General features: G+C 37.0%; 2 protein-coding genes across 3 annotated transcripts; both read left to right on the top strand.

The window, feature by feature from the left end:
• The first annotated feature begins 47502 nt into the window (after window positions 1–47502).
• Window positions 47503–127749, top strand: LOC149835476 (uncharacterized). 2 transcript variants are annotated; one of them, XM_090008538.1, is made up of 12 exons: window positions 47503–47798; window positions 49110–49281; window positions 49387–49461; window positions 49586–49692; window positions 56224–56284; window positions 74111–74170; window positions 74294–74368; window positions 78269–78418; window positions 89080–89134; window positions 103237–103359; window positions 110170–110408; window positions 127503–127749. In XM_090008538.1, exons 1-12 carry the CDS (start codon window positions 47668–47670, stop codon window positions 127524–127526), a joined length of 1272 nt encoding a protein of 423 aa, XP_089864664.1. In that variant the 5' UTR covers window positions 47503–47667; the 3' UTR covers window positions 127527–127749. The 2 variants fall into 2 exon arrangements, with proteins under 2 accessions (XP_089864664.1, XP_089864665.1); XM_090008539.1 differs by lacking the exon at window positions 78269–78418.
• Window positions 127750–135281: 7532 nt separating this feature from the next.
• Window positions 135282–135842, top strand: LOC149835475 (zinc finger protein JAGGED-like). Its single transcript, XM_090009593.1, has one exon. The coding sequence runs from the start codon at window positions 135282–135284 to the stop codon at window positions 135840–135842; it is 561 nt and encodes a 186-aa protein (XP_089865719.1).
• The last annotated feature ends 8337 nt before the right edge of the window (window positions 135843–144179 follow it).

Genomic DNA, 144179 nt, shown 5'->3' with positions numbered 1-144179 from the left:
AAATCATAATCATGTATGAGTCTAGTTTAATTTAGAGTTTTGATTGGTGTCATAGTGTTAGATACAATTTAGTTCTAGTTGCTTTGTGTTTTGTGAATCAATGTAGTGTCTTAATGTATTGTTTTGTTTAATTATAGGTTTGGTTCAATTTATGTATGTACAGCATGTTAGGTTAATATTTGATGCATGTTAGAATATATTTAGTCATAGGTTACTACTAGTATGATTTAGTGTCTAGATTCATCGAAATTCGTTTTAGTCAAGTTAGAATTAATTCAATTGTATCAATTTTTATGTAGTATTTAACATAGTTAGCTTGTTCAAATTCATATTTCGTTTACTATTCATGTCCTTTGAGTTATGTGTGCATAGTTTAATTTAGTTAGGTTAATATTAATTTAGAGTAAGTAATTATTTAGTTTTGCATGTTAGATAAAGGGTATTTGAATAATTTTAGTTGAAAGACATTTTTGGTAGAATGGAAACCCCTCCAAATTTGTGGGATGCATTTAAGGAAAGCTTTAAGGATTTTTATCCAGCCAAGATATAAGGAATTCTTCCCTTTACATGTTTGGAAACAATTATGAATTTCAAATCTCTTTCTAAAATCGTGTTTTGGGAAAGGTTTTCAAAAAGGGTCTAATGTTTTAATGCAAAATTAGAAATCGTGTGGGTCCCATTAGGCTGGACGGTTTTCCCTTTTCCAAGCCTTCCAATTGAGTGATTAATGTAATTATGGAGGATCATTTCTTTCCAATTTTGTTGATTTTCATGGAGAAGTCCTTTTATTAACTTTCTTTTCTGACATAGCTTAAATAGGATGTTATTAATATTGACTTAGAATTAGGTTTTCAAAATTCGTGTATCCTAACTTGGTAAGTGTGTTAGATGTTCATTAGTGATTAATTTGCATTTCATTTAGAAGTTTAAATTAGATAGCTTAGTTACTAATTTGATTCATTGCATTCTTGTTTTAGTAAGTAATATTTAATTCTTAAGTATATTTTAGTACATTTAGAATGGCGTGGACCTAATTCAAAGTTAAATTCTACCCCCCCCCCCCTAGCTAACCCTAGGTAGTTAACTGCCCCCTAGCTAACCATAGTTAGTTAATAACCCTAGTTAAATTAACATTAGATTCTTGTTTATGTTCCAAGTAGATTTTAGAATTAATCATTGAGTGGTTAGTTAGTTTATGTTAGATAGTGTACATTAGAATTAATTAATTTCAGTTATCTAGATATTTTAATTAAAATTGCATCTTAGTTTAGGATAGATTAGTCTTAGCGGTGTGTTTAGATTATATTTAGTATTAGTTTGTTTAGTTCATTTACTAGTTGTTGTAATTAATTTAATTGTTTGTATTTTTTGTAGTTTAACAGTAGATTTGTAGTAGTTAGGACTGTTTTCGCATATGCTTTAAAGTCATAGTGCCATTAGTGGATTCATGCAAATGAATAGTGCACTGATTTCAAAACCAGAATTTTACTGTATCGTGCACTCGTCATTTTATGTGGAAATTTTTAGAGTTTTCTCAGAATTTTTCTTCTATTATTTTCATCAGATTGTTCACTGTCAGCAGACCAAAAATCAGCTCATTTCGATTTGATTTGGTCTTATTTTAAAGCATTTTCCAAAAATAGATTTTTCTGGTTTTTCAGTTTCGAGACATGCGATTTCCAGATTTTTCTTGAATTTGAAACACTTATCTGGAGTTCCAGAACAAATTTTTCAAATCCGTAAAGTCTGGCAGATTTTTGAATCTGTCAAGAATAGAACAAAGATTCATATCATAATAGGTACATTGTCATTGGCTGAAAGTGAAGGCCCCCGTGACACACCCCAGTGCTCCCCGACACCGAAGGTTGGCCTCTCGCATGCACCATGAATGTGTGAAAGCAGTCATTCGATGGGCGCACGAGCATAATAACACAAGCATGCGCGCGCACGCAATCACATAAAGAGAGAGAGGAGACAGAGCAAAAAGGTAACAGGAATGCAAGAAGGCAAGAAACCAAAAACTTATTATAACAAGAGTAAGCATGCACACAGGGTTCTGTATCATTTTGTATATGGAGGAACTTAGGGTAAAGCCCATTACAACACTTAGAGAGGGCAAAGAGGTATTACCTCAGGTAAAACAAAGTGAAAAACTTGGCAGTTTGGAAGACGCTCCTCTTACCTAAGTTGGCGTCGTCCTCAACATCAATCGGGTATGGTACTCATCCACAAGTTGGTGATGCTTCCTTATGCTAGATGCTTTCTCTCATGTTGTTTCACTCTGTGGCAGTCTTTTTCACTGCACCAGATACTTTTTCAATTCACCGATGTAGTTGTTAGAGTCGTTAAGGATCACTTCTGATTATTTGCTCGTTGTGTTGGTTGTTGAAGGTGTGCAGTATGGGATGGGAGCACACTGAGGTATGCTCTGCTATGGATCCTCCTCATCTTCATGAAATGGCTTTAGGTTGGACACGTGAAAGACTAGATGCACTTAAAAATTTGCTGGCAAGTCCAACTTGTACACCAAGTTTCCAATGTGGCTTGTGATGGCGAATAGAGCATCATATTTGCTATTGAGACATCAGTGGTGTCCTCAAAAGATAGTTGTGTGTTCAGGGAAGGTCTTCATCAACACCTTATCTCCAACATGAAACTTTTTAGGTTGATGCTTCTCTCGTTCGCCCATTTCTTCATGTGCTTTGACACCTTGTTCAAATATGCCATTGCTACTTCGCATTGTCCTACTAGTTCCTAATGAACTGATATGCCTAAAACACTTTCCCATGTCCTCAAGTAGTAAGAGAGTGGATAGTTTGTGGTTGTTCTATTGTAACTTCAAATGGATTATGGTTGGATGACTTGCGCTTCTTGAAAAGTTTGTCCCTATCAAGCGAAATACCTCTCACCAAATTTTTTTAATGAAACAAGCATCACATCATTGACAATGCTTTTTGGGATTCCTCAATGTTTGACCATATGCCGCACAAATAGTTTTGTAATGTTAGCAGCTTAGCAAGTGCAAGGGCAAGTATGAAGACAACATACTTCAAACAGTTGTCCACAACCACAAGAATTGAGTTGCACCACTGTGCAGTAGAAAATCTGACAATAAAGTCCATGGTGACACACACTCACAGATGGCTCGGCACGGTTTATGGCTCCAATAATCTTGTAGGTCTTTCGTTAATGGTCGTTTCTTGCTGACAAATCAAGCAAGTATACATGTATTCATCAACGATTTAGCGTACTTTTGGTCAGTAGTATGCATACTCTAGTAACGCCAATATCCTCTATTGCACTGGGTGACCAGCCCAGTATGTGTCATGACACTACTGAATCAAGCGCCTTTATAGAGTATCCTACCATGGGATGTATAAACGATCCCCAGTGGTGCAAAGAAAATTGTCTTCCAATCAGAACCTTCGAGTTTTTCCTTTCTTCACTAAGGTGATAAGATATTGAGTCATCGAGTCATTCCTTAATACTTTTGGAACTTGCTTAAAAAGAACGCTCATCGGTTGGCTAGTGTTGCCTTCAACCTTTATGCGGCACAAAAAATTCAGTCTACGGACTCAATGCATTAGCAACAATGTTGGTCTTACCTAGCTTGTACTCCAGAACCATGTCAAATTTGGCTTGAAACTCATGCAAGCGAGCTTGTCTGAGATTTTGCTTTTTCTAGGTCTAGAAGTAACTAGTTATAACGTTATCAATTTTCACAACGAACTGCGACCCTAGAAGGTAATGCCTCCACATGTAGAGAGACAATATACTATAGCATGCATCAAATGCTCGCGCACTATGTAGTGTCAGCTTGAGGCTTTCAAAAGAGGTGGGGTATCCTTCCTACAATAACAATCCTGCATTCATAAATTCAGACGCGTCAATTTGCACTTCAAATTGCTTCTGGCAGTCAAGAAATTGCAACACGAGTTCTTCCATCAAGGTACACATCAGCATCTTGAAGGCCTTCTGACAAGTAGCAGTACACAACCATGGCTTGTCTTTCTTCAATAAATTAGTGAGAAGGGTGTCGATTAGTGAGTATCCTTGAATGAATTGTTGATAGTAATTGACAAGCTCTAAGAAAGGATGCAACTGAAGAACCTTAGCAGATGGTTCCCACTTTTTGTTGTTGTCTACAATACACTAATGATGATTCTCAAAAAAATTTAGAATCACTTTTGTCGAGGACCCAAAAGAAAAATGTCTACTTTCATTTAAGAATCATAATCAATAGTCTTTTTTTTCATGAAGAATGAGGAAACGACCCTCGGTTACAGTGGACATAGGGAAAATGGATCCCCACCCCACCTTGCCCTGTTTGGACCAGTGATGGAGGATATGAAACGAGAATGGAGGCAGGGATGAAGGCTAAAATCAAAACATGTGCATGGATTGACTTACGCTTTCCTCCGCCCCAACCTAATCAAAACATGTGTGGGGATGGACTTACACTTTCCTCCTCCCCAACCTACCCTGCCCCACCCCATACCCAATCTATGTTAGTAAAATAACTAAAATACCTTTAGGGATGGTAGTGGACCGAGGAGAAACGGGGCACCGCCTTGCCTCACTTCGTTTGGTCCAGGGATGGAGGTTAAAATCAAAACTCGTGCAGGGATGAAAATTTTTGAGATGGGGCGGGGTTGGAGACCTTGTCCCCCGCCTCCGCTTTGGTCCACTGCCATCCCTACTCATGATCAAAGACCTATTTGTGCTAGCTAAGTATGTTGTGGTTTAACTGATGGTATAAACCCATGGTGCACCCCTTGCCCTTAGGGAGTTGCTTGGCTTTGGCTGAGCAAGGGAAAAGCAAGGGTTCATCCCTTGACAGCTATCACCATGTCAACCACTCAAGTAATTGAAATGTCACACATAATTAATCCAAATTGTATTTACTGATGTTTTAGGTTTCACTATCATAACCATAGTGACAAGTTTAAAACAAGAAAACAACAACTCCAAGAATCTCATGAGAAATTGAACATTTTAATCACATTTCTATCAGAAAAATATCTCATAAAAATCATGTTTCTATTTGGCAAAATATTGATACAATAAATAAATTAAAAATAGGAACATAAATACACAAAAAAATATAAGAATAGAACAATCCATTTTTTCACACAAAATATTCATTAAAAGCATAAATATTGCAATAAGATCATGATATTTTCATTAAAACAATATTATTGTAATATTTTGAAAATATCACATAATGTTTTGTCCATTCAAAATAAAGACCAATTTTTTTTTCCAATAGCTTCAAAATATCGCCAATATTTGTCACTAAGATCATAACCAAGGGGCTCGAGATAGAGATAGTCCCATAGGGGTTTCTCCAGCTTCACTAAAAAAAACATCACACAAACCATGAAGTCTCTTTATAGAATTTAACTAAATCTGAACCTTGAGTTTGTGGCTGTGAACTGTTACAATACCTCTCATGTCCAAGTTCTCAAGGCCCTTGTTGAAATGATTCAGCACATATTCAGAGAAAGGAGATGAAAAGAGAAGAAAAAACACATAAAGTTAAGTGGTTCGGTCATTTAGACCAACATCCACTGGAGAACACAGCTCAGTTATCTATATTATCACTAGAGAGAATACACATATATAGAGATGGATCCTCAAGATATGGCAACAGGATAAGTGATGATCCTAGCAACCTAATCCTTATTAGGAAGGATCAATAACAGCTTCTGAGAATACATGGAAAGATAAACAAGAACCGCTGACAAGGATATTGTTATCCTTATCACTCCCCCTCAAGCTGAGGAGCGAATGTATCATGAGTTCCAAGCTTGTCTAGGACTTTATATAGAATATCCTTGGGCACAACTTTAGTGAAAATATCTGCAAGTTGATATGTGCTGGCTATGAACAATGTAGAGATTTTGTTGCTTTAAACCTTATCTCTAATAAAATGACAATCTATCTCAATGTGTTTCGTTCTTTCATGAAACACGAAATTTGCGGCTATATGTATAGTTGCTTGATTATCGCAGTACATAGGCATGGGCTCCTGAATTTTGAATCCCATTTCTTCAATAAGTGCCTTCATCCAAGTTAGTTCATAGGTTGTGGTTGCCATGGCTCTATATTTTTCCTTTGCACTTGAGCGGGAGACAACCCTCTATTTCTTACTTTTCAGGATACCAGGTTGTCACCCACAAATATACAATAGCCAATGGTAGATTTTCTATCGAGCGCACTTCCTGCCCAATCAGCGTCTATGTATCCACAAACGTCTATGTTTTTGTTTCTTTTGAACCAAATACCATATCCTGGGGCCTTCTTCAAATATTGTAAGATGCAATCAATGGCTTCTTTATGCATCTTCCATGGATTATGCATGAATTTGCTAACTTCTCCCACTGTATATGCAATGTTTGGATGTGTTACAGTCAAGTAAATAAGTTTTCCCATAAGCTTTTGATATTGCTTAACGTCTTGAATTGGTTTTGATTCTGCTTTTTCAAGTTTGTGATTCAGTTCCATAGGTGTGTCAACGGGTTTAACGCCAAGTTTTCTCGTCTCTGCCAATAAATCCATAGTGCATTTCCTTTGAAAAAGGTATAAACCCTTTTTTGAATGCTCTATTTCAATACCAAGAAAATATCTCAATTTTCCCAGATCCTTGATGTCAAATACCTTATGTAGGTATTTTTTGACGTTATCTATATCATCCTTATTATCACCTATCACAATTATGTCATCAACGTATACAAGAATAATAGTAATGCATTTCATCCTTTTTCTAATAAAAAGAGAGTTATCAGAAGCACACCTTTTGAAATCTTTTTCTTTCAAGGCTTGACTTAATTTTGTATACCATGCTCTGGGTGATTGTTTAAGCCCATAGATAGACTTTTGAAGCTTGCAAGCAACACTAGAGTCGTTCCAATTAGAATGCCCAGGTGGGACTTCCATAAAAACTTCTTCAGTGAGATCTCCCTACAGAAAAGCATTCTTAACATCTAGTTGAAACAGATTCCAATGTTTTTTTCACGCAATGGACAATAATATTCAGAGAGAATTCATCTTGGCTACAGGTGCAAAAGTCTCAGTATAATCAATTCCTTCAGTTTGAGAGTATCCTTTCGCGACCAATTTAGCTTTGAATCTCTCCACAGATCCATCACTTTTATACTTGATGTTATACACCCATTTGCACCCAACAATTTTTTTATCTTTGGGTTTTGGCATTACTTTCCATGTATCATTCTTTTTTAAGGCTTTCAGTTCCTCTTTCATAGCATCATGTCATAATTTGTTTTTGCAGGCTTCATCAAAAGATGTTGGTTCATGATGATCCGAAATTTTGACAAGATACGAAACATATCTTTTTGAGATCTGGTCATATTGAATATGTTTTTCAATCAGATATGTGGCAATGCTATAGGTAACGAAATCTTGCAATCTACTAGGCACTCGTATAGTTCTTTCTGATCGACGAAGAACTATGTCTTCTCCACCTTGTCCTGGGACACTTGGAGGTTCTGAGTTGACAAGAATCGGATTGGTCAAGTTTTGTATATTGTTATCTAAACATATACTATCCAAGGTGACACTAGGCAAAGAGAGATTTTGTGCGGATTGTTGCTCCCCCTTACTAGTATTCTCAAAGTATGACTTGTCTTCATCAAAAGAGACATCTCAAGATACATAGAATTTGTGGCTTTTAGTATCATAACATCGATACCCTTTTTGAGATGGTGAATAACCAAGAAAAACACATTTGATATCCCTTCATTCAAGTTTGTTCCTAAATGTTGGATGTTTCCAAACATATGTCACACAACCAAACGTTTTCAAGTGGAGAAGGTGTGTTTTCTTTCTTTGAGAATTTTAATGGGTGCCTTAAATTCCAATTTGTTGGTGGGAAGATGATTAATAATATTGCTTGCAGTGCTAACTGCATCGCTCCATAACTTTTTTGGAACGTTCATTTGAAAAAGTAATGCCCTGGTGACTTTGAGTAAATGTTGATTTTTTCTTTTAGCAACAATGTTTTGCTGAGGGGTCCTGACACATGAAGTTTCGTGTTCCATACCATTTTTTATATGAAAATCAACAAATCTATCATTAATATATTCAAACCCATTATCGGTTCTCAAGATTTTAATTTTGGAATTGTATTATGTTTGAACCATCATATAAAAACTCATAAATCAAATACTTCATCTTTGGTTTTGAGAAAAAATACCCAAGTGACTCTCATGAAATCATCTATGAAAGTCAGATAATATTTATAACCATTGTGTGACACGACCGAGGATGGTCCCCAGACGTTAGAGTGCACAATATCAAATTTTTGTGAAGAGTCTCTTAGAGTGAGGAAAAGGTAATCGACTCATTTTTGCAAAATGACATGTCTCACAATTATTGCAATCAAAACTTAAGCCTGACTTCAATAGTTTTAGAACCTTGCTGGAGGGATGACCTAACCTGATGTGCAACATCCTTCCCTTATCGTCTGGTTGAACCACCAAGGCTTTATTCATTTTATCCAGAAAGTAAAGACCCCAAGATTCTGTTCCTCTGCCAATTGTCCTCCTTGTCACCTTGTCCTGAAATAACACTTCAGTCGGGGTAAAAATAACATAACAATTTAAGGATTTTGTAATTTTGGTAACAGATAGCAAATTAGATGTTAATGTCTGCATGTATAGTGCTTTGTCTCTTTGATCAAAAAAATCAATTTCTCATGTACCTTCGACATTCATAAGAGATCCATTAGCAGAAAAGACCGATTTCGTATTAGCATTAGGCTTAATGTTTGCTAAACATGATTCTTGCCCTGTCATATGCACAGAAGCACCAGAGTCGATAATCCAGGTCTGACTATCAGAAAGATAATTAGCAAAATATGAGCAGAATTCATTAAATATACATGATTATTTTGCTGCAAAGGCAGCCATATTGTTCTTTGCAAAACCTTGGAGAATCTAAGTGAGCTTTTCCACTGTTAAAATTTCCTCATTGTGTTTCGACTTTGCTACATTCGCTTGTTATTTACCTCTAAAGCTATTCGAGCATTTGTTGAGTTTCCAACAACGTTCCCGAGTATGATTATCTCTTTTGCAAAGAGTACATAATAACTTCTTCTCTTTGGATTTCTGAGATTCAGTGTTCTGAGTGAATTTTTGTTGCTCTTCATTGTGTTTAGCAACCAGGGTCGTTGTGCTTTCATCGATTTCTTTATTCTTTGTATTCATAACCTTTCGACGTGATTCTTTGTGCATGACTGTAGCACAAGCTACACTCATTAACGACAATTTTGAGTACATTAAGATCTGGCTTCTTAATTCTTCATAAACTGGTCCTAATCCAGCAAGCATTTGAAAAAGTTTTTCTTGGTCTCTCCATTTTTTAAAAGATACAACATCAGTAATAGGTGAAATATATGAATCAAACTCATCCCACATACCTCTCTGCCACCCTAGATATTCGTTGAACGGCATTTCTTCAAGCTTTAAATTATGAATATCCTGAGCCAATTGATAGCTTTTTGCCATGTTGTATTGTTGCCCATACAAATCTTTGGTTGCATCCCAAATGGCTTTAGCGGAATCGAGAAATAAAAAACTTTCAGCGATGTGTGACTCCATGGAATTTAAGAGTCATGCCATAACCAATGATCACTTGACTCCCATTCCTCGAAGCTAGGATCAATTTCTTTAGGTATGGATTTTTTCCCGGAGACATGTCCCAGTTTGGATTTGCCACTGAGGACTAGAGTGGCAGATTTTGCTCAAGCCGTGTAATTGTACACATTCAATGGGACGGTAGTGATTTTGAGAGACGTGTTGATCTGCTTGTGAGAAATAGTTGAACCAGTAGAGGAGTCGACATGCTGACTATTGTTCATCATGGCAATGTGCACAACATGGCCTCAGCATGTGCAGAAGATTGATTATGGTAGAAGCGCTCAATTAAGTAGACAGAGATCAGCGTTTGCAACAAAAGGTCAGATTGGCACAGCAAGGCCTGATCACGACGGCAGAACGATAGGCATCGTCTATTCACGCTACAGCAGTAAGATCACAATCGGTGATAATGCAGCAGTGAGAATGCTAAAAAATTGTGATTCAATGAAGATAGGAACTAGTTGAGAGAACAAGCTCTTAATAGAAACAATCGATCTGGATATTGAATGAATCAGACGATAAAAAAACTCTACAACTTACTTTGAATGGCTGGATATCGTCTCCTCTGATACCATGTTGAAATGATTCAACACATATTCAGAGAAGGGAGATGAGAAGAGAAGAAAAAACACACAAAGTTAAGTGGTTTGGTCATTTAGACGTACATCCACTGGAGAACACGGCTCAGTTATCTATATTATCACCAGAGAGAATATACATATATAGAGATGGATCCTCAAGATATGGCAACAGGATAAGTGATGATCCTAACAGCCTAATCCTTATTAGGAAGGATCAATAGCAGCTTATAGGAATACATGGAAAGATAAACAAGAACCGCTGACAAGGATATTGTTATCCTTATCAGCCCTCATTGAGCTCTAGCAGTTGATGATAATCATGGTATTCTGCTACTTATTGCAGAATTTGTTGAAGCTTGGAGGCATCCTCCCCAGCTGTTTTCACTGTCTGGTAGTGAAGCTTCGCGAGTTAAATGGAATTAAACATCATTACATAAGCAAAAAGAAGATAATCACATTAAGCATTATCACCCGAAATCAGTTATCATAAGCACCTCACAAAAAAATTCTCCCATCGCAAGGACTTGTTGAGAAAAGAGAAAGAAAATAGCCTTTCAACACTTTATAGGTACAATGTCAAGAGTGGTATTCCTAGGATTACAAAATAAAGGGCGCCCATGCCAAAAGAGATTTGGGGACCTCAGGAAATCTTTTCTCTAGGTGATACATACTACTAAAGAATTTTTCATGTAAAAGATTTTTACCCAGCACCAAATCACTTAATTAGCAAATGCCTCTTTAAAGAAAAAGACTTTAAAAAAAAAGACAACCAGCAATATAGTCATCTTTCCTATCTAGTTTTCATGGTGTGCCAACACTATCAGAAATTTAGGCCGGAGAGAGAGAGAGAGAGATGTTGTAGATCATGGCGTGTATAGTTTGTTCCCACACTTGCATCTCCATGCCTCTGGGTAGTACTCTGTGATCACTGGTGTGCCTGGTGGAACAGCCACATGAACAGGCTTACAAGGTGAGCAATCCCCACATTTTGATGTGCAGTGAGGGGGAGATGAGCCTGGTCCACTCAGGCTTCTTCTTTTGCTACCCCACAAAACTGCAGCCTCTCTCTGGATTTCTTCATTCTCCTGCAATATTAATATTATCACCACAAGAAAAAAGAAGGCATAAAATTATCAACACTATCAATGTACTGTTCTCAAATGCATCATGCCAAATCTTAGAAACCCACAAAGATGTCTATTATATATGGATTATGACATACCATATCATGTCAAAATCTCAGAAACCCACAAAGATAATAAATATGAATTGTAAGTTGTAACTTACCATGGGGCAACAGTCAGCTTTCCTTGTCATGACACTGTTGGAATCTGAATATAGCACAACACAGTAATGACATGAAAATCTTGTCATAAGGAATATAAGGACTATTCGTCTGAAGATTTTTCTCACCTATGCAGCAGCATTTATCAGAACAAAGAAAAGCAACAGCAAATATGAAGATGGGGATAGAGAACATGAGTTGATACTTGGCCATTTAACTCAATACCTTTCTTTCTAGATAATCAGATCCATGGGAAAGAGAGAAGGGATGTGGAGGGGTGCTCGGGTTCATATCTCATGAGTTGTGTGGCCATGAAGAAGAAGGATAAAGGACGCATGCTTGCCATTTTTCTGTTCATATCTGGGGAGCACTTTTAGCAAATTTGGTTAGCAGGGTTAGAAAAGCAAAAAAGACGAGAAGAAAGGCAAAAGAATGAATAACCGACTGCACCATCACAAGGGGAGGATGTGACTATGTTGGAATTTAATACATTTCTTTCTGTCTTGAAAAAAAAACATTTCTTTCTAGATTTTCCTCGCACCAAACCCTAGTCGACCAAATCTCTCTCTCTCTTTGCTTAATCAACTTCTAATGATTGTAAACGTGCAGCAGCTGTTTATCCAACGTTAACCCTCCCATTGATCATAACCTAAACTGGGTATTGACGATACTGATGGTTTCCTATTTACTTTGGAAAAAATTTGCTATACTGCCCTTTTTGTTTGGATGAGTTTGGCAGCGAGAAGGTTTGAACTGTGGTAAAGAAGATACACTTAAACAAAGCCCACGAAGGCTCCGCACACCTTGCCAGATAGGGTGGATTAAGGTTTTTAAGTTGAAGGAGGTCAGCAGTTCGATACTCAAGGCATGCGTCCTTTGCTGCTAGGCCAAGGCCAAAGCCAATGGTAAACTATCCTTGGTGGGTAGGGGAAGTGCTTATTGAATTTTACACAGTGGACACTGATCAGACCCACTGGTCAATGTGACGCCACCCTTGCCCGTAATGAGATGGCCAAACCATAGTGATGGGTTCTCAATGTTAAATCGAAGAAAAGACAAGCTTAAGAAAGATGACCCTAAGGGTGCATTCGGATGCCTCGGCTCTAATACTAGGGATGCAAACGGTCGAATCCAGAACAGCTACATACATAGGAGAGTTGAATATGGTCAAATCCTGAACAGCTAAATACATAGGAGAGTTGAATATGGTAAAATCCTGAACAGCCAAAAATTGATTCGAACCATTTTCATCCTTGATCTCTCATATTTCTCTCCAGGGTTTAAATACACAATGCCCACAGAGATTCCTAGACATGCCATTCAAGGTCAGGTATGGTGATCCATGGTTTTCTAGTCTGATGGGGAAGGTTGAACCAGAAAATCAAGAATTTGAGATCCCTATCTTTGCCAAGGACCATTTTATGATGGCAGATCAGGTGCAATTATATTGCACACTTTGAGTGTGCCGCTGCACATTTCTGCCCTCCATCTACTGTTGAGCCCCACAACTGACAGACTGTCAACCAACGATGAAAGGCGACCAGGTGCATAGGCACATTCAAAGTGTGCAATGTGATTGCACCTGATCCGCCCTCCCATTTTATCAGCCAAACAATTCGCAACCTGATCCATGCGGGAAAAGTATGAAAGTATGATAATAATAATACCAGGGATGAGCAAGAACAACTGTGGGAGGGTGCCCATGTCTATTTAATTGGGTTTAAGGGTATCCCTGCGAAGAAATAAAAGAATGGTGTTTAGTAATTATCTTCGGGAATAACGGATGGGATTGGCAAATAACCTACTTTTGACAAGCTATGTGCGGAATAAGGGCTTGTGTCTTGTGATGGAAGAGACTGTGTGCAGGCTGTCTCAAAGGAATCCCTAGGGTCTTTGTCGGGCAACAAATATTTAATATTTTCCTTACTCTCTGGATTTTTCAATGCCCTTTTTTACCATTTATTACAGCACTTCCTCTGACATGTATACCTGAACATGACCTTCTCTTGTCTGATTCACTTTTTTCACCGTCACCTTCACCTCCACTGTCCTCCCTATTCAGCCACTGTCACACCCTGACGGTATGACCAGACATTATTTTTTACTCGCACACGCACTCTATCTCTCTTTTTCTATGTATATATATATACAGAGAGAGCTGAAAATCCCATTTCTGGTTGTGCCTCATAGTTTTGTAGTGTTTTATGGTAGATCTGAACTTTTATGTGTTTAGCATACTCAATTTAGTGAGAATAGACTCTTGAATCATGTTTTTGGATAAAATAACATGTTTTGATGAGCCCAGGAAAACTAGCAGTACCTTCTTAGCCATATTTTGGATCACCGAAAAACCCTCTATAAAGGTGATATTCTGGTGATCCAAAAGCGGGTTCCCACTAAACAAAATCTATAGATCACATCTATGGTGTTAGATGTGAGAAAAAACACCAAAAATAATGATTTTTTATGGGGCAGAACTGGAATGTGAGGAAAAGGAACGCCTATATATATATATATATAATCACTAGAATATGAGAACATGAAATATGCAAACTAATGTGTGAACCACTATTTTCATAGATTTTTTTTCTTTTCTCTTGAATCTAACTATACTGATGTTTGGATTTATAAGAAACCACTCTTGCATCATCTAATTTTGATGCATAAACGTAATTTTTTTAAGGTATTAAAATCAATGGTTCATAATCTTCATAAATATTCAAGCATTCAAAAATCATATTTTTCATCAAAAATACATAATTCAATGGTTGATTTCTAGCAAATTCACCATGCCAAGACATCCAAATGGTTAGATTTGCAAAAAAAGTTTTGAAAACGCTCATATTTCTAGTTCTCATATTCTAATTACTCTCTCTCTCTCTCTCTCTCTCTCTCTCTCTCTCTCTCTCTCTCTCTCTCTCTCTCTCTCTCTCTCTCTATATATATATATATATATATATATATATATATATATATATATATATATATGAGATAACATTTGGTAATAGGGACATGGGTAATTGAAATATGTTTACTAACCAAATATGTTTAATGGTATGAACCAAAATTTTTATAGGTCTTTTTTTTACTTTTTAAAAAATTTTACCATATTGGTTTTATAAAAACAGACTCATTGATCATTCAATTACTATGTATAAGAAGAATCTTTTAAGGATTGAAAATCAATTGCTTAGAATTTTCTTGAATATCCAAGCATAAAAAATCATATTTATTGATCTGATTAAGATGATCCAACGGTTGATTCCTAGCAAATGGACCACGCTGAATGCATCTTCAAGATTAGATTTGCAAAAAAAAAAAAAAAACTATGAAAATCTCCATTCATACCAGCAAACATATTTGGTTGGTAAACATATTCTAGTTTCTCTATGAGGTATAAATGCCTTTTTTTATTATTTTTTCACTTTTTGATATTTTTTTATGAAACTAATCTTACATATGTGGTCTACATATTTTTCTTAGTGAGAATCTGCTCTTAGATAGTTCAATTACTATGTGTAGGTAGGTTTTTATAAGGCATCAAAAATCAATAATGTGTGGTACTTTCTCATGTCATAAAATTGTGTTTTTTAAACAAAAAACATGAACCAAAAGCCAGTTCTCACTACTTTTAATATGTTGAACCTATCTATGAGGTCAGGTTGAATCAAAATAACTCACACCGTGGAGATCCAAAAGCATTTGTGCGAAATCACTCCATTACCAAATGTTACCCTTCATATACAGAGTTAATATTTACTGTAATTTATTTTACCTACAATTCATTTGACAAACTTTTTTTGTTAAATCTAAACTTATAAATGTGATCTACAAGTCCCATTGGGAGGGATTGCATCAGTTTCCAACTAGTAGTGTACAGGTTTTTTTTATCATGCAAAACTCCGTGGCTATAAAAACACCCAAAAAATCCAACTAAAAAAAGACACGTTTTCATTGAAACAACATTGAAGGGTCGATTTCAACTAAGTAACCCAAGTTGAACACATCCATAAATTGTAGCAAATAATGTATATGGTGCTTCTATTGTAGTATCAAACCACAATGGTGCACAATTCGAAAGCCAAAAATTAGACTTTAAATCATGTTTAATATATCCTATTTACTATTTTCATGTACTAAAGTTGACTCCAACATGATGTGATGTGTTGGGCCACTTTTAAATCATCATCTTGGTGAACTGTTGATTTTTCACAATCTTAGAAACTAAATCTACTGGTACATTGAGTATGAAAAAACCTTTTAGCATAGTAAATAAACCATGTTTACAAAATGTTTTGATTCATTTTTTAACCATATTTATCTTCATGAAATGTGAGCCCTTGAATTTTTATTGTATTGAAAATTGAATCTTATTGTGTATTAGCTATGATTAAACATATTGATGTAGTACTTTTGTTGAATATGCATAGGGCTAGAAATTTTTTTATGGCAAGGAACCCTTGCTAAGAACCCGGTCACCCAATGTGCTTGCCGACACCCAAGCTCATACGGAGTCCACCAGTTAAAGGCACCCACACATCCGATGAGAATTGAACCTGGGAAGAAGGGGTCAAAATGATGTGGTACCGACTGTGGGTCGGTCCATGATCCCAGATTCAAATGGATCCTCACGTGCGGAAGCTATAAACTGGTAAACTATATTCTAATAGGGTTCAGTCTGAAGCAATTTAAACTCAGTTACACACTTAGTCTGCCAATAGTGACAACACAAAAAATGAGGGTCACACTTTTGCCTTTCCAATGAACCTAAGTTTACAATTTTATGACCATAGGTTTTGAGATCTGGTACTTTTGGAATAACCCAATTGAGATAGACCAGAACAAGAATGATTCTTAAGGAATTTGTAGATAATCCGAACACTAAAGTTTTAGGAAATATTATTGTGGTTCCAATGAAATAAGAATCATGTTGATCGAAGTCCGGATGGCTCAGATACGACTCGATCACTAGGCTGGACTAGTACAATCCTAGACAGTCACATGTGTGACTATCCACCTGTAGCATTTTTGTTAGAATAAATGCCAAAATCAGAAAATAGGTAGAACACAAAATTTGTAGGCATTTTCGATAGCTTTCCAACAAGCTATGACATAAAGAGTTTTGAATCTGAATCAGAGAGTTATACTCAAAACAACAAGCACTGGTTCTCTTTAATAGAGTTTCGAGAATCAATAACACATTCATACACTCTTTCAAGCACCAAAATTATATTAAGCCAATTTAGTTTAATGTTTAAAGTTTGACCCGCACAGACAATCACTTCAAATGGTGGATTCTCCAATGAGATTTCCCTTCCGCCTTACCCCAACTTTGGTTAGTCTAAGCAAAAGGAATATCAATTCACCAAAAACAAATATGTCTAAGCTAGATTCTTAAATCAAAAACACTTTTTAGAAAATGTTTTCTTTCGAACAAGAACTACAATAAACTTGAATATACTGATGTAAGTTTTAGTCAAACCCGATTTGCAGACAATAGACAAATGGTTCTAGCCATATTTCAGTGGTTCACTATGACACCAACAAGTCATGTCCAGCAGTGACATGATCCGGTTTAGGACAACTGAAGGCAATGGACAGCAGCAACGATGGATGGAGATGAATGCTGGGAATAAAGTGGGTCACTGCAGCAACACACCCACGACTTGCAATTCCTCCCAAGGGTTTCTTCAACAACATGAGAAACAGCAGATGGTCACAGGATTAGTCATGATTCTCTCAGACTAATAACAGCAACAACAGTTCCAACACACTAGGAATGGCAGCAGGGATTTGGATAGCAGCAAAAGGCTCACACGTTTAGGCTGGAGATTCACAACAGTAAAAATGTCACCCATACAGCAGGAACAACAGCTTGCACAATGGCCTGGCTGCAGCAATCTTCAGAAAAAATCATCTAGATGTAGAAGACGCCCATGGGGTTTTCCACCATTTTTTCTTGAGTATATTTTTTTTCAAAGATAGCAAAGATGGGTTGCACGACTTTCTCAAAGGAAATATAGAACTCAGCACAAGCTGAGTTAATGGTTTGTGAGGGTTCCAAAGCCACCTCCAACGTGGCCAATGGCTACACATCTTTTGAATTTTCTTTTAAACTGAGCCTTAACTCTCTTGCCAATAGTCAAAATATACTAAAGCTTACACGATTTTTCAAAAGGAACTCATAACCCCAATTCATGATTTTCTTGGAGCCTGGTAACACACCTTACACGCCCTTTGAAAATGATTTAAATAGCTAGAGTGTGGGTCCACATTGGCTCAACCCCAAAGGCACCAATGTGGATCCAATCATGAGTAGTATTGGATCTTTTAAATTGAATCTCTCTCAATGGATGGTACTCGATCCAAAACCAAATCTACAAAAAATATAAAAACTACCCAAATATCCCCGTACATCCTCTAATGCCCAAAATAAAACCTAACAGATACACACTAGAACTATCTGGATCCATAGAATCTAGCACCTAAAAAAAATAAAATAAAAAATAAAAATAGAAAAAAACACAAAGGTGATTCCAAAAAATCACAAAAAAAGATCCACAAGACAAAATATATTTTCTGAGATGAATGAAGCAAAAATCTTAGAAAATTAAATCCATAAAATGATCAAAATACCCTCTTGACCCCAAATGAACCCAAAATGGGCGACTTTGACATGGGGTCGCAGGTCTTATAATCGGGATTGGGTCTTTTGCTCCTCGCTAATATCTGGATGCTCTGCATCATCCCATCTTGGATCGAAAGGCTTCATCCTCAAAGCCTTGTTCTTCTCAAGCGAAGCTCCATAATTCTTACAAAATTTCAAAATAAAATTAATGCAGAATTTGTTTTCAAGATAAAGAGATACACTATGCAATGCAAACAAAATTAGATATTTGTGTGAATAAGTATGTACGCAATATAAATTTTGCAAAATCCTTTCAATCATGGACCACACAACATGCTTTTCAATCATCAATACATCAAAATTTTTATAAGATAATGCAAAAATAATTGGATATTCATGCAAATATTCATGTAAACACATCCAATTATCCAAAGATCCAACAAAAATATACACATCAATATTCTTTCCAAAATTTAATGCATAAAGACTTTCTGAAAGCAAAACTTCATCCAAGACATGAGACTTAATAATTTTTCCTAGAGTTAATGCTCTAAGAATTTAAAAAAAAAATGGATCAGCAAGATATAAAAATTTTCTATTTAGCATTTCACATAAAATAATAAAATCTCTTTCTAAATTCACTACAAGGTGCACTTTCTTTTTCAGAGCTAGAAATAAAACATGTCATATAAATCAATAATGTGAACTAACTACATGAGTTTTTGCTATATGCAAAGGCAGTATATAAATTATTTTCAACCTCAATCAAATCTTGATGAGCTCAAAAAAATTGGGGGGCTTTCACGCTTGAAATATTACTATGAATAAAATGAATAATTGTACTCTATAAAGGCTCAACATGAGAAATTTCTTTTTCAACTCCTAAATGCTCAACAAAATGATTTTTTTATTCTTCCTCACTACCCTCACAATTATAAAAAATAGATGAATCATCAACTTCGCGCATAGGTTTCTATTGAACCTCATCAACTAATAGGACCTCTTCAAAAATAGATAGGGATTTTCCTTGGACTTCTTCATCGACATCATCGAATATCGGCTTGTTGAAGATGAAATGGGAAGGTTCTTCACAAGACTCTTCAACTTCCTCCTCATCGACATCATCAAATATTGGATTGTCAAAGATGACATGAACTTCATCTATGAATGTAGAAATATCCTCAAATTTAGGTGAGGGTTTCTTTTCCTCTAACTCCTCATCGAATTAGGGATCTACCTTGAGATCATCACAAAACTCGACTACTTTACTGTCTTCAATCTTATCGAATACCAGATCCATGTGGGACACATAGTTTGGCTCCTCCAACTCCACTTTCTCTAAGACATCAATTCTCTCATCAAACTGAGGTTCTTCTCTAAATTTATGACTCGCTCTTAAATTACCCTTTAACCTAACCCTAGATGATGCAACAAACTCAAATGTGGATGGATTGAGTTGAGGAATGGATGAAGATGGAGATGCATTAGATGATGACGATAGTGGTGGCAAATCTCTAGAAGGTAACAAATGTATCTTCTTTTCTTCATACGTAAATGAATAGGTGTTAGTCCTACTATTATGCATGATAGACCTATCATACTGTCATGTTCTCCTTAAGACCAAATGGCTCGCATCTATGGGAAGCACATCACACCAAACCTAATTAAAATATATGTTTTCTATCGAGAACTTGACCAAACACTATCGGTCAATTCAAACATCTATGCTCTTTTTAAGCTATGATATATGATAGGGTCTAGGGTGAGTTCTAGTACCCAACTTCAACTTGAGTACAAAAATAACATTTTCACAATAACTTGAATCTATAATGAATCTATAAACCTTACCATCAATGGTACAAGCAAACTAAAAAATATGGGTCCTAAGCCATCTACCATTAGGATCTTGATGAGGAATCAAACACACTCTTCTCGAGATGAGTGCCTCTCCTCTATCAGGCAATAACAAATCCTCTCTTCAATTCTTTCTTTAACTTTTTCATCCTCCATGTCATATATAGAATCAAACTCTTGGATAAAATCTTAAGCCTTCCTCCTCATGAATACCCTCAGTAAACAACACTCTTCCTTGACATTCAGTGGATTTATAACCTAGTTTACCACAAGTATAACACTTAATATGGGGGCATCTGAACTTGCCAGCCTCGATTGGAATGGACCTATCGCATTTTGGCTCGCTATCCTAGACTGAGAAGTGGCATTAGGGTGTCTATATAATGGGACAATCTTGCTATTTGAGGCTACTGGTGCAGAACTAGTGGACTTCACTGGCTGACCAACCTTAGCTAAAGTCTTTCTTTGCAAAGATTTCACCTATTGTCTAGCTCTCTGATGAGCTTCTGACAATCCAACATTCAAAAAAATTTAACATATCCTGCAGATGAAAACTTAGTCCACCAATGCATTTAGACATTAATTGCTCTTCACTCTCGTGTATATTGTTCCTAGCAATTAGATCATGGAACTCTTTAGTGTACTAATCAACTGACTTCGTATCCTGTTTAAGGTTCTAGTATTTTTTATATAACTCTCGATGATAATTGAGAGGAAGAAACTGAGCTTAAAGCTTTTGTTTTATATGTTGTCAATGCTCGATAGGTGCATGATCCTGATGTCTGCGGATCTGCTTGAGGTGCCTCCACCAAGCTGCAGCTCTACCCTTTAACCTAAGGGTGACTAACCCTACTCACTTTTCTTCTGAAACCTCCTTGATTTCAAGGATTTTCTAAACTTCGCTTATCTAATCTAAGAATTCTTCAAGGGTACTAGATCCCTTAAACTCAAGGATTTCGAACTTAAGTCTAGATTTTCAATTCGATCTCCTAGGTTGATTCAAGTTCTCATCTGAATGTACTTGCCTATGAGTGTTAAACTCGCTATCTGAGTCATATTATAAACTAGTCACATGACCTCCTCAAAATCCATGCGTACTATGCTCGGATCGTCGATCTCCATCCCTATTTAACTCTTCCATCCTTTTATTTAATTCTTTGACTTGTTGTCACAAGTCATGATTTTCATACCTAAGGTCTTGATTTTCATTTTCGATGTTAGGTTCACCGCAACCACGCCTACTCATTCGCCCAGACATGGCAAAATAACACCCTAGCATCAGAATGGATCCTATAATGAGGCTTTGATACCAAAAATAATATGGTACCGATTGTGGGTTACTTCACGATCCTAGATCCAAGTGAATCCTCACGCACAGAAGCTATAAACTGGTAAATTATATTCTTACAGGGTTCAGTCCAAAGCCTTTTAGACTTAGTTACGCACCAATGGTGACAACATAAAAAATGAAAGTCACATTTTTTCCCTTCCAACAAACCTAAGTTTGTAATTTTCTAACCACAGATGATCGAGAAACAACTTTGTCAAGAGGACAGTTGACTGGTTTTGAAATCTGGTACTCCTGAAACAGCCCAATTGAGAGAGACCAGAACAAGGATTATTCTTAAGGAATCTGCAGACAATCTGAACACTAAATTTTAGAAAATATTATTGTGGCTCTTACGAAACAATAATCAAGTCAATCAGACTCTAGATGGCTCAGATACAACTCTATCACTCGATTGGACTGGTACAGTCCTGAACAGTCGTCTGCATGACTATACACTCTATTCTAGAGCATTTTTGTCAAACTAAACGTCGAAATCAGAAAATGGGAAGAACACAAAACATGTAGACATGTTCGATAGCTTTTCAACAAGCTATGACACACAGAGTTTTGAATTTGAATCAGAGAGTTATGCTCAAAACAACAAAGACTGATTCTCTTTGATAGAGTTTTGAGAATCAATAATACATTCATACACTTTCAAGCGCCAAAATTATATTAGGCCAATTTTAGCTTAATGTTTAAAGTTTGACCTGCACAAACAATCACTTCAAATGGTGGATTCTAAAATGAGATCTCCCTTCCACCTTACCCTAACTTCAGTGAGTCACAAAAAAATAAATTTGTCTAAACAAGAATCTCAAATCACAAAGCACTTTTTGGAAAATGTTTTCTTTTGAACAAGAAGTGCAACAAACTTGAATATATTGAAGTAAGTTTTAGTCAAACTCAATTTGCAGACAATCACTACAACAAAAACGTTAATTAGCGACGGATTATTTCTGTCACAAATTTATGACAGACTAACTACAGAAAACTAATCGTTCCTAAAATTGAAATTAGTTATGGAATTAGCGACAGAAAAATTCTATCTCAAATTTCGTCGCTAATTAGCAACGGATTCGCAACGAAAAAAAATTGTCTCAAAATCCATTGCTAATTAGCGACGAATTCACGACAGACAAATTTTGTCTCAAAATTTGTTGCTAATTAGCCACGAATTAGCGACAAAAAAATTGTGTGGCTAATTTGTAGTCAAAAATTCATATTGGTTGCCATGTTGGCAATCCATGTGCGGCAATGTTCTACCAATCAGAACACAAAGCGTCGTGCACTTCAAACCTTATAAGTACACAAATTGAGCTACTCCATCCTCATCCACTCCCTCAGCAAGTCACAGAAGCTCTATGAGTCCTTCCTCCTATCCCACCACCTCGACCCCATGAGTCCCCTCACATACAACGCCCTCATCGGCGCCTGCGCCCACAACGACGACCTCGAGAAAGCCATCCACCTGCTCTCGGAGATGCAGTGCCTGGGCATCCACTCCGACCCTGTCAATTACACCATCGTCGTCTAGGCCTGCACTTGCACCACCGTCGATTCACGCATCCTCGACCACCTTTGCGATGAGCTCCAAGACAACGACATCGAGCCAGATGCTCGCCTCTACAACGACTTCATCTTCACCTTTAGCAAGGTCGAAGATCCCGATCAGGCACTTTTTTTCCTCTCCGGGGTTCAGGGTCAGGGGCTCAGCCCCAAGACCTCCGCCTATGTTGCCCTTATCTTCGCTCTCGGCAATTCCGGCCGTACCACCGAGGCAGAGACCATCATCCATGAGATCGGTGAGAGCGGCCTGCAACCCAAATCATGAGCTTTCAACGCCCTGCTCAAGGGGTCCGTAAAGAGGGGGCTCCTCGACGACGTCGAGTGCATCGTCTCTGAGATGGAAAAGGCTGGAATCGCCCCCGACGACCACACCTACAGCCTCCTGCTCGACCTCTACTCTGCCGCTGGCCGCCAGGAGATCGCCCAAATCCTTTTGGAGGAGATGGAGGCCAGCAACGTCCGGCCTAATTCCTATGTCTTCAGTTGGCTCCTCGCTAGCTACTGTGATGTGGGCGAGTGGCAGAGGGCATTCGAGGTGTTTAGAGAGATGCGGAGGACAAGCGTCTCCCCTGATCGCCACTTCTACAATGTCACGATCGACACCTTCGGCAGGAACAATTGCCTCCACTTCTGAAATTTAATTTTTTTAAATGTTGTGATGGATTAGCGATGGATATTATCCGTCACTAATATCTGTCACCAATTTAGTGACGAAATAGCGACGGATATGTATCTGTTGCAAAACCAAATCCATGCTTGTTTAGTGACGAACTCGCGATGGATCATGGAATTTGCTAATCCGTCGTAAATTAGTGATAGAAGTAGCGACAAATTAGTTCTGTCGCTAATTAGTGACTAGGAATTTGTGATGGACTCTATTCATCGATTCTATTCATCGCAAATCCATTTAGCGACGGATTTGCGATGGATTAGCGTCGAATAGAGTGTGACGCTAATTAACATTTTTCTTGTAGTGAATAGACAAATGGTTCTAATCGTATTTCAGTGATTCACTATGACACCAACAAGTCGTGTCATGTCCAGCAGTGCCACTATCCGGTTCAGGACAACTGAAGGCAATGGACAACAGCAATGATAGATGGAGATGAACGTTGGGAATGAAGTAGGTCACAACAGCAGCACACCCACGACTTGCAGTTTCTCCTGAGGGTTTCTTCAACAACGTGAGAAATAGCAGATGATCACAGGATTAGTCACGATTTTATCGAACTAAGGACAGTAGCAATAGTTCCAACACACTAGGAATGGTAGCAGGGATTTGGACAGCAACAAAAGGCTAACATGTTCAGGCTGGAGCTTCACAACAGTAAAAATTTCACCCACACAGCTGGAACAACAGCTTGCACAATGGTTTAGTTGTAGCAATCTTCAGAAAAATTTGTCAACATATAGAACACGCTCATGGAGTTTTCCACCATTTTTTTTAAAGATAGCAAAGATGGGTTGCCTGACTTTCTCAAAGGGAATATAGAACTCAGTACAAGCTAAGTTAATGGGTTGTGAGGGTTCCAAAGACACCTCCAACATGGCCAATGGTTGCACTTATTTTGAATTTTCTTTCAAACTTTGCCAACAGTCAAAATATATTAAAGCTTGCACGATTTTTTAAAAGGAGCTCATAACCCCATTTCATGATTTTCTTGGAGCCTCATAGCACACCTTACACACCCTTTGAAAATGGTTTAAATAGCTAGAGTGTGGATCCACATTGGCTCAACCCCAACGGCACCAATGTGGATCCAATCATGAGTAGCATTGGATCTTCTGTAAGATCCAATAATTGCAAATTAGATCTCTCTCAACGGATGGTACTCGATCAAAAACAAAAACTGCAAAAAATATAAAAACTACCCAAATATCTTTGTACATTCTCTAGTGCCCAAAATAAATCCTAACGGACACTAGAACTATCTGGATCTATAGAATCTGGTTCCTAAAAAAATAAAATAAAATAATATAAGGATGATTCCAAAAAATCATAAAAATGAAACCACAAGACAAAATATATTTTCTGAGATAAATAAAGCAAAAATCTCAAAAAATTAAATACATAAAATAACCAAAATATCCCTCAACCCCAAATAGACCCGAAATTGACTATTTTGACATGGGGTCACAGGTCTTGCAATCCAGAATGGGTCTTTTGTTCCTCGTTAATATCTAAATGCTTTGCATCAAGTCAGCACCTTCCTAGGCCCACTGCCACTGAGACGGCGGTGAAGGTTAGAATATTTTATTGTTGCATCCATAAAAGCAAGAGAGTATATCACCAAAATTGTCAAGTATATAAATCACCTTCTTTTCATATTTTTTTTATTCTTTTAATAGCTGGGACCTTATAAATGTAATCTACAAGGCTTTTTTTAGAAGAAGAGTTTTAAATCATGTGATTGTGACATGTAAGTAGGTTTTTTAAGGGCTTCAAAGACCAATGACCCATAATGTACTAAAATTTTATTACTCAAAAAATCATATTTTTTAGATCAAAATTTTATGACTTAAGAAAAATGTCTAAGGTTTAAACCTTAGCAAACAAACCAGTCTCTCTCTAGATCTCTCTTTCTCTCTCTCTCTCATATATATATATATATATATATATATATATATATTAGAGAGAGAGAGAGAGAATCCAAAATCTTCAAGTAAATTTTGGACCTTTTGATTCTTCTTCTTTATTGGATGGTCCCTCTTCATGTTCTAGATGTTTCTCAGCATTTTTATAGCATTTCCAAAAAAAAATAGTTTCATTTGGCTTCTTGTTTTCAAGAAATGGAGTTTTGCTAAACATATGTACAAAGCAACTGTGAGTGACATGTCTAGTGAATGAGCAAAACGAACCAAACAGGGGTTGTTCAGGCTTTGCTTGTTTTCATCTAGATAATGTTTGCACTCGGCTCATCTGGCACATGCAAGCATAGCTAAGCTCAGCTCATAAAGGCCTTAGCCAAACCGAAGCTGGCTCATTTAAGTAAAATAATCCTTTGTTGTGTGGATCCATAGATGATGAAACCTAGTGGTTACAAGCGTATCTATCCAACCACTTCAGCTATAATGCCTCTTTTAATATGTACGATACATAGATAATATGTAAGCTACTAAATGAGGCTACATGAGCTGATCAGCCAAGATAGAGTGCATGCATACGTTGTAATGCTTCTTTTAATATGTACGATACATAGGTAATGCTTCTTTTAAGTTGTAATTCTGCATTGAACAGAGTAGAGTGCAAGCCCTAAACTGATCAAAACTCTAAGGGTGTCACGATTCTCATGGGCGTCACCCCTCTGCGCAAGCCAACGTGTGGCATATGCCTGGGGGCAGGGGTCCTAGCCTCAGAGTTTTACGCCGCCGGCACAACAACCGTAGGTATGGCAGGTTGATCCAGCGCGACCAAGTCTTCATGCCATGTGCGATTTCTTCGGTTATAAATTAAAAAAAAAAACAAACATACTTTAGATGTACGTTTTACATTTACTTGTTTTCAGAGTGGTAAAATATCAATGCCTTGTATCATACTAAAACTTCATGAAAAAAATCAATTTTTTTGTCATATTGATCTGATCAAAAGCATGATTTTTAATAAATTCAATCAGTCAAATGCTTTTATAAGCAAATTTAAGGTTAGAATATATATATATATATATTCTACTCATTAGTTCCGTACCTTGGTTAGTAGCCCATATACCCATATTATATAAATTTAGAGAGAGAGAGAGAGAGAGAGAGAATGGAGCTAAAGTTTGAATGTCTACCAAAACATGTAGGGTGTGTTTGGATGCCCATGACCTAAGTTTAAACTAGATAGCTAATTTAAAGTTGAGAACCGGGCTAAGCTTTTGCTCAGATGATGAATCATCCCCCCTACCCACACCAACTGCCAAGGGAAGCATTGCAGACTTGAAAGAAGGGGAGCTCTTCTTCCCGATTGTGACGTTTTCTCTAGCTTGCATAGTTTGGGGACGGATGTCTTCTCAGGGTTCTCTTCTGCAATGGCAGACACAACCACCCCTACTTCCCTCGGTTTACGTGTGTACCTCGTCACCACAAGGACATTCTTTTGCATGCATTAAGTATTTCCTTTCTCTTTTCCTTTTCTTTATTTTTTACCCTTTTTCTTTACTTATTGCCATCAATAATGCTTCAATAAATCTCTCATGCATTATATAAAATTCATTAAGAACATTACTATATGAGTATTGGGGAGGTCTACAATATGAGAGAAAACTGAGGGTAAGGCAAATTATGGTTTGACTCAACTTAGTTCCTTGATGTATGATAATTGGGATCAAGGGTCTTCCTAGTCCTATAGGTTTGGTGGCTCGTCCAAGACAGAGACGTTAAGACTATACAAGAAGTTGTATTCCTTGTGTGAGCATTTGGTTTTTATGTTGTACGGACACCTTGAACACATATGGGTAATGGGTATGATAACTTTGTTTTGGACCCAACCATATGAGTGTTTTAACATGTTTATTATGGATTTTAACTTTGGATATAGATCTTGGATTGGATCTAAAAACTAAAAAATATTTAAAATTTGGGTAATTCAAGAAAAAATAAGAATTAATATTTTATTAATATATAAATACTTTAATTGATGTCATATTGGATCTAATTATGAAAGTTTATCAAAAAGTTATGGATTTTAGCCCTAAATATTGATCTCAAACTAGATCCAAGTACAAAAAAAAATTGTTTAACTTTTGGATAATATAAAAAAAACTAAAAATTTATATTTTTTATATACGAATGCAAAAATTATAAATAAATCATAACCCCTAAAATACACAAAAATAAATCATAAATAAACTATAAATCAACCAAAGAAAAAAAAAACTAATCAACAACAATCAAAGAAAGAAAACCTGATAAATAAAAATCAAAGAAAAAACCCATGAAAATTAAATAAAAAAACCTAAGAAGTTAAAAAAATCAAAGCCCTAATCAAAGAAAAAATTAAATCTCTAATAAAAAATAAATAAAATCAAAGAAAAAATAAATAAAAAACTCTAATTATTTAAAAAAAATCTAAGAAGATCAAAGAAAAATCAAAGCCCTAATCAAAGAAAATCAAAGCCCTAATCAAAGAAAATCAAATAAAAAATCCAAGAAAGTCAAAGAAAAAACCCTAATTATTAAAAAACATAAGAAGATCAAAGAAAAATCAAAGCCCCAATCAAAGAAAAAATTATAATCAATGACAATCAAAGAAAATCCCCTAATTAATAAAAATCAAAGGAAAATCCCTAATCAATGACAATCAGAGAAAAACACTAATTATTTATAAAAAAAAACTCTAAGAAGATCAAATAAAAATCAAAGCACTAATCAAAGTAAATAAAAAAAAACTAATTAATCAAAGAAAATCAAATCCTTAATCAATGAAAACCAAAATCCCTAAAAAGAAAAAAAACAAAAAACAAAGAAGATGGGGAAGAGACAGAGAGAGAAACGAATAAGGGGGATAAAGAATAAAAGGGGGGGAAGACCTCACCATCGGCCGCTGCACAAGAGAGAGAGAGAGGAACAAAGAAGGGGAAGAAAGAAGAAAAGAGAGACGGGAGGGGGGGGATGAGAGAGTTGGGGCGACCCTCTTCACACGTTTTTTTTAACGTATGTTCTCCAGTCCTGTTCTCAGCCTAATAAGGGGGTGAAACGATGTTTCATCGCTTAAGAGCTGAGTGTTCTTTGTGTCTGCTGTGTCACTTGTTTGATGGCCCCAACATGATTTGTGGCACCGCCATCCCAAACGGGCCACCAAACAAACCCAAATTATCCAGTCTATTCAAGATCCCCATAACATCTTGTCAACTATGCACAAGAGGGGATCGTACCAAGAAACACTAGGCCATAGTACGCACGTGGTCATTTGGACTGTTGTCAAACGTTTTTATTTTTTGAAAGGCTAGCTGGGGTTAGGCATATTCCCACCAAATTCTATATATTACTCAATAAGAAAATCATTACAAGGTCTATATATCCTCTCTAAAAGGAAACCAGTCGAGTTGTGGTCTTTCATCATTTTTGAATCTGGCTTTGATCATTTTGGCCAAGTATCTAGCTACTGGATCATATTTATATTCCATATTTGTAGACAAAATCTGTTATGACATATCAAAGCTATTAAAAATTTGTCACCCAATCCCCTAGCTTCCATGTTGTTCCATTGCCCTGAGAATAAAAGAATTGATCCTCAACACTCGCCTTTGGGTGGCTCATATCCATAGCACCTGCTATTTCACACGGAGATTCGTCTGTCATTCCGCGGTGTTCGGTTTTGTGTGCACACCGCCCTTGCGGTTGGGAGCTACTTCTCTTTGATTCAAGTTAATTGCGTTTTTTTAGAAAAAACTTATCTTTGCCTGGCGTGTTCGTTTTTTTAAGCCTTTGTAGCACTTATGGAGCAGATCTGGGTGTTCGGATCAATAAGCACCTGGCTCGATCCAAAGTCCATAATCATGATCCTTTTGCGGTGACCCATAGCCCAGGAATTGGAAAGGAACCTTGGGAGAGGATCTGGTTCATGTCCAGTTGCAGAGGTGTCGATAGAAAGGGGAAAGGCAGCAGGGGGTCATACCTTGGTACAGAATGCGGAATTGCATGTATGACACTAATATCACAAAAAAAAAAACACTATGTTTTAATGTGAGATTCAGTATTATATCATCCCTTGAAAACATCGCAGTTTCTAAAAAATCGGCGATGTTTGCGACATAGCTTTGATCCATATTGATGCCCCAATCTCGTGTAGAGTTGACAAAAACCTCAGGCTATGGCTGATCATTTCCATCCCTGCTGGTAAGCACATGCATATGCTTACTTTGGTAGTTTGCAATAACATGCATTTGGCGACTTCCTGGGATATGCACATGCTTACTTTGGTAGTTTGCAATAATCTCTCTCTCTCTCTCTCTCTCTATATATATATATATATATATATATATATATATATATATATATGGTTGAACATGCGAGATATAGATCTACCATCTAATTCCACCTGTATGATGTAGACAATATGGCGCCTTGATGACTCGATCATTACCTGTGTCGTAGGTGAAATGACTTTTAATATGGTTGGCCATAGATCCTATTCTTTATATACATCTTTTCAGCATTGATCCATTCAATATGCTTGTTTTGTCCTACATGTTTGTGCACCAAAAATCACACACATTCTATCTATATATATTTTATATACAGAGAGAGAGAGAGACCAAAATATTTGGGGTTGTGAATATCATTGAGAAAATACTGCCTTTGTGGTGTTTGCTAAAATAAAGCCTGATTGAACATTATTTGGTTCCCAAATGTTTCTGAGGAAAACCCGTAATGATGGACGGGTTAAGCAGCGCTCAGACGCCCTGCAGCGGTCAAGACCGCTGCTAAAAACACATATAAGCGCAAAAATGTCCGATCACAGTTGACGATTTAAGCATCCACTGTTACGGGCTACTCATGTTTCTGATAGCTAATTGAAATGAGATAAATCATGCCTGCAGCACTATGCTGTATATGAACCTGGCTTGGCCCCGTTACAATAAGGCTGAGCTTACTTCTTAAGAAGTTGCACTATTCCCAAATAGCAGCAGAATTTTCCTCCATACACAAGCAGCCACCTGGCATGATAAGAAGATATGTGCACCAATCTCTTCTTTCCAAAAAAGGACACAAACATTTGTCATTGTTTTTTATTTTTACTCGAAGAAACTGCCCAAAGAATTGCCAAGCTTTGGCTTATACAGGGGTGACGCCCATGGGATTTGAACCTAGGCCCCATCCCACTACGTCAAACCCTTGGGTATAAACACTAGTCATTGTTATTCCTAAGATTTTGAGGCAATCGTGGGTCACAAGTTTATTAGAAATTACCCACCTCAGAGTTAAGGTTCATTTAAATTTGTGCTTACGCCATTTTTCTTTGCTCCCTAGTTTCTCTAACCACCTTCCATGCCCCTCTCATACTGAACTGAGTTGTTCCTTCCCGTATGAGTGTCGCCTGTTGGGCATCATGTCTGGCTTGAAGCTTTTCCAAGCTCAAGTACCTTTGAGACTCATTGCACCACATGTAAGCATTAGTGACAGCCCTAAGCCATCACAAAAAATCAAAAGACCGTCACTGTGGTTGCGACGGCTTCAGTACAAGTCATAAAAGATGCTGTCACTAAAAGCACTGCTGACGACCATGGCAATCACAATAAAGTGTTGAGGACCTTCACCATAGTTTGAAATAGTGCATGTTCCCAAGATAATATGTCGGCAACTTATCTTTTGTCACCCATATAGCATATTGGCTATATATAGCTTATATATCCTTAATTTATCGACAACATAGTTACTATTAAAATATACACAAAAATCAGTAAATTTGAGGCACTAAATTAGGTTCATTAGCTGCAACAGTGTAAACTAAGAACGTGTATATACAAACCCATGTGAACTTAGATAAAGACAAAAAAATGTAAAAGTATTCTTTTGATAAGGCAATGCAGCAAATGTTTAAGTGAACACAAATGAAAAATAAAAACTACTAATATATTAGAACACGCATAAGAAAACTTAGATTATACTATGAATTAAGTAATTTAGGCTTAAACAGAAAGGTATGGTATGAGAAAAAAAATAGAAAAAGTAAATATAGAGTACCCGTCTATTGCTAGCTCAGGGCTCCCTTATAGTTCAGGCTCAAAACTGATTCAACCGGACCTTAAGGATGGCCTAACAAATTGGTATCAAAGCGAATATATATTTGACAACCATGGATCGCGAGACTCACGATCAGATTTTGATGGGGCTAAAAGAAGTGCAGCGTGAGCTTATGTCCTTGTAGAAAATAACGAATTCACAATAGGACTAGAGCATAGAACTCTAGAAAACTTTCAAGAATGAGAATGAGTTTGTGCTTAGCTCTCTTACAGAAAAAGAGCAAACACTCTTCTATGCATAGCACTTGTACGCACAGTACAAGCTTGACCAACCAATGTCAACTCAGGTCGTAATAGACATAAACCAGTTGACCATTGCTAAAAGTTAGAACGCGCAATAGGATGTGGGGCTCGTTAGTTCTACCGCTAGGGTCACAAATGATGAAGGGTGGTTGGGAGTGCCAAAGCCCTTACTTGCACGAACAAAAATGGCATGTTTAGCAGCATCCTATTCATGATGTGTACCATGGCTAACTGAACTCCTCTTCGATAGTTCTTATACGTTGGGGTTGTAATCCCTTGCATAAGTGTTCAGGAGCGGCAAACTAAGATTTTCTCAGGAACGCAGAGCGGTGTTGATTCTGACTTTGATGCAACACAATTATATCTCAAACTCCTTCATCTAGACTCAGCTTGGCTTGGGCAGTGGTCAAAAAACAATTAATAAGCAACCGCGAAATCATCACAATGCTTTGGAGTTGATCAAAATCTCGTGTTTGATCCGAGTGGAGAGATCAATCAGTTGGGTCATGGTCTCTCCCACTTTGGGAAAAAATGGTGTGAAGAGTGGTGATCTATTATGACTCAAATTTTAGAAGATAGTGTGAATCTGAACTCTAGGATATACATGCCCTTCCCTATAAATAGTGAGGGTTGTCCAGGCCTAGGTGGGTCCAAAGAGTGCGATGGGAAATTGATGTCAATGGACACATGTCCATGCTAGAAGAAATGAGGGTTTGACTGCATCATAACCAAAGAGGGTCACCTAACGGGGCCTACATAAGGGCATGAACAAGGAGACCAACATGGGATGTCCCTCGGTTTCATAGACTTCTTAGATCCTTCTTGAAATTAATTAGTTATTAATTATCTAGAGTCTTAATTATTTATGAGTTTATATTAATGTTGGAGTCTTGATAGAGATTGGCCTCTAAAAGGCATTCTCTTACTAAGTTTCTTATTCTTGGTAGGATTATTTATAAAGTCACAATGACTTTAGGATTGGACTGCAAACCTTCACTCAATAAATAAGGGGTTAAGGTTCCCCTTTTATATATTGAATAATATATTAAAGTTTATCATTCTCTCCCTCTTCTCTCTCCAAACGTTCCTACCTCCACTAATGTGTCTTGTTATTGTCTCTCTCCTCTCTCACATCTTTTTCTCCCTTATCTCTAAGCTCACATGTAGATCAAACTCGTGGATCTGGTTATTTATCTCTGCTAAAAGCCCAAGCCCCTCTCGTGTCCCCGACGTGCAGCAAAGTGTTCCTTACCTGTAAAAACTAATGTTAAAGCCTTGTCAGTCATGGTTCTACTGATCATTCTTCCTCTCAACCTTGTCCCAGGTATTTATACACTCCCTTAACCCTTATCATACTTTAGGACCAGTCCCTAACCTTTCCTAAAGTCACCTAAGTCATTTAGGTCAGGACATCTAAAATTGCACTACAGTCCTATTCTACTAGCTATTTCATTTTTCTTAATCTCATGCACCTACCTGGATCACACCTGAATATGTAGACCCATTTAGGACCTCCCTAGACCTGATACACAATCCATGAGACTAATCATAGCCTTAGTTAAAACCTACTCATGTCGGGACCTAAAATCCCAAAATTGCACCTTACTGATTCGACAGAATGTGTAGTTTTTACCATTTGAGTATCACAGCTACCCAATAACCTATTTTAGTGATCACTGACCTTCAATACCCTACCCTAACTTTGACACACGTTCTTAGGTGTTCTTCAAGACCTTGGTTCAGTCTATACTAGATTTGAGTTGAAACTCTTTACTGATTAGCCCTTGGAAATGTTTTTAGCCTACCCAATTTTTTTGTTTTCTTATTTTTTTTAGATCCACCTAAACTCTATACCACAGTTACTCTTATGCCTCTATCCCATCGTGTATAGTAGGGGTCGGTACCCCCAACATGTCCATCCCAACCTTGAAAGTCTAAGAACTACATGCATGATCCTCTCATTTCCATTGGGCTTAGACTAGAGTGCATGTCTGTTACTAGCCCGAGGCTCCCTTCTGGTCCAGGCTCTAAACTGATTCAATCGAACCTTGAGTAAGGCCTAACACAAGTCAAGTGATAAATCATGGTGGTCCTTAGCTAGGAGGGTGAAGCCTTTATGGGCATTTTCATCTGTGACAACATTTTTCATGTTTTTCTGTGTGGTTGGTAGGAGTTGTCACTGCATGTCTCCATGTGGTGGGATGTTGTAGGTTCAAAAACTAGTGGTATGTTGAATAATAACAAGCGAGGATCTGCCTAACCCTAGCTTGCCTTTAAAAAAAATGAGGATGTCAATGGGCCAGGTTTGACCTGAACTTAACAGTACCAAACCCTACAGGGTTAAGGTTTGGTAATAAAGAAGGAAGTCTGATTAGAATTTGGGTCAAACTCGAAGGGTCCGATTAGTATATGGAGTTGGGCATGGTTTATAAAATTTCATACTAAACTCGGGTTAGACCCGAGTTTCGATTAAGATCCATGTTTTTTCAATATATAAAAGTTTAAAAATGTCATTTTACTGAATCTAGACCAGGGTTGGTTCATGTAATCTTTATAAGATCCAAGGATGGTTTTTTTATGGTAGACCCAATTGGATTGGGTCTGAATCTGATACCAACACTTCAAAGTCAGATCTAAGTTTCAACTTACCCGAGTTTGAACTAGATCCGACCTATTGACACCACTAGACTTATAAATATGGTTAGGGGTGTTAGCGAATCTAATTATATCAGGTACATAACCTGACATGAACCCGAATTTGTGAGTATGGGTTTGGAAAGTACCAACCGGAATAATATTCGGGTCGACCCAAACCCAGTCTGAGCAATATGCAGGTTGGATCTGGGTCATGATTTTGCCACGTACTTGACCTGGCTTTTTGAGTAACCAACTTGACTTAAGTATTATATATATTTTTAATAAAAATAAATTTCTAAAATTATGAAGGTCCCGGTTTTGGATTCTATTTTTATAACTCGAACTCAATTATTAATTATACGGGTAGGTCATGGTCAACCTTGACTTAGCCCTAACCTAACCTGTTGACAACCCTAATTATGTACTACATCGCATTTTCCCAAAGTTTAAACATATTCAGTGATCAGCCAAAACCAATTGCAAAATAGGCAATGCTAAGGGGCCATTTGGATGACATGGGGCAAAAACGGGTTTGAGAAACCCATGTTTTGTTTTAGGTTATTGGCAAACCTCATTTGCCAAAAACCAACCTTATAAGGTTGTGTGGTGTCAAAACCTGCAACCCAAAAGAAAAAAAAAAGGGCAACCATTTTTTGGCCAGCCACTGGGTGAAAAATGGCTTGGCCTCATTTTTTTAGGAAAAAAAAAATGGTTGGCTGGCCATTTATCAACCGCTTCTTGGACGAAAAATGGCTGGCGGAGCTGAAAAACAAAATCATCAGCCATTTCTTGGCTAGCCACCAGCTAGGATGGTGTCGCTTGACATGGGTGACACCATCTCAGCCATTTCCCAGTTGGTGGCTGGTCGGATTTGCATGGTTAAAAAATATATATGTTTCCAACCTTGACCTGACTGAAAAATGGTTCGATCGGTATTGTGCCTGACAGGCATTACCAGTCACGTTATTTTACGGTCGGTGCTCAACCAGAAATCATCGGACTGCACAACTCCATTTCCCAGTCGGTGGGATTGTTGGGGGTTGGGATAACCCCTCCCCTGATAAACTGGGTTTCCAACCCATAGGGGACGGGTTTTTTCACTTAGCTGGGCTTTAACAAAAACCCAACCCATCTAAATAAAAAAAATTGGTGTCAACCGAACACCAAAACCCAGCTACTAACTAGGTTTTAACCCAAAGCCAAACCTGGTTTTGGGTTCATCAAAATGGTACCTAGGGGCATGTTTGATGGCTTATCTTGCATGTCGTGTAGGACGAAAAATATGCTGAGAACGGGTTTTTTAACAAACATTGGATGTGGTGGATGCGCGAAACATCATCCACCATGTCCATATATGTAAGTTATTTTTGTTTCACCCCCTGTTATGAAAATAATAGAGATGGGGGGAAACAAAGTTAAAAAAATACCTCGATGGGGGGTGCTCGACCCTCTCTCTTTTGCAAGCATTTAGGGGACACCGAGGGTCGGTCATCGTGGTTGAGGCGGAAGGCGCTGAAGTTTGTTGCACACCTTCTTTGATGGAGAGGTGGAGATGTGTTAAGAATATAGTTTGAATCCGGATCATATCTGATCCAAGATATGTTTTTGTATCATAATGATTTATAACTTATTGTAAATACCCAATTAGTTAAAGGGTATTCTTATCATCTCTGATATTTTATATAAGGTTGGACGTAAGCCTAAGAGAGGTGAGATGTCACTTTGAGTTTTTAGATTCTCTCCCTCTCTTTCTTTTTTTCTTGTTTTTTGTTTGTGTAGGAACCATAATCCAAAGGATGTCTTCACATGGTATCAGAGCCTACAAAAGGTAACTTTCATTAAATCTTGGATGCACATCCTTCTTCTAAATCCTTCTCAATATCCCAATACCTAAAATCATTTTTTTGTTCAAATTTGGTTTTCAAATCAGAACGATCACCCTCTTTTAAAATCATCTTTTTCAAATCCCTTATAAAAGAAAGAGGGGAAACTCGAACCCATGTCTGATTTTAGTCACATATGAATCCTTCCTGTCACCATCTGATGCATTTTTTCTTTAACCCAGATCTGATTTCTGTAAGATCTAATATATTTTCAATCAAAATATTGTTCTAATCGTATCTGAATCCTTCCTGTCACCATCTGATGTGTTTTTTCTTTCCTCTTTATTTTTTCATTAATCAATAGATCTGGTTACTGTTTTATCAGATCTGATTGTTTTTTCTTTTTTTTTTCATTAATTGACAGGCCTGGTTATTATTTTATCATATCTGATTGCTTTCCCTTTATTATCAAAATTTCCTTTTGTTATCAGATTTTTGTTTTTGGTGTCAAATCTTATCTTATATTGGCACTTCCTTTACCTTGAATCTTCTTTTTATTCTTGATTGTTGTTTAATCAGATCTACTTGTTTTAGCTCATCGTCCCTCTTTAAAAAAAACAAAGGGGGAACTCTTATCGTACCTAGAGATCATTTTAAAAAAATAGAGAAAAATAAGACATTCATGACAATATATATTCTACATTATCTATGATTTAATTCCTGTCTCAAAAAAAATGGTCGATCCTTGTTTATGTTCGTTACCTAGTTTTAATTTTTATTATTCCTTATTCCCTGTTCTTTGTTTGATATCTCATTCTTTCTTTCTTTTCAATGGTTGTTCTTAATGCTTTATCCCACCTCATTACTGAAAATCTTGATTCTTTCAATTTCATTACTTGGAAGAAACAAATTGTTTCTTTCTTGTACAACTATGGAATAAATAAACCATTCATTTTCAATTTTTTTTTCTTTATTTAATATTTTTTTGTCCCTAATCTTCAAAAAATCTCATTTTTATTTCTCAACTTTGTCATAATACTAATTTTTGTGTCTACTTTTCTCTATCTTTTGTTTCTGTGAGGGATATTCACATGAATTAGACACTCACTGAGAGAAGAAGATAAGGAAATATGTAACTACTCAATGAAGCTACAGAGTCATCCATTCCTTTAGCTAGTTTTGTTTGATTACTTAATCAGGTTCAATTGTCAACCAAGATGCTGATATTTGACATTGTAGATTAGGATATTGCAATTCTAGTTTTCTTGATATTATATATAATAAAGGTTTCATTAATGTTAAAAGAAGAAATTCATCTTCTTGTGTCAGTTGTCGAGTTTGTAAGTCATGAACTTCTTTTCTCAATATCTAATAAGATGGCTTCATTTCCTTTTGAACTCATTTATTCTGATGTATGAGGTCATTCACCTATTATGTCTTTATCAAAATAAAATATTATTTAAAATTTTTGGATGATTATAGTCGCTTCACTTGGACATTTTTTTTGAAATCCAAGAACCAAGTTTTTTCTATTTTTTATAAATTTAAATTATATGTTGAAACTCAATTCTCAAAAAATTTATTTTTCTGCAAAGTGATGGTGGTAGTCAATACATGTTAAATGAATTCATACGTTATTTACATGATAATAACATTTAGTGTGAGTTGAGTTATCCTAAAACTTATTAATAAAAAGGAGTCGTTGAATGTAAGTATCAACATGTAGTTGAGATAGCCTTGATAATGTTGTATGATGAAAATTTGAAGGTTGGGTTATGGTCAAAAGCTTTTCACACCACAGTCTATTTGATAAATAAAATGTCCTTGTCTACCCTTGAAGGAGACTGCTTATTTTTTGTTGTATAGTATACATTCAAACTATTCTCGATTGAAAGCATATGGTTGTCAATGTTACTTGAGAAATAAATTATCTCCCAGGGATACTATTTGTCAATTTATTAGATAGGTGGATGAATTCATGGGCTGTCACTATTTTGATCATGCTTCAAACAAACAAATCATCTCACGACATGTCAATTTTTATGAACATGTATGTGTTAGCTTGGAGGAAGCAGATCAGGTCATGCTGAACATGAGCGTTTTTGCTCATGCCGACATCATGGCCATCCGATTTGCATTTTAAAAAGCTCAAAAGTCAACAAAACCACGTGGCATTCATCCAAAGTGCAAACAGACGGCCACGATGTTGGCATGAGCAAAAATGCTCATGTTTAGCATGACCTGATCTGCTTCCTAGCTTGGAACAACTGATAGATAATAGCCTTGTGCAATCTTTTTAGCCTTCATCTTCTAGTGCACCCAATACAAGCAATAACACAACTATTGTACTTCTTTCTCATAACATAAAGGCATCCCACTCCACACCGTTTCCTTCATTTGAACATGTTTATACAAGGACACAACATGTGTAGCAGCCACCTGCTACTTATGAAACGGTAGTAGATAAGCTACCACCATTGCAACCTACAAATGCTATGACCACGCAACAAGGTCAATCCCTTATTGCTCTTGATTTTCATCAGCCACAACAGTCTATCAATTCTATTATTAATAATGATGCAGATAATTCTTTAGATGTTTTTCAGGATGCAATCCAGTCACGAGTTCACAATATTGCTCATAACCAGCCTTCATCGGCAGGTCTTTTTATTTATATGTCCACTCGTACGAGGAACCCCCCAACAAGATGGGTAAGCTATGAGTCTTTTTCTCTGAATTTTTATGCATATGTTGCCGCTCTTGAGTATGTTCAAGAACCCAAGTTCTTTACTGAAGCTAGTCAAAATTTTTGTTAGATAGAAGCAATGAATGATGAAATTGCTGGACTTCATGAGTGTCATACATGGAAAATCGTTCTTAGGCCTACAAACAAAAATATGGTTGGATGTCAATGGGTATATAAAATTAAGCATAAATTAGATGGCAGCATCGAACACTTTAAAACAAGGCCAGTAGCGAAGGGCTATACTCAGGAGCATGGATTGTATTTTGATGAAACCTTCAACCCTGTAGTCCAAATGGGAATAATTTGAATCATCTTCTCTTTGGTTGTCTCACATGGATGAGATTTGTTTCAGTTAAACATTAAAAATGTCTTTTTATATGGAGATTTGTGCAAGGAAGTGTATATAGAGCATCCACCTGAATATCCAGAAGAAGACAAAAACTTCACTGTACTGAAATTGAAAAAGGCTATTTATGGCCTTAAGCAGGCCTCCCGAGCATGGTTTGACACCTTCAGTACTACAATGAGATCACTTGGTTTTGAGCGAAGCCATTGTAACTATTCCTTGTTTGTGCAGAAAGTGAGGTCCGACATCACAATTATTTTAGTCTATGTCAATGACATTATTATTACATGAAATAATGCTCACATGATTAATCACTTGAAGTTATTACATGGCAAATTTCACATGAAGGCTTAGGACCTCCCTGATTTTTTCTTGAAGTGCAAGTGGACCAACAAATAGATCATTTAGTTCTCTTTCAACATAAATATGCCACTTATATTTTGCAGTATAATGTGATGCTAAACTGTAAACCCGTGGATACTCTTATAGTTCTTTACACACAATTGAGTGCCAATTTAGGAGATGATATTTTTTTGGCAAATCCAAAAAAGTATAGAAGTATCGTTGGATCTCTCCAGTACCTTACTTTCACTCGCCCTAATTTGTTCTTTTATGTAAGCCAAATGTGTTAGTATATACACAAACCTCAGACAAGACACATGGAAGCATCAAAACATATTCTTTGATATATTAAAGGTACTCTTTCATATGAACTCATCTACATTAAACCAGTTAATATGAATGCTCAACATTCTATTAAGGTGATTGCATATTCGGATGTTGATTGGGCTCAAGATCGTTCTACAAGGTGATCTGTTATTGGTTATGGTGTTTACTTAGGTTCTCTTCTCGTCTCTTGGGCAAGCAGAAAACAGAAAATAGTTGACCGATCAAGTACAAAGGCCAAATATCGTGCCATGACAACTGTTACAGCTGAAGTTGCATGGATTAAGCATATTTTATACAGTTTACATCAACATATTTTCAGTTCCTTGTTGTATTGTGATAATTATAGTGCATCACCATTGACAATTAAAATTCAAACTGTCTATGATTCTTCACCATGTTCAGTTTAAGGGGGCATGTTAAGAATATAGTTTAAATATCAATTGTATCATATCCAGGATATATTTCTGCATCATAATGATTTGTAACTTATTATAAATACCCAATTAGTTAAAGGGTATTCTTATAATTTTTTATATCAAGGCTAAATGCGACCCTAAGAGAGGTGAGACGTCACTTTGAGTTGTCAGATTCTCTCTCTTTCTTCCTTATCCTGTCTGCTCCATAATCCAAAGGACATCTTCACAAGATAGTGATATCAATGGCGTTGTCGAGGAAGTCAATGTTCGAGAGCGTGCTCAGCCACTGCAACCATAACAGGTGCTCCTTTTCCCTCTCCTCACCCTCTTCCTCCTCATCCCATGGCTGCCCTAAAGATGACACCGACATGGAGATGGTGCAGCTCAACGCTTTGGCGATCAAGGACGCCTTCCAGTTGGAATTCAGGGATGAATACAAGGTAAATCCATTTTGTTTTATACTATTTGAGAGATGGGTTAGTTTCATAATGGTGGTCCTTTTTCCTTTTTTTGTTATACTTGGGTCTGAGGTGATCCTCTTTTTCTAGATGAATCTTGTTAGAAATATCATTGGTGTTGGTTTTTTGCTTTTCTGATTCTAGGCAATGCCTTTTACTTGTTGGATGTAGGAAGAGATGAGGAGGTAATTCAAATAAAGAAAACAATCTGAATCAAATGTTTTAATTTTTATATCATGTTATATGAAAATCCGATTTACAACATGATATTGTTTTTTATTTTGACAGTCTTAGAGAAGATTCTTAGCATGTCGATGACATCGGGTTTTATACCGAAAGTAGACATGTCTGGTATGCCTGAAAAATTTGCCGATTAGAATTTCAAGCACTGGCAATAGCGCATGAAAATTTGGTTCACGACTATAGGTTTGTTATCTGTTCTAGAACTCGAATGCCCTTCGGTTTTGAAGACTCATCCTGATCCTGCTGCTGTTAATGTGGCTCTAGAGTGAACAAAAAAGGATAGTATATGTCATGGTTGCATTCTATTGGCTCTGTCCAATACTTTGTTCGATGTATACTGTTCCTTATCTACCACTGCTAAAGACTTATGGAATCAACTTGACAAAAAGTACAATATCGAAGACCAAGGCCTTGAGAAGTACTCGGTTGCCAAGTTTCTGAAATATTAGATGGTTGAGGGCACGTCGGTCACTGAACAGGCACGCGAGTTTCTGTTGTTGTTTCATAGTTTGGTTGAGGCTGATATGAAACTTTCTGAGAAGTTTCAAGTTATGACCATCATAAAAAAATTCCTAAGTCTTGGGTAGACTTTGACATGTCTCTCAAGTACCATAAAAGAAAGATCTCCCTGGATGATCTTATGGTAACCATAGCCATTGAGGAAGAGCATAGAAGCCACAGGTTATGATGCCAACTGAACAACCTAAAGTGAATATGATGACCAGATCTTTTAAATGCAAGGGACAAAAAGCGAAACCTGCAATAAAAAACCAATTTAAACTTAAGACCAAAATCCAGAAGAAGGCAAAGAATAAACCATGCTAGAACTGTGGACAGGTTGGGCATTGGGCTAAGGAATGTCCTTCCAAGAAGGCCAAGGCTCATGTGACCACAGATGGAATGCCTTAAGTCAATTTGGTGACTGAGGTCATTGGGACCCGTACTGGGTATGTTTCTGTTAACCCGCAAATCTATCATGCTTATGAACCAACTGAGTGGTTGGTTGACACTGAGGCTAATGCACATGTTTGTGTTGATAAGTCTGTCATTGTCTCATACCAGGCTGCCACAGGCAGATCTGTGACTATGAGCAACTCCACGACTACAAAGGTGTTGGGGATTGGATGCATGGACCTGAAGTTTCCTTTAGGACGAGTTCTATCTTTACACAGAATGCACCATGTGCCTATAGTTAGAAGGAATATTTTAAGTGGTTCATGTCTAGTTAGAGAGGGTTATGAATTTAATTTTAAATGTAATAAAGTTGTTATTTTACATTCTGGAACCTTTATTGGCAAGGGGTATTTAGATGATGGTTTGTTTAAACTTCGTGTTGAACATGTTTGCAGTAATAAATTAGAGAATGATGTTTCTTTTGATTCATTGTCTAATGTTGCTTATAATATAGAATCATCTGATTTGTGGCATAATAGATTGAGTTATGTGAATTTTAATTTTGTAAAATGCATAATGAACTTGAAAATAATTCCTGAACATTTCATAGATAAAACTAAAAAATATAAAATTTGTGTGCAAGCAAAACAATGTAGAAAACCATTTCATACGGTTGTTAGAGATTTTGAAATATTAAATTTGGTGCACACATATATTTGTGAGATTTAATAGAGTGTTAACTAGAAATCATAAAAAGTACTTTATCACTTTTATAGATGATAACACTAAATATTGTTATGTGTATCTGCTAAAATCAAAAGATGAAGCTTTTGATTAGTTTCTTATTTTTAAGAATGAAGTAGAAACACAAACTGGTAGAAAACTTAAAAGATTGAGGTCTGATAGAGGGAGAGAATATATGTCTAACAAACTTGATGAATATTGCAAATCCATTGGCATAGTTCATGAGTTTACCGCTCCATATTCTCCTCAATCTAATGGAATTAGAAAAAGAAATAATAAAACCCTAACTGACATGATAAATGCTCTACTTGGAAGTTCCGGATTACCTACCTATATGTGGGGGGATGCTCTGAATACAACTTGTTATATTCTGAATAGAGTCTTTCAGAAGCATAAGATAGTAACCCATTTAAACTCTAGAGAAATAGGAAATCTAGCTTAAAATACCTCAAAGTGTGGGGGTGCCTTGCAAAGGTACTTGTTCCAGAGCATAACAGGAAGAAGTTGGGTCCTAAAATCGTAGATGCTGTCTTTTTGGGTTATGTAAAGAACAACTATGTCTATAAGTTCTTAGTAATTAAGTCTGAGATATCTGACATAGATGTAAACTCTATTGTTGAGTTTCGAGAAACTACATTCTTTGAGGATATATTTCTCATAAAAGTTGGTGTACCTCATAATCTTTCTTCTTCAGATATACCTTCAATTTCAGGTTTCATTCTCGAACATGTGGAATGGATGACAAATATGGGGGTTGAGTCATCTTGTTCCCACTTTAGACCAATTGAGTATGAGAAAGTGGTTGAACCAAGAAGGAGCAAGAGACCATAGATTACCAAGTATTTGGAAAGTGACTATATCACTTACCTGATCGAGGATGATCCTCCCACTTTCCGAGATGCAATGACTTCACCTGGAGCGAGGCATTGAAAAGAAGCTATAAAGAGTGAAATGGACTCCATTGTCTCTAATGACACTTGGAAACAGGTTGACCTCCCTCGTGGTAGTTTCACTATTGGGTGCAAATAGATCTTTAAGAAGAAGTTAAAACCAGATGGATCCATTGATAAGTACAAGGCTAGACTAGTTGCCAAAGGGTTCAAACAAAAGGAAGAAATAAATTATTTTGACACCTATTCTCCGGTTACTTGAATGACCATAATTAAGGTGCTTATTGCACTGGCCTTCATTTATGATCTCTCTGTCCATCAAATGGACGTAAAGACTGCCTTTTTGTATGGTGAATAAGAGATCTATATGGATCAACCCGAGGGTTTTGTGGCTCCTGATAATGAAAATAAAGTTGTAGACTTGTTAAGTCATTATATGGACTAAAACAAGCCCCTAAACAATAGCATGAAAACTTTGATAAAGTTATTTTATCTTTTGGCTTTGTTGTCAATGAATCTGATAAATGTATTTATTGCAAAGTTAAAAGTGATGCATGTATCATTTTATGCATGTATATAGATGATATTCTATTATTTGGTTTCAATATAGAAATTGTGAATAAGACAAAGTTGTTTCTTAGTAGTAAATTTGATATGAAGGATATGAGTATTGTAAATGTGATCTTAGGCTTAAAGCTGACTCGTTCAGCTGAGAGGATAGCTATTTCTCAATCTCACTTTGTTGAGAAAGTACTTGAGAAATTTGGCTATAACCAAGAAAGATCTGTAACAACTCCATATGACCCTTCTACTCCTCTTTATAAGAATACGACTGGTGTCTCTGTGTCTTAATTAAGGTATTCTCAGATTACTGGAAGTTTGATGTATCTTGTAAATTGCACGAGACAGTATATTTCATTCTCTGTGACAAAATTAAGTAGATACACAAGTTGTCTAAATCACACTCATTGGAAGACATTAGACAATGTACTTATGTACCTGAAATGAACTATTTTCTTGAGTTTGCATTACAAGAGATTCCTTGTCGTTCTTGAGGGATATAGTTATGTGACCTGGATAGTCATGAACTCTGGGAGTTATGGCGTAATAGAGTATATATTTACCTTGGGTGGCGGCACAGTCGCCTGAAAATTAGTAAAGCAGATATCTTGTCGCAGTCTACTTTTGAGGCTGAGCTTTGTGCTTTAGATATCACAGGAATGAAAGTTGAATGGTTAAAGGGACTTCTTGAGAAACTTCTTCTAATGAGCAAACCAATTCCTAGAATATCTGTACATTGTGACAATATGGTCATAATTGCAAAGATCAAAAGCATAAAATATAATAAAAAATAGAGAAGACATATCCAAGTCAGAATAAAATTTGTAAGGGAACTGGTGTCTCAGTTAGTGGTTGCTGTAGACTATGTTGGATCGAAAGAGAACGCACCTGATCCATTAACGAAAGAACTAGATAAGTCATTAGTCTTGAAATCCAAAGAAGGGATGAGACTGAAACTCATCAATAGTTCATCTACAATGGCAACCCAATCTAATTGAGTGGAGATCCCACAAAGTAGGTCCAATGAGGTAATAACAAGCTGTAGGGTGAACTAGATAACACCTTATTAATGTGATACTATATATCTATGTCTTTTTTCCTGATTACTCTGGTAAGGTGTTGTACATGTAAGTAAAGAAGGAGTTAAAACTCTGAATGGGTTCAAAGCCTTCTAGGCGAGATGTTAGCAGTGCATCTCTGAAGAAGCCCACCTATGTGAGTGTGATTGTGTAGCCGCAGTTTAAGGAATTGGGTTATTCCTGAAGTCACTCATGAAACAGGATTCCGGTGCATGGTCATTAACGCGACGCCCCTAAAGATTACAACCAGAACCTTTATCGTGTTGTTGCTAATGGACACTCCTACATCAAAGGTTCAAGTTTAAGACTTTATTTCACTTCGTTCTTGTGGGGGGTAAAGTTAGTCAACTAAGGTAGTGGTTCAAACCGAAAGGTACCATTACTGAAAGCATGATATGTCCTGTTGTAGATTACTCTATCTTGCATCTTTGTTTTTTTCTGTTTTCATTCTTTGAATTTGTGGAGGAATGTTGGATGTAGGAAGAGATGCGGAGGTAATTTAAATAAAGAAAACAATTGGGGACCACTCTTTTATGGAGTGCTTTTAGACTTTGATGATGTGACAGAGTTCCTTATTGAACAATCTCAAAAAGGTTGTGAGCTTTATAACCTACATGGAGATTCTAACACTTGTTTCAAAGAACAAGGGGATGGGATGACTACCACACACACGTGCGTGCGTGCGTTCGCCCGTAGTGCCATGCCGTGCTGAGCTGAGCCGGTTCAGGTTCGGGTTCAGGTAATTGGCCTGCATTATTATTTTTATTTGGATTAAATAATGGGATAAGAGAAATGGATACCGAATCATTCCATTATCGAGTCACGTTACTTCATAATTTGTAACAAGTCTCTTTCACGTTTTGTAACCGTTCGAGGGTTATAAAATGTGGTTAGAGGACTGGGGTTACACAGACGAAGACGCCTGTGATTCTCGCATTTTGGTTTTCTCTCTCCCTGTTCTCTCTCTCTCAGTTTTTCTTATGGGTGTTCTCCCGAAAGGAAAGTTCTGAGGTTGTCTTCGAAAGATAATCTACCATTAGAGTGCACCGATTCAAATAGTCGAGGCTACTGTATCTTGGGAGAAGAACGTCGATTCTTTTTGCACCGTATGTGAAGACGAATTTTCTCTAAAAAAAATATTTTTATACGCCTTAGCCTTTTGCAGGATAATAACATGTTTTTTTTGTTGTTTTTATTCTCTTCAATGCATATGTTTGATCTTTTGATCTTGTCTGAATTTTGGTTTAAAACCTTATATAACATGCTTGAACCTTATTAAAATTTGAATCAAATGTTTTATTTCTATACCATGTTATATGAAAATTTGATTTACACCATGATACTGTTTTTTATTCTAACATTACTCTGATGGGTATGGTCTGTTTGGTAAAAATTTAACTTAAATGTGCGTGCTTCATTTTCTTGTTCTCATTTTGCTTCTGTTTGCTTTTGTTTTTAAATCTTTTCTGACTAATTTGATTCAAATCTACTATAGACTTTTTGATTCAGTAAGGTTAATTTTTTGTATTTTCCAGATCTTTGTTAGTTTTGTCACGGTGAGTTTTTTTTAATTACTCTTGTTTCTATTTGTTTCATAATTAGGAAGCTTTTTGATAAAAGATGTCAGGTTTTCCGAATATTTTGGGTCGTTTTAATTTTTAACAATCATGATCTTTGAATTTTTTGTTCTGAGTATCTTTGCCCAGTGGGTTTCACAGTTATAAATTTTCATTTCAGTTTTTTTGAGTTTTGTTTTTGGAGCTGTAGTGTTTTTAAAGGTTTGAACGGCATAGAGAGATCAATGGTTGGGCGGTACCCAAATTTTAAACATTTTTTAATTTTTAGATCCAATCCGATTCGAAGTTAAAATTTATAAACATGTTAAAACACCCTTATGATTGGACAGATCGAGTCATACTATCCAAAGAAATAATGGTACCCATTATTCATGTCCAACTTGTTGGCACATAGTCATCAAACAACGAACATTTGAAACAACAAAAGTTGAACTTGGTACAGTTACGGTTCAGTCTTTTATGTTCATTTACTTCAATCACAAACCATCACACATACCCATCGCATTCAAACAAACACGCAACAGCTCGTCGCCTCTACCTTTCATACACAAGAAACGTCTCTCTCTCTCTCTCTCGGTCGAAATCCCAAGTTCTTGCCGAGTTCGCGAAAATAATTAGGAATTCGGGAAATTCTGAATTCCCCCTAAATCTTCTCCTCCTCTCTGTCGAATACCGGATATTGCTTCCGCGACTATGAAGAGTGAATCCCATGTCAGATCTTGAAATTTATCGGGAACTGCGAAACCCCCAAACGTTCGCAATCCCCCTCGCGGAGAAGATGAGCGGAAGCGAGCGGGAGATAACCGTCGAATCCTCCGGAGACGGAGCAAAGCCCTCAAGGTTAACGTCTTTATCTCCAGAATTCTGTTGAATGCTCAGTTTTCCCTTGTTTTTGGTTGTTGGGTGGTCGAATTTTCTTTCGGAATCATTACAACGTGTTTCCGATACCACAGAGTATTCATGGAATCGATTGCTTCTTTTTCCGGGTTTTGTTATGGGTTGTTGGTATTTGTTGGGGGAATGTGTGGAAGACGGTCCATGCGTAGGAGAAGCATTCCTCTTTTTGCTTTGCGTCATTTTGTTGGGTTTCGCTGAGAATTGCTGAGAGGGTTATTGTGAAGATCGCGAATTTTGAGCATATTTTCTTCAAAAGGGTTTGTGATGCTGGAAGTAGATACACCATAATATATTTGGGGAATAATTTTGGTGCATGTTGTTAATAGTTTAAGGATGTCAGAGAGATGCACCAATTTTGAGCCCTAAGATATCAGACGGTGGAGTATTACCCAACATTATATGTTCATTGAATACTACGATGAAAGATTTTAGAGGGAATATGAGAACCAAAGAAACTCAAATGGGGGCCTTTGAATCGGGCGTTTAGGTCGTGAGACTGGTTATCAGGGATGTGACTGGACACCGCACTTCGGGGTACTGTGTTTACTTGGAATTCCTCATCTAATTCTTTGTTATTCACATAATTATTTATACAGCTGGTTTTGGACGTTAACCCAATTGCTGGATTTTTCCATAACTATTCCACCCATGAAATGGCTTCCCCATAATCTAGTCGATGTTCACTCTTCTAATCTTTTGTTTAATACAAAGCATAGCTTCTATACAGTGTAGTTTAGCTGATCCTTGATAGTAAGGTGTATCTTTGCCTTTCTGATAAAGTAAATTGTGAGGTCCACATGCATGAAGCCCATGACCGCATTCTTGGTCACAGGCCAACAGGCCCAACAGGCGACCCTAGTGAGTGTCAGCACTCATGCAGTTTGTGCGATGGCAGAGTCAAATTTATCACAATCCACTTATCAGAGAGCATTTAACTCTAACATTCAAGATATCTAACTAATCAGGATATCTAAATAATCAGATCCAATGTCATAAATGAGAAAAGAGTGAGCTTTAGAATTGTCAGTGAGCATTTAACTCTAACAATCTAGAGATCTAATTCCATATGGTTGAGTTTTTATTTTCTTTTATTGATCCACATTTGTGACTTTGGTTTCAGTTCAACATGCATAAAAGTTTTTTGTGCCTAAACACAATTTAACGGGGAACTATCTTTTGCTCTTTAATAGCATGCAGCAATTTCATGCTTATTTTTCCATTCAGGAAATGATCTTTTACTTTCATGGTTGGCAGGTATGAGTTGTTAACTATAGTGCGGAAACACTCAGTAATTGATGAACGAGATTCTTCAGATGCTGAAATGGATGAGCGCTTCTGGCATGAAATGATGGATATGTACTTTATTCGTGGCAGAGAACCAAAGGGGTGTCACGACGATGACCTTGTCTTTTTTGTCAGGCTAATGGTTGTTCTTTTATCTCATCTTTTTCTGTGGAAGCTTTAAGAAGTTTTCTGCATTTTTTGTTGCTTTATTGGTGCATTTTTTTCACTTTATCTAACTCTGATGCAGAGCATGTATGAGTATGGTTTCAATGATAACATGGATGGAGTTTCTCCTTATTTTGTTCGTAGGTGGGCGCCCGTGGTAAGCCAAAAGGGAATGCAACAGTGCAATACAATCTGAGAATATTCTTGGTTGTATATGATTAATTCTTAGTGCATGTATATTGAGTTTTCCCTTTTGCTTGTCTTGTGGCTTTTATCTTTAGTTGGAAAAAGTTGTTGGAGAAAATTTTGAAGAAGTTGACTGGCGGCGAACGTTTTACTTGAATTTGATTGCACATACTAAATTCAGCATTACGGTTGCTATATGCAGGTAATCTTTTTGATCTTCTGTGTAGCAGCACATATAGTTTAATATTCCCTTATTATTATTTTTTTTGCACAATTGAGCTTACAATTGAAGAATTTGTATTAACCACACCTTTGAATGTGATATACTACCATCTGTAACATAGTAATTCAAACGTTTATGCATCAAACTCTGCATAGAGAGTTCATGCAATGACTATTAATTCTGAAAATGTTTCATCTGTTGAAAGAGTTTTAAGAAACCAACGCTACATGTGTCTCATTATCGCTATTATTATTCATGTAACTGAAATTGGCTAGCAGATTGTGCTCATTATCCTTTATGTCATTGTCCATGCAAGTTCTATTTCTTTCAAATGTCAAACCCTGTGTTGGTCAAAGTGCTCCCATTTCACCTCTTTCTGTCATTCTCCAGGGCCTTTTTGGTGTCTCCCTTCTGGTTGGTTTATGCTTAATGTCTTTGTAGATTGCATCTAAACCATGGTCTTTCAGGTTGCACTCATGTGGTCAAATAATTTAGTGTCATGGCTTTTGGTTTTGAGGATAAGAGAAGACAGCTCTGCTTTACCCACTCTATACTTTTTGAGTGTGGGGGACTTTGGGTTCCTTATGGAGAGAGATTTGGTGATGTCTGGTATTCTACAATATCTTAATTGCATAGTTATTATGAGGACTTCTAGTCCATAATGAGGAGAAGAAAAGATAGCAAACTAATATCATCAATTTGTACAATCTTTCGAAACACCATGGTTTCAAAAATAGATAGTCATCACAGATAAGAATAATTATGAGCATAACATAATAATGATCAAATAAACAAATGAGTGATACAACTCACTCATAAAGCCAGAGATCAAAGAACCGCCAGTTAGAACCAAATTATAAGTTGACAATTCAAACTAACATAACCGAGGTGCACACAACTCACTCCCTCAAACAAACTCTGGTTCAACAATAATAAGGCCAAGAGAAATAATGCATTATATAAAATTTTGTGATGGACACAACAAATGCCATTAGAAGGCAATAAATACTCACAAAAATCATTTTCCAAATAAGTGAGTTCAAATATAAGAACCGATTTGAAAAAACAAAGTTTCAAATCAAATCCAATAACGGTAGATGAAAACTTAGACTAAATATAGTGCAATCATATGCACAACAAGATGTCAATTACTGCAATCATATGCAATGCAATCGTAAGCATCGTTAATATAAGCAAGATATATAGAGAGATAGCTCAATCTAGATTACAAGTCTACTATGAGACAATCAATGCCATATAACATTAAAGAGGACCAAAACATATATAGAGATTCTCAAAGAACCACATAGAAAACCAAATGGATACACAAGTACGACTAATCATGGATATTCACAAAGAGATTAAAAGAGCTCATGTATATTCAATAATCTAAATAATTTAAGGCCACATATCTTGTACATAAGACATGCATAAGAATAAATTTAAGCATATATGCAAGTGATAGATTTAAGGCATGGTCCCAATATAAAAATTTATATTTTATAAATAACAAGTATGCAATGAATCAAGAGTCTTTAATCAAGAACACACATGTCCACCAAAGATCTAAGTGAACAAACACGTCCACCAATAGTGGACAAGTACTAAAGTGAACCATGAGGGAAACACTTATAACACCCACAAAGGGAAAACACAAAAAAGTTTATCATGATTCTCAACCTAATATTTTATTAAAAACTAAGTGTTCAATATAAACATAATACTTAGATTCCATGCAAAACATGTAAGATAATATTCATTAAAGAGCCATGCGACTAAAAGAATAACATAATCATAAGGACCACAAAAAAGACCAATACGAGAACACCCAATATCATAACTATTGTCCCATAAAAGGACCATAAAAAGCATTTATTAAAGTGAATGACTTCCCATAAGAAATTATGTTCAATACCTTATGCACGAATAAACAATCTTATTTATCATGTAAGGCAATCATAAGTGCATAAGGATCAAATATCAATATAAAAATTATTTTTTCATAAGCTAGATCATAATTTTTAACACTTTATATGCTACTTTTAATACACCAAGAGTAAAGAGAAAAATTAAAAATAAGTTTAAGCAAAATTTCATAAGATCATACTTATGAAATACACACAACACCATTATTTTAAAATTTCTTAAATTATTTTAAAATATATGACAATTTTTTAAGAAAGAATAAAACAAAGTTCAATGATATAACCAAAGCAAACAAATACTCATGCATACAAAATTGTATACATATATATCAAATAAAGCAAGTTTTTGTAAAAATAAAATTCAAACATGATTTCAAAAAACATATATATCTAATTTCACAAAATTAAACAAATAAACCTTATAAGAACAAGTTCAACAATAAAAAAAATATTAAAAGCCTTTTTTTTGTTTTAATAAAAAAGGCAAGCATATATATATATATTTAAAGATTAAAGAAAATAAGTGCTTCTTCATGCATAATACATTAAAAAGATAACACAAATAAGATACATACCCGCTCTAGTTTTTTCCTTAAATCCAAGCCGCACAACGATCATGAATCCTTCACGAAGCACATACTCGAACCAAAGAATCCCAAGACCCAAAGAGGCAAAATGCCAAGAAAAAATTCTTGGCTCTGATACTATGTAATGAAACAACGGAAAATACAAAAATAATGCCACTAATGGCTTTACAAGATCATGATCACAAAAGTGCATAAGCACAAACCAATGCCACTAAGGGCTTACAAGATCATAATTACAATGTGCACAAGCACAAGTCCACTATAGGATAAAACAATAGCCATCAAGGGGCAACAACACAAGCACTTAGTGCATATAACACATTGAGGAACTAAATAGAAAAACAAAATATAAAAAATATTCATCTTTATTGAGCATAAATGCTTAAGAAAAACATTAGGTTACAAGGAGGGGGAACACCCCTATTTATACACACAAGGGGGCCATAGAGCCCTTGGGACACTCTCCAACGGTTAGAAAGAGTCGTTGGGGAGGTCCCAACGACTCTATGTGGCTTTGACCACTATGCCCTCAACTACAAACTAAAACTCTAGTTTGTACAAAAAATAAATAAAAAACTACTATGCTCCTAATGGGCACAACCTACTGCATCACTAATGAAAAGATGAAAATACCCCTAAGGGATATTTACCTATTACATCATTATAAATAGTATATATACATATATATGAATATACATGTATATATGTACAATATGAAACAAATATATATGTATGACAATATATATATATATATATATATATATATATATATATATATATATATATATATATATATATATATACACAACTTAACACCTAAGACCCTAGATGCGTGACTCAATCACTACTTATGTGCGGTTTGAGACAGACCTAAGGGGCTGGTCTATAGCGCAAGCACAAACCGGGCGACCTATACGAGTAGGGCACGGGTTTGGGCAAAAAGACAATGATGACAATAGCAATTTTATATTCCAATTTTATCTTAAGTGATTAGAAGTTCAAAAAAAGAATGCTTCTAATATTGATTCTCCAATTTTAAGAACCCTTCCTCCAATCCCAATGCCGATTAGTCCAAACATTCAATAAAAATGCAAATACGTCTTCACAATTTTTAGATTTATTAATCAACAAATCAATGGTAAATCTAAATTTAAGTGAATTTGAGATTTACACATAAGCATATCAGATTTAACAACTCAATAAAGAAACTGATTTAGCTATGAAAACAACACTTAAACAAATCTTATTCAGCTCATCGAACGATTTTGATTTTGGTCAAGCCGATTTAGCCAATAACGATCAAACCGATTTTTATAAAAAAAAATCAGCATAAAAAAAACTATCAAACCAAATTCATTCAAACCTTTTTCTTCACATATAAATCAGTAAATACAACTCAGCTAACACATTATAACAACACAAAATGATAACAGAAATAATTTCAGATTTGAAGATTAAGCATAACACAACATGCAAAAATTAATTCTAACACATTCATAAATTTTGAATGAACCAAACCACCACCAAGCTAACTCCCACAGTAGTTCAGTCCACGCCAAGGTGATTTTGGTTCAGCTCCAGGGTCTGGGAGGCATAGCAGCTCTAAGAGGACGCCTGAGTTAATGTCAAGAAGAAATGCGTTGAAGATGAAGAGGGTGTCTTCCTCGATCCTTCACACTCAACACTCACAAGTTCACTCTAACTCACTCAAGCTCACTAGGGTCAGCCTTCACTCTTCACGGTTCAATTCAACCTCACTCAGTCTTCACGGTTAAACCTCACTCATAAGGTTCAAACTTCACTTGCACGGTTTGAACTTCACTCCATTCTTTCTCAGCTCAAAAGACTTCACAAAATTTTCAAATGTAGAGGAAAAAATCTGGCCTTCAGGGTTTTTTTTGGGGGCTTAAATAGGGAGAAGAAGCACTTGTTCTCATTGGTTCTCATGAGAGGCCACCTCTCTTGAGGGCCAATGAGAAACAAAGGAGAATCATTTTATCCTATTCTCCTCCACTCTAGACCAATGGGAACTTCAAAAAAAATGCTGGGAGTGGTCCTCTCAAGAGGCCACCCCTTCTTTTGGCCATTGAGTTGGCCTTTCTTGGGTTGGCTACTCCAAGAGACCACCTCTTCCTTGGCCAATGAGAAGGATCCAAACTTGGGTGAGTTGGACTTTCTAAACCCAAGGATAAAAAAGATCCAAAGTTCAAATCCAATGCGACCAAAAAACTAAACAAACTATCCAAAATATCCCTACACCTTCTAGTGCCTAAAATGGATCCTAACGGGCACTAGAACTATCCGGATCCTTAGAACCTGATACCTAATTAAAAAAATAAAAACATTTTTATAATTCAAAAAATCCTCAAAATTGGAACTAAGCTAGCTAAGGAGCTTTATGAGATATTAGTGACAAAAATCTCAAAAATATAAAATAACAAAAATACCCTTATACCTCAATTTGGCCCGAATGGGTCATTTTTGATTAGGGTATGCAAGGGTATATAATTTTCCGAAGCGGGTCTTCAATGGTGGATTGTCCAGATCGGCCTCCAGCTCGTATGCGTCGGATTGGTTCAGATGCACTGCATCATTTTCTTTCTTCATTTCTATATTATATTGCTTTCTACAATGTAGTTGGCAAACTCGGTGAGTCATCTCGTGACTCAGCCAAGTTGTCTGGTATCGGTTCTTAACCGAGGTAAGAAACCAGTATGATTCGTTTAAGGACAAAACTCATGAAAGTAAAAAAAAAGTTTTTTGAAAACACTTAAAAACGAAAACACATATACTTTTAAGGGGTAAAGGAGTAAATTGAAAACACAGCTTTCAATGCTATTTTTGCATCCCTCGATTCATGGTAGAGTGCGCAAAAGTGGGTAGGTGGAAGGTCTATTTATACTAGACATTGGATGGGCCTTCCACCTTTCCCATCGATATGGGACTATTTTTTTCACATGCAAGACAACCACCAAGGCACTAATACTTACTTTAAAGTAAGTGAACTCTTGTGTTGGGATGGGGGCTCCGCTTGTCTGGTAGGAGCAGCTAGTGCACGTCACTTTGTGTTGGGACGTTGCAGATTCAAACCCCAATGGTATAGTTGTTTAACTGGCAGGGGTCTGCCTAACCCCAGCTTGCCTTTCAAAAAAAATAAAAAAGAACTCTATCAACTCCGAACAAAAGAATAGAACCCTTCAAGCCAAAATATTATAAAAGCATGAGATAATCAAATATTTCATCTATGTTTAAGGAAATAATCAAATATTTGACTTATATTAAAGTAAAAATAAGACACAAAAATATTGTGAAATGTTGAAATAATCAAACATTTTGCTTATATTTAAGAAAAAAACCAAAGAATCATATCTAAGCTTTTATGAGATGCTAAAATATCAAATTATTTTGCTGATATATATATATATATATACATGCACATTTATTTTATTTCTTAATTTATCTGAATTATTGTTATATATAATAACACATACACTTATATGGTTATTATTTATTTTTAACAAATTAATAAAAAACCTTGACTTGCCCCAGTCACGGAGTTGATAGTGGCTGACCCAAAACCGAGTTCTGAGAATGCCAACCATGTTTACAGGTACCAGCAGCTATGGTAATGTGATACCGGTTCAATAACTAGTTCCACCTAACCCTCTGTATAAGTCCTTTGTTAGTGTTGGGGACTTCTGGTTCCATATTGATGTGATCAAGGCAGAGAATATACTCTTCATATATCATTTAACTTGTTAGTGCATGTGACGATAATTATAATCACTTAAGAGGATCACATCATGCATTTAATTGATAACTTCCTCTCTTTTCATTTTTTGTTTGATATTTTCACCTTTGGTACATAGAAACATGAACTTAATTTTGCATTTGTGAAAGAAAATGTTTGAAAATGTATGTTTCTGTATATAACTTGTCTTTGTAAGCTCAGTTCATATAGTGATGGGTATTTTCTTTCTTTGTTTCATGTTTCTTAGCATTCAGGCCTTGGAGAAACATAAAAAAATTGCAGATACTCCTCTAACCCCTGTGTATAAGGTGCATCTGAGTACGTCTCTTGCTTCATGTATAATTGTTTACGTTAGACTATATGCTTTAATTGTGGTTCTCAGAAAGTCATCTGAATATATATATATATATATATATATATAGGGATTATAATACATCCATGGTAAATGAAATATGCTAAATGGGTTTTCGGGTTTTTTTAGTTTTATTTACTGTACAGATGTGATCTATGTGCTTGATTTTAAAGGGATCAGCTCCTGAAGTGTTCAATTCCGAACCATGGGTGGGTTTTATAAGGTTCGAAAAATCAATGGTCCAAAATCTTTGTAAATTTTTGAGGCTCCAAATATCATTTTTTTCGTCGAAAACACATGATTCAGGTGTGGATTCCTAGTAAATCGACCATGCCCAACACATTTATGGGGTCGGAACTGCAAAAAAAAGACAACAAAAAAGCCAAAAAAAACCCATTTAGCATGTTTCATTTAGCACAGATGTATTATCCACATATATATATATATATATATATATATATATATATATAGAGAGAGAGAGAGAGAGAGAGAGAGAGAGAGAGAGAGAGAGAGAGAGAGAGAGAGAGAGAGAGTAATTGGTCCCTTCTACTCTGGTAGGAGGGAATAGACTGTTTTGATTTTCCATTTTTTGGTTCTTTTTTTCTATTCTGACCTTACAGATGTGATCTAGATAGTTTATTTGGTAGGAATCGGCTCTTGGATCATCCAATTACGTCATTTGAGCAGGTTTTTATAAGGCTATAAAAATCAATGGTCTAAAATTTTTATAAATCTCAAGGCTTATAAAATCATAATTTTTCATCGAAAAAATATGACCCAACACTCTCCTATCCTAGCAAATAAATCATGCTGAACACTTCTGTGGCATAGCTCATTAGTTCCTTACCTTCATTAGTAGCAAATATTTTCCCTATATATATCTATATGAAAAAATATAAGGTGGTCTTATACCATGATACCATAAGGTAGTACATACTCCTTTGTATGGATCTAGCCACCAAATGGTAGATCTAGCCATACATGTGTTTAGCATGGTTTATTTACTATTTAGAATGTTTTATCATGTCTAATACATCATATGATCCTATTTTTAAGATAGTGAAAATCAATGGCTCACAATTCATGAAAATAAGGGTGGTCTAGAAATGGTATAAAACATCATATTTCAGTTAACTTTAACACATGGAAATAATAAACATAACATGTTAAACATGATCCAAAGGCTAGATTTTGCATTTAGAGCTTAAATCTATATAAATCAAGTGTGTACCACCATAGAAGCACCCTATATTTGTATGTATTCATTGGGTGCACCTACTACCATTATAGATTGTTGGATCTTACTTGATCCAACAGTTGTGATAGTGCAGAAAAAAGAAATTTGTTGTGTTTATTAACATAAAGCACCTCATACCTAATTGGTAACCACAAGAAATATAAAAGCTTGGCAACCCTCACAAACCCAATGCATGTTTTTATTTTAAATTGGCTGAACTATATATATATATATATTGGTGAGCTAAGCACCGGTAACAAGCCCACCGCCGACGTCAAGGTCAATTGATATAGAGGTAGGGCATGACAGTGAGGAGTGAATGAAACCCCCATCCCGACCTTCCCTACCCATCGACCTCTGCCTTCTCTCTCATTCGACCACCATTAGTGGTTGACGTGCCAGCAGTGAGGTTGGGTGGATGAAATGGATGGGAGGTGGTGGTGAACGGAGATTGCGAACCATCTTCGGCTCAACCTCCCATCCCGTCTACTCCTGATTTCTCTCTCTCTCTCTCTCACTCTCTCTCTCTAGCTGGCCACCGCTGGTAGTTGGCTTGCCTGTTGGCCCCCTACGACTGTAAACACCCTAATTTTGACCTAGTTGTCTTGTGTCAAAGGTCATATTTTAAAAAACCAGTTGCCTTGAGTCTTGTCCGACATACTCTAGACTTTCGTTGCATTTTTAGCCTACAAAATAGCATCCTCATGGTTTTTGCCCTAAAAAAAGTTGAAACAAGAAAGCCTTAGCTTTTAAACGCGACAAAAATCCATTCATTTTGATAACAAAGCACAAAGTTATAGCAAAAACAAGTTAATTTGTCTACCTGAAAAACCTATTTTTAGGTAGGGTCTACTTTGAATCTAATTTTGACCCCCAAATTGGCTGAATTTGTTCTTTTCACTAAAAAATTGATTTAAAGTAGAGGTTGTTAGCTTTCCAACGCACCAAATTGCACTCCAAAAGGATGAACAATTAGGGAGATATGACCAAAACAAGTTAACCTGTTGGAGCAATCAAAGCCTATTTGTCTAACAAGTTAAAAAAACTGAATTGTCATTAGACCTAGACCAATTGTCGATAGACCAACGGTAACACCCCAAAAATTTTAACCTTAATTATAGTTCAATTATTGAAATTTTGAGACCAATTTTTTTTGATAAGTATAAGTAAATCAGATTTTATAATACAGAAACAATTTTTAAAAACGGTTAAGACATTGGGCGAGGTTACACTAAAGATAACAATAAAATCAAAATGTACGGGATATACACATTTCAAACCACGTACAATATAAGATTGAAATATGAAGAGTTTTAATTTAATTTCATATCAGAGTATGAAAAAATACTTCAGTCTCTACATGATCAAGTACTTAAAACGAAAAGATCATGAATACCAAGATTGCAAGGTAAGAGTGGACCCTCGAGGATGCAGCTCGACTAACCCTTCGCTCCAACTACTCATCATACTTTACCTGCATTACCTGTCCCCCATAAAACGGGGTCAGACTCGCTAAAGTATGGTAAAGCAACCCAAACTCAAACTTAAAGAAAATATATCAAGCATTTAAAGGTAAAAATATATTATTCATCCATCATCAAGTGATAGACAAGGGAACAACGTCCTATGAGTCATTCATTTCAAGCATTCGAACATAAAACATTTAAAAGCATTTCATAACTTAATATTCTATTCAACCTTAACTCACGTAATAAAGCAATATCTATATGCATTCAAGTCATCGCATAAATATATATATATATATATATATATATATATATATATATATATATATATATATATATATATATGCATCTAAGACATTCAGATCATTACATCATTTTCATATGCATTCATAATTCTTATAAACAATAAGTCAAATCACATTTGACCATTCCAACGTGAAACACACGCACATGCCTTATAAGTAATTTAGTTAGATATTCATGATACACATCAATCATGATACATAGGTGTGATATATTTACTCAGACAATCATAATGCAATCATTTGCAATGAAACTATGTAGGCGTGATGTATCATTCACCTAATAAGTCAAAACTAGTCATTTGTAAGCGTTATATGTTATTCACCTATACGCTAACATAAGCGTCACAATCATAACCTCATATCAAGATCTAAAATCAATAAGGATCTGATTATCATATCTGAGTTCAATATATAATCATGCCATAATAGAAAAGTCAAATCTATAGATTCATAAATGGCTATTTCAATCAACTCAGAAGATTATCACAATTCATCATAACATTTCATTTATTCATAATAAAGATTTACAAAATCCACACTGGATCACCTGGTCTGGGAAATGTACAACCTCACAAGGAGTTACCGCCCTAGACGGATGGTCTGCCTGGTCTTGGATAATGCACTTTCTCAAAGGAATATACCGTCTTCGCGGGCTACCCGCTCTTGGACAATGCACTTCCTCGCAGAGACTTACCGCTCTAGCTGGATTACCTGATCTGGTGATGCATACCCTCACAGAGAATCCTTTGGGAACAATTTTTCAACGGGTACCATACCCAGTGAAAACTATTGTGATACATGCATCAATACAATTAACCACTCTCAGGGTCGATAGCCATCAATACGGGCATAAGCATGTATATAATCAAAGCATCACATCATACATCACTTCATATGACATTAAAATTATAAAATCACACATTTAACCAATAAGGCTTCATGAACCAAAGTTCACTATTGATCTTAAACATTTATCACATGCATTCATAATTTCATTTCACGTGGCATTTAAATCATATTATACAGAAGCATATTATCCTACGCATCATATCATCGCTACAAAGAACATTGCACTTCGTAAATTGAACCTCGAAGCATGCGTAAACAAAACATGAGTTCTATGCATGCATACGTAAACATGCACATTTCATAATACGAAGCAACTAAACCTCAACATACATAACTCCTACGTAGTTCGAGATTTGCACACACGATAAAGGTCATGCATTTTTCACCACATGAATCGATATATCACCTTAGATATAATTGTGTAAGGGTTGGTCAAAATCTTATTGACCATTCTACCGTACATCATACGCATATATTTCTCAAGCAAACAAGACATACAAGTTCAAAACAATTTATAACATTCGCATGTATTCTTCCATACAAGAATAAATGAGTCCATCATATGACAATATAATATATATAATATTCACATTATGCATCGAACATGACTTATACATATCCATAGTAGTTATATGTACACCATGTATTAAATTCATACAAACACACAAAGCAACATAGTATGCGCAAACCAAAGTATGATGACACACATTGCGTGTATATTATACATTCATAAGTGCATGAGCATTCAAACCCACACACAAATGTATCTGCAACAAACACATTCCATATTCTGCTAACTACAATCATGACAAGCATGATCTCCGAACTACAATCACAAGAGTCCTAGATATTCACAGCTAAGTGAAGTGTGTGGGCATAACTTGTATTTGCAATTCATTTAGATATTCAGTGCAATATCATGCCTATACAATTAATGCCTAAACATGCTCTCTATAAGTTCAGTTAAGGTATATTATCTTAATAATGTGAAGAACAATGAATCGAAATTTAAAAGATCGAGGAGTTTCGAAGTCCGCAAAGACCGCTACCTAAGCAATACAACGAACCCTTCGTGTGTGATCGCAAATGCCAAAAATTCAAAAAATGTCAATTATAACAAGAATAGCCAAAAATAGCAAATTACCCTATAAATCATTACCAAGAGCCAAATAGCACACAAATACACTCCAATAATTTACAAACTCTATCAAAAATATATTTAAATACAATATATATATATATATATAAATAATGATTTATAGCCCAAAATAGTTCTATAAATGCAAATTATACCCTGATTGACTTGAATAGACAAATGAATATGTAATAAATAAATAAATAAAATTTAAAAGGTAGAAACACATTTCTAATTTGGAGATAAAGAAAATGAGTTCTTTATTTATTAATAATCCTTAAAAATTACGGGTTTTACACCAACTGTCGTCAAACCTCAATCATATTCTTGAAGAACAAAACCCTTGTCTCTCAGGAGTCCAAACACAGATCCATTTTCAAATCAACCATTTTAAAACCCATTTTAAAAAATCTTTCCAAAAATAGGGATCCACAACCACCTGCTGTCTGCCGCAGTAGAGGAGAAGAGAAGATAAAGGGAGGCAATAGAGAAGAGCAATACTCAATAGAGTTTCATTAGAGAGAAAGCAAAAAGCGATACAACACTAGATTAGCTGGCTATCCTAGTTGAACTAAAAGACAAACTTCTTTGACTATGCGTCTATTCTATGTTACAAAAATGCCCCTAAGAATAAATATATTTACAAGCAAAAGGGCAGCACCAATACATGTAAAATGCACATATTATACAATACGACTCTCAACACCTGCCAATCGTGAAACATGGGGTGGCAAGTAGATGTGTGGGGGCTAACAACCATCAAAATGGGCAAGGTGGGGTTGACTGACAGTCAACCAGTGATTTATGGTGGCCATCTGCCGGAAAAGATGGTGGTAGGGGGTGGGAGGCATAGTGAAGTGTGGAAGAAGGAAAGGGGTGGAGGCCATTGCCAATGGGAGGGTGGGGCATTGGGGCGTGTACACACACATATATCATTGTCACCGATCTAGTCGATATTTTGAATATATTGCCATATTATCGACAATTTCAAGGTTGTCGATACTATGTATATTACGTTATTTTCAAAATATTGACAAATAACAAATATCACGATATTTTTGAGATTTTTTTTAATTTTAAGTTTGCATTTTCTACTTTTTTGTTTCTTTTATATTTTTAAACCTTTAAAACATGTTTCTTTATATTTTTGAAAGAAAAATAATAAAAAACTTATTATTTTTTTAGGTTTTTTGTTATTTATATTTTTTTCAATTTTTTAAACTCTCGAGATTTTCTCGAGATATTCCTTAGATTTATCAACTTTTGAAAATTTCTCTGAAAAATACCCTTGCCGAGAAATTACCATTAATGATACAAGTGGCTATGATATATATATATATATATATATATATATATATATATATATATATATATATATATATATATAGAGAGAGAGAGAGAGAGAGAGAGAGAGAGAGAGAGAGAGAGAGAGAGAGAGAGAGAGAGAGAGAGAGAGAGCATCCAAATCAATCTTGTGAAAAGCATTGAGGCGCTCCACCAAAAACTGACCCGAGGCATAAGCCTCGAGGAGTAAAGTGCAAGCCTTAATTTTTTTTTTAAAACTTAAAAAAACTATAAAAAAATATCTAAAAATACAAATAAATAAAAAAATGCTTTATTGATGAAGCAACAAGCAATAAGAAATATAAAATCTAAAATAAATACTAAAAAATATGAGATTAACATGTAAAAGTAACTGAGAAATTGATCGTAAAGCGTGAGCCTCAAATATTTTTTTTGAAAACTTTAAAAAAACTATAAAAAAATATCTAAAAGTACAAATAAATAAAAAATGCTTTATTGATGAAGCCACAAGCAATAAAAAATAGAAAATCTAAAATAAAATACTAAAAAATCTAAAATAAATACTAAAAAATATGAGAGATTGACATGAAACTGATTATATAACTTAGAAAAATAAGTAAGGATTAAACTATAAAAAAATATCTAAAAATACAAATAAATAAAAAAATGCTTTATTGATGAAGCAACAAGCAATAAGAAATAAAAAATCTAAAATAAATACTAAAAAATCTAAAATAAATACTAAAAAAATGTTTTTTTTGATGAAGCACGTCTTAGCCTGGCGCCTTGAGGCGCAGAGGGCCTCGCCTCAAGGCGAGGCACGCCTTTTGCGCCTAAAGGCGCGCTTTTAACAACACTGATCCAAACTGTTCGATTGTGGATGATTGGATGATCTTGGGTTATGTGTAAGTTTTGGACCCCCCTCTCTCTCTCTCTCTCTCTATATATATATATATATATATATATATATATATATATATATATATATATGAACTGTCCAACCCAAAGGAATGTCCAAAATCTACAACCAATGCCAATCAGACGACTCCCCTTCTCCAATGGTTGAGTGTTTCATCAATCAGATTTTGTGTATTTTTTCTTTATAATTTATCTATTAAGAAATATGCTTTCTATGAAGATTTTAAAACTACACATGTTTTTCAAAACATGAAAATCAACGGTTCATAATGCATTTAAAATTTTACAATACAAAATACTGTGGGTTGTTAGTTTTTAGCGCTTTAGAAAACACGTTTAAATATCAAAACATCATAATCTAAAATGTGTTGCTTACTAAATAAATGATAAAAATTCACTATCTAGAGTCCGCTCGATGAAAAAAATCTCTAAAGAAAGAACACCATCTAATCATCATTGGTTGTAGATTTTGGACCTTTCTGTGGTTGGATAGTCTCCAACCAATGGAAGGGCCTTCTTCTGATGCAAGTTCTAGTGGATCAACAAGATAATTATGAGTAAAGTATGGCATGAGTCATGACATAACTCAAAGTATCAGTTTTATGATGCATTACGACATGCTATATTTTGTTTATAATTATCTTGTTAATTAGTTTCATATTGATTACATCTTTGCTATTAATTTTAGTAATTCATTGTAAATTCTGTTTTTTTTAAGTTTTTATTTTTTAGTACTGACTGTCCAACTAGGCCTTTTAGGGAGCTACCAACTAGGTGAAAAAGTACGGTTCATTTTATTTTTGGGTCTAGACTCTGGACATTATACCAGACTCGTGTCCATGTTGTGTATGGTATACATTGTATTCTGGGTCTGGATATTATACTAGACCCGGACCCATATTGTATAACCAAATACTATTAATACATGTTTTAGGTCATGATTTCATTATTGCAATCGTGACAACCGCAACCCTCATTCTCTTTGCTTTCTCTTTCTCACAAGGCAGGTTTTGAAGAGAAATCTCACATGGTATCAGAGCCATAATTGGGGTTCGAAGGGGCTTCCGAGAAAGGTACGACCAGAACCAGAAAGTTTCGATTTCTTACTTCTCTCGTCTTCTTCTCTCTCGTCTTCTTCACTTTTGTTCCTCTTCTTCACTTTCGTTCCTCCAAAACAAAAGGGGTTCGACTAGACTCGTTTCTTGTGTTTCCTTTCTGGTGGATTCACGGCTCACGTGAAGTCCAATACCATCACGTCTAACGTGAATCCCTTAAGTATAAAAAAAAAATTCACGTAACCCTCCTATTTCACGTGAATCCCCAAAGTTGAACTCCTCGGTCTGATCGTCTGGTATTGGAAATAAATTCGAATATTTTCCAATATTCGATTCTTCCCCTTCTCTTGGTATATCCAGATCTGATCGTGCCTTTGCACCAGATCTGGATCGCTTCCCTTATGCGCATTCTCCTTCGTCTGGGGCATTCTTCTTTTGCTGTTTTTTTTTTGACAAAAGTCTTCAATTTGATCCTATTTCTATCCATTTGCCCACATCGTATTCATCTACGTTTTGCCTAAACCACAGTCAGTCAGCGTGTGGATCATCCTTATTGCATCAATCTCAAACCTAGGAAAGGAAAATTCTGACCTAATTCCTTTTTTTTGGATCTGACAGTCTCCGATCGACTGTTTCTTAAGGTTGCTCAGCTGAAAAAAAAAACTTTTCTCGGGAAATAGACTGAGCACTTAAGTTTTTCTTCTCTCTATTTCTTTCATGGATTCTCATTCTTCTCAATCGAGTCTTTCTTCGAGTTTTCTCAATCAGCTTGTTTTTGAAAAGCTAACCACCTCAAACTTCTTGATTTGGAAAAGACAAATCATTCCTTTTATAAGGAGCCAAGGTCTCTTAGGTCACCTGGACGGAACCACTCAAGTCTCGCTAAAATTTGTTACGAGAGAAGAGAAAGATGATAAAGGGGCAAGTTCAATTGTGTATGTAAAAAATGCAGAATATCTCAACTGGGAAAGGAAAGACCAATCAATAGTTGCATACATCGCATCTACCTTGTCTCAAGAGGTTCTGATTGCAATTCCTGACAATTGTATAGCTCTGTAACTCTGGGAGAGATTGGTTCAGACGTATTCACAAGTCTCACAGGCGAAGGTGGTTTTCCTCAAGAAGGAATTTCAGATGTTGAAAAAGGACTCCATGACCATCATGGAATATCTAAACAAGATGAAGACTATCACAAACCAACTTGCAGTTATAGGATGTGCAGTGAGTGACAGTGATATGGTGCAACAAATTTTGAGTGGATTGAGATCCGACATAATATGATCATCACTTCACTACTGTGTCTGCCTGCTCTTTCTACTTTTGATGAGTTGCGAGTTAAATTGATTCAGTATGAAATGACTCTAAAGGGATTTGCTGAAGAAACCCACGTTCATACAAATTCTCAAGAAGTTTTTGCCATAGGGGTGACTTATGGTCGAGGAAAGGGGCGAGGGGGACAAGGGCAAAATGGACACGGAGGACGTGGATTGCTTCTCACTCCAAATATGTCGATCCATGCTCAGGGACAAAAATCTATCCCCACTTGCTTTCTTTGTAACAAAAGGGGGCATATTAAGGCGAATTGTTGGCACAATCCTGAAAATAAAGGAAAGACTCCACAATTCGAACCAAAAAGAAAGTCCAACAACATTAGAGATAGTGGAGAGCTTAGAGATCTATTGATATCCGCCTTGTCAGAATTGAATTTAAGGCAGAATGATCAAGGAACTTGGTTCGTTGACTCAGGGGCAGCAACTCACGTGGCTGGCGATGCAGGTAAACTTTCTAAACCTATTCCTTATTTTGGCAAAAGTAAGATTGCCACTGGAGATGGATCCTACCATTCTGTTTCTCATATTGGAAAATCTGTCATTCCCATGTCACATTCTATTCTTGAACTTTCTAATGTCCTGCATGCTCCAAATATCAAGAAAAATATTGTCTCTGTTTCTAAACTTGTTGATGATAATCATGCTTCAGTCAAATTCACTCCCTTCTCTGTGCAGGTCAAAGACCTTCACACGAGTGAAACATTTGTTGAAGGAAAGAGACAAGGCAATATGTACGTCTTCCAAGAAGCTCCATGTCACCCCGTCCGCCCACCTCATCTTGATTCGAAGTCTTCATTAGAGTCCTGTTATTTCCCTCCAGCAAATGTTTTTAGTATTTCTGAATGTAATAAGCCTTACCTATGACACAATCGGTTAGGACATTATGGGAGTCATTTTATTGAGAAACTTGTTTCTAATAATCTCATTGCAAATGAAAGTCTCAATGTGGATGAGAAAAGTCAGAAGTGTTCTAGTTGTCTTTTATGCAAAAGTCATGTATTACCTTTTCTTTCTCTTAATAAGAGAGCCTCAAAGCCTTTTGAGATAATATGTTCTGATGTATGTGGACCTGCCCCGGTTGTCTTTGGAAATGGAAGCAGATACTACTTAATTTTTGTTGATAGCTACTCTCGATATACTTGAATATATTTCATGAAGAATAAGTCAGAAGTTTTCCTTTTGTTTAAAAGCTTCCTTTCTTTAGTAAAAAATCAATTCTCTGAGTCCATCCAATTCTTCCAATGTGATGGAGGTGGGGAGTTCTCATCTAGTGACTTTATTTCTTTTCTTCAAAATAATGGGATAGGAAGAAGGGTGTTCTGCCCACACACACCTCAACAAAATGGGATTGCTGAGCGAAAACACAGGCATATCGTCGAAAATGCCATGAGTATGCTTCATGACAGTAATCTTCCCATTAATCTATGGACAAAGGCCTTTCATTCTGCCATATATGTGATAAATAGATTGCCTATGGTTGTTTTGGAAAATAAGTCTCCTCATTACTGTCTTTTTGGGGTTCATCCTAGTTATCATGATTTATGTGTCTTCGGATGTATTTGTTATGTGCACATTGATCGGTCCCTGAGGAACAAGTTTCAGGACAAGGCTCAAAAATATAGATTTGTGGGATATGCAGATGACTACAAAGGATATAGGTGTTATGATCCCGCCAACAAACGTATCAGAATATCAAGAAATGTTGTCTTTGATGAATAAAATTTTGATCACCAAGCTGGGACAACAAATATGTCCCCTACCACAACCGAAGTTTATTATCCTTGGATGAAGTCAGAACTTTTTGCTAGTTCCGATGCAGTATGTGCTCCAGATTGTGTGCAGCAGGATGGAGAAATGTTCGAGACTATTGGCACATCGGGAGCACAGAATGGGGAAGAAGTACCATCATCGGTATCGGGCAGATACAAGGGCATTTCCTATACTAGGCAGAGAACGACAACGTTCGGCCCTTTAAATCACGCCCCATCTGCTGCACCTACTTCATCTCATACTCTCGAGGTCATAAGATCGAATCGCATGCGACATCCTATTGATAGGTGGGTCAGCTATAACTTCTCCTTGGATTTTCAGCTTTTCTTAACTGCCCTTAATAAGGAAGATGAACCTATCATGTACTATAGCCACTTTTACCAAATGGGTAGAAGCCATGAATGATGAAATGCAGGCCTTACATGAACGTGGAACTTGGGAAATTATCCCTATACCACCTGACAAAAACGTTGTCAGATGCAAATGGGTCTACAAAATAAAGTATAAACCAGATGGAACCATTGAACGATACAAGGCAAGACTGGTGGCAAAAGGGTTCACCCAAGAAGCAAGGCAAGACTATGATGAGACCTTTGGCCCAGTGGTGAGAATGGGAACGATTTGAATCATCCTTTCTTTGGCTGTTGAACATGGATGAAAGCTAAGTCAACTTGATGTAAAAAATGCATTCTTGCATGGGGATTTGAAGGAGGAAGTCTACATGGAACAACTCCCTGAATATCCCGAGCAAAATTGTAAAACACGTGTGCAGGCTAAAAAGAGCTATCTATGGCCTAAAACAAGCATCTCGTTCTTGGTTTGACAACTTTTCACTTGAGATTCAAAAGCATGGATTTTCACGCTCGCTATTGGATCATTCATTGTTCATTTTTAGAAGTCAGAATGTGACCACCCTATTATTAATTTATGTTAATGATATTGTCATCACAGGAAACTCTGAAGATCATATCCAACAAGTAAAAAACCTATTGGGTCAGAGGTTCAAAATGAAAGATCTTGGTGCCTTGCGCTATTTTCTTGGTATAGAAGTCGACAGCAAGGCTCATGGCTTGACTCTCACTCAGCACAAGTATACGATAGATGTTCTCAGCAAGGCAGGTATGAAAGACTGCAAGCCTCTAGGAACTCCAAGTGTGCTCCACCAAAAACTAAGTGCTTATGATGGAGATCTGTGTGATGATCCCACCAGGTATCACAGTCTAATAGGGATGTTACAGTATCTCACATTCACTCGACCTGATATTATTTATTCAGTCAATCAAGTATCTCAGTTTATGCATGCGCCACGTACTGGTCATATGGAGGCGGTTAAGAGAATACTCAGATATCTGAAAGGGACCATTGGAGATGGGTTGATATACTCTCCACAGTCGTCTGGCAAGGATATGCGTGGACTTACTGTATATTGTGATGCAGACTGGGCAGGGGACCCTGATGAACGAAGGTCTACATCAGGATATTGTGTCTTTATTGAAAGAAACTTAATCTCTTGGAGTAATAGAAAACAAAAGGCTATCGCTAGATCAAGCACTGAGGCTAAGTATAGATCCATGGCTGCTGCCACTGCCGAAGTCACATGGGTCAGGCATTTACTAACCGAAATAGGAGAAACGATTTCTCGTTCTACCTTGTTGTGTGACAATCAAAGTGCTCTCAATATGTCATTTAATCCAGTATATCACAGTCGTGCTAAGCATATTGAGATAAACCAACATTTTGTAAGACAAAAGGTTGAAGAAAAGGAGATTGAGCCTGAATTTGTTAATACTGAAGAACAAGTTGCAGACATATTTACAAAGGGTTTGGCAAAAGATCGTTCTTGGATGCTTAAAAACAAGTTGTTCATGGTTCAAGACCATGATCAACTTGAGGGGGGGGGGTGAAAAAGTATGGTTCATTTTATTTTTGGGTCTGGACATTATACCAGACCCGTGTCCATGTTGTGTATAGTATACATTGTATTATGGGTCTGGATATTATACCAAACCCGGACCCATATTGTATAACCAAATACTATTAATACATGTTTTAGGTCACGATTTCATTATTGAAATCGTGATAGCCGCAACCCTCATTCTCTTTGCTTTCTCTTTCTCACAAGGCAGGTTCTGAAGAGAAATCTCACACTAGGTGCCGACTAGTGCTTTTGACTATATATAATACACCTCTCAACTATGTAACACGGACTCAGCTAAAGGGTTGCCGCACCCGCGTCGACACGCCCCGACACGGGTGCGGACTCGGGTGCGGCTTCGGACTCGGCCCGGACTCGGTCAACGCCGGACTCGGTCAACGAGTCCAGGCCGAGTCCGTCTACATTTTGGACTCGGTCAACTTTGACCGAGTCCAAAATTGTCCATTTCGAGTTTTAAATTATGTTTTGGATCCGGGTCGGGTCGGGTCCAAACCCGACCCAGATCCAAATTTTTTGGCAGCCGAACCCTAAAAGGGGTTTATCGACAGGGAGAGGGGCTTACCCTCTCGATTTTGCCTCTCCCCCTCAGCCCCTGCAGCTTTCTCCTGCACCCACGCCGGCGATCCGAACTCCGGCGATAGGCAGCCACCGTCTCCCCCTCCGTCAGGTATGTCGACCCTCCTGCACCCTCTGCTCGTAGCCTCCCTCCTTGCACCCTTTGCACGCAGAAGAGGGGCTCGACCCCCCTCCCTGCACCCTCTGCTCGCAGGGGAGGGGCTCGGCCCCTCCAATATTCCCTGTTTTCGCAAGGGAGGGGCTCGACCCCTCCCTGTGCTTCCGACTCATAGAGGAGGGGCTCGGCCCCCCTCCCTGCACCCTCTGCTCGCAGAAGAGGGGCTCGGCCCCTCCAATATTCCCTGTTTTCGCAGGGGAGGGGCTCGGCCCCTCCATGCTTCCCTGTTTTCGCAGGGGAGGGGCTCGGCCCCTCCCTGTGTTTCCCATTCATAGAGGTAGTGTTTATTAATATTAACTTTATTTTATTTACTTATTTTCTTTTCAGTTTTCACTTTTCAGATATAATGGCGAGTTCTAGCGGTAGTGTCAATACATTTGGTTCAAGTTCTAACCCTGAATTAGATGTTTCTCAACCACTTTGGAGGCTTGTGACAAAAGGGATAAAAGCTAGTAGTGGTGGTGGTGGGAATGTGCAGTTTCATTGTAATCTATGTAAGACTGTTTTCACAGGTTCTTATACGCGTGTGAAAGCACATCTTTTGCATATTCGTGGTCAAGGAATTAGGGCATGTTCTGGGGTTGACAAAGACATGTTAAAGCAATTAAAAAAAGAACAAGAGGAAGCTGAAAAGAAGAAAATTGCAGAGATGAAAAACGATTCGATTAATTTGTCTTTTCCTACTGCTAGTGATACACAAGAAGAGCTTTTAAAGAAAAGAAAGATGGAAAGCAATAAAACAATACAAGCGTCATTCAAAAACATGGCAAGAGCAGAAATTGATAAAAAGATTGGTCGATTCTTTTACTCAAGCTCAATTCCTTTTAATGTAGCTAGAAGTCCATACTGGAAAGATATGATTACATCTTTGGCTAATTGCAATTTGAGTGGTTATGTGCCTCCTAGTTCAGAAAAACTAAGAACAGTCATTCTTGCAGAGGAAAAAAATAGAATTGAAGACTTGCTAGAGACCCAAAAATTTGCATGGAAACGACATGGAGTGTCGATTGTTTCTGATGGGTGGACTGATATACAAAGGCGACCACTGATAAACTTCATTGCTTACTCACTAAATGGGCCAATCTTTTTGAAGACTGTTGATGCATCTGGAGAGTATAAAGATGCTGAATATTTAAAGAGATTATTTGTTGAAGTGATAAAAGAAGTGGGTGAAGAAAGTGTGGTGCAAATCATTACTGACAATGCTCCAGTTTGCAGTCGTGCAGGAATGAATTTGGCAAGTGAAGATACATATTCACATATTTTTTGGACTCCTTGTGCAGCACACAGTTTAAATTTGGCACTTAAGAGTATATGCAATCCATCAAAAGATGATGCACATGCACATGAAATGTGCTTATGGATTGAGGAAATAGAGCATGATGTTCGAAATATTAGAAATTTTGTTGTAAACCATCATCATGCCCTTTCTATATTTAATAGGCATTCTGATCTCAAGTTACTGAAAGTTGGTGAAACTCGTTTTGCTTCTCTCATTGTTATGATAAAAAGAATTAAGCAACTCAAGAATGCATTGATGATGATGGTGGCTGATCAAGATTGGGATTTTTATCGTACTGAAGATGATGTCAAGGCTCAAGCTATCAAAAAATGCATCTGTGATGATTTTTGGTGGGATAAAATTACATATTTTGTTGAATTTACAGAGCCTATTTGGGAAATGCTGAGAGAAGTTGACAGAGATGTACCCATGCTTCATAGAATTTATGAAATGTGGGACAATATGATTGAAAAAGTTCAAAGTATCATTTTTAAACATGAGAAGAAAGATATTGCACTTGATGATTCAGAATTTTATAATCATGTACATTCAGTTTTAGTGAGAAGATGGGATAAAAGCAATACACCTTTGCATTGCATGGCACACTCTCTCAATCCAAAATACTATGCAAAAAAATGGTTGACAACAGGTGTTGGTCGTGTTTCTCCAAATGAAGATCCTGAGATATCAAGAAATAGAATGATATATTTGGGAAGATTTTTTAATGATCCTCACATGTTTAAGGTTGTAAATAGTGAGTTTGGCAAGTTTTCTACTGGGAGATTTGATTCTTTAGCAGCACTTGTGGCAAGGGACGAGGAAGATCCCCTTAATTGGTGGGCAACATATGGATCAGAGACACCAAATCTGCAACGTCTTGCAATGAAGTTGTTATCCCAACCTGCTACATCATCTTGTTGTGAAAGAAATTGGAGTACATATGCTCAAATTCACAACATTAAAAGAAACAAACTCACTAGTAAAAGAGCAGAGGATTTGGTATATGTTCACTCAAATCTACGATTAATTTCTCGCCGCACCAAAGAAGAGTATAGGTACTTTTTTTTCTTTGTATTCAAAGTTTGTATTTAAATATTTGTATTCAAAGTTTTAAGTTAGATACTAATATAGTGATTTTTTGATGTAGTTGTGGACCATCCAAGAATTGGGATGTAAATTCAGAAGATTTTGACTTGGAGGGAGAACATAATTTACATACTCTCAACATGGACTACCTTGATCCTGTTTTTACTTCTAATTCAGACGATGAGGCAGATTTATGATAAGTTTTGTTGTTTATCATACTCACAAGCTTCTTTATGTGTTATATTTTGGTAAGTTTGTGTTGTTAAGAATTGCTTTTTTTTTTTGCTTTAAAATTTACAATCTTTATGTGTTAATTTATTGTTATATATATATAATTATAATATTTAAAAAATATATATATATATATATATTTATAATATATATTTTTTAATATATATATATAGCCGAGTCCCCGTGTCCAAATTTTTTGGAATTGCGCCGCACCCGTGTCGCACCCGCACCCGCACCCGCACCCATGTGACATAGCCTCTCAAGTTGTGCATTGTTTTTGAGTATATAAAACTTGTTCCTCAAAAAAGGATGTTTCATACTTGTCATTCCTTTCTGTGGATATTGTCTATTTGGTATTTATAAATAATAAATCTAGTCTTTATCCCTTTTGATTCTATCTTTTCTTTCACGAAATCATAATTGATATGAAAATGCTTAGGCTTGTCATGAAACGTTGCATTTTGGGATAGTGAGAGGCACTTCTATTGTCACTAATGGTGTTTGACCTGCATATCTTCTTCCCAAGAATAGTCATTAGAGTTCTAATCCATATCATCTCAGATATTATACATGCCAATGCCCTATATTTAGTCTCGGTGCCTGGATGTGTTACACTTTTCTATGTCATCTTCTATGAAATAAGATTTTTTCCAAAAAATGTATAATATTCTGATACTGACCTACTGGTATCGGGATTTCTAGCCCAATCAACACTTGAATAGCTGACAATAGATTGAATAGTATAGTTTGGTTTCTTGGATCATTCTTAAAGAACACCAAACCTTGTGTTATAGTACCTTTAAGGCATCTCATAATTCTCTTGAGTGCTTCCATATGTGTAGTAGTAGGAATGTGCATGAACTGGCGAACGCAATTAACAAAATATGTTGTCTGGCCATGTGATGGTTAAGTATTTCTACGTGCCTGCCATGTAAAACTTTTATAGATCTTTCAGTGGCTCGCCTTTTTCTTTTGAAAGTCTTCTATTCATGCTCCAAAGAGTGTCCATCGGCTTTCAACAGGTAACTTCAATTTTAGATATATCCATATGCATGTTTTAGAGACTTGGTATATTTGGTTGTTTTAGAGTTTATGTTGTCACTTGACCCCATTGACTGTAATTATTTAAATTTTTCTATGCAGGTTACTAAGACTGTTTATGCATCACCTAGTCGTGTTGATTTCCAATTGGATTCTAGAAAGGTAATTCTTTATATTGATAAGTAGGTTCACATTTGTGATGAACTTATGGTTTATTTTGTGATAGAGATATTACTCCATGCAGTGTTCCAACATTTCTTATTATTGAAATTTGATGATTTCTAGGATGTAGAAACACGGCCAGCTTACCCTGACATTTGCTTTGCCATTGATGACTTCGATTCTACTTTTGATGCTGTGGTAAGGTCCCTAATGGTATATGTCGATGTGCTAAGATGTTTTCCACTTTTAAAATTGAAATTAATAAATGAAATGTTGTCAAGTCTAGCAAAACCAATTTGAATACAAGATTCTTTTTGACTCTGATAAAATAAACTCCACTATTCGTTTGTGTGATTTTGTAATAAGCATCTCTCACATGTATATGCTTACTGCTCTGGTCCTTTATATTTATTGCATTGTCATATCTAGAAAATTAGATTCTTTAATCTCATCTTCAAATTGTATGTGGATAACTTGAATTGCAAGTATGAAATTTTAATTATTATTATTATTATTATTATACTAGAAAGCAAAGAATGGTGGACTTAATGTCATCCATTAATATTTGCTAGAATGATAAGTGGTTCTTCCATATGGGCCCCTATAAGTAAAGCTTATGTCAAAATTTTATTATATGAAAAAATAAAAATTAATAAATGTATAAAAATGTCTACATATAAAATCAATTATTTTTTCTTAAAGACATGTATATAAAAAAACATTAAAGCAAACAACTGCCCTTTTATACCACTTATAATTGAATATGAAAAGTCTGAAAAGATTAACCAAGCATTTTTTCGACAATCAGGATGAAGAAATAGAAAAAAAATAATTTTTAATATTTACATGGAAAAAGTGTTAAAAAAAATGCATACCATTGAAGGTACTGCATATATGAAATGAGAGGTATATGATCCACAATAGAAGGTGCTAGAGATGTCGTTGGGTCTCTTTACAGATTCTCTATTTATAGAATTTCCCAGTAGAAACAGATAGTTGCCTTTCATAATAGCCACTTTCTCAATTAAATTGTGCATGTCATATGTGGAAACTTTCAACTAAAATATGCATGTTGTATAAAATTGTTTAATAGCTAGAAAATGAAAAGGTAAGCCTCCACTGTTTCAGCACAATGCATGTGCAAAATTGGCAATTAATAAAAAGAACATTAGCCTCTGCCATTTCAACATGGTGGCCATGCAAAATTGGCAATTAATAAGAACATTAAAGGAGAGAGAGAGTAACTCATTAATTTTTGAAAAAAATACAATGTGCCATGTAAGTAAATTTTTTTTATAAAGCTCTACAAATGCACATACAAATTTTTAATGACATCCTCAATTCACATGACAAGAATGTCAATTAAGAAATAGTTATAAGACATCCAATTTTTTGCACCAATTACCCTTGCTTCTGCTTTTATAAGATTTAGGAAATGATCTTCAATCTTGAAATGGTTGTTGTATCAACACTCAATGTTGGTAGGTGAATGTTTTGGAGGGTAAATTACCAAGTCTTCTAGAAACCTTTACTAGCTTTGGCATCAAATTATATCTACTTTAGTTGGATCTTGTGAAACCCTACTCCCATATTTCATGGATCTACCAAGACATAACCGTAATTGTGTATATGTAACTTTGGTCAACATTTTACCAAGTCAGTTCAAACATGATATTGATTTTATAACCTGTTTCACTCGTTTAGATAATATTGTCATATTTAACCCTTAAAACTAGTAATTTATTTATGGTTTATTTTTCTCTTTCGTTACTTGTTAATGGAAATTTTGAAATATTAAATATTCCCTTGATCATTTTGTGCCATTTCTAGAATCTAAACCTCTACAGATTGATCCTAAGTTAACATTATATTCTGATGCAATACCTGGATCTTTGGTTCTAGTTTTTAGAACCTACTTCACAAAAAAGTGGCTGGATAGGGGCTTCAAACTAGTCTGTAAGCTTAGTGGAAGATAACAGGATTCCAGTTCAGTTTGTCAATGGAAATCTTGCCCATAGGAGTCAATAAGTGGAAGTTGCCTGCAAGCTTAAAAGATCCAATTGGCAGGATTCCCTATTCTGTCACATGAGAGCTCTTGAATTCTAGGTTGACAAAAGGCTTAACCGCAACTATGCTATTGCTAAATTCAGCACGGTTGTCCAATCTTGCACTACTTGGATGATTGGTTGTTGGTTCAAATGCAATTTACCAACTAGGATTGATTTGCCTAGTTACACACCTGTTTTAATGAGTTGGGTCTCTACTTCTTTGTCCTTTATTTTGATTTCAGTGTTGACCTAATATATGTAGTTTCACATGAACAATTAAGCCTATTCGGTTGCCGTCACATCGTGCAGATATTTGTTTTATTTCCTTTATCTGCTTTCAAGCTCTCCCTTGCTTTATATTCAAGTATTGTTTTATCTTGACTAGAAATGATTATGTTCATTTACATTTTATATTATATAATTTATTTTCAGCAATCTGCACATGAATCACATCATCATCATCATCATCATCATCATCATCATCATATCTTGTCCCATCTACATGGGTCAACCTTATGAATTTTATTTCTCTGTTCCTTTTCAAAGCTAGAACATGAGTCATGCCAGTTTTATATCTTGTTATTTGCTTTGTTTTTATCTATTACTCTTTTCCTAGTTCATTCAGTATTTTATTTTTTCACCCTTCAACGAATGTGCTGTTTTAGATCTCCACATAATACTCTGTACATCTCAAATGACAATTCTTATTTTCTCCTTTATTTGTGGAAACATGAGCTCCCTCTTATGTACTCACTACATGCACCCTCTCTTCTTATCACTTTGTTGCACAACACTCGGTGCCACATTGCAAGACTGCCTTTACTACAGTCTTACAAATATACATTCAATTTGATGCGTCCATTTATCTCACACACTGTCACAGGATACTCAATTTTTATTTCCATTTCCTATCCCCTTCTATGTTAATCATATTGAAAAACTTCATAAACAATTGTAGCCTTGTATCTGAGGCCATATCCCTGTGACAAAGATCTCACAGTACACCCCTCTCTTGTATCCATTTCATCCACCTAGCACTAATTCTATTGGTGATCTGCTCATCAAAAAACCATCTTGTTGTATGACCTACATGCCAATGACTAACGTAAATTAAACAAATAATGCTACTTTCAGAATGGCTTTTATTAAATGGGTATTACCTTGTAGAATCAGGTGCATAATCTTGATATCTGCATAAGCAATGTGAATGATATGACTGCTTGGTCGCTCTGCACACTTCTCTCACTACATGGCCTTCTTTTTCAACTTTGGTGGTCTCTAGAGTCTAGACTCACTACCAAATGTTGTGACATGAGTTGCTTATTCGTTAGTGGGTTGTGCATTCAGCTAGCTGAACAAGACGAAAAATCCATCTCTAAAGTGGAACGAGACTACTAAGGAGCTATGTAACACGGATTCTTCTAACAGGGCACCGCACCCGCACCCAGGCGGGTGTGACACTTGGACACATCTTCCTTTGTGTTAGGTGAAGTTAACCACACTGAGGTCCATTTCTATCCAAAAGTAGATTCAGTTAACCGTAATCAAGTCCATTTTTATCTATATTATATATAAATACATAAATGCACACACATACACATAGTGTTAACTTAAAACTATTAAAATATATATATATATATATATATATATATATATATATATATATATATATATATACCCCCTCCCCGCACCCCCGTACCCAAGTTTTTTTAAAGTGCCGCATCGCTCCATCCGCACCCGTACCCATCCACACCCGCACCCGCACCTATGTGGCATAGCTAAGGAGTCTCGTTCACTACTATTCATGTTTGCGGCCATCCTTCTTTTTCAGCCAGCTTAGCCACTGCTGATGAGTAGATGGAATACTCTTCTAAATATGTTCATTTTTTTATGCTGATTCTGCTTCACTAGTGCAGTCAAGTTTGTCTATAAGCTTCCTTACCCCTCTTTCTTTTCAAGCCCTGTTGTCAGCAATAGCAATTGTAGTAAGTAGTACATCACTGAAGAATGTAGTAAGTAGTGTATCACTAAAGAACTAAATTATGGACAGATTCTTACAGAGAGAGATCATTGCTATTGCGTACTCCTTAATGCACATGATGGAGCTGCATTTCCACAAGAAGATGAATCTGATGACTGCAACTCTAGTAAGAGTTCTTTCAGAAGTCATTCTGTATCTGGAAGGGCAACAGTTTCAAAGGTTTGGATGCTTTTCTAAGCTTTCTTCTTGCATTTTGTTGTTTTACCTAACTTGTATTTGTGGATGGACAAACCTCTTGTTGACAACCTATTAAAATTATGGTGGTTATAGTAGAGTTAGGTCTTTCATATTGTGATATCTTTCAGAATCTTGAATGAAAGATTTCAATCATGTTTTGACTTGTCATTATTAAGGGATAGTATGTGTTGTCATTTTCAGCCTTAGAGCAGTGGCAAAGAAGTCCCCTGATAACTCTATCCTGGATTTTTGGTTGATGAGATATTAGATTAGTTGCATTGCTGTATACCTTTGCTGTTTCAGAAAATGAAACCCTTGTTTGTTTCTTTTAGGTGATGTTATTATCTTTTCGAGTTCTTAATGGGTACTTAAGTAGCTTTGGTGTCAGAAAGATCAGGTATTGTTTTGTTTCACAAAAAATTAAGTTCAATAATTTGCACACCTTTTCTTTTAATCCATTTTGTGGTTGCGAGTGTTAGGTTGACCAGGGGTATTTTGGTCATTCTAACCATCAGTTTCTGTAATTTTACACTGGTTTAACCATGGTTGCCAGTTGAGGAACCGGGAAGCGGGAGCGGGAAGCGAGGTACTTTCAAAATTTTAGGAAGCGGGAAGCGTGGGACCACTTGGGAGCGAATCGGGAATCGTCTCGGAAGTGACCTAGAAAGCGAACTGGAAGCGACCTAGGAAGCGAAAAAAATACAAAAAAATAGAAAAAATGGGGGAAGCGAGGGGGAAGCGTGAAGGGAAGCGCGCTTCCCATTAAAGGGAAGCAAGCTTCCCATTTAAAAAGGGCGCTTCCCTGAGCGTTTCGGAAGTGCGACGTTCCGCGCTTCCAAAGCGCGCTTCCCCACGTACCTAGGCGCTTCCGGTAACTCTGGGTTTAACAGTTTGGTTCCAGTTTGGGTTCTTTTCTAGTATTTGGTTCAATTATGGTATACTTGTTATTTTGTTATTATTCTTGTAATGATAATGCCCTTTGTAATATATGCCCTATGCCCTATTAAGGTTTCATTATATATAATAAAGATCACAAGACCTTCACCTGCATGAGAACAGAGGATCAATTGCTGTAGCTGTTCTTCCTCTCCTCCTCTTCTATACCACATATTCATGGTATCAGGTCCTGAGGGCATCCATTGATCATGGTTGTGGTCTTCTTTCTGGGTATTTCTTCCTAATCTTCCTTTGTTTTCTCTTCTGAAATATTTCTTAATATCCTTTCTTTCTTTTCTCCTCTATTTCTTTCTCCTTCTCTCCTATTTTTCTTTCTTCCCTTATTTTTCGCTCTCTTCTTTTTTTATCTACTTTCTATTTCTCTCTCTTCTTTTTCTTCTTTCCATTTTTTCCTTTTTCTCCTTCACTTTTGGTTAGTCACAGGTTTCAGGCCAGCATACTGCAGCTGATGCGAGTCATATGACTGTTGACCATCTTTTGATGTCAGCCTCTCTTTCCCTTTTTGGGTTGATCAATGGATGTTTCCATCTTTCTCTAACATAAATTATCCTAAGGTTTGAGTTAAGCTAACTCTGAGCGATTTTCTGGTATGGGAGAGGACTATAGTGCCTTATATTTGTAATATGAAGCTGTCCCATCATTTTGATGGAACACCAGCTTCTTTCAAATGTGTTTCTAACACAAAAACCAAAGAAGATGTGTCTTCTGAGACTTTTATGATCCTCGAGCCTGCATGATGACTGGCTGAGTGGCTTGCCAAGGACCAGGGGTCTCATAGGCTGGATCAAATCCACTTTGTCTTGTTCTTTCACAAGTCATTGAGATTCCTTGAGTATGTAAGTTATGGAAGGAGCTGCATAATTTTTATGTGCAAGTGTCACTGGCTAATGTAATGAGTTTGCATGAAGATTTGCTAAATTGCAAAAAAGATAAGAAATCTGTTTCTGAGTATGCAAGTAAAATAAAGCACATTGTATCAGTTTGCCATGATAAAACAGCCATTTTCAGACTTTGATAACGTTGATCATGTATTACAAGGCCTTGGAGAGGAATACAAGAGTTTTGTCATAAGCATCATCTCCAAGCCTCCTCACCCAACTTAGCCAAGTTGCACTTGTTAAAATGTATGATTAAAATGTATTTATATATATATATATACATCTATATATATTTATGTATACTTTTGTAATTAGTCATAACCCATAAGGGTATTTTAGTCTTTTTGAAATATATAATTATAATAATCTACTAGAGACTATATTGTAATTTTCTTTTTATTTATTTTCTTTTTCTTTATTCTTTTTGACCAAGGACTTTTTGGGCATCTCATAGAGCCATGATCATAAATATGACTGTTGGGGAGCTCCCAACATCTCTATGTCCTTTGTGTATAAATAGAGGGTGTTAGACCCTCTTCCATTCTATGCTTTTTAGCACTCTCTTAATAAATACATTATTTATTTTTATATTCTTGTGTTGTGATCTTGTGCTTAAGCTCTTAGTTGGCTCTTTGTATCTTGCTTATTAGAGGCTTTGCATTTGTGTGATTATGCACTCTTTGTAGCCCTCCGTGGCATCTCTCTTATGCACTTAAGGTTTCATTAAATGGTATGAGAGCCCATTGGGTTCTTTTGATATTGGAGGCTTGTTCGTGGTGATTGAAGATCGAGTGCTTGTGATTAAAGTGTTGCTTCCTCTTCTTCCTTATCCAACTCTTTTTCGTCACGGAGCATGAAGCAAGAATAGAGCTCTCCTACAAACTCAATGAAACCAACTATATGATGTGGGCTTCCAACATTGATAATCACCTCAAAGGCAAGAAACTTTGGGGATTCGTGATGGGTACTACTCTTGAACCCTCTTTAAAGCTTACTAAAATTGAAGGCCTTGAGAAGGCTCTTGTAAGAGATGATCGACTTAAAGCTATCTATGAACACCAAATAAATGTAGAAGATTGAGAAAACAATCATGCTAAAATTTTGGTATGGTTCATGAACAATGTTGACTTAAAGATAGGTGCCAACATTGCTAAGTTTAGAAGAGCCAATGAAGCTTGGTTCTTTCCAAAATGATCTTGCTACACAATATTTTTTTCAAGACAATATTAGAACCACTAAACAAGGGGACATGTGTGTCTGTGACTACTTTAGTGTTTTGTTTCTCTTTGGGATGAATTGGCACTACTTGAGCCAAAATGGGTGGCTCCCAAAGATGTTGAGCTTAGAAGAGTGCAAATTGAAAAGAACACTTCTTTCAATTTCTCCATTGTTTAAGATCGGAATTTGAACAAGTGAGGTCCTCTTTTCTTCATAAGACCAAGGCTATGCCTCTTGAAGATGCTCTTGTCGAGGTATGTTCAGAAGAAACTCTCCTTGGCATGACTAATAAGAGTGAAGATATTTTGGCCGTTACAAGGCCGAGTATCAATGTAAGGGCTTATAAGCCCCCCACTTTGTAAATAATAACCATAATAGCGCATTCAACTATAATAATGAATATAGGAAGGGTGCTATTTGTCACTATTGTAATGAATTGGGACATAAGCCAAAATCGCTTTCGTTGGAGAAATCACACCCAAGAAGGAAGAATCTAGCAAGAGCGAAGGAGATATCAAAGGCACTCTTATTCAAATATCGTAGACACTTCAACAACTTCTCAAATCATCTTCTACTTCGGGTCTGATGCAGAGCAGACGAAGAACAACAACAGGCAGAGTTCGTCTCGGGTTCGGGTCTTAACCCGAGACCCAGATCCAGTTAAACCCTTTTAAATAGACCCTCTTAGGGTTGCGTGCGCAGATAGAGAATTCATAATTACAGCAGCCGTCAGTTTGGTTTTTCCTTTTGTTCTTTTTGGTTTTGCTGAGTCATTTTCTTTTCCAGTCGGTTTTCCCCTTTCTCCATTATTTTGTCTTTCTGCAGATTTTTCCCTGTTGGCATTTATTCCTTTTTGTCTCATTCAGCAGCTTTTCTTTTCATTTCTTTATTTCTCCGTCACGTCAGTTTGCAACAACTTTTTTTTTTCATTGCTTCCTTCGTTGCCTTTGGTTTTATTTTCCATTGCTTGTTTCAAAGCCTATTGAATAAAATCAGCAGTCCAGCACCGTTAGTTTATGGTGATCTCTTTACTCATTTTGGCACATCGCACGATCGTGGAAGTTGTGCCCCTACTTGCTACACCTCAAGTGCATCACCGAATTCGATCTTCACGTTGCATCACAGTGATCGAAACTTTGATGTCCACGCTGTATCAACGAGTGTCGACGCTGACATCCATTAGCGAGAGTCATCGATTCCCTCACTGCATCAAAATGGTATCAGAGCACATCCCCTCCTCCTTCATCAACGGTATGATGCAAGAAGTGAGGAACGATCCTATGAGCGGAAAGGCGCGAGAGGAGATCATGAAGTAGCTACTCAATAAATTGACAAAGATGCAAGAAGATATGTTATGCCTAAAAAATGAGGTAGCCGGTCTGTCGAAGCGCATGGATAGGGTCAAAGCACGGATGGATGCGCTTGAATCCAAGGTGGATGCGCACCCAACGTCCACGTTGAAAGCGAGTGGTGGATTGGGCATCGATGTGGTTGGCTTCCCGGGTGTGATGGCAGTCGACCCATGCCCAACAAACCTCCAACTATCAACTGTGCCACAGGAGTTTATAAAAGCGAGCCTGCACAGGGATGATGGCTGCACGTTGCTCCAACAAGAGGCACAAGCAATGTTTGATAACCAGTCTGAGAGTCGCCTTTTGCATCAGAAATTGTTTCAACCATTCAGTGAACAACAACAACGACAATTGCAAGACGATTCAAGTGACTCACCAGGAATTCTCCAAAATTCGAGACTTGACCCACCTGACCAAACATTTGTGAAGGTTTACAAATCTGGTTGTGTTGGGCGATCACTAGACATTGCTCAGGTTAGCAGCTACCATGAGCTTTTGACTCCGTTTGGGATTGCTTTTGGGAACAAGATCCTGGACGAGGATTCCTCTATGGACGGTGAGTAGAGCCACTATGCATCTGGGGTAGATATAGTGAAGTTTTTAGAAAGTGGTCCGATTTTTGGTAAGTATGCTTGTATTGTTAGTATTCTAACCAAACCCTCAAGACCGCGTGCTGGAGGGACAAAAATTCAGCTTGTGCTTCCATGGGGTGCCATAATAGATGGTATAGACGGTCAATTTCAAAACCAATTTATAGGCTTTAAATTAGAGTCGTTCAGGAATATCGATACAAGTTGCCTATCGTCAATGTGTCTGATTTATATGCATATCGTGGGTGCCAACAAGTCGTCAGAGCCGACTTCTTCCCAACCCAGGGAGAATGATGCAGAGCAGGCGAAGAACAACAGGCAGAGTTCGTCTCGGGTTCGGGTCTTAACCCGAGACCCAGATCCAGTCAAACCCTTTTAAATAGACCCTCTTAGGGTTGCGTGCACAGATAGAGAATTCAGAATTGCAACAACCGTCAATTTGGTTTTTCCTTTTGTTCTTTTTTGGTTTTTGCTGGTTCCTTTTCTTTTCCAGTCGGTTTTCCCCTTTCTCCATTATTTTGTCTTTCTGCAGATTCTTCCCTGTTGGCATTTATTCCTTTTTGTCTCATTCAACAGCTTTTCTTTTCATTTCTTTATTTCTCCGTCACGTCAGTTTGCAACAACTTTGTTTTTTTTTCATTGCTTCCTTCGTTGCCTTTGGTTTTATTTCCCATTGCTTGTTTTAAAGCCTATTGAATAAAATTAGCAGTCTAGCACCGTTAGTTTACGGTGATCTCTTTACTCATTTTGGCACATCGCACGATCGTGGAAGTTGTGCCCCTACTTGCTACACCTCAAGTGCATCACCGAATCCGATCTTCACGTTGCATCACAATGATCGAAACTTCGATGTCCACGCTGCATCAACGAGTGTCGACGCTGGCATCCATTAGAGAGAGTCATCGGTTCCCTCACTGCATCAGGGTCCCGCCATTGCATCTTCTTCCTCTCGTTGAGGTATATGCATTCTTGACTCATGTGCTTCCTTTCCTATGACCCCTCATGAGAATGCCCTTTCCGAAGTTTGCACTAATTCTACTTCATCTTGTGTTTCAACCGTCGATGAAACCTTTTTAAAAATAAATAGTATTGAAACTCTTGATTGTAAAAGTTTTCGAAATTCTAAAAAATTTCTCGTTCCAAAAATAAGGGTTCTAAAATTAAATTTAAATCTATTTTCAGTTTCTCAAATTTCTTTTTCATCTAAAGATTGTACCATGCAGGATCTTCAGTTAGGGAAGCTTATTGGGCAAGGCCATAAGAAAGATGATATTTACTTTGTGGATTTTTTGTCACTTCCACCCAAGTCATTTTGTAATTATGTACAAGAAAAAATATTGATACTTGGCATAAGAGACCTGGTCATCCTAGTTTTTCGAAGATGTATCTCTTTCCTTTTTTGGAAAAAAATTGTAATGAAAAAGATATATCTTTTTAAGATTGCATTTTTGAAAAAATGAAAGCTATTCCATTTCTTCATACATCTTTTGTTTCTATTCGACCTTTTGAATTAGTGCATTTAGATGTATGGGGTCCACCTGTAATATCAAAAAAAGGTTACTCCTATTATGTTATTTTTGTAGATGATTTCACTAGATACACATGGGTTTATTTTCTAAATCTTAAATCCGATGTGTTCTCTTTCTTTAGGGAATTTCATATAATGATTAAAAATCAATTTCTTAGTAACATATCTATACTTAGGTCAGATTCGGGAGGAGAATATATATGAAATGATTTTCAAAATTACTTAAAAAAAATAGAATTTGTCATCAAAGATTTTGCTATAGAACTCCTTAACAAAATGGGTTAGCGGAAAGAAAACATAGACATATAGTAAAAACCACTAGAACCCTTCTCATTTCTAAGGACATTCCATTTTTTTTTTACCGAACTTGTTTTAACCTCAACTTAATGAATAGAACACCTTCATCTTCTTTACAAAATGTCTCCCAATTTGAGAAACTTTTTAAAATGACTCGATTTTAAAAGACTAAAAATCTTTGGTTGTAAGTGTTATGTGCTTACTCATAAAAATGATGAACTATCTTAAAAAACAATTGGATGTGTTTTCTTAGGATATAGGGAAAATAAAAAAGGGTATCGTTGTTTTGACCCACTAAACAACAAACTCTATGTTTCTAAAGATGTCACCTTCCTTGAAAATGAAAATGGATTTGATAGCAAAGGAACTAAAGAAGAAATTGACTATTCATTTTTATTTGATCTATTTTCAAGACATGATGAGTTTAACTCTGTTGATGTGTTTTACTCTTGCTTGATTGATAACTCTAGTATTGAACATTTGGTTGTTGATGAAGTCAGTCATCAAAATGAAAGTTTAAATGAAAATGCCTCTAATGATATGCATGTATATATTCGGTGCGGTCAAGGTGACCATAAATGTGTACTTACAAGTTCTCTCAAAACATACCTTTAGAGGAATCCCAACTTAAGAGATCTAATCGAATCTCTAATGCTCCTAGTAGATTTGTATCATATCACTCATTTTGTCCAAATTTTAGAGCATGTTTAATAACTCTTCACTTTCATTATGAACCATCTCATTATAATGAAGCCAAACAATATCCTCATTGAAATGGAGCAATGAAAATAAAACTTAATGCTCTTAGAAAAGCCAACACGTGAGAAATAGTTGATCTTCTAGGTAAAAAACCTATAGGATGCAAATGGGTGTTTAAAGTCAAAACCAAAAGCAACAAATCATTAGAAAGGTATAAAGTAGGATTGGTTGTCAAAGGATATGCCCAAGAATATAAAATAAATTATGAGAAAACTTTTGCTCTCGTCGCAAGAATAACTAGTGTTCGAATCCTAATTGCCATTGTCTTTATCAAAAAATGACCCATCTATCAATTAGATGTTAAAAATATCTTTTTAAATAGAGAACTTGGTGGAAAAGTTTACATGGATCCCCCTCTAGGGGTTAATATAAATAAAAAAATTTAAAACTTAAAAAGGCCTTGTGTGGTCTTAAACAATCTCCTAAGGCTTGATATGATAAATTTAGTAATGTTTTGATTAATTTGGGATTTATCTCTTGTTATACTGGTATTACTTTCTTTATCAAGAAAACATGTACAAAATTTGTGATTCTTCTTCTTCTATATGTTGATGACATGATCATCACAGAAAATGACAAAGAATGAGTTATTGAAATTAAATCTATCTTAAAGAAAAATTTTGATATATCTGACTTGAAATTTTTGAGATATTTTTTTAAGAATTGAGGTTGCCTACCCACCTAGAGGATATATTGTCTCTAAGATGAAATTGGCTGCTGACATATGTGTTAGGTCAAGAGTTTATGATGAAAAGAAGGTGGAGACCCCATAAGTCATAAATACCAAATTATGACTTGAAGATGGTGTATTGCTCGAAGATCATACTCCATATTGCCAATTGATTGGATCTCTCACCTACCTCTCTATTATCCGACCTGATATCGCTCATGCGGTCCATGCAGTAAGTCAGTTTCAACATGCTCCTACCACAATACACATGACTGTAATTATGAGGATTGTTCGATATATTAAAAACACAATGTCAAAAGGGCTTTTCTTATCCTCTCCCTCGTCCTCAAATTTAACTGCCTATACTGATGCAAATTGGGTTGGTAACCCTAAATGATAAAATCTCAACTACTGGTTTTTGTATTATCTTAATTCCTTAATTTCTTGGAGGTGCAAGAAACAAAAGAATGTCTCGTTGTCTTCAACTGAGGTAGAATATTGAACAATGACTACAACTACAATTAAGCTTATAGCTAAGGACTCTTCTTCATGACATGGGAGTTTCCATTTCTAAATCTTCGAAGATGTGTTGTGACAATAAAAGTAATATTTACATTGCAAGTAATAACACCTTCCATGAAAGAACAAAGCATATTGAGATGGATTGCCACTATGTACGTGATAAGTATTTTAAAGGAATTATTGAGTTGCCGTACGCCACTACAAAGTACCAACTTGCAGATTTTTTCACCAAAGCTCTTCCTGCACTTCGGTTTCCTTTTCTCCTCAACAAACTTTCGGTGATCTCACCCATAAGTTTGAGGAAGGGTGTTAAAATGTATATATATATATATACTTCTGTAATTAGTCATAACTCATAGGGGTATTTTAGTCTTTTTGGAATATGCAATTAGAATAGTCCACTAGGGACTATATTGTAATTTTTTTATTATTTTCTTTTTCTTTATTCTTTTTGACCAAGGACTTTTTGGGCATCTCATAAAGCCACGACCATAAATATGACCATTGGGGAGCTCCTAACAGCTCTATGGGAGCCCCCCCCCCCCCCCCCCCCCCCCTTGTGTACAAATAGAGGGTGTTAGACCCTCTTCCATTCTATGCTTTTTAGTACTCTCTTAATAAATACATTATTTAGTTTTATGTTCTTGTGTTGTGATCTTGTGCTCAAGCCCTTAGTTGGCGTGCTTTGTATCTTGCCCATTAGTGGTTTTGCATTTGTGTGATTATGCACTCTTCATAGCACTTTGTGGCATCTCTCTTGTTTACTTAAGGTTTTATTACCACACCCTCTCTACAACATGAGAGTTCATTTCCGAAGAAGAAGAGAGAACAAAATGTTGCACTGAATAGTCAGAATGTCTTGTTTATGAATAACGTCTCTAATCATGGTGGTCGAGGCAAAAGGAGACCTCCCTTTGCAAATAGAGGATGAGGCAGATATAATGATGCATCTGGAATGATTTTGAATTTCAATATAATAATTTTGTTGGTTGTAGTAATGGAAACCGTGGGTGAGAGTTTGAGGGTAGATGAAGGTTCAATAACAATGCTGGTCGTGGTCATCTTCTTATTGCTTGTATGGACCAAAAGGGAAATATGTGTTTGTCACTATTGTCTACTTGCTGGTGGTGGAGTTGTTAGTTCAAGTTTTCAACATGCTGCTTATAGGTCTAGCTTTGAGAACACAACAAAGGCAATCAATGCTTAGGATGAAGTTGCTGTCCCCAGTACTGTTTTGAAAGGTTTAGCTTCAACATTACCTACACAGTGGCATGTGATAGTAAAGTTCCAAACCATGAGACAGGAAATTCAAGTTTGCTCTCGAACCTTGTCCTTTAGAGGTAGAGGCACCATTATCGTGGATAATGGCACATTTCATCCCATTACTCATATAGGTATAATGGTAGCCACATACACTAAGGGGGTGTTCGATACGCCGGACAAATGCCGCTTGAACAAGCCGGGGGGCATTTGTCCAAAACCAAAACGGCCTGCACGTTTCACCCCATCACTCAAATGTTGGATTGCAGTCAAGGCATATGCAATCCAGCACTTGGGTGCTGCTCATTGACATATTTCTGGTGTCTCAATATTTTATTGCATCCGAGTTGGAGTATTTTCATTGTTTTCATCTCATCCTTCATGTTCCACAATTCAGTATTTGTTAATAGGGTTTACTGATTAATTCAAACATCATTTCCATGTGTTTTTCACTTTTCAGAAATAAGATTTGTTTTTTGTATAATTACCAAAAAAGTGACCATGTCTTGGCCTTAAGACTAAGAGAAACTTATCTATAGGTGCACAAAAGTGCTCAAACTTATACTTGGATGTGGTACTCTTCTTATATGAACAGTTATGTTGTGATTGCAGATAACTCTCTTCTCAGGCTTTGTAAGTTATCAAATGGTTCGGGAGGCATATGATGGTACATACCGTGAAACCTTAAAATTCCTACAATTCCTACTTTATGTGCTTTCCAATTCCTACTTTATGTGCTTTCCATTTGCTCCTTTGGAGTTATGTTCTGTTTCTCAATCCTTTGACATAATCCAAACTGCAATGTTCATTAAATATAGTGATAGTAACTTTGATCTTAAGGAGAGAGAACACATGCTGAGGATGTTGTAATTACTATTGGATGATCTTGATTCTCTGTCACAGAAATGTTGTGATGTTCTTTTTTTGTATAGGTTGGGCAGGTTGAATATTGGTGGGAAATTTCCCTATGTTTAGAATGTGTACATTCTTGTGCAGGTGGTATTTCTATAATATTAGTTGTATCCTATTCATTGTATACAATCATGTTGAAGGACTTAGTAGTAATTTATGTTAAATATATGCTGTGTATTATGTTATATATATACATTCATATGTATAATTTTCTTTTATTCTTTAGAATGTACTCTAGGACACATGTATTTTCTTTGTATTGTGGTTTTCTGTATTTTACATGTATATTACGTAATATACATATATTGTATATTATATAATATACATATATTGTATATTATGTAATATATATTATATAATATACATATATTGTATATTATATAATATATATTATATTATTTTTTGAACTAGCTGTTGAGAGCTAGCTGTTAGGCATCCCTAATGGCTGGTGATGGCTAGTCTAACAGCTAGTTAGACTAGCCGTTAGGAATGTCTAACGTCTCTCTCTCTCTTTCTCTTCCCCATTTGATTGTGTATATATATGGGCCTTTGGCCCATCTTTTGGATATGCTTCTCTTAAGCATTCAAACGAATAAAATATTTATTTTTTACTTGTGTTTTCTTGCCCTTTTAGTGGGCTATGACTGCTGCCTAATGTGATCTTGTATCAGCCCATGGTGGCTCTTTTGTATTGCCTTAAGTAGCTTGTGTTTATGTGCTCTCTTGTAAGTGTGTAACCCTTAGTAGTCGTTATATTGTGCACACTCTTGTATTTGATTACATGGTATGCCTAACGTCTCTCTCTTTTTCTCCTCCCCATTTGTGTAAAACCCGAGATTTTTATTAGAAAATATTTCAAAATTTTCAAGTTGGGCCTAGATCCATATTTCGGATCTAGGACCCATAAAGGGGGTAATTAGGATTAATCGAATTAAACCTCGATTTAATAAATAAATAAATAAATTAAATTTAAGTTTTTTTAAATATTTATCTGAGGATCCACAGTGGATCCACTTGTGGATCCATATTGTTTTGGGGACGGGTTACGGGTCCCGAGTTCGGACCCGAGCCCCACCCCATGACAGCCCTTTTTAAAAGAAAGGGCAACCCGATAAGGGTTGCCCGATCTTGTTGTAACAGAAAATGAAAGGGGGGGTTACGCAGGGCGTAACCGACCTCCCCCCATCGCGGCATGGAGGGGGCTGATAAAAGGGAGGATGGGGAGTTAGGGGTTTCCCATCCCTCGCCTCTCTCTCTCCCTCGTCTCTCCCGTCTCTGTCTGCGTGCGCGCACCGGAGGAAGAAGGGGTCGCCACAACCACCAAAGTCTTCCAGCAAGCTCCCTTCTTCACGGCAGCAGCGGGGAGTGACACCAGCCGTCCGTGCCTGCACGTCTCCAGCCTTCGATCGCCGGAAAAGTCTTCTCGAGGTACGGTGCTCCTTGGAATCGGGGGGGGGGGGGGGGAGGAATCGAACGTGGGTTCGATTCCATGGGTGGATTGAGGGGAGGATTTGGGGATTGGGTTGTTCCCCATTTCGAAAACCTAAACGATTTGGGGTTTTACTGTACCTAAACCTAAACTGCAACCAAGTCCAGCCCAAATCGATTTGGGGATTTTTTTTAAACCCTACTTTCCAAAAATGTAACGACCCCAACTCCTACCTTTGAAAAATGCGGAATATTTTTTTTCTAAGAGTCGCGGAAAACTTCCCAGAGACCTGGGGTCCCTACAGTTCCAATTTCAGTTAGATAACCACACACCACAAAGCAACTTACATTTATCAATCATAACCAATCCACTGAATTCTTTTATTAATGAATCAATAAGAGTAATATGTTCCATGTCAAAAATGAAATATCAAATTGCAGGAAATCAGAAGAACTAAAAGAAAATAACAGTAGAGCCACTCTGTCCGTAAGTGAAGTCGTCTGAAACAAATATGACCCTCGTATCCCTCAGAAGCGAGTCGACTTCACTAATTCACCTGTGCCTGGGAAAAACCAATAAAATAAGAGGGTCAGAAATCCGAAGAATTCTGCGTACAGGTTTCCCTAATGAATCAAATAAGAAAAAGAGCATAAATAAGATCCATGTAATATTTTGAGAAATACGATTATACTTAATTCCTAAGTCAATTAACCATTCATGCATAATTAAACATGTAACATTTAACAGGAGGGAACACGAAATATGTAACATTGATCACAACTTAATCAATAAGGCAATTAAATGCAAAAGAGCTCAACATCATACAATGATCAACATAAACAACCAAGTGAACAGGTAAACATGCATGAACTAATGCAGAGCAAGAATATGCATGATTTATGTGCAATGCATGAACCATTTATTATCTTCCATTTAAGTTTTCCTCTTTCCATATGCATGTCCTATTAAATGCACACAATCCTTAAGTTCCTCTTTTTAATTACAGTGGCCCGCGGATACACCAAACGGGTACAATCCCCGAGGTCAAGTAGGTTTCCCGGGGTAGCTTCACACACAATTTGTATTTTATTATCGGGTTCCAAACTTAGCCCTTGACCGATATCAGGAAACAGCACCATCCATCGGAACCTTGGAAAACAGCATCCAAAGTCGGGGACACCAGGGAAAACAGCATCCACTGGCGCCACTTTCTTGGTATACCAAAACAAACTCACAGCTGTGACTAACACACCACTCCCGGGTAAAGTGACGGACTCTCCCTAAAACCGTGGCCAGGAGAAGAACCTCAATATCGGGTTCAGGGGCAACAAAATGCACACGGAGTTTTTGTATCCTCACGGTTTTCCCTAAACCGCAATATCCAAGACTCCCATGCTAGAGCAGGGACATCAAGGAGAAAGTGAATTACACTGTTCTTTACTTTCTTTTATCTAGTTATTAATTCATTTCATTTACATTTGCGAATTTTACATGCAGAATTAATAACATACGCTTGCACATCAGCATGCTAAGCTTTTCACGGGACCACAGCCCGTGACAACATAGAACAGTGCGGTAAAACAACAATATCACATTTGATTTGTTGCAATGCATCAAAAACAATCAAAACGGAGAACAACTAGTTCTCGAGGCTCACCCAGCCCCTGATGATCCAATTTATCATCGATGCGCCACATGCAAAAACCATGAATAGCATACCACAAAGCATCACTTTTGAATGTTTCACAATGTACATTTATGCATGCCAATTAAAAATGCGCACTAAACAATGATAAGCATATGCATGCATATGAATTCGCAGTCTCATATTTATTGCATGTGTCCCTCGGATTTGCATATTCATGTCAACGGCATGATTTCATTGAGTATTTGTATGCATGCTTTCCCTGCAATACACACATACAATGGCTATGTGCACACTCATACAACCACTCGCATGTAGACATACTTCAATTCCATGTAGACTCATGCATGAGAAAACAGCCAAGTGTTACCATTAGTAACGCAGCATAAGCTATCCTACGTATCTTGATCACCATGTAAATGGGCATGAACAAAATACATAAACATAAATCAAGATAGATTTGGTGTCCTAAGATTTCTTTTTATTATGATAAAAATGCACAACCCTTGCACCAAAACTTTTTCCAAGAATTTTGAAGGTTGACAAATAATATGAATATTAGGCATATGGTCTAAGTAGCACTGGTGAACACTGGGCGGCCTGGACCAAGACCATGTTGGCTTACCAAACAGAAGCTTCTAGCACTGGTTACTGGACCAAAAAGAGTTATGTAGAAAAGTCACCCAAAACACGAGTCAACAATTCACCAATCATACACCACAATCTTAGTAAACCATGTACAATCTTTCTAGGACACTGAACTTGGAAACAGATTTTTGCAAAGGTAGTCACATTCATATATATATATATTGTTCACGAGATAAAGTATAACCAGAACATTTACATATGTTGAACATAAAGTAACATATAACAAGAAACCATTATACACATGTTGGTCATGAGATAAAATATAACCAGGGTAACACTATAAAATCAGTATAACTGTTGTGTGTGTGTGATTGCGGCTGACGTGAGGAGGCGAGCTATTCCACCAGCCTCGACTGCTCCGGTGTTGTGATGGTCGCACGCCAGGGAAGAGGACAGGAGAAGAGGGCTGGTGGTGGCTGCAGCTTTCCGGCGACCCCCAGCCTTCCACTGTACGCCCACACGAGAGAGAGATGAGGGAAGGGAGAAACGAGGGAGACGAGGGAAGAGGGTGAGACCCCCCTCTTCCACTTCCCATTTATCGCCGACCCCCCCCCCCCTCTTTTCTTGCCGAGATGGGTGGGGGTTTTCAGTTACGCCTGTGTAACCCCCCCCTCTTTCCCCTTTTCTGCTCTGCTACAACCCTATCGGGCAACCCTATCGGGTTGCCCCTTTCTTTAAAAGGGTTACACAGGGGTGTGCGGTCTTTCTTTTTCTTTTTTGGCCAAGCCAAAGAAAATTTTTCCCATCACTGACCACACAATGATAAGGCTTCGGTTGGTAAAACTCTTGAGGCCTCCCTAACAACTTGACGACTTTCACAAGTCACCTCTACCAGACGAGCGGAGCCCTTGTTGGCGACATAAATCCATTCCCTTTTGGTAGAAATTTTCTGTGGGACTAAGGCAAAGGAATCACACACAAGCGTAGAAAATTTCATGTTAAGATAGTCAAGAAGAAAGTTGTCATTTCTGTGAGGGTGCTATTGTTGAATGTGGAGGACAGATCAGGTGATATGACAAAACACAAATTTCTGTGCTTTGAAATCACCACCGTCTATCACTTCAATCATCATCATTCATTGTAAAATGATGACATCAGCCCTTTTGATGGTCACGGAAAATGAATGGTGGTGATTGAAGCTATGGACGGTGATGATTTCTTCCACTTTCCGCTGGTAAATGGTAAGACGGAAAAGGGCCCCATGTCGTACAATAGGAAAAGGGTAAAATATCAATAGTAAAAAATAAAAATGACAAGTTACAGAAAAGGGCCCCATGTCGTGCTCGTGGGCTTCACAAAGTTAACAGGATGTCATGAGTTCGAAACTCACAGGTGCAGGTTGTCTGCTGTGATGCCAAAGCTAGGTGTACTTCCCAATGAACAAGAAAAAAAATGGATTTTGCGGCAATGAATTAGCGAGAGACGTGGTTTTTTCTTGGTTATAAAAAGATAAAGAGAAAAAAAGGTAAATCATCCTTACAATGAATGCAACTTATGGTTTTTCTTGGTAAGCGGAATCTGTTTATTTTTTGTGCTAAACCATATGAAAGAATCTGTATTTTGGTTAAAGTAAATTTTTGTTTCAGCAGGATGCCCAGTTTCAACGTTATTTGCTACAGAAATCTTGAGTTTTATTTAGGAAATAAATTTGGTAATAGTTTCATGAGAATGGATGTTTTGGGATAGGTGTTGGAAAAGTTGTATATACAAAATCCTGTGTTTATTCATGTACCCATTTCATTGATTTGAATTTGATAAGCCTTAAAAAAACGAGTCTCTATTGAAACAAATGGAAATGGAGTCTGCAGTTTTTGTAGTATTAATATATTGATGTTTACCCTGTATCTTGATGAGTTGCATGTGTGTGTGTGTGCAGAATGTTTGACACTGTAACCGACACATTGAAAACTATACATGATGGTTTTGAATCTTCTATTATGTTTGGATTAGCTAGAGATGGCGACTTCATGTTGATACAAAAATGTATCCTGAAGAGCCATGTTATTCCTCTTACATACTTTATTAGCAGTTAATTTTAATAGTGGCCATTAGCTGTATGTAAGAGATTATTTCAGTTCATGGTTGACCTGAATAATGTCACATTTAGAGTTGTTATCAGATCTCATCTTATTTTGGTGGTGACTGATAATTGAATCTGGCTGAAGAAGTAACTATTGCCAACATACTATCTGTTTCTTTATACTGAAATCTTTGTGTAGGAAATATCATATTACTCTTAAATTCCACCGAAGTGTGTTTTAGAATGAATTCTATGTTTAGCTCCATTCTATATTGGACAGTTGTCAGCAAAGAAAGTTAGTTTACCACAATTCCAGGATAGTTGAATTGCTATTTTTGAAAAGACATTTAGCTGGAAATAAATCGGCTAGAACAAATTCTTAAGTTATATGATACTTGTATTAACAGGGGCTGGTTTATGTTAAATTTTTGGTTTAGGCATGCTGTGTTCTATAGACATAATTGAGTTTCATCAGTCTGTGATCTGAAAGTTTATGTTGAATTGAGTATTGGTATGAGAATGTGTAATTTGCTGAATTGAAGTAAATTGAACTGTTCTAAAGTAGCTCAAGCTGGTTCTTGAGTGTGGTTAAGCTCAAAGTTTGTAAGATGCAGCGTAGGATCATTGCAACATAACCTGAAAATTTTCAGTTGTGTATAATATTGCTCATGTTACACTGTTTAGGGAGGAAGGACACATAAAACTGAAATTTTATATGTAATGTATCTTGCGTTGTTGTCCCTAGCTGAACATTATATTTTTGGCTAGAATCCATGTGTTATTTAAAAGCTTGTGTATTGGATGGTATAGAAACACTTGCCGTGGAGGTTTATGCTTTCACTTGATTGTTATGTTTATGGTACGCATGAGTGTGAGCATGATTCAATTATTAGTAATGCTTCTTGAACATGTACGCTTGATTTATATGTGAAATGGTACATGTACACTCATACCCTGAAAGAAACCATGGATTGGTTAATACCCGTATGTGATGTAGGTAACACACACATATTGAAAATGCATATGAATGAATTATGACATGCATATGTTTGGGTGTATGATTGCATAAGTGCACATTTTTGTGGCACTATTGGCCTAGTGTTATAAATAAAACACTAATTTGGTTTTATTATGTGGTGCATTGATGGCCTGAATGAACATCATCGGCCTGGAGAGCCGTGAGTTTGGTTTGCTTTCACATATGTTTTTAAATGCATCACTTGAACCACATAAGATGGTTTGGCACTTTACTACACTGTTCTAATGGTTTATACGGGCTGGAGTCCCGAATGGGTCCCTGCAAGGGAGGATGCAGTGTTTTCACTTTACTTTTGCATATGTGTGGCAAACTTAAAGAATGAACTTTAAATAAAAATAATGAATAAGAACAGTGTAATATACATTCTGGGATATCTCATCTGGAGTATGAGAATCTTGGATATCCGGTCTTGGGGAGACTGTGAGGATACAAAAACTCCGTGTGCGTTGTTGCCCCTGAACCCGATATTGAGGTTCACGATTTTAGGGAGAGCCCACCACTTTACCCGGGAGTGGTGTGTTAGTCACAACTGTGAGTTTATGGTACCAAGGAAGTGACACTTGTGGGCGTGGGGTGTCCCTTGTGTCACCGACATTAGATGTGGAGGTCTAATGTTCCGATGGATGGTGCTGTTTCCTGATATCGGTCGAGGGCTAAGTTGGAACCCAATAATAAAATACAAATTGTTTGTTAAGCTACCCTGGGAACCTACTTGACCTCAGGGTTTGTACCCGTTTGGTGTATCCGCGGGCCACGGTAATTAAAAAGAGGAACTTAAGGATGTGTGCATCTAATAGGGCATGCATATGGAAAGATGAAACTTAAATGAAAGATAACAGAAGAAATCATGCATTGCACATAATCATGCATTTTTCTGTTATGCATTAGATCATGCATGTTTGAATCATTCTTGATATCATGACATTATTTGGTGGTAGCATATGATTTACTTTGTGAAATTATGCTGAAAGGTTTGATTATTTAGTTATTGATATATGACACTGCTTTAATGTTCTTGACTGGTGAGTATATGCAATTATTGGTAGTTATGAATATTTAAATGTTGCAAATTTATATCTGTACTCAATCAAATCACTGCATGAAATCTTATCCATGTTCTTTCTCTCACCTGTTTTCTTTAGAAGTAGCTGTGCTCAGAATTTCGGTTCTGACACCCTACTTTGTTGGTTTTTCACAGGAAATGGTGAACAGTGAAGTTGGACATGCATCTGGGGATGGATGAGTTATACTTGGGCTTGTCAGCTTCAGTAGAGGATATATTGGCCCTTTCTTTTGTCTTTTAGTTCTTTTAATTTCTGCAATTGTTACTTTACTTTCAGTTGAAGAAAACCTTGTCTTTGAAATTTTCTTACTCATTAATAAAAAAGTTTTAGTTGGTTGATATGGATGATAATTGCAACTTCGTTTGTGGTGGATGGGCTATCCAATGGAAAGTGGAACTGTGAGGACCCCAGATCTCTGGGAAGGTTTCCGCAACTCTTAGAAAAAAAAATATTCCGCATTTTTAAAAGGGTCTGGATTGGGGTCGTTACAATTTGATTGTGTATATATATGGGCCTTTGGCCCATCTTTTGGATATGTTTCCCTTAAGCATTCAAATCAATAAAATATTTATTTTTTACTTGTGTTTTCTTGTCCCTTTAGTGGGCTGTGACTGTGCTGCCTATTGTGATCTTGTATCATCCCATAGTGGCTCTTTTGTATTGCCTTAAGTGGCTTTGTGTTTGTGTGCTCTCTTGTAAGTGTGTAATCCTCAGTGGTCTTTATATTGTGCACACTCTTGTATTTGATTACAATTTATACAAGCAAACTAATATTCTATAGTGAACCTGTTAAATGTATTTATTTATTTATCTTTTTTTTGTAAATATATATATACATATACATATATTAATATGTATATACATTGTTTATGTATATATGTGTTAGTACACACAGACATATATATATATATATTGTATTCTAGGATATATATTTATTTCTTTGTATTCTTTATGTAATAGGACATGCCCTCTAGAGGCATTTTTTGTCTGTGGCTTCTAGATGTTGGGAACATCTTAATGGCTAGTTGAGACTAGCCTCTCCTCTCTCTCGTCTATTTATATGGGATCTCTCCCATATTTCAAGTATGCTTTTTCTAATCATTTTGCAAAAATTATATTTGTATGCTCTTGCCCATTAGTGGCTTGTGTTGTGAACTATGTCACAGGGATTCGGCCAGTCGGATGCTGCACCCGCGTCGACGCGGGTGCAGGTGCGGCACCCGGTGCGGTCAAACCGACCCTTGGTGCGGTCAACACACCCAGGGTCTTAAGTGTCCAATTTTTGGACTTAAAAAAAATCGCCCGATGAAATGGGCTGGGAGGAGGATTAGGGCAAAAACATTTTGCCCCCTCCTCCCGACCCTGATGCCTCTTCTTCGTTTCCAACCCAGCAGCGACAAGGCGTGACGATTCCGACGTGACAACCCGGCAGGTATGTCTCCATTATCTCTCTCTCTCTCCCCTCGTCTCTCTTGATCTTCTCGGCTAAACCCCCGCCCCCCTCTCTCTGTGTACCTCTCTCTCTCTCTTTCTCAATCTCTTTCCCCTCGTTTATAGAGTAGTGGCGGATGAAGGAGTCAGCACCTTTCGAAATCCTTTGTAGACTCTGCCGCAGAGTCTGCATCTAAAGTGTTGTATGAACAAGTGCCACATACCCGGTCGGCTTGGTCCTTTCCTCAAGAGGCTGATGTTTTCTTGAGCATCGATTGTTCCTTTCTTCGTGCATGCTTGGATCTATAGCGTGTCCATCCATTTTGATCGACCATATCGAGTGACTCCATTCGCTTGGTCGTGAAAAGATGCATATGTCAGTGGTCTCTTTCAAATCTGCATCACAAGCATGTATTCAAGGCCAAAAGATGCATATGTCAGTGGGCTCATGAATAGTTAGCAGATTACTAAGTAAAAAACTTGGCATTTTTTGTGATATTCTTTGGATGAAAATATCTATGCTTTATCCATTGTGAGTTTTATATAGGAACATCTGGTCATTTTTCATAAGCATCTTGGTGTTTTCCTGTTGGTAAATGCATGAAATGTTATGTTTACATACGTTTAATTTGAGGAACATGATTTTTTTTTGCACCATATATTGTTTTTCAAATAAGTTGCAACAACATGATTGGAACTGCTCCTCAGCTGTTCTTAGTTTTGCTGTATCAACTTATTTTTCAGTCAAAAGTAGATGTTGTTGTTGATTTCTGATTAATGTTGATGAGGTTAACACTTTTTTGAAGGGTTTTTGTTGCTGGAATGTGCCAATCTTCAGTTTAATGTTCTACTTTGATCTCTTTTAAGTGTATCAACATTTATTTATACATATGTTATGTATTTAAATTTATAAATAACATGAAAATCATTTCATGTTTGTTTTCTAAAAAGCCCTTTACCGCTTTTATGCAAGTTTTTATATTCTGGGTTTGCAATTTTTGTGCAGTTCATCAAAGTTTTTATTTCATTAGTGTAACTGTTAACTGTTAAAAATAATATATATATATATATATATATACCCTCCCGCACCCCCGCACCCAAGTTTTTTTAAAGTGCTGCATCGCCGCACCCGCACCTATGTGACATAGGTTGTGAAGGCTCTTGTATTAGCCCTTTGTGGCCCTTAGTGTTTTGCCATGATCCCTTGTACTTGTGCACTTCCTTTTTATCGTGCATAGCACTTAGTTTCTGTTATTGTGGACACTTTTATTGTGTTTCATTACATGGTATCAGAGCCTTGGGCTCGTTGATCCCATTGTACTTGTTCAAGGTTGGTGGTTGCGGATTCAAGCCTCTACTCAAGGTGGTCATTAATCATCTCTTGTTCGTGTTTCATCTTCATCATAGCCGAGAAGTAATCTACCATTGTGATCTCCTTGAAACTTAATGACTCCAACTACTTGATGTACTAGGATATGCCCTCTTGGGGCTTTTTTGTCCTTGAATTCTAGCCATTGGGACCAGTCCAACTAGCTGTTGTGCTTGTCCAACCGCTAGATCAACTAGCCGTTGAAACCATCCCAATGACTAGTTGAGACTAGCCTCTCTTCTTTCTTTCTCGTCCATTTATATGGGATCTCTCCCATATTTGAAGTATGCTTTTTCTCAGCATTTTGCAATAATAAAAATTATATTTTTTATGCTCTTGCCCATTAGTGGCTTGTGTTGTGAATGCTCTTGTATTAGCCCTTTGTGGCCTTTTGTGTTTTGCCTTGAGGCCTTTTACTTGTGCATAGCACTTAGTTGCTGTTATTGTGCACATTTTTATTGTGTTTTATTACATAACCGTCATGGACTCTCTCTCTCTCTCTCAACACAATAACCTATTTCTCATGACAGTTCTTGCAACATACAACATTAATATAAAAAATCAAAGGTTGATGAAGTAAAGGAAGATCCGAGTATCATGCTTTTAATATTCTTGTTTTACTGAAAGTTCACACGAACTTGAAATAAAGACAAATGTGATTGTGGAAGAGGGGCACTAATGGGGATTGATGCTTAGTCCACAAAGAAGATGAATAAGAATATACCATTTAATTGTAAAATAAGGGTAAAAAAATCGCTAGTTTTTTTTTCCATTTTAGGAACTATGGGACTTTGCAAATATAGTTTGGACATTGGCTAGGTGATAGTTGCAGCTTCCTTTAGGATTCACACTAGGCTTTTCCAAGTTTTAGGTGTTAGGACATTTACCCTACTTGAAACTGTAGGTGATGCAGTATATTCATATATGGTGGGAGTTCTAATAAGAAGAATGATTTCAAGTATTCCTTTGCAAATTGCGATATCTATATGGGGCTTCTTAGGAATTATAAAGATACCATCTATGTCCTCTATTATCTTTAAAGACCGAGAACAATTAACCAGTTCTCATGCTATGTCACATAGGTGCGGGTGCGGGTGCGGGTACGGGTGCGGATGTGGCGGTGCGGCACTTTAAAAAAACTTGGGTGCGGGGGTGCGGGGGTGCGGGAAGGATATATATATATATATATATATATATAATTTTTAACAGTTTTAAGTTAACACTATGTGTATTTGTGTGCATTTATGTATATATATATATATATATATATATATATATATATATATATATATAATATAGATAAAAATGGACTTGATTAGGGTTAATTGAATCTACTTTTGGATAGAAATGGACCTCAGTGTGGTTGACTTCACCTAACATAAAGGAAGCTGTGTCCAAGTGTCGCACCCGGGTGCGATGCGGGTGCGATGCGGGTGTGGTGCCCTGTTAGAAGAGTCCGTGTGACACAGTTCTCATGAAACTCTTTCAAAAAAACATTATTAATAAGGAAATTTACTGCATTATTATAATTCATGTATAAAAAATACTATTGACAAAAACATTTGGAAATTTTAGATCAGATCACAGGCCTGAATTTTATAATCTTATTCTACTTGATGTTCTTCCTTAATCTTCATGATTCCACTAAAGGGTTTTGCATTCCATGTTGGTCACCCACCATTGCTCAGGAAATTTGGTAGTTATCAAAACTTAAATTTTTTACATCAGTTTTATTTTATGAGACCTATTTGAGGTGCACTCATAACAATTAGGCACTAGTTACTAATAAATGCATTCCTCATGTGTAAGGATATTTTGAACTCCATTTATATAAGGAACTATCTACTTAGCAATGATTAATTTTTACAAGATGCTTTCTCATGAATGACTAGTTATACACTTAAGCACCTATATATTTAAAAAAGACTGCTTTGATGACTCAAGAATTGGTTGTTCCATTTCTAATATGAATATCATGCACAAAAAGCAGCTATATAATGAGTTGCCTATCCTTATCTACAGCTGTATTCATTTCGGCTATAGAAAAGCTTGAAAGACTAGTTCTCCCATTATGACCTAGTACCTCAAAATAATTAACTCTTTTTTGTTTTTTTGAGGGCACTAATTGACAAGCATTCCATGCAAACTTTAAGCAACAAAATATGTTCTATGTCGTGTGTACTTAAGCCTGTAACCATAGTGATAAAAGTTAAAAACGGCAAAATCTCGGGAGTCAAAAACTCGGGAGATTTTGAAATTTTCACAAATCTTACATTTTTGGCAAAATCTTGGCAATAAAAAATAAATTTAAAAGTATAAAAAATAATTTTTATAAGAAAATATAAATAAAACACATTTAAAAATGAAAATCTCGCGATAAATATCTGCTAAAACGGTAAATATCGTGATATTTGTCACGGTTTGAAAATCTCACGAGAAATTGCCGTTTTAAACTTTCAGGCAATTTCTCGCAATATTATCGCGAGATTTTTATAAATCTCGCGATATTTGTTACAGAGCCTGTTACCACATTCTTGCTTGCATTAACAATATTTGTCTTCACTGTTACATTGAACTGGTTAAATTGTTTTCAATAGGATGTTTCAAATAAAAGATCATGGAGGCCTAAAACTTTTACAAACAATGAAGTTTTTAAAGTTTAGATCACAATGAAAATAATGCAGAAATAATATGCAGTATAACTTCTGTAGTAGTAAAAAAACTGTAAGGTAAACAAATGGTTGTGCCTAGATTAGTAATCAGTGGGTTCTTTTCTTTGGGCGAACAACCATCATAGCAAGAATTTGGTGAATTGGATCTTTTCATGAGACTTTTGTGGTGTGTGTGTGTGTGTGTGTGGGTGGGTGGGGGGGGGGGGAGTGCTGGGAATAGGGAAATTGGATTCTCTCAGTAAAGGTAAGGACTAATTTGAGTTCATGCTTAAAAATAAAGGGACCAATTTGGAAAATTGGCATAATATTTTTGGGTTTGGCCTGAAGGATAGGGACTGATGGTAAACAAACCCTGGTGCCATCTTAGTCTATTCCACATGTTTCTGTGACATTTGGTGTTCATTATTGTTGAAGATTTCTATAAATTTTATTTTTGGAATTTAATTTTGTAATTGGTATCCTCTTATTATGTGTCAACAGACCTTTGATTTGTAACTAGACGTGTAGTCAGTTCTTTAACCATTTCTTTCCCTTTCACAGCTGGGAGGTTTAGATTTGGTAGCCTTCTTTCTCTCGGACACTCTTCTGCAAAGACTGAAAAGTTGTACATGAGAGGGCCTGGAGGGCGTGGGGAAGTTGAGGTTGCAGTTTCAGGGATTGCTGGTTAGTAAGATGATTGTTTTGTTTGAGTTGATGATATCATCCAAGTTTTGTTTCTAGTTTTAATTGGTTACAAGAAAGTAGACTTCGATCTGATATGTGGTTGGATGAAAAAAGTTGCTCCAATTTAGAAAAGGGATCTTAGCTTTGAATCCCATGGGGACTATGCTCTTCTACTTGTCCTAAAGGTAAACAAAACGTGGAAAAAAGAAAAAGAATTTGCTTTTCCCGATACTCTGCTTCTTAATAAGATTTTCTTTGCCATATTAATGTGTCCTTTTGGGATTTCTGTGTGCCTTGGAATTGCTAAACAGAGACTTAAGGTCTCCCTTATTGAGTTTGAGTACCACATTTTTCTTATACCTCAGTCAACAAAGCACGTAAAGATAAGATAAAATAAATGCCTAACAAGGACTCTAAGAATTGACAAAACCATGAGATTTTATTTGACAATGTGAGAGGTTACCTTGGAAGCAAAAGCTCAAGATGTACCATAAAAATGTGCTCAAAATGTTCATTCCTCTCCTTGTAATGGTTTGACACTTTAGAAGGCCCAACCCTTTTATAGCTGGTGTCTACTGTTGCATATTTTTCAATATTTCCACACGTGATCACATGTAGCCTGATCGTAGCTTTCAGATATGTTTAGCATATTCTGTGTTTCTGGATGGCATCCTGTGATGCTAATAGCTGCCGACCTCCAGGGTATCTGTCATCTAGCGCACATCATCCTACGGTTGGTTCTCTAGGGCTGTGGCAATCCACAGCCCTCAGTCGACAACCCTAATAACTGTGTTCCAGATACTGGACTTGTATATGAGACTATTGTTAGTTGGATGAGCCTTGACAAAGTCTTTATGCTTTCATGCTGTATCATGATCATGGGCTCTAATTGTAGTTGTATTCATTCTTTGGTACTTTTACTCATAGTTTAAAACTCGCCGGGTTGACCCAGTGACTCAGCCCGGATTGCCCAGTCACCGGGTCAAAAAACATGCTGAACTTATTTTTAACAAAACCCGGCCGAGTCATGGGTTGACTCGGCGGAGTCACGGGTGAGTCAGCCGAGTCATAGGTGAGTCATGCATATAAATACATTTATAATATATTTTATACAACAACAAACAACAACAACTACGCCTTCATCCCAAAACAATTGGGGTCAGCGATATGAACCAAAAAAGAAATTCATTTCGGGTCTTCCACATGAATCCTTTTCCTCCAATCATTTCTATCCAATGCCATGTCCTCGGTGAGGTTCAAAGCATTCATATCCTTTCCTATCATCTCCATCCAAGTCTTCCTAGGCCTACCCCGACCTCTTTTAACTAATATATTTTTCCATTTCTCCAACCTTCTAACTGGAGCATCATTAGGCCTTCGCCGAATATGTCCAAACCACCGTAAACGATTCTCTCGCATCTTATTTTCAATGGGTGCAACACCTACCTTCTTACGTATCTCCTCGTTCCGAATCTTATCTTTTATTGTATTTCCACACATCCATCTAAGCATCCGCATCTCAGCTACACTCATTTTTTGAATATGATGTCTTTTGGCAGCCCAACATTCCGTACCATATAGTAAAGCGGGTCTAATAGTCGTCCTATAAAACTTTCCCTTCAACCGCAATGACATTGTACGATCGCACAACACTCCAATTGCACTTTTCCATTTCATCCACCCAACCTTTATCCTATGATTTACATCTCCATCAATTTCTCCATACTTTTGAATGATGGATCCCAAATATTTGAAATAATCATTCACCGGTATTTCTTGCTCACCAAGCTTCACTACACTCCCATCACTACTTCGTTGCTTACTAAACCGACATTCCATATATTCAGTCTTACTCTTACTCAACTTAAAACCTCTAGCTTCCAATGTCTTTCTCCATAATTCTAACTTAGCATTAACCCCAGCTCTAGACTCATCAATCAAAACAATATCATCAGCAAACAACATACACCACGGTACATTTTCTTGAATTGATCTCGTAAGCTCATCCATCACTATCGCAAATAGAAAAGGGCTTGAAGCAGATCCTTGATGTAACCTAACCGTTATCGGAAAATTGGTTGTCACCCCTCCACAAGTGCGGACATTGGTTACTACTCCTTCATACATATCTTTAATTATACTAATGTACTTGAGAGAAACACCTTTCTTCATCATTGTCCACTAGAGAACGTCCCTAGGTACTCTATCGTATGCCTTCTCTAAATCAATAAAAACCATATGCAAATCTTTGTTCCTCTCCCTATATCTTTCAATAAGTTGTCTAAGAAGATGTATAACTTCCATAGTTGATCTTCCAGGCATAAAACCAAATTGATTCTCCGATATCATGACAACCTTCCTCAACCTAGACTCAATCACCCTCTCCCAAAGTTTCATAGTATGACTCATGAGTTTTATACCACGATAGTTTGTGCAATCTTGTATATCACCCTTATTCTTATATAGAGGCACCAAAGTACTCTTCCTTCACTCATTAGGCATCTTATTTGTCCGCCAAATCTTGTTAAAAAGATTTGTCAACCATTCTAAACCTTTCTCTCCCAAGCATTTCCAAGCCTCGATAGGTATACCATCTGGGCCAACTGCCCTTCTTGATTTCATTTTCTTCAAAGCCTCTGCAATATCTTTCTTTTGAATCTTGCGCATGAAGTCACGATATTATATATAATATATTTTATATATAATTATATATATTATATGAAATATAATATAAATATTATGTATAATATATATAAAAATATGGTTATACATGTATTAATAAAATTATACATTAAATATATTATAAAAAATATCATATAATGTATATTATATATAATATGTTGGTAAAATACTATAAAATATAGATAGTATATACATATATTTATATATTTTATATAAAATATAAAAGTTAACATGACCCGGTTGAGTCCGGCCGAGTCACGAGTCACTCAAGGACAAGCCAAGTGACGAGTCACAGGGTTTTGAAACACTAGTTTTACTTCCTATATTCTTTTGTTAGTATAGTACTCCCATATGATTGCATTTTTGGCATGCTTAGATTTCTTTACTTTCTTTTGTTATCATTCGTATACATAGTTAGTTAACATTGTACATGCCCAAATTGTTTTTAAAAAATGTCTATTTGTGCGGCAAAGTCAACTGCAATAAATCTAACTCATCTCAAAAAAATGCCTATTATGTTTGTGGACAGATCTTCATCACAGATCCTAAATTTTATTTTTCTGTAGTTTCATCTATCGTAATAGTTTTCAAGATTGAGAGTACATCCAAACCATCCTTCTTATGATGGAAACATGTGCAGCATGTTATCTTTAATTTACTCTTTTCAGATTGTAAGGTGCACCGAAAATCCAGCTTTCTGATAATTGAAACTTGTTTGTTCAAATTATGTTGTGACTTTAGCAATGGGTCCTGCTTCAAGTTTTTATTAAACTTTCACTCTTTAGCTTTTTGGTGGACAATGTGCACTCCACGGTGTTATTTGGTCTCATTATCATTACACTTGACCAGTATAAGCCACCTTCTTGCCTGATTGAAACAGCAAAGAGATTAGTAAAATTTTGCTGGACCCTTCAGGACTGTTTCATCTCAATCTGCTTTGCTATTTCTGTAGTCAAATTGTGCTCAGATAAGTCAATTTACAAGTACAAAGTAAGTTTTGTTAAATTTTTTTGGACTGAGATAAGGCCGAAATGCTGAAAATACTAGATTCTTTGATTTTCAACTTTATTCAGAAAGAACTGAACCAGGTGCTGAAGTCTAAATGGTGTTATATCTTTGACTTTATTTTGACATCAAGTTGATACCATGTTTTAATGTTTGACCTGAAAAATATGTGGGACATTCGGAACCAAACATAGCTATGATTGAGAACTGATGTTGACAGTTTTTCTCCTGGACTTACTGAAAAAGCTTAAAACGACAGTTTATTGGTATTAAATATCTAGTGAACTTTTATTTTTGTCTTATTCTTTTGGAAAAAATCTCAAGAAAAAGGAAATATTTGCACATTGGAAAATAAGCAAAAAGCCTCGAGAGGGAGCACACTTCACCCAATTTAGTTAGATTGGGGCCTTGCAAGCTTGAACACAAGAAAAAGATTGATTCAACATGTGGTTGGATCCAGGCTCTCTTTTAACTTTGAAGGTTAAATCCACATTATTACCATGTGGACATTTTTGCTGTGTAAATACAGGACTGATGTTTGTGCCATAGAAAAGGTATATTAGCATTTACCTGGTAATGTCCAAACTTTGCTGGAAAAGGAAAAATAGGTTAGGCATCTGGGGTGCACTATATGTAAATTTTCAATTAAAATCCAAAGAAATGGTGATAGATTACTTCAGGTACATCCTGGTACATCAAATAATAAAGATCAACCAATTGTAGAGAGACCAATCTATGACATATCCAATGCAGGCCACTTCATTTTTCGCACATGCAACCATATCAATTTGCATCTGAAAATGGATTATTTCTAGTTTAGGGAGTTTCCCTCTAAAGGCCCAATTGTTTCTTTAGATCTATAAAAATCACTATGCTGGGGTAGCTGCCATTTCCAGATACATCTCCCTCTGTTGTGGGGACCCAAAAGGAGCTGCAGAATACATGACACTGATTTGATACCTGCTGCTTAAGGGGCTAACTTGTTATTTGAGAATTTGAGAATAACAAATGCAATAAACTAAAAGTAGCACATGTAAGATTGAAGCTTTGAATTGGAAGAAGAACCAATGAAAGATAAGCATAAGAAAACTTGGCCATAAAAATAAATGTTTAAGAACAAAAAGTCACACAGTGAAACTAAAACTATTGTAGTTTAAAGTTCAAAAAGCTACGTCTAATGCACAAAATTGCAAAATCACACTTGAGTTCACCACTAACTGATCATAAGGATTTCAAAGACAAATTAAGGTAACATCATTATGATTGGAATCAAAAGTTTGTAATTTTCTCTTCCCCTCCCCATTAGCACTAGATTTAGTCCCAACCCCTCCCTCTTTCATTTCCTTGAGAAGTGAAGATATAAATGTATGGCGTGTATTTCCTCTAGACTGCTGTTAAAGAATACAAAGGCAATGTGGTGGAAAATCACCATAACATTTTCTTCTGTCATCTCTATTTGATGTATATAGTCTTACAACTTACAACTTGAATTTTCAAGTGGTATGGTATCTCACTTTCCATTCTTGACATTGAACTTTTCATGCACTTATTTTATGAGTTTTTTTTCCTCGTGCCTTGCTTTGTCCACTAGGCCCATCACCAATATATATATATATATATATATATATATATATATATATATATATATATATATATATATATATATATATATAGAGAGAGAGAGAGAGAGAGAGAGAGAGAGAGAGAGAGAGAGAGAGAGAGAGAGAGAGAGAGGCAAGCTGGGGTTAGGCAGACCCCCACCAGTTATTGTTCAATCGTACCGCTGGGGTTTTGGAAACTGCAACGTCCCACCACAGGGAGACGTGCACTGACAGCTCCTCAACCACGCGGAGCCCCCATTGGTCTATCACCAATATATATAGCAAAGCAGAAAAATGAGTCTTGGGGAACTTTGTAGGATAAACTCAATATAATGACATTGGATTTTAAATAGCTATACCTTAAAAGGAATCAAATATGCTTCTACCATTGCTGGAGCTTGCTTCGATGCATAATAGGCTCTTCTTAGAACTGACAACACAACCATTGCTGGAGCTTGCTTCAATGTATAATAGGCGCTTCTTAGATCTGAGAACTCTTTTCCTTTTAATTTAACCCCCTCTAGTTACTCTTATATAGATCTTCTAATTTAATCATGGAGGAAGGAAAGGTTATTCGAAACTCTATTTGATTAAATTTAAGTCCATGCTTGATCCAATCTGATAAATAGTCTTTCACAGCCAATCTTTCTTTATATTTTGTTTCATCATCTTCCAAAGTGACCATTTATTCTTCAAAACATCCCATCTTAATAGCTCAACCAATTTATTGTGTATGGCTCTTATTTTTATTTCACCCTAAGATTCGTTGCTCTTGGGGGATTAGGATTGTTATCTTGACCTTCTCATATGAGCTTGTTTTGATATGAAGAACATGGCCATGTTGTCAGGCTTCATGTGGCTCTTCTTAATTGGTTCTCTGATTCCTTTGACACCTGATACTTTGAAAATTGGTTCATAGAGCAAACAGTAACAGAACCAGACTGCAGATATATAATTGACATAAAATTATTCTTAGTGACTGATCTGAGCAATAGATTGATCTGTTATCAGTTTGAGGGTTAACACTTTGTTGACCTTAATTCATCTGGTCCAACTTTTAAGGACATACTCCTGTATTAGGAGTTGATCCATATGGAAATTGACAATGCTGGTATGGGGTAGATTAGAGTTGGATCAGGAAATGGCATGCTTAGAGCTCTTTATTCTTTGTAATTTGTGCTGCTAGAAACTTTCTGCTTCCCTTTTATCCATTCTCATTGTCAAAATGTTTTTTCATCTGCAACTAAGGAAATAAGGTAAACTTTAAAAGGCTATAATTAGTTTGGTAGATGATGCTCGTGAAATTCAGTTATATTTTGTTCTTAGCTAGATGAGCTGATTCTCATGCCTTAACATGTGCTGACTCGATTGTTCTGCAGTGGTGCACATGAATCTCCTAAGTGATCTTTTTTCCTTCTTGAGATCTTGGATTTTCCAATCTTTTAATAAGGCCACATGCTTCCAAATTGGTGGAATTGCCATATCTGTTGGACTCATTGTTTGCCCTTATTTTTGTATCTAGATCAAAGCATGCAGGATTCTGGTCTGCCTTCACCTGTTCAAGTGGATAAAAAAGGCCTTGGTATTGGAATAGGCAGCATTTTGCGTAAAGCAGCGTCAACTGCGTCTGTGGCAGCAAGACATGCCTATGTTGCTGCTTCATCTGCTAGGAAACTGGATGATGAGATGTTGCCACTCAAGTGTTGCTTGATGTCAATCTGTTTGCCCTGGGAACATCTTGCTCATGATCTGCTCTTTAAGGTGATAATCTGAGAAATTATTCAAGCCCTTTTTTTATTTCTTTTTTTCTTGTCTTTTGATCACCAACGCTGTGGGGGTGGAGGGAGTCCAAAGCAAAGAACCCACAAATATCTATCATACAGGAGAGATTCCTAATTTTCCAATTTTTCACCCAATAACAAACTTAGAATTCTCAATACTAAATCTTTCCTGGATGCCTTCCTTGATGCTGGGGAATTAACACCTCTATATTGCTCTGATGACCTGAAGCTGAACACCCCCATAACTCTTCCCTTGAAGAGTCTTGGTGTTGCCAGGATCATCGTTGATTATATTGACAAAGTATGTCACATGGATGCTTCACTTCAGAATGCGTACCTATATTGGCAACAAGACACTGACACATACTAAATGCACCATGGCACTTCATAGAGACAGTCAACACATGACCAACACCATGCCTCATAACTTCGTTTGTGTTTTCTAACAAGCTTGATCCTTTGTTTTCTAGTTTTTTTTTTCAATTTGTCATTGATTGTGCACATTTGAATTTTTCAAATTAGGTTTATTATTCAATATTTGTTAATCATAATGATGTAGAATTGTTGATCAAAGTTTTGCACTTTTAACACAGACAAGTACACATGGTTTGTTCCATGTTTTAATTTATAACCTCAGGCATGTTTGTGTTACACACACACACACACACATGCTCGTATCCTTGTTCTTTGCAGCCCCTTGTCGAACTAAGTGTGTTTGTGTCATGTCCTATACTTTTGTGTATGTGGCATAGCTTAGCAAGGCTTTTGGCATTGCTTTCTACTAGTTGCGTTTTGAAAATATCTGACAATTTGAGTTATTGACCCTGAACTTGCTTAATCAAGTAAATCATGAAATCTATGTCACATGGGTACGAGGTGTGGGTTCTGGTACGGATGCGGGTTCGAGAGTCTGACACAGAAAATTCCTAAAACGTGAGTACGGGGCGTACGACTATATCTATATATATAATTCATAACAATTTAGCAACACAAAATTACAAATTTGCAATTCATTCATGAAAATTTAACAATTAACCCCAATGAAAAACCTAGCAAAATATCCTAAAATACCTAAAATCCTAAAACTCTTCATTAGAAGTACTTTTGCCTATTATGGCAAACCCTAGCGCTGGCTGGAAAAAATAAAAAGGCCGGAAAGATTCAGGGTTTCCCCCTCTTTTCGTGTTAAATACTCAAAACACAAAAAATGAAAATGTACCTTTCCACAGCCGTAGGATGTCGTCGGAGGTTGGCTTGCCGGAGATGTGAGGAACCCAGTCAGAGACGAAGGGAAGGTCGCCAGTGGGGAAACTGCTTCCCTTTTTCATGTGTTCAGTCAACAGGGCAGGGACAAAAAATGTCCTCACTCAGTTGACCACAAAAAAAAAACAAAGTTTGTAGGTTGAACGGGTCAGGGACTGGACCCGACCCGACCCGACCCAGGATGCATATAGCATGAAATGTTTTATACTTGATAATTGGAGTTGAGACTTGAGATTTATTTTAGTTTATATAAAAATATGACAAACAAAACTCTTCTCCGACTTCCCCTCCAACACCACCACCACTTCATCACAACCACCGCCACCATTACAATCTTCATCACCATCACCATCGCCATCATCATCACCACCACCACCACCACCATCACCGCCACCAACACCAGCACTACCACCACCACTCATACTTGTCTCCTTTTCTTCTTCATCACCATCACCATCACCATCACCATCACCATCACCATCACCATCACCATCACCATCACCACCATCACCCTTACCATTTCCATCACTGCCACCTCCATCACCACTACTGCCACCTCCATCACCACTACCACCACCACCAGCACCACCACCACCACTCATACTTGTCTCCTTTTCTTCTTCATTCTAGTTTAAATAGTTGGTGTTTCAAACTCAATTAAAAATAAAGGCAAGATTCTTCTTTATAAAATGTGCTTTAATTTATGTATGTAAACAATAAATAAAAACATATCCAAAGAGGGCCTTCATAAGTCACATGCATGATGTGTCATCTCCTCATACTAAAGAGAAACTAAAAGTAAAAACATGGAGTAAGTTGAATTCAAACCAAGTTAACTTACTAGGTTGATCAAGTAGAGAGGCAGCCATGTCAATTTAGATGAGTCTGTAGTGAAGCCATAGAATTTTAACCTTGGGTAAAGTCATAACTGTGTTATTGAAGGTATCACCTTGATGCATGATGCCTGCACTATAAGGCAAGGTTACCATGCCTTGGGGTGGCATGTTGAGGTACAACTACACTGAGGTGTGAGCATCATATGTTTGAGGCACATGTGCTGCCTTGAGGATACATCTCTTTACAAGGTGCTTGCCTAATAAAATGAAGGTTGATCTTTTTCCCCTTTCCCTTCATTTTAAATCCTACAGGTCTCTTCGACCATTTTTGTTGAGCATCTTCAATGGCCGTTGGCTTTTTTTCAGCAAGCGGTGACCAGTGCTTGAGAGTTGAAGACCCCTCCCCCCCACCCCCCCTCTCTCTCACACACATACACACATGAGTTTTCTTTATTGCTGGCAAATAGTTGGACATCAGTTTATGGCTCGTTCGAGAACATAGGCAATCTGTGAGTTAGTTTGTAGATGGACTATATGGCTATTATGAATGGTAGGTGAGGCAACAATAAATTAAACTGTTGATCCCTTGACTGTATATTTGTCAAGAAACTCAACTAGTCAATTCCCAGGCCTGCCTAATCAATCTATTTAAAACAACTAACCTATGCAAGTTGTGGAAAATGTTCTTTTGAAGGGTGAATTTAGATTGCTGATGATGTAAAGAGGCCCTAAAAAAGGCTTTGGTATATTGAGCACAACTCAAATATAAAATCTGTGTCAATTTTTTTAATGCATCAAAAACAATAATTTTTTAGTGTAAGAAGTTCATGGAAGAATCCTTTTTCAAATGGCATTCATATCCTACTTTTTTGTTTCCTATGATAATTGATTCTAGACCATCTCTGGTGTTTTTTCTTTTTAGGAGATTAACATAAACATTTCCAGCATGTATTTGTCGGGATAAGTGAAGGGAACATCAATCTAGTGTGTGTACTTTATGCTATTACTTCTTCATGACTTAAAAAAAAAATATTCTATCATCTATTCATCCTCATTTATTAAAATATCCAGTTTACAATTCTCAGCAAAAAATGAAAGATGAAAATGCAATGGTTATGGTAAAATTGTGGAAAGACTACCATGGGAATGATATTTGGATATAAATGGTGCATGCAAATGCATCATAGTGCATCAGGAAAAGTTAAATCTCAATGGTATACATTACTAGGGTATTCCTTTTGACTCTACTATACATCTTGATATATTGTTAAGAAAAAATATAACTAATTTCGGAAAGAATAGATATACTTTCACTATCTGTTCTTTTCAAATGGTTCCTTTGTGTAATTATATAGATATGGAAAAGTGCAACTGGAGTGTTGTGCGATCGTATAATGCCATTGCGGTTCAAGGGAAAGTTTTATAGGACGACAATTAGGCCCACTTTACTATATGGTACGGAATGTTGGGCTGCCAAGAGACATCATATTCAAAAAATGAGTGTAACTGAGATGCGTATGCTTAGATGGATGTGTGGAAATACAATAAAAGATAAGATTCGAAATGAGGAGATACGTAAGAAGGTAGGCGTTGCATCCATTGAAAATAAGATGAGAGAGAATCGTTTACGGTGGTTTGGACATATTCGGCGAAGGCCTAATGATGCTCCAGTTAGAAGGATGGAGAAATGAAAAAATATATTAGTTAAAAGAGGTCGGGGTAGGCCTAAGAAGACTTGGATGGAGATGATAGGAAAGGATATGAATACTTTGAACCTCACCGAGGACATGGCATTGGATAAAAATGATTGGAGGAGAAGGATTCATGTGGAAGACCCAAAATGATTTTCTTTTTTGGTTCATATCGCCGACCCCAATTGTTTTGGGATGAAGGCGTAGTTGTTTTTATAAGTTCATTATTATTAAATTAGTAGTTATTGTTCTGAAGTTGATTATTACTCTATAAGTTGTGTGAACGTTTTATTCATTTTTTGTAAAGATTGTGCTTCACAGACTTGAGGCTCATACTGAAAAAGGTGCATAGGATCTGACCGATCCATGTACCCGATCCATGTAACATGTAACCCGATCCATGTAATGACCATGTAACCATGTAACTATTTTTACATTTATCGGGTCTAGATACACCAGACCCGGACCCATACTGTAATGTAACTTAAATACACAAGTTAGGTCACGATTTCATTTTTACTGAAATCGTGACAGTCGTAATCGATCTCTCTCCCTCTCTCTCTCTCTCTTCTCCTTCTCAACGCAGGTGCAGAGGAAATCTTTCATGGTATCAGAGCGCAGATCCATTTAGGGGTTGAAGAGGATTCCAAAGGTGCGACATATCAAAGGTTTGAGGATTCGTTCATCTCCCATCTTCTTTTCTTCTTCAGATTTTTTTCTCTACCTCCATCCCCAATCTCCATCTCTCGTTTTCCCCTTTTTTTTCTGTTTTTCTTCAGTCTTTTCTTTTCTTTTTAGTGGATTCACGCCTCACGTGAATCCCTAAGCTGTTCACGTTCACGTGAAACCTGGTTCACGATAACCCTATATATCAAAGAAAGGGAATCACGTGAAACCTAGTTCACGATATCCCTTCGTCTACTGAGCTGGATATCCAAGTCTGATCGTGCATTTCGGGGCAGACCTGCGACATCAAATATGGGATTCTAAACCCTTTTGATGTCCAGCCTGCTGTGTGACAACCTCTTTTGATTCGACTCTCAGAACCCCTTTCTCGTATTATATTCCTTTTGACTGTTACGAGTGGGATCCACATTGAAAATACAGTCTGAATTTTTCTCTTCCTTTCCTCATTGCTTCCACATTGAAAATACAGTCTGAATTTCTTTTCATTGCTTAAATATCCGACCTTATAAAAGTATAAGAGAAAACTCAGTCTTGGAATACAGTCTGAATTTCTTTTGACAGCCTCTGGTCGCCAATTTTCGAGTTTCTCAGTCGTCAAAAAAAAACAACGATCATCAAACCTCTCTGGCTGCAGACTGAGCACTCTGTGGATACTCTAGTAACACAAAAAGGGGTTCCTTTTTCTTGTTAAAACTCTTCTTCATGGATCTTCATTCCTCTTCATCCAATCTTTCTTCAAGTTTTCTCACTCAACTCGTTTCTGAAAAGTTAACTACCTCAAACTTCTTGATTTGGAAGAGACAAATCATTCCTTTTATAAGGAGTCAAGGTCTCTTAGGTCACCTTGATGAAACCACTCCCGCTCTACTTGAATTTGTTACGAGAGAGGAAAAAGATGACAAAGGAGTAAGTTCAATTGTGTATGTCAAGAATGTAGAGTACCTCAACTGGGAAAGGAAAGATCAGTCGGTGGTTGCATATATCACTTTCACCTTGTCCCAAGAGGTCCTTGTTGCAATTCCCGACAATTGTACTGCTCTGCAACTTTGGGAAAAATTGGTTCAAACATTTTCATAAGTTTCGCAGGCACGAATGGTTTTTCTCAAGAGGGAATTTCAAATGCTGAGAAAAGATTCCATGACCATCATGGAATATCTGAACAAGATGAAGACTATCACAGACCAACTTGCAGTTATAGGATGCACGATGAGTGACAGTGATATGGTACAACAGACTCTGAGTGGATTGGGATCTGACTACAATATGTTCGTCACTTCACTATTGTGTCTCCCTGCCCTTCCTACCTTTGATGAGTTGCGAGCAAAATTGATTCAGTATGAGATGACTTTGAAAGGGTTCTTTGAGGAATCTCACATTCACACAAATTCTCAGGAAGTTTTTGCCACAGGAGTGACTTATGGTAGAGGACGAGGATGAGGAGGACAAGGGCGCAGTGGACACGGAGGGCGTGGTCTGCTTCCCACTCCAAATACGTTAGCTCATGCGCAGGGATCAAGATCCATTCCTACTTGCTTCCTTTGTAACAAAAATGGGCATATCAAGGCGAATTGTTGGCATAATCCAGAGAATAAAGGAAAGGGTCCACAGACAGAAAACAAAAGGAAGTTATCAAATAGTGGAGAGATTAAAGATCTGCTGATATATTCCTTGTTAGAGTTGAAATTGAAGCAGAGTGATGAAGGCACTTGGTTTGTCGACTCAAGGGCAGCGACTCATGTGACAGGTGAAGCAGGTAAGATTTCTAATCCCATTCCTTATTTTGGAAAAAGTAAGATTGTCACTGGAGATGGATCCCACCATCCTGTTTCTCATGTTGGAAAAATTGTCATTCCCATGTCATATTCCACTCTTACTCTTTCAGACGTCCTTCATGCTCCTGACATTAAGAAAAATATTGTCTCTGTTTCCAAACTTATTGATGATAATAATGCTTCAGTTGAATTCACTCCCTTCTCTGTGCAGGTCAAGGACCTACGCACGAGGGAAACATTCGCTGAAGGAAAGAGACGAGGCAATATGTATGTCTTTAAAGAATCTCCTTGTCATGCTGTTCGCTCTGTTCACCTGAATTCAAAGCCCTCATTAGAGTCATGTTCATCCTCTTCTGCTAATGTTTTTAGTATTTCTGAATGTAATAAGTCATTCTTATGACATAGTCGGTTAGCACATTGTGGGAGTCATTTTATTGAGAAACTTGTATCTAATAATCTCATTCCAAAAGAAAGTCTCAATAGGGATGAGAACAGTTACAAATGTTCTAGTTGTCTTTCCTGCAAGAGTCATGTATTGCCTTTTAATTCCATTAATAAGAGAGCTTCAAAACCTTTTGAGATAATCTGTTCTGATGTATGGGGACCCGCCCCAATTGCCTCTGGATCTGGAAGCAAATACTATCTAATATTTGTTGATAACTATTCTCGATACACTTGGATATATTTCATAAAAAATAAGTTGGAAGTCTTTTCTTTGTTTCAAAATTTTCTTTCCTTTGTCAAAAATCAATTTTCTGAGTCCATTCAATTTTTTCAATGTGATGGAGGTGGGGAATTCTCATCCCGTGATTTTATTTCTTTTCTTCAAAATAACGGAATAGGAAGAAGGGTGTCCTGTCCTCACACCCCTCAACAAAATGGAATTGCTGAACGAAAACACATGCATATCGTTGAAAGTGCCATGAGTATGCTTCATGACAACAATCTTCCCATCAACCTATGGACAAAAGCTTTCCATTCTGTCGTGCATGTGATAAATAGACTGCCTATGGTTGTTCTGTAAAATAAGTCTCTTTATCACTGTCTTTTTGGAACTCATCCTAGTTATTATGATCTGTGTGTTTTTGGATGTCTGCTATGTGCATATCGATCAGTCCCTGAGAAACAAGTTTCAAGACAAGACCCAAAAGTGCAGATTTATGGGATATGCAGATGACTACAAAGGATATAGGTGTTATGATCCCACCAACAAACGCATCAGAACCTCAAGAAACGTTGTCTTTGATGAACAAAATTTTGATCACAGAGCTGACACAACGAATATGCCAACTGAAATTTACTATCCTTGGCTGAGCTCAGAACTTTTTGCTGGCTCCAATGAAGCATGTTCATTGTGTGCAACAAGAAGGAGAGGTGTTTGAGAACACTGGGACGTCGGGGTCACAGAATGCAGAGGAAGTACCGGGCATATACAAAGGTATTGTCTATTCTAGACAGAGACCGACAACATCAAGCCATTCAGATCATGTCTCAGTCGCCAATCCTACGCCTTCTCATACTCTTGCAGCCAGAAAATCAAACCGCATACGACATCCTATTGACAGGTGGGTCAGTTATAACTTCTCCTTGGACCTTCAACTGTTTTTAACTGCCATCAATAAGGACGAAGAGCCCATCATGTATTATCAGGCAGCCGCTTCTATGAAATGGGTAGAAGCCATGAATGATGAAATGCAAGCCTTGCATGAATGTGGAACATGGAAAGTTGTTCCCAGACCACCTGATAAAAATGTTGTCGGATGCAAATGGGTCTACAAAATCAAGTACAAGCCTGATGGAACCATTGAACGATACAAGGCAAGGCTTGTAGCAAAAGGATTCACTCAAGAAGCAGGGCAAGACTATGATGAGACTTTTAGTCCGGTTGTAAGAATGTGAACGATTCGAATCACCATCTCCCTGGCTGTTGAACATGGATGGAAGTTGAGTCAGCTTGATGTAAAAAATGCATTCTTACATGGGAATTTGAAGGAAGAAGTATACATAGAACAACCCCCTGGATATCAAGAACAAAATTGTAAAACCCATGTATGCAAGCTAAAAAGAGCCATCTACGGCCTGAAGCAAACATCTCGCTCTTGGTTTGATAGCTTCTCGCTAGAGATTCAGAAACATGGATTTTCACGTTCCATGCTGGACCACTCATTATTTATTTTTAAAAGCCCGCCTGTGATCACTCTATTATTAATTTATGTCGATGATATTATCATCACAGGAAACTCTGCGGACCACATCAAAGAAATAAAAGACTTATTAGGTCAAAGGTTCAAAATGAAAGATCTTGGAGTTCTACGATATTTCCTTGGTGTAGAAGTTGATAACCAGGCTCATGGCTTGACACTCACTCAACACAAGTACACCGTAGACGTTCTCAGCAAGGCAGGCATGAAAGACTGCAAACCTCTGGGAACTCCGAGTGTACAACAACAACAACAACTATGCATTCATCCCAAAACAATTGGGGTCGGCGATATGAACCAACAAAGAAAATCATTCTGGGTCTTCCACATGAATCCTTCTCCTCCATTCATTTCTATCCAATGCCATGTCCTCGGTGAGGTTCAAAGCATTCATATGTAATGAAAAGAGGCGGAAGCACCAATAGAGCAAATGTCACTCTTAAAGAGTGACCACTAAAGCCAACAACACAAACACCAAATGTGCACACACAAAAACTCTCAAATATGGAAATGACTTAAAGTCATAAGTTGGATATTATTGAAGAAGAGAAGAGAGAGGGGTATAAAACCCATACATGAGAAGGAGAACACCTCCTCTATTTATAGAGGAGGGGGGCTCTAAAGAAGAGACTACAAGGGGGCTCCCTTGTAGTCGTTGGGAGCTCCAACGGTCAGAAATATGACCATTGGGGCCCCAACGACTACAAGAGTGGGGCCCCTTGTGGTCATCCTAAAGAGAAAAATAAAAAGATAAAAAAGTAAAAAGCAAAAAAGAAAAAAGGAAAAAAGATAAAAAAGAAAAGGAAAGGTACATTGACATAATTACAATAATACCCCTATCGGGTATTTCAATAAATTAGAATATGTATATATATACATATATGTATACATATACTTGTATATATATATATATATATATATATATATATATATATATATATATATATATATATATATATATATATATATATATATATATATATATATATATTTTAGCACGCCCCCTCAAACTTTACGGGGAGAAGACCGAAAGTTTGCTAAGGAGAAACATGAATCGTGGAGTTGGGAGCGCCTTGGTGAAGAAGTCAGCTAGTTGATGCTCTGAAGTAACATATGGTAATGAGATAGTCCCTCTGAGGTATTCGTCTCGAACATAATGGCAGTCCATTTCAATATGCTTGGTCCGCTCATGAAAGGTGTGATTACTAGCAATGTAAATCGCACTTTTGTTGTCACAGCAGAGCTTGGTGGGAGTAGAAATGGGGACGCCCATGTCAGCAAGGAGACTTCTGAGCCATACGATTTCCATAGTTGTCATTGCCATGGCCCGATATTCAGCTTCAGTGGATGATAGTGAGACCTTCTGCTGTTTCTTGCATCTTCACGAAATGAGGGATTCACCTAAAAAAATACAAAGACCGGTTATTGAGATACGATCATTGGGATTTCCTCCCCAGTCAGCATCAGTAAAAACAGTTAAGTCAAGAGAGGAGGAAGATGATAAGAAGAGTCCCTTGGATATAGTATTTTTGATATATCTGACAATTCTCAATACGGCTGCCATATGAACTGAAGTAGGTGCATGCTGAAACTGGCTTACTGCATGAACCGCATGAGCAATGTCTGGACGTGTGATGGATAGATAGGTGAGAGATCCGATTAATTGACGGTAGGGGGTTGGATCCTCAAGAAGAACACCATCTTCAAGTCTCAGTTTTGCATTAATGACTTCAGGAGTCTCAACTTTCTTTTCATCGGATATTCCTGATTTGGCACAAATTTCAGCAGCTAATTTCATCTGAGATAAGATGTATCCTCGCGGGGAATAAGCCACTTCAATCCCTAAAAAATATCTCAAAAAACCAAGGTCAGACATATCAAAAGTTTCTTTTAACATGGACTTTACATTATCTACTCCCTTTTTGTCATTCCCAGTGATGATCATATCATCAACATACAACAGAAGCATAATAATGGAGTTACCTGTCCTTTTAACAAAAAGAGCAGTGTCAGTATAACAAGAAGAAAAACCTAAATTTATTAATACATTACTAAACCTATCATACCAAGCTTTAGGAGCTTGCTTAAGACCATATAAGGCCTTTTTTAATTTCAAAAATTTTCCATTTAAATCCATACCCGGAGGCGGTTCCATATACACTTCTTCATTTAAATTACCATTCAAAAAGGCATTTTTGACATCTAGTTGAAAGATTGGCCATTTTTTAACTGCGGCTATAGCAATAAGAGCTCGAACACTAGTCATTCGAGCAACGGGGGCAAAGGTTTCATCATAATCTACCCCATACTCTTGGGCATATCCCTTGGCTACCAATCTAGCCTTATATCTTTCCAATGAACCATCACTCTTAGTTTTCACTTTAAAAACCCATCTACATCCAATGGGTTTCTTGCCATTGGGAGGATCAATGATTTCCCAAGTTTGTGCCTTTTTAAGGGCATTAAGTTCAAGTTGCATAGCATCATTCCAATGAGCATATTGCTTATCATCATTGTAATGAGATGGTTCTTGAAAAGAGTGAAGAGCAAGTAGACATGCTCGAAAATTAGGCGAAAAAGAGTCATAAGAAACAAATCTATTTGGTATTTTAGAAATCCGATTTGACCTTCTTTGAGAAGTCTCTTCGATGGACTCATTTTGGGAAAACCTTTCAAGGGCACAAGGAGGATTCCTTTCATTCCTTCTAGAGTAGACTTGTATTTGTCTTGAAACATTTTCTTCTAAGTTTTGATCATCGCTTGGATGTTCAACAAGATCTTCACTAAGGGATTCATTAGGATCAATATGATCATCTTTAGGCAATAAGTCAAATAAGAATGAATAATCCATATTTTCATTTGGTTGGTGCGAAAAACCACTTTCCTCTTCAAGGAATGTGACATCTTTAGAGATATAAAGCTTGTTTTTAAGTATGTCAAAACATCGATATCCTTTTTGTTTTTCGCCATATCCCAAAAAAATGCATTCAATAGCCCTAGGGGAAAGTTTATCATTCTTGTGGGTTAAAACAAAACATTTGCATCCAAAAATTCTTAGTCTTTTATAATCGGGAGACATATTGTAAAGTTTTTCAAATGGAGAAAGATTTTTCAAGGAGGACGAAGGAGTTCTATTGATAAGATATGAAGAGGTTAGAACCGCTTCGGCCCAAAAAGATTTTGGAATGTTTCTTGAGATTAATAACGTTCTTGTAGTCTCTAGTATGTGCCTATGCTTTCTTTCCGCAAGGCCATTTTGTTGCGGAGTGTTGGGGCAAGAACGTTGGTGAAAAATCCCATTTTCTTTCAAATAGGTTTGAAAATCATTGGACATATATTCGCCTCCCGAATCGGATCTAAGAATAGATAGATTTCCCAAAAATTGGTTTTTGACCATTGCATGAAATTCTTTAAAGAAGGAAAAAACTTTCGATTTACGACTTAGGAAGTAAATCCATGTGAATCAAGTAAAATCATCAATAAATACCACGTAATACGAAAAACCACCTTTAGACAAAATAGGGGAAGGTCCCCACACATCAGAATGAATAAGTTCAAATGGCCGAGTGGTAAAGTAACTTCTTTGTGGAAATGGAATAGCTTTAGATTTCCCAAAAATGCAATCTTTACAAGTCATGTGATTGTCTTTACAAGTATTGTTCAAAAACGGAAAAAGAGATATTTTTACAAAATTTGGATGGCCAAGTCTCTCATGCCATATTCCAATACTTTTGTCCTTTACAAGATTGCACGATGGCTTAGATGGAAGAGTAAAAAAATCCATAAAATAGAGGTCACCCCTTCTATGGCCTTGCCCAATCAGCTTCCCTGACTGGAGATCCTGCACGGTGCAATCCTTGGGTGAGAAAGAGACTTGGCATCCATGATCGGTAATTTGAGATACGGAAAAAAGGTTTAAATTTATTTTAGGAACGATTCTTACTTTAGGAACAAAAATTTTTTTAAAATTAAGAGATCCAATACTTTCAATTTTTAATGATGTACCATCGGCCGTTGAAACACAAGAAGATATAGGTTCGGAAAAAATATTTGAAAGAGAATTTTTATGAGATGTCATATGAAAAGAAGCACCAGAGTCTAGTATCCACATACCTGGAGGAGATGAAGAGTAGGCAATGGCGGCCCCAGATGTTGAAGGAGAAGCCTTGAGAAGATGTTGGAGAACTTCGGAGATGTGATTTAGAGTTTCTTTGATATCTCCTTCTTTGGTGCTTTTTTCTTTTTTTGGAGAATCTTCTCCAACCGCGGCAACTTTTCCTTTAAGCTTTGGGCAAACCGGTCTTATGTGCCCCGGTTCATTACAATAATGGCATATAATCCCCTTTCTAGGTCCATAGTTATTTTTGTTAAAGTGGGGAGGTCTATATGCTTTAACATTAGATCCGGGCCTAGTAACGACCAAAACATCATCACTCTTAATGCTCAAACCAAGTCGAGTTTCTTCTTGACATATCTCGGCAAGGGCATCTTCAATAGGTAGGGCTTTGCTTCTATAGAGAAGAGATGCCCTTGTTCAAATTCCGGGCGAAGTCCATGAAGGAATTGAAAAAAGTGCTCCTTTTCAATTTGTTCCCTTCTTAGCTCAATATCTTGTGGAGCAACCCACTTAGGCTCAAGAAGAGCAAGTTCATCCCAAAGGGGGGGGTTAGAGAGCTAAAATAGTCCCGGACACTCATGTCCATTTGTTTGGTAGAACGGATTTTCTCTTGACAAAAAAATTGTCGAGCAAGATCCTTTTGGGTATACATACCCTTAAGGAAAAACCAAGCCTCATTGGCCCTTCTAAATTTGGCAATATTAGCACAATTTTTAAGGTCTACATTGTTCATAAACCATGCCAAAATTTTGGCATGGTTACTTTCCCAATCCTCAATTTTGGATTGATGTTCATTAATGGCTTTGATGCGCTCATCGCCAGCTAAAGTCTTCTCAATCTCATTTTCAATTTTGGTGAGAACAAGAGAGGGTTCGGGAGTAGTTCCCATAACAAAACCCCAAAGTTTCTTACCTCTTAGGTGATTTTCCATAGCGGAGGCCCACATGAGGTAGTTGGACCCATTTAGCTTAAAAGAGAGCTCCACTTTAGAGTCACGTTCCATCGGCACCAAATATTCTTCTTTTCTTCAAAAACTTTGAGAGACACGCGTTCCAAGATGACAAAAGAGAAGCCCAATCACCAACCGAGCTTTGATACCATGTAATGAAAAGAGGCGGAAGCACCAATAGAGCAAATGTCACTCTTAAAGAGTGACCACTAAAGCCAACAACACAAACACCAAATGTGCACACACAAAAACTCTCAAATATGGAAATGACTTAAAGTCATAGGTTGGATATTATTGAAGAAGAGAAGAGAGAGGGGTATAAAACCCATACATGAGAAGGAGAACACCTCTATTTATAGAGGAGGGGGGCTCTAAAGAAGAGACTACAAGGGGGCTCCCTTGTAGTCGTTGGGAGCTCCAACGGTCAGAAATATGACCGTTGGGGCCCCAACGACTACAAGAGTGGGGCCCCTTGTGGTCATCCTAAAGAGAAAAATAAAAAGATAAAAAAGTAAAAAGCAAAAAAGAAAAAAGGAAAAAAGATAAAAAAGAAAAGGAAAGGTACATTGACAGAATTACAATAATACCCCTATCGGGTATTTCAATAAATTAGAATATGTATATATATATACATATATGTATACATATACTTTTATATATACGAATGTATATATATATATATATATATATATATATATTTTTTTTTTAACATCATATCCTTTCCTATCACCTCCATCCATGTCTTCCTAGGCCTACCCCGACCTCTTTTAACTAATATATTTTCCCATTTCTCCATCCTTCTAACTGGAGCATCATGAGGCCTTCGTCGAATATGTCCAAACCACCGTAAACGATTCTCTCTCATCTTATTTTCAATGGGTGCAACGCCTACCTTCTTACGTATCTCCTCGTTCCGAATCTTATCTTTTATTGTATTTCCACACATCCATCTCAGCATACGCATCTCAGCTACACTCATTTTTTGAATATGATGTCTCTTGGCAGCCCAACATTCCGTACCATATAGTAAAGCGGGCCTAATAGTCGTCCTATAAAACTTTCCCTTCAACCGCAATGGCATTCTACGATCGCACAACACTCCAGTTGCACTCTTCCATTTTATCCACCCAACCTTTATCCTATGATTTACATCTCCATCAATTTTTCCATACTTTTGAATGATAGATCCCAAATATTTGAAAGAATCATCCACCGGTATTTCTTGCTCACCAAGCTTCACTACACTCCCATCTCTTTTTCGTTGCTTACTAAATCGACATTCCATGTATACTGTCTTACTCTTACTCAACTTAAAACCTCTTGCTTCCAATGTCTGTCTCCATAATTCTAACTTAGCATTAACCCCAGCTCTAGACTCATCAATCAAAACAATATCAACAAACAACATACACCACGGCACATTTTCTTGAATTGATCTCGTAAGCTCATCCATCACTATAGCAAATAGGAAAGGGCTTAAAGCAGATCCTTGATGTAACCCAACCGTTATAGGAAAATTGGTTGTCACCCCTCCACAAGTGCGGACATTGGTTACTACTCCTTCATACATATCTTTAATTATACTAATGTACTTGAGAGAAACACCTTTCTTCATCAAAAACTTAGTGCTCATGATGGAGATTTGTGTGATGACCCCACCAGGTATCGTAGCATAATAGGAATGTTACAATACCTCACATTCACTAGACCTGATATTGTTTATTCAGTCAATCAAGTGTCTCAATTTATGCATGCGCCACGTACTGGACATATGGAAGCAGTCAAGAGGATCCTTCGATATCTGAAAGGGACTATTGGGGATGGATTGATATATTTACCACAGTCATATGGCCAAGACGAGCACGAAATTACTGTATATTGTGATGCAGACTGGGCAGGAGATCCTGACGAACGAAGATCTACATCAGGATATTATGCCTTCATTGAAAGAAATTTAGTCTCTTGGAGCAGTAGAAAACAAAAAGCTATCCCTAGATCAAGCACTGAGGCTGAATATAGATCCATGGCTACTGCCACTGCCGAAGTCACATGGATCAGGCATCTTCTAACTGAAGTAGGAGAAAAGATCTCTTACACTACCTTGCTCTGTGACAATCTAAGTGCCATCAACATGTCTTTCAATCCAGTACATCACAGTCGTGCCAAGCACATTGAGATCAACCAACACTTTGTGAGACAGAAGGTTGAAGAAAAAGAGATTGAGCCTGAGTTTGTCAGCACTGAAAGACAGGTTGCATACATATTTACCAAAGGGTTAACCAAGGACCGCTTTTGGATGCTTAAAAGCAAGTTGTTCATGGTTCAAAACCATAATCAACTTGAGGGGGGTGAAAAAGGTGCATAGGATCTGACCCGATCCATGTAACATGTAACCCGATCCATGTAATGACCATGTAACCATGTAACTATTTTTACATTTATCGGGTCTGGATACACCAGACCCGGACCCATACTTTAATGTAACTTAAATACACAAGTTAGGTCACGATTTCATTTTTACTGAAATCGTGACAGCCGTAATCGATCTCTCTCTCCCTCTCTCTTCTCTTTCTCAACGCAGGTGCAGAGGAAAACTTTCACATACCTCATCTTTTAAGTGCTAGAGTGACTGAAAATTTTCTCATCTCTTAAGGAGGAAGAATGAATAAACTCTAACAGGGAAACGACCCTTGGCTTGTAACCTTTTCCTCTATGGTGACGTGTGGCACCTTAATGTTATACTTACATGAAAACCCTAATTAATGATCATACAAAAACAATGATTAAGGTTTTGGAGTGTTACGTGATTGTCACTTATAAAGGGCATCCAAAGAAAATAAAACATTACAATTACAAGAATGTCACTCATAGTTGGCAACAATACAAAACAAATATAGTAATAGAACTATTATTCTAACACTCCCCTCCAGTTGTACTTCCTATGGGAACATGTACAGCGTGTTCTTTATATAGGTCTGTCATGCCTTGGACAAGCCTTTTGTGAATATGTCCACTATGTGGTCTTCTATTCTAATAAATTTGTTGTCAACCTCTTCAAAATCAACCTTTTCTTGCACAGAATGATAAGATGAGCTTCTGTAAGCCCTATTGCTTTTTTATGGTTCTTGTAGTTTCTTGGAGGCAATACATGATGAACTCTCATCACAAAACCTTATTTATTTGAGTTGATGGTGTTGGGTTAGATTAACAAAATCATTTTGTTAAGGGGAGCTTGGGTTTCTTCCTATGTTTGCTTTATCCCTGGATCCTTCTAAGGGAAAATAAAATAACCCTTGAACTGATGTTGGATTCTTTGAATCTTCAAATGGAATGTTTCTTGAAAATGTTTGCAAACAGATTTAGACTGTAAGTTAGACTAATTAACTAAATATTTTATGTTATGTGAGTATATTTTCAAACATGCATGTTTCATTGTGAAGCACCTGTTGAAGCCATACTTACAGATGTAGTCTGTAGTCTTCATGTCCAGCTTGCCAATTTATATTTGCTCATAAATGAAATTGCTAACTCACTGACCAAATGATTTGTCTCCTCCAGGATACCTCAGTTATCAATATGTGAACTTGCCGGTCATGGATTCTGAGGTCATGGATTCTGGAAGAGTTTCCTGCTCTGCTCCCTCCATTCAAGGCAGACTGCTATTCTTTTCTTGCATGTCATAAATAAAGCTTAACAGACCTCATGCCATATTGTATATAATGAAACCATCCAATGTATACAACAGATAAGTTGTACCCTAGAAATGTGTGGCATTAATCTGTAAGATAATCTTGCTTCTCTTTTACCATTTTTATCAGAAGTGAAACTAGATTTTGATTGTCTAATTTTTCTAGCTTTTGTATAGCTATAATTTTCAGTTTCATTTTATATTTTATTTTTGACAAACTCTAGTCTTTTTTTTATATCTCATTTGAGTTTCAAATTTGTGTTATTCTTGTTGGTTCTCGTGCAGATTTTTCACATTTTGCATGGTTTCTCCGTAGATAACAAGATCATCCTTTCTCATAACATCTTTTTGGCTTTTGTATTCAAGTGTATCAGAATACATTAGAACTCAAATATCAAATGCTTTCTTACCTCCTTATCAAAGCTGTCTTTTTCTGTTACACTCCTACCTACTTCACATACTTGCATTAAGAAAATGCTTGTTATTTCATGTGATGCCGAGGCTTTCTTGAGCATCTACTAGCATTTGGTGCCTGAGCTTATGATTTTTTTTTTATTGAGGTTTAGATGAAATTCCGGATGCCTTTTTTGTGGCTTTCTGGAATCGAATCCCTGTTAACTGTTGGGACCAATTTAGGTGTTTGTACCTGGTAGTTTCACGTTTCTCTCTCAAGAAATTATGATGACAAGTATGTGAATTGAAAACTATTAGCAAGCCTAGACGGAGTTTGGTTGGTTTTTTCTTCTAAGTTATAGTTCTTTATGTAACAATAAAGTTACTTTCGATGTGTCTTCACCAAAGTGATTATGCAATAACTAGAGACATTTAGTTGTTATATCTGCAGTGATCATGTGGTTGGCTCATGGATGAAAGTAGTATTACAAAAAGATAAAAATAAGACATTTAGGTGTGAGTTTTATGAAAATATGTGGTTCATAGCTCACTACTTGTATTAAAAAATAACCTTTTTTTAGTCTCTTTGATAGAGAGGTTTTTGTGGACCTTCAATTTCTTTTAGATAAATTCCGTGCAAAAATTCGGCTCTGGTTCTTGCAGGATGTTGAAACTTGTTTCTCATCCAAGTTAATTTGCATTTGTGAGTAAAATTGAAATTGGGAATTTTTATGAAGGTTTAAATGCTCATATTCTGCTTGTGACTCTTGCCTGCCATTTAGCTTTTGGAGCACACTAACCAACTCCAAGTCAAACTAGGACCACCGGGCATGTTTGGAGTCTTTGCTCATACAAGTGCATGGAGGGTGATGCCGAGTCTACGAGCATCTGAGACATCTCCTTTTGTAGTTTCTGTAACCCACTTCAAGTTTGTGAGTTTTTTAACATTTGCTTTTAGTTCCTTCTTGAATCATCCACCATGTTTTCTTCTTTGACACAGATTAATAAAGCAAGGTTGAATAAGTATCTCTTCACTGGTGGATTTCATGGAAACTAAAGGATGGGTTAAGTGGTCACCCATGGCTTCAGAAAACTCTTAAGAGTGTTTCTCAGTAAAAGCACAGTAAGTCGATGGAGTTCTAGCTTACTAACATACCAAAAGGCATGTCTGTCTGAGCCAGCGCGACCAGGTCTTTGTGCCGGTTGCGGTTTCTTCGGGTTATAAATTCAAAAAAAAAAGTGGCTAACCTCAGGGAGGGCTCTATTTATTTGTCTTGTCTAGACCATGAGATGACCCGATACGCATAGATGCATGAATACTTTGGTTTTACAAGGATGGTGACCTATTCTAAATGCTACTAATATTAATATAACAGGTTTGGCGTTTGGTAAACCCTTCAAATATTTGTAACTTATTAAAATTTTGAATAGAAAAGTAGGTTGTGGATAGACGTAGGATCTCTATCACAGGACACGTCATTTTGGCCTGTGTCCCTACTGACATGAGCAGACACGACCAGACATGCTGACCTAAACATTGACGCGTGGATATCATATTGATATTTTTTATTATTTGAAATGCCTTTTAATATTATTTCCATGATTTTTTTTTGTGTTTTTAAGTATTAAATTATTAAGAATAATTTCAATCCATAAAAATTGAACAATTTACAAAAAAAATCACTTAACTTTTGGGCTATCTATAAAAAGGCACCTGACATTTCAGATATGCATAGGGTAGGGTGGGTGCGGACGGATCAGTGTTGTCAGTATCCGTGCGTATCAGCCTGAATCGACAGATACGTATCATATAGCCAGACAATCGATACTATTGGCATGTAAAATTACAGTTTTACCCTTGACAGCAATACTTTCCCCAACCCCACTCTAGCCTCTGTACATGCATCGGAGACCGTACAACATCATCGACAGACAAGCATCTGATGATGATGATGATCCGTTGGTGATTCACGACCATGTTGGCAATCATGAAACCCACCATGATAATGGTGTGGCACGAAGAATCTGAGGATCCCAAGCTTGTCATCACCCCTTTTATTAGGCATCATCCTTACAACCTGAGTATCAGTTATCAATGATAGAAAAATAAAACCATAAGGCACAAAGGATAGATGGATACGGGGGGTGATCGTGCATACAAACACATGAGGATGATGATGTTGGTGATGATGAGTAGGCTGCAAGAATAGTTGCATAGGGTGAGAAACGATATGGGTACCTACATTTGCACATATGATGGTAACAGTATCCAATGACGATGATGATGGTATGATGGTCATGATGATGGTGATGATTGGTAGAAAAGGGAAGAATGCAGACTAATGGAATATGGAGCAGTACAGGTTTCATAGATGGGAAATAGGCGCTTCTCAGAGATGCACATCTTCACTCTGCATCTCTGCCATTGAGAGAGAGAGAGAGAGAGAGAGAGAGAGAGAGAGAGAGAGAGAGAGAGAGAGAGACCCTGCACCCACCCTAGTTTAGAGAGAGAGAGACCCTGCACTACATTTTACTGTGCGTGTGTCCACCCTAATTTAGAGAGAGAGAGACCCTCACTACATTTTACTGTGCGTTTGTGCCCACCCTAGTTTAGATTCATGGCTCCACCCCTGCACTAGATTAAGGGTCAACAATAGTGAAGTTGGTGACCAGAGAAGTAGGTTATCATGGTCGACAAGGAACCACTGAAGTCAGCATTGCACGTATTATGTAGGTGGCTATCCAATCAGGTGGGCTTCATTTTCAATTCCGCCGTACCCCTCAAAATCTAAGTGGAAATAGCTAACGGTAATCATGAAACTCCAGTGGTACAATTGGTTTGAATCAAATCATGGCATGCCAACTTGGGAGCAATTCCTAATGGATTCATGGTACGCTTTGGCCTTGCTGAATGAGGAGATGTTAATGCAAAGTTAACCCAAATTTGCCAAACCTACAACATTAGAATATCAAGGTCGATTTGAATGGTTTTCCAATTGATCTAGGGATTGGATGGAACCGGATGCATTTGTGAAAAAGACTGTCCTAATATTCTTCATGAAGTCAAAATGTACAAGCCACGCATAATGGTAGCACGCATTTCCTTGAGCACATGAAGAATGAACCTCTGAAGACAACCAAAGATTTGAAACAGGCTCTTGTCAAACGAGGGAAGTGTATAAAGAACTATTAAGAAAAAACCCTCCACCATAAAAAAACCCCAGTTAAAACTTTCACTCAAGAATAGGGCTAGTAAACCAGCCGAGCTCGGCCTGTTTGGGCTCGGGTCTTTAAGGGTGAAAATCTCTTCAGGCTCAGCTCATGAGCTTACCTCGAGCAGAGCCTAGTTATGAACTAAGCTTTATGAGCCGATCACGAGTTGGCTTGTTTTCTATATATATATAAACAAACCAATGTGCTTCATATTCAGCCTGGATGCCTAAATGAGCTGGCTCGTGGCTCAGCTCATTGAGCCAAACCAAACTTTTCATGAGCTGGGTTGAGCCAAACTGCAAGCTGCTCATCTCATTTCCCAGCCCTACTCAAGAAGTTCATGTTAAAACTGCTCGTCTCGTTTCCCAGCCCTACTTAAGTTTTTTTGGCATTGCAATGAAAAATGGCACAAGGGTATGCAAAGAAAATTAAATGTTTCTCATAGGTCTAGGAAGCTGAAGAAGATAAAAACCTAATTTAGGATCAAACTTCAGGACAAGGTTGGAAATAAGGGGCGGGAAATGATAGCTAGGATTTTAATATAGGAAGCAATTTAGTAATCTTTTTTTTCTGAAAATATTTGGTAAGTTATTAAAATTTTGAATAATAAAGGTAGATTGATGATAGAGTTCGGGAGTGGCTAGGGCTGTCAATGGGTTGGGTTTGTATTGGGTACCCGACCCGAGCTGAACCCGAATTCATGGGTATGGGCATGAAAAGTGTTGACCCAAATAATATTCGGGTCAACCTGAACCGAGCAATATGTGGGCTGGGTTTGGGTTATGATTTTTGCCAGTACTCACCCGACCCAAGTATTTTACATGTATTCAGTAAAAACAAAATTTTGAAATTATCTGGGTCTGGATTTGGGATTCTATTTTTGTGACCCAGCAAAACCCAAACCTGAACCTGATCATTAATTATATGAAGGTTCAGGTCGACCCTGACCCGACCCGTTGACAGCCCTAGGAGTGGCCAAGAGATGTAGTTGTTAGCTTATTTGTTAATTAGGGATGTATGAAGTGTTTCCTCTCTCTCTCAACCTGCAATAATCTAGCTGGCATTTCCTTGCGAAGGAAATATTCAGCAAAAATAGTAGGCCTTTACACAGTGAAGAGATCAGGTGCAATATGATTGCACAAATATTTGTGCATTAAGCACTTGATCACCCTCCATCTTGAAGACAGGGCCTGTCAGTTGTGGGGCTCAAAGCCTGATAGAGGGCAATCAGGTACTTAATGCACAAATATTTGTGCAATCATATTGCACCCGATCCTGACTCCTTTACATACGCCAGCAGGCCATTGTGGGGGTTTGCCTTTGTACACCTAGCAATCAAGGTTGTTAAATGCGATGAGGCGAAGCGAGGCATTGAGCATGTTATGAAGCGAGGCGTAAGCCTCGAGGCGTTGAAGCGTAAGCTTCATGATCAAAATAATAAAATATATAATATTAATAAAATAGCACTGGTAAATGGTTTTTTAATATAAATATACATATATGAGTTTGTTATATACATATATGAGTTTGTTTGATGGTTGATTTAGTAAATATAAGGTTTTTGAAGGGCTTGAAAACTAAATAGCTCCCAATTTTTTTAAATTATAACCTTGAATTTGTTTCCATCAAAAACGGCCTAAACAAAAAAAAAATCTTAGTGATGCATATAAATATTTTACATATCAAATGCATACATGCAATAGAACTCTCATGAAACTATAGTTTTTCAACAATGCACTTTTGCGCACATCTCTTACTTATATACAGGTATATGTAAATTTAAGTTAGTTATACTAATGCAAGATTTTTAGTGGTTTACCACCACGCAATTAATCGGGAGCTATTAATGCTATTGAAACTTGCATCAAACATTTAGCTGAAATCATAGTGAGGGCAATCCAAACAATGATATATTTGAAATTATTTTAGATAATTATGTATTCAAAGCAATTCCAGAACGCTTCAGGTACTGAGGGTGCGCCTCAGTACCTTGAGCGTGCGCCTCGCCTGTGAGGCGTACACTTCAAGTACTGAGGCGTACGCCTCTCACAACACTGCTAGCAATAATTCACATTCATCTAATAATAATTTTGTGCAATATAGTATACCAGAAATGGTATTTTCAAGTTCTTGATGGTTCATTATTAAAATTTCAAATTTTTTTTCCTACAGAAAAAAGAAAACAGCGTCTATAACATTAAGGTGCGGATAGAGTGAGGCCGCGCGGAAAATATATGGAAACGTAGGATGGGAGGAGCATAGTGACGAATGTTTTTTTCCGCAAAATCTCATTTGTCAAAAACTTGTGAGAAATTGAATTATTTTCATAAATCTTGCAATTTTGCAGCAAAATATTGACAATAAAAGAATAAATAAAAAAATATAATAAATAATTTTTATAAGAAAATATTAATAAAAATAATTTAAAAATAAAAATACACTGTTTTTTCATTATAATAGCTGTTTAAAATGTAAATATCACGTTTAAATTATGGTATTTATGTTTTTTTGATAAATCTCACAATATTTTGAAAATCTCGCAAGAAATTGCCGTATTAAACTTTCAGGCAATTTCTCACGATATTATCGCAAGATTTTCATAAATCTCGCGATATTTATTACAGAGGGGGGGGGGGGGGGGAGCAACTGCAGCAATGAGGCCGTGTAATTTTCCTTTTTGGATCATTGTATAAACGTCATCACAATCGTGTCAAATGGGCCTGAATTAGTATAGAGGATAAGTCTTTGGTAGGGTATCAATGAGTTGAAACAATCAATATCTTATTACTCATATTTTTATTTAAGTGAATCTAACTTATAGATATGATTTACATGCCCTGTGAGGTGGCAATCGAGTTTTGAATCACCGGAATTTGATGTGTAGGCAGTTTTTTTTTGTGTGATTCAAAAATCAATGGCCATAAATGCACCAAATTTTGTGACTTAAAAAAGGTGATCAAAGGTTGATCTCTAACAAATTGACTATGAGGGGTAGAGGGTAAGATTGAGTCAAAACAACTTCCACCTATGAGTTTCAAGTCATTGCATACCTTATGCAAATCCTCACCAAAGACTCTTTATATATATATATATATATTTGATGTTTATGTTTTTTGAATTCTTTTAAAAAACTTATTTTTTAATAGACCAATTCAATTCAAAAACTGATTCTAACCAAATTCCTTTGAACAGTTTGTGGTGGTGCTTTTTAACGTTTTTTTCTTATTTGGTAAGGAATAACTGCAAGTTATTTCTTAATAATTGACTAATAACAAGAATAATTGTCGGTTATGTAATTTCAAAATGTTTCCCTTCGAGAACAGCAAGATTTTGAAGTGCCAAGTAAAAAAACGTTGCAATCTGTAATCCAGTGCTACTGTCGTTATTGTAGGCCAACTGTGGTCAGGGTTTTGGGCGTACACTTTTAGGTGAGGTGGGGCTTAGGGTTTGGTGTATGCTGTAGGACTCCAATCTGTCAAAAAAAAAAAAAGCAGCACTCCCATTTACATGGATTAACTGGCAACATGAAATCTATGTGTCAAAATGGGAAGTCCAGCATTCTCAGGCATTCACGCTCTTTCTATCACAACCTGCCATATTTTGTCAACTAACTTATTTCAACATGCTTCTTCAAAAAAAAATCTTCAAAAAAACTTATTTCAACATGCAACTATGCAAAATTTTAAATATTTTGCTCTTTAGAGACCACAGGAAATAAGAGGCAAAAATCTCAGTTTCCTTTTTCATCTCCTTCTCTATAACAAGCAAAACTGTTTGAAGACATGACATGTTTAGCATGCCACAACCATCTCTATAAAAGAAGGCATAGCAAGGTGCTTCAGCCCACAGACGTTTCTTTTTCCCTCTCTAGTTCTTAGCTGTCATCTCTCCAATGGTCTTCCTTGGAAGTCCTAAACCAAGAAAGACAGTCGGTTCACATATCATCCTTGCCCTCCACTTTCTCTCGTCTAAATAATTGAAAACCCAGGTGAGGTTTTCGTTTTTTCTAGGCTGTTATTTCCTAATTTGCTATATTCTAAAGCATGGCTGAGGATGACAAAAGCGTCACATCTGAGGTTGTGGGGAGTTCAGATCCTGAGTCTGTTGAGCCCAAGGAGTTTTCATGCCAATTCTGCACTAAGAAGTTCCCTACTTGCCAAGCACTGGGTGGTCACCAAAATGCTCACAGGAGGGAGAGGTTAGAGGCAAAGAAGTTGCAAAAAAAACCTGAAGACTCACTTCCTTGGATGACTTCCTACCCTGGTGCCTTGGGTCCTTCCCTCTACACCAACTCCCACCCTAGAAACCATGGTATCTGTCAATCTGGTTATATTTCTTCTCAGCTATCTCACATGTTTGGATCCAGTGGTGCCACTAGGCTTAACATACCTTTCATGGGGCCATCAACTCTTGGGGAAGGCCACGCAAATGTTGGTGCAAATTTCCTTTTCTGGCAGAGGTATTACAGGGAAAAGATGGCAAAGAGTAGGGAGTTTTTTTCAGAGGGTTCATCAAGAAAAAGCATCCCGGTTGTGAAAATTGATGTTGGTGTGCCTGGTTCTCCTAGCAAGGAGAAAAAGTTGGATCTCTCACTGCATCTTTAGAAACTAAATATAAACCAACATCAGAGATAGTCTCCTGCATCTCTTGTTTTTTCTTTCATTATTAATAGGTCCATATGTGTTTGGGTCCTTTTTGGTACTTATTTTGTGGGTTTTTGATGTTAACATGCATGCGCTATAGGGTATGAAAGAAAGATGGCCCTCCAAATTTCTCATGATTCTCCAAGTAGTTTTACTATATGAATATGATGCTCTTTTGTTTTGCCTTACCTTCTTGGTTGTTTCTCCTTCAATGGTTGAAGATGAAGCAAGTCATCACTAATAACCTTAATCTTAAAAGAAAGAAAAACAAATCATCTCTAGTATTGCATGGTGCGCCAAGGGAATTGAAGGACTGCCGATCTGCTGGTTATCATATCTATATTTTTGTTTTTTATCTTTTTTAGCACTCCTAGTACTTCTTAGAAATGCAAATTGCACTTCTTTCTTTTGAGTTGCGCTCGGGAACAACCATGTAAAAACTGGTGTACATATAAAGCGTGAAATATTAGTAGCAAGGCAAGCATCATCAAATAGTTGCCTGTTAATTGAATAAAGATATTTAGTATTTGGGTTGATATTACGGTTTCGACATTGAGGGTAGGACTTCTCCTAACTGCCCATAGGGACTTTTATATATACCAAAGGAAGGTGCAATTCGTCTAAACCACTTCTAAAAATCATATTTAAAAGCATTTTTTTGGCAAATGTGATCTTCATGATAAAAAAACCCAAAAACTTCTAACATTTTTTTGATGCGTAGATTAGATTTTTATGATCTAAAAAACTTCAAAGATTTCAAACCATTGGTTTTTAGTACATTATAAATTTTTAAGTACGCATTGAAAATTTTTGTCACAAGAACTGGTTCTTAGGTTTTGACTATGGAGTTCACATCCGTGTGGTTCTTAGGTTTGGACTGTTTATCTTCCTTTGATTGGACGGTGCCCCTTATATATATATAATCTATATGCTTGATTTTTTAGCCAACAGCTCTTAAAGCATTTGATTCCAATACGTGGTAGGTTTTATAAGGATTGAAAAATCAAAATCAACAGCCCAAAATCTTATATATATATATATATATATATATATATATATATATATATATATATATATATATATATATATATATATATATATATAGAGAGAGAGAGAGAGAGAGAGAGAGAGAGAGAGAGAGAGAGAGAGAGAGAGAGAGAGAGAGTATTGGCTACACTAGTGGGTTTGTAACCCCTAATTGAAACTCAAAGGGGCAGAACCCTACAGATGTGTTCAGAATGGTCCCCTTAGTAGGAATCAGCCCTTTGATCGTGGTTTTTTGTTTATGAACCATAAAATTTTTTGCACTGTAGGCCATCTGACTTTTTTCAGCCCATTGAAAACCTCACTTCCATACACTATAATTGTATGACCAAAAACCAATATTGTCAGTATCATTGCAAATCACTTGACTCGTGTTATATATCGCTGTAAATCAATACAAAATTAGGGGTGTCAATGGGCCTCTTTTATCCTAACCCAACTTGGACCAAACCCTATAAGGTTCGGGTATGATGACAAATAAGAAAACCCAATTAAGACCTGGGTTCGGACTGGAAGGTCTGATTAATACATGGACCCGGGTATAGTTTGTGAAATTTTATACCAGACCCGGGCCCTACCCGAGTTCAGATTAAGGCCAACAATTTTTCAATGTAAAAATAATAAAAAATATTATTTTACTGGGTATGGTTGGGTTCTGGTTCATGTAGTTCTTATCGGATCCAGAGTATGGTTTCTCTTATAGTAGACCCGGGTCCAGACCCGTTACCATACCTGAAAATCTGGTCCAAGTCTGATTTCACCTTGATCCCAACCAAACCCTACTCGTTGACACCCCTAAACTGAGCTGATTCAGTTTATTTTTAAATATTTTTTTAATGTTTTCCTGACACATTTGCTGGTTAACAATTGTCCAATTCAGCTCAATTCAGTTCAGTATCCGAATGATTCCCTGAATCGATTCAGGGTCGGATGCAATTTTGACAACATTGCCGAAGAAATCGTTTCCTTATACAGACATTATAAATCACATCTGCAGCGTCTAATCTGTCAAAAAAAAAGCGGCATTTTCTACTCAATATGACCTAAAGGCAAGCTAACCCACCCTCTTGACTAGTTGAATCCTCATTAGTCACCATCTAGGACTCACATTATGCAGTTACCTTTAGATATCATCCTCTCTTGTTTTTTTTTAATATAAAGGCAAACTGTTTTGCTTTTCACTTTCTTAATCTATATCCATTATTATTCTAAAATGTTATCAGTATCGGTGAGTATTATCGTATCGGCAGAAAATCGATATACTTCACCCTGAATCAGCTATTTTTTAAAGAAATGCAAACAATACTAGAAATAATTTATTATTATTTTGATATTATTTTGACACGTCATGTTATGATTGGCACATAATATTTTTTATTATTTTCTGGCCGAAACAGAATGATTCACTCGAGTATCGGCATCAGTGAATCGGTGGCCCAACGATTCAGGGCGATACTAATACTGAGAACATTGCTCTGACTTATGGACAATGTCCTCAGTGATTTGCAACTGTGCTATTGGCAGCCCACATTCCTAGGCCGAAGGAGCCATTTGAATAGGCTGAAGTCTAATATGAGGTGCCTCCATCATGACAATGGATCATCATAAAGTGAACCATTCTTGGACCTAATCAACTTTTTGGATAACTGAAGATATATTTAACCTTACGTGTGATTAGCCTTAATTTTCAAACACTTTCCAGACATTTTTCATATGTTAAAACTGCCCTTAACATATTCTTCAATGTACACAAATCTGAATATTTTTAATCTTTCCTCTCTTCATCTTCTTTCTTTCCTTATGGTTAGAGATTGAAAAAACCCAATCAAATTCATTTATCATATCAATAAATGCAGCCATCAATTTATTTTAAAGAGACAATCTTTTATGTTTAATAGCAAAAATATCTTCTAGTCTTGAAAAGGAATTAATCAGATATTTGGAAACTACTCCTTCAAGAGATAAAGAGGACAGGTAGCCTGAACACAAATTTTGTAACGGCTATCTTCTGCCTTATGGTAGAGGAGCAAAGCAAAGAAGCCCAATGGTCATGCACGGTAACTTGGCTCATCATTTGGATCATCTGGACCGTCAATGTTCAGAACCAACTCACAGATTTTCTTTATGCTTTACATTTCATGCAAATTTGTGACATAATGGAAAGTGGTAAATCAAAACCTTCAGATTCCTTACATCCAACGGCCATAACAGGCACTCATCCTCTGATCATGAACAAGACATTTATGCAGTTGTACTTCTCTTTTCTACATCTAAGGAATCTTCTCTGTGATAATTGCCAAGATTGATTTTAAATACCTCAATCCTATGTAAGGTTCTACAGCTTGATCCCTTCAACATCAGAATATGAAAAAAGTACCTAAATAGGCTTAAGTATTTTACTTTAATAGATTCTTCCTTTTCATTTCATGAATGATGGCAGATGAGAAGAATTTACTATTGGATGTCCTGGTTAGCCTTTTCTTTTCTTTTCTCTTTTTTTTTCTGGATGATCAAGCAGGGAGTAAGCAAGACCCCTGCCAGTTGCATCCGAACATCAATACAGTCACATAGATTCAACCGAAGGCCACCAGTCTGGTGGTTTATCCTTCCAAACACGGTCATGTTCAAGGACTCCAAGACTAACAAGATTTTTGGCAATGTAATTGCGCTCTTTAGGAATCCACTCGCATCGAACATCCGATAGATTTCAGAAGAAATCAAGCATCGCCACCTCTATCTTATCTCCATTATCCTAGTTTTTAAGAGCTTTACTGTATCTACTCACCACATCTCTCCTAGACTCAATAATCACTTTTTCCACTGGATACAAGCTGACTATCCATCTCCACCATTTTCATTCTCTATCTCCTACATGATACTGTCTCACTATCCATCATATCTTAATGAACCACCATGCAATGTTACCGACTGCAAATCCAATTCTCCATTTTCCTTTAACCATACTAAACACTGAAATAGAAATCCATCCCAGAGGGAGTGACCTCCATCTGAATGCATATAGCCAATATAATGTCACTGGATGATCTACTTCCCGAAGAATAGGCAACACATGCTCCCAGATTCTGTTGAGAATGTCTGATACCAATCTCTCTATGTTCCTCACATCATTATGGAACACCATTCTATTTCTAGCCTCCCATATCATTCTCACCACCACGAAATGAAACCATCCAACCCTTATGAATCACCTTGTGATCAAATGAAACTTCACTCCATTTCTCAAGCATTAGAGAAATTGAATTTCTTGGTCTACACAAGGTTCCGAAGAGAAGTTATTTTCCAAACTCTTTGAGCAATTACACAAGTAATAAACAAGTGATGACTGGTTTCTATAGCTCCTTTATATAAGCAACATTGACTCGTCATAGCTATGCCCATATGTTGGAGAAGATCCTGGGTTAAAAGTCTGTCTTGGATTGTATCAAGGTAGAAATCAGGCTTTACACTCGTCCAACAAACTTTTCTCACAAGTCGCAGTACTCGTCCAACAAACTTTTCTCACAAGTCGCAGTAGAAATCAGGCTCCACACTCTTCCAACAAACCTTTAGCACGAGTCGATTCTCAAGCAAGCTTCACCAAGAATTCTTTATCTCCTTTCCAAATGAGTCTGTCCTCTTCTCCCCCTATGAGATTCATATTTAAACACTTCTCTCTCAGTTGGTCAGGGATTTGCATCTCAAAATAAGAGAAATATTGAACTAAGTTGCCATGCACTTCCAACACATCCTGAATTGAAATATTTCTAAAGGCTTTGTACATATTCTTCGACAAAATCCCTGATAACAAACTAACTAGTGGGCAGACTTCTAAGAAAGGGTCAAACCATATCTCCGTATTGTGACCATCTCCCACAGTGACAATACACATGATCCTTAATATTGTTGAATCCAGTGAGAACCTATTTCCACCCCCACGGCCCCTAATGACTTCTTCCACGTGCCACATGGAATTAATAACCAAATATTTACACTATCAAATCTGCCCAAGGACTATTCATCTTGGCGGCAATCACCCATCCGAGCTTAGTAAGAAATGCATTATTCGCATCCTCCACCCTCTGAATCCTCAATCCTCCTTGAGGGAGGCAAACTGTTTGCCAATTGATGAGATGCATATTTCTTTGATTACCAACACCGTTCCATAAAAAATCTCTCATGATGTGTTCAATTTTTTGGATTATAGCGTTGGGGATCATCCAATAAGATGTGAAAGAAGAGAGAATAGATCTAATTAGAACCACTCTGCTTGCCATGGAGCAAGTATGACCATTCCACACCTCCAATTGATACTGAAATTTGGAGACAGAGATCCTTATTGAGACGTCCCACAAAAATCGGCAGACCAAGATACTTAATCGGGAGCTTATCTTGATGCCATTTACACAACTGCTTCACTTGACTTACTCTAGATTGAGCAGCTTTAAAGGGAATGAAAATAGATTTCTCTTCACTGACCAATAGACCCGACTTCGATTCAAAATCTCTTTACAAGAAAGACCCATCTTGTATCCCTCACAAAGAAGAGGTTGTGGTCCGCATAATAGGTGTGGCTCCAGTTAAACCCTTTTATACATCTCACATTGGCAAGCCCATGGTTGGTCAAACCCTTGAGGTGTCTCAGCGTACCAGTAGTAGGCCCAGCTTCGACCTTGTGGAAAGCGATGCCCTCCATGGGTTTCCCACCAACTAGATGATATTCGCAAGTCGCCTCTAACAGATCAGCAGAGCTCTTGTGAGTACATGGAAGAACTTCCTCTTATAGAGTATAGGAGACAAAGATTAAAAGCAAATACTTTGCTAAATGAACAACCTTGTACTCCCTGCACGATCGCTTAGTTGAATAGGGCGAGTCGGATTTTAGTTTAGCCCGTATGGGCCCCACTGACCATGCTCAACTTCAAAACAAACATCTAAACTAAAACTCTCCCACTTATGCCTAGATAACTTAAAAAGTAATTTAAGAGAGGATTAGGCACTCAACAACCATGCCCCGTTTTGATGTTCATCAAAGAACTGCTTAAACTTTCTTATGCACATTCATACAAAATGTCATAAATGATCCAACTAAATATCACCAAAATACATAGAATGCTTTCATTTACAAGTGGATGCAAAAATACTTAATATGACCAAGTATACCAACTAAAAGACCAAAGAAGAGGGAAGGACAACATACTTATCAAGAGAATCATCATACATCCTTGATATTTTACAAGATATCAGTGCTCTTCACCAGTCTGAACATGTTCACCTTCGTGTTATCAAATTGCGAATAATGAGTTACTTTTCCACTTTGCAGGTTGTTTTATAGTGCCCTGTTTGGTTGCTTTTGCTACAATGGACCGCATGTTTTTCCCTGCTGAGGACCTCCAAGCAGACTCTTCTTCTCGGGGTGGCCCGGTGGACTGCTGATATTAGGTGGGCAAACACTGATGCTTGCTTTGTTGTCATCATCTGCACCCTCCCCGTCAGTCGGTTTCGTCCAAAGGATTTTTGCCGGGGTAGGATGCATCTCCTCCATATACGTCTTTTGGTATTTTGCTGTGGTGAAGCATTTCTCTGTAAATTCATAAATGTTTTTTTCTGGCAAGAAAGAAGGGCTGCCACTGCATGAGAGCATGGGATGCCATATAGTTTCCAATCACGGCACGAACAGCACCGAGTACCAATATTCACAATGTTTGATCGTTCACCTGAGATCACTTCAAATTCTACTTCATCTGAACGAATAACTTGGTATTTGTTTGAAAGGTTGAATGCTTCTATCATCCGCTTCACAGCAGATGGAGCAAGAATGTTCATCTCTGTCCATCTCAAACTCATTTCACGGCACTCGTTGAATTCAGAGACGACTTTTCCATGAATCCTTTCCATTACCTGTATTATTGGAAGCTCCTTTGCATCGAGAATCCACCTATTAAACTCATCAACATTTGAAGCCAGGTGACCAAACCTAGGTCCCTCAAAATATGTAAGAGCCCAGCGAGTGGGGAAATTGTTGAATCCATTTTTCCAGCATATGCCGAAAGTTCTTTAATTTCTGTCTTCTTTTCTCTAAACCCACTCGTCGTGATGGCATAAGCTGCTTTCCATAGAATATTCACTAGTCTGGATTTTTGAACTCCTTGGCAAAGTTTTCACCCAAGTGCCGCATACAAAATGCATGAGCTGCATTTGGAAATTTCCTCTTCACAGCATCAACAATACCCTTTCATCCATCAGACAGGACAGTTGGCTGTGGCATTTTACTAGTGTTCATTTCAAGCAACATATGTATCGCTGACAAGAACCACATCCGGCTATCATCATTCTCAACATCAACGACTCCAACAGCCACTGGAAACAATGCACCATCACCATCAAAGGATGCAGCAGAGAGTAAAGTACAAGGATACTTGTTCTTAAGATGCATGTCACCAAGCCCAATAAGGGGTGGACACCCCTTAATGAAACCTTGAATTGAAGCATTAAAAAAAAAAAGACGATAAAAACGGTGTTCTGACCCGGTGGCAATGCTTCCAGGATTGGTCTTCTTTATTTCCTTAATTATGCAGGAAGAAGGTCGTATCCTTCCTCAACAGAACCATAGATTGCAGCCATTCCCTGATCCTTTGCCCTCCATGCCTGTTTGTATGGTATTGTGATTCCATACTGCCTATGAATATCTTCAGATATTTCTTTTGGCTTATTATTGTCACGAAGATGCTCCTCTATTCGAGTAGCAATCCAGACTATCGATGCTTGCTGATATCCAATGTTCGCACTTCTAACACAAGTACGTATCCCTTCGAGGCTCCTTATTTGAAAGATTGGGCTGTCGTGCAGCTTTACTTCACGGATGCGCCATGGGCAACCTTCTTTTGCACACTTGGCAAAGAAACCTGACAAATCACTTTTTATTATTCTGAACTCAAAATGCCGAGCAATAGCTGCTTCCTTGATTATTTTCCGAAACATCAGGGAACTCTTGTCCAACAGCGAAATTGTACTCCTCCATGATACCCAAGAGATTTATGACACATGGTTAGTTGATTAGAAATAACATTTTCAGTCGCGTTATTTTGATGTAGAAATGCGATTTCATCAATTGTGAAATTGACGCATTATGGACCATTGATTTATACTCTTAAGAAAACCTGCTTACACATCATAATTTGACGATATGAAGCATGCTTTTATTAAATAACCATGTAGATACTCTTTTAAGGGTTTGACCCACAAAGCATTTGAGAA

Source organism: Nuphar pumila, chromosome 6 (genome assembly GCF_984573655.1).
Source record: "Nuphar pumila chromosome 6, dmNupPumi1.hap1.1, whole genome shotgun sequence".
Lineage (NCBI taxonomy): Eukaryota > Viridiplantae > Streptophyta > Magnoliopsida > Nymphaeales > Nymphaeaceae > Nuphar > Nuphar pumila.
Note: the sequence above shows the minus strand (reverse complement) of the source record. Positions and strands in the feature narration are given on the sequence as shown.

Bases quoted from the DNA above. Each gene is read 5' to 3' on its own strand.
- LOC149835476 (XM_090008538.1), top strand. From the start codon at position 47,668: ATGTCAGATCTTGAAATTTATCGGGAACTGCGAAACCCCCAAACGTTC. The intron at 47,799-49,109 runs GTTAACGTCTTT...CATGGTTGGCAG, and splicing joins GACGGAGCAAAGCCCTCAAG to GTATGAGTTGTTAACTATAG. The intron at 89,135-103,236 runs GTACATACCGTG...TCCCTTTCACAG, and splicing joins GGTTCGGGAGGCATATGATG to CTGGGAGGTTTAGATTTGGT.
- LOC149835475 (XM_090009593.1), top strand. From the start codon at position 135,282: ATGGCTGAGGATGACAAAAGCGTCACATCTGAGGTTGTGGGGAGTTCA.